The sequence below is a fragment of the Chiloscyllium punctatum genome, chromosome 24 (genome assembly GCF_047496795.1).
Source record: "Chiloscyllium punctatum isolate Juve2018m chromosome 24, sChiPun1.3, whole genome shotgun sequence".
NCBI classification, from domain to species: Eukaryota; Metazoa; Chordata; class Chondrichthyes; order Orectolobiformes; family Hemiscylliidae; genus Chiloscyllium; species Chiloscyllium punctatum.
In genome coordinates this window covers 60,760,185-60,904,363 of record NC_092762.1, presented here as the reverse complement: position 1 = coordinate 60,904,363, position 144,179 = coordinate 60,760,185, and the positions used below count along the sequence as shown (strand labels likewise).

General features: G+C 41.2%; 4 protein-coding genes across 10 annotated transcripts in view; 1 reads left to right on the top strand and 3 right to left on the bottom strand.

The window, feature by feature from the left end:
* The window catches only part of tmprss9 (transmembrane serine protease 9), a 39,830-nt gene extending 28,761 nt beyond the window's left edge, over positions 1-11,069 (bottom strand). The window contains exons 1-3 of the mRNA XM_072593965.1: positions 10,878-11,069; positions 2,852-3,026; positions 2,313-2,369 (exon numbers count right to left, since the gene is read on the bottom strand). Of these exons, the coding sequence (XP_072450066.1) occupies positions 2,313-2,369; positions 2,852-2,993 (199 nt within the window). The 5' untranslated portion in view covers positions 2,994-3,026; positions 10,878-11,069. The remainder of the gene's footprint in view (positions 1-2,312; positions 2,370-2,851; positions 3,027-10,877) is intronic.
* A 46,740-nt stretch (positions 11,070-57,809) lies between these two features.
* sppl2 (signal peptide peptidase-like 2) lies at positions 57,810-107,497 on the bottom strand. Of its 5 annotated transcripts, none has more exons than XM_072593958.1 (16): positions 107,264-107,497; positions 106,131-106,250; positions 101,128-101,310; positions 98,471-98,560; positions 91,325-91,464; positions 90,366-90,505; positions 89,563-89,659; positions 89,322-89,432; positions 83,575-83,656; positions 80,885-80,959; positions 78,614-78,676; positions 75,371-75,470; positions 74,673-74,750; positions 67,405-67,565; positions 65,384-65,443; positions 57,810-61,004 (listed from the first exon to the last, which is right to left on the bottom strand). In XM_072593958.1, exons 1-16 carry the CDS (start codon positions 107,372-107,374, stop codon positions 60,807-60,809), a joined length of 1,809 nt encoding a protein of 602 aa, XP_072450059.1. In that variant the 5' UTR covers positions 107,375-107,497; the 3' UTR covers positions 57,810-60,806. The 5 variants fall into 5 exon arrangements, 4 of the variants coding, with proteins under 4 accessions (XP_072450059.1, XP_072450061.1, XP_072450063.1 ...); XR_011964016.1 differs by having other exon boundaries at positions 60,916-61,004; positions 65,384-65,445; positions 67,344-67,565; XM_072593960.1 differs by lacking the exons at positions 106,131-106,250; positions 107,264-107,497 and adding an exon at positions 105,890-106,026.
* Positions 107,229-114,833, top strand: lsm7 (LSM7 homolog, U6 small nuclear RNA and mRNA degradation associated). Of its 2 annotated transcripts, none has more exons than XM_072593964.1 (4): positions 107,229-107,356; positions 107,962-108,052; positions 108,713-108,784; positions 113,963-114,833. In XM_072593964.1, the coding sequence occupies exons 1-4, from the start codon at positions 107,354-107,356 to the stop codon at positions 114,103-114,105; spliced, it is 309 nt and encodes a 102-aa protein (XP_072450065.1). In that variant the 5' UTR covers positions 107,229-107,353; the 3' UTR covers positions 114,106-114,833. The 2 variants fall into 2 exon arrangements, with proteins under 2 accessions (XP_072450065.1, XP_072450064.1); XM_072593963.1 differs by lacking the exon at positions 107,229-107,356 and adding an exon at positions 107,498-107,614.
* A 10,619-nt stretch (positions 114,834-125,452) lies between these two features.
* The window catches only part of LOC140494603 (CDC42 small effector protein 2-like), a 24,238-nt gene continuing 5,511 nt past the window's right edge, over positions 125,453-144,179 (bottom strand). Inside the window, exons 2-5 of one of the 2 annotated variants that reach the window (XM_072593957.1) lie at positions 140,337-140,611; positions 136,664-136,768; positions 132,232-132,376; positions 125,453-125,707 (exon numbers count right to left, since the gene is read on the bottom strand). In XM_072593957.1, the coding sequence (XP_072450058.1) occupies positions 132,275-132,376; positions 136,664-136,768; positions 140,337-140,390 (261 nt within the window). In that variant the 5' untranslated portion in view covers positions 140,391-140,611 and the 3' untranslated portion in view covers positions 125,453-125,707; positions 132,232-132,274. The remainder of the gene's footprint in view (positions 125,708-132,231; positions 132,377-136,663; positions 136,769-140,336; positions 140,612-144,179) is intronic. The other variant, XM_072593956.1, reaches the window with a different exon arrangement.

Genomic DNA, 144,179 nt, shown 5'->3' with positions numbered 1-144,179 from the left:
TGACCATCGCTGTCTGGGCCAGCACCAATTGCCCACCCCGACTTGGGATGGAAACTCACCTCCACTTTCTTATGAGCGAATTTTTATAAAGATGGCCAGCGAATGTCTTACATGCATTCTGAACACAACAGCTGTGCATCCCAAACAAATGTAAGACACCAGGGTTGGAGGTTTGTGGGGTGTGGCATTGATCTATGTCCGCCATACCTGCGCAATTATCACTTCTTAAAAGCACAAACAAATTTCCTCCCACAGGATCCTGCTCACAGAGCCCCTTGTGTTACTCCCTACTATCCCATACTCATGTCCTGCCTATAGGAAAGATGCTGTGAAACTTGAACAGGTTCAAAAAGGTTTACAAGGATGTTGCTGTTGTTGAAGGGGTTGAGACTATTTTCCCTGGAGAGTCGGAGGATGAGGGTAACCTTGTAGAGAGGTTTGTAAAATTGTGAGGGGATGGATAAAGTAAATACCCAATGTATTTTCTCCAGGGAAGGGGAGTCCAAAACCAGAGGGCATAGGTTTAAGGTGAGAGGGGAAAGATTTAAAAGGACCAAAGGAGTAAGGTTTTCACACAGAGGGTGGTACGTGTACGGAATGAGTTGCCAGAGGAAGTGGTGGAGACTGGTACAATTATAACATTTAAAAGGCATCTGAATGGGTATATAAATAGGAAGGGTTTTGAGGGATATGGGCCAAGTGCTGGCAAATGGGACTAGGTCAGATTGGGATAACTGTTTGGCATGGACAAGCTGGACCAAAAGGTTTGTAGCCATGCTGTACATCTCTATAACTCCAAGACTCTATCTACCTGAACAAATTAGTTGATACCAGACCTTATACCTGATCAAGGATTCTGAGCTCCTCAGTGCCAGGCTCTTCCTGCTAATGGTCCCAGGGAACGGAAGGACCAGGACAAAGCAATTCCCAGGCAAGCATCTCAGCAAGACCAAGAAAAGGAAGGAAAAGTACAGTCACCTTAACCACAAGTTAAAATGGTTATTTGAGCAAGAAAAACTCTGAATTGGGGCACTAAATTTCAGATGCTGAGGTAAATTCTTAATTTCAGAAATACATTTAAAATATACAGTATTTTTAAAAATGTGCCAGCTTTTCATATTTTTATACAACTCAGATTATTCTGGAAGCTGCTGAATTCTGTAACAACTGCTGAACCATTCACATTTGCAGAAATCATGGCACTGATTTCTGCTGCAATCATTCCATATTTCCATGATATGCTCTTTTAATAATTGCCATTCAATCTGTTCTGCAATAACCACGTGACCCTGAAAATTATGGAATTTACAGGAATGCTAAAACTGTGATCCACTTCCTGCTTGAAGTAAACTGAAAACTTTAACCTCCATAATTGACAACCATGTAATGGTCAAGAGTGTGGTGCTGGAAAAGCACAGTGGGCCATGCAGCATCCAAGGAGCAGGAGAATCGACATCAGGAATCCTGATGAAGGGCTTTTGTCCGAAACGTCAATTCTCCTGCTCCTCGGATGCTGCATGGCCCACTGTGCTTTTCCAGCACCACACTCTCGACTCTAACCTCCAGCATCCGCAGTCATCACTTTTAACTTTGTAATGGCCTTAATGCAAGTAGTTACTGTTTTAAAGGTAGATGTTTTAAGTAAGAAGAATTAAACTTCATGAAAACAATTATTGTTACAGCTATAAAGACAATCAGTAGTTGAACAGATGAGAGAGATTCCCCTGAGTCATCCTTGGTCAGCCCTCACAGTGCAATCTCTGTTTGCTTGCATTCCAATACTGTAATAGGTTTTTAACAGGAATGGCTGTGCCATTGGTATATTCAGCCAAATCACCAAATTCCAAAACCCCATTCACAAAGGCTGACCTGTAAAACTTGCAGTTCCTCAGGACACTTTAGATTATATTAGATTCCCTACAGTATTGAAATAGGCTCAACAAGTCCACATTGACCCTCTGCTGATTAGCACCCATTCCCCTACCCTATATTTACCCCCAACTAATGCACCTAACATGATGGGTAATTTAGCATTGTCAATTCACCTAACCTGCACATCTTTGATTTTGTGAGAAAAATCAGAGCACCCAGAGGAAACCCACATAGACACGGGTAGAATGTGCAAACTCCACACAGACAGTTGCCCGAGGCTGGGATCGAACCCATGTCCCTGGTGCTGTGAGGCAGCAATGCTCACCACCAAGCCACCATGCCGCCCTATGCTGCCCTACATGATGCTGTGGTAATCAAACATTTATAGGAGTCATGTGATTCAACAATCTGAGGATTGAATGAAAAGAAGTTGTACTTACTAGCTTTCATGGCCAGGTGTTGCTGGGAGGGGATCTTTTTTTGAGCTCCATATATTCCTGTAATAAGGAAAAATAGATGAATATAGCAGATATGCATTGGAAGTGGGCTTAGTTACTAAATTCATTGCCCACTTTTGTGTACAGCCAGTACAAAGCAGGGAAATCCAACATTCAATCTTTGATTCATGCTCTTTTCAATCAGAGTATCAATGAGAACTGCAACAGTGTGGCTTAGGTTATGAATAGCCAATGAGAAGTGTGTTTTCCAATGATTGGAAGGAACAAGAATATGTGCAGATGTTAGACAAGAACATATTGAGGCTCCCAATGGTGAATTACCATCTGATAACCCCCGCAGTTGCTCATAGGTGACTAGCCCCTTGGGTGAGTTTAGCTGGGAGAAATATAAGCAAAAAACATGAGATTACTCAGGAACGTAACACTAAATAGAAATGAAGTGGGCAGGGGGCTAGTTAGTAAGAAAACAATGAACTGAACTTTACAATGACCTTCAGAAAATAGCATTTTGTTTGACTTACCAAAATAAACTCCCAGGATAATGGCAGCTATGATAAGACACAAGGACATCACAGTAAGGGATATCTTCAAGTGAAGAGTGTTCCTGAATTCGGTCTTCGGTTCTGTTATTGGCGGTTGGTCCACTTCTTTGTTGGGTTCCATGTTTTGCACCAATAGTACCAATTAACAGTTATCCTGTAAAATAAACCACCTGTATATTAAAGGACAATGCAAGATTGGTTTGGGGGATTGACAAATTAGGCAAGTTGATCATTATGTTGAAATGTCCAAATCCAAAGGCTGCAAATTCAAAATAAGGATGGTAGAGAGGAGAAGAGACAGACAGAACTCTTTAACTTTAAAGCTAAGAAGATTGTTGGATAAATTACTGGATATGGACATAAAGATGGATGGCATAAAAAGAATTAAGATGCATCTAGATATACTTCCAGATTGAAAGGGTTCAGAGATATTTCGAAGAGGTGCATATACTTGATCAAAAAGTGACCAGTCAAGTTTGACATTTTTTTTGCTTGTTTTATAAAAACTTGAATCTTTTCCTTGCTCTCCTGAAAGTGCTGACTCTCACTGGGACACAATCCTTGAGATTTGATTCTTCCTGGATTACAATTTCCTGAGATGCTAATCATAGAATCCCTACAATGTGGAAGCAGGCCATTTGGCCCATCAAGTCCACACCAACCCTTCGAAGGACATCCCACTCACACCACACCCCTACATTTCCCATGGCTAATCCATCCTAACCTGAACATTGTTGGACTGTGGTAGGAAAGCAGAAAACCTTGAGGAAACCCATGCAGACACAGGGAGAATGTGCAAGCTCCACACAACACATATCTGCGGGTGGAATCAAACCTGGGTCCTTAATACTGTAAAGCAGCAGTGCTAACCACTGAGCCACCAATGGCCACTGAACAGAGACATTTGTAAAATAGGCACACAAATTGCATATTAAACATAATCTGATGCAAATGGGAATTTTAATATCAAAGATCAGGTGCAGCTGATCCATCAGAAATTGCATTTCCAGATGTCGGGGTACTAAGGGTAAAATTCTGCCATTTTCTGTTAAAGTGTTTTAAGATTGAGATTCATGGTGCCTTATTTGCCATTGCTAAGAGGGATTCTTCTTTTGCAATCTTCCTCTCTTCACTTCATTAATCCAGGGTTTTGGGGGCTTTTCTTGGGGAATTGTGAAGTTGGAAAGGCAGAAGTGTTCATCACTCCCAGGATCTCCTTGCTTTCAGGTCCCTGGTGTTATATTAAGGTCCAGCTGCACATCATATGCTACAAGCCAAGAGTGGGCTCTCACAGTGCAGTGCTTCACTGTTATCAGGAGCACTGCTAAAGGGATAGGAAAGCTCACTCCCCATTTTGAAGACAGGGTCTTGGAGATCTTCATGGACAGGATGGTGGCTAGGAGGGCTGTTGTTTTTCTTGCAGACTGCTACAGGAGTCTCCATCACTGGAACAAAGCAGCCCAGACTAAAATTACAATCTAGGTCCATGTTGTGTCCCAAACCTGGGACATCCAACAGGGCAGGAAGAAGACCAATGATCTTCTGTGCTCTGTAAGAGTATGTGCCAACATCTTCTCCCTCACCCTCACACTCTCAGGACCATCTCTCACTAACCCTACTAACCCTACCACTGTCTTGCACTAAGATTCATAGATAACAACTCTCACTATTGCATTGTTATATCCACTGAATGGGTCTTACCCATCTCATCTTCCCAAACTACCGCCCTTCCTGCCTTCTGCATTTCCTACACTCTTATGTGGAAAATCAATTACCTCTCCTGCTCTTGAATCACTAATAACTGCTCCTGCATCCCTTTCCATCATATTCAGTCCCTCCCTTTGTCTCAATGCAGGGAAAATTGGCACTGCCCCAGACTGATGTCTCCAAAGCTCACTGACAAACTTACCTGTAGTGCCAGGGTAGGCAGGCACTTGACCTGCAGGACTGAACTTCGCTTAATCCCTGGATTGCAAGTGTGTGTATCCCCAAACTCTGATTGTGGTCACCTTCCTAGACTGGAATAGCCTGAGTCCTGTGACTGACTGGCAATCCACCTCCCAACAGTAGCCCCTTTTCACCTTTCTAATGATTGCTCCCCTTTGACGTTTACAACATGCCGCTTGCTTGAAGCATGTGTCTGCTGCATGAACTGCTGGAACGTTCTGTGCACAATGCCACACAATGATCTTCCCTAACTCCTTTGACAGTTTAGTGGTCCCTATCGTGACAAGCTGCCCCTCTGCGCTAACAAACAATGTAAGCCAGAGAGCTCAGCAGCCTGTAAGTCAATGCTAGAGTTGATGATTGTGCACTAAAAAAGTAAGGCAAAAGCCATTTGATACATCTCACGTATATGCACAGGATGTATGAGACCTGGCAGAAGCATACCAGTCTGAGGTGTCCTTGAGCTCCAGAACCAAAGGTTGAAGGGCTGAAGTAGTGTGAGAGTTAGTCTGGGAGCGGGTTTGATGTAGCAAAGCTGGAATTTGCTACAGGAAGGGTCCAGGAGAATGGTGACCACGGAGGATTCAGAGATGTTGTTGTGAAGAAGCAGTTGCATGATGACCAGGACAAGCATTCCACAACTGCAGCAGAAGCGAGCAATACTGCCTCAAAGCTGCAAGGCTGCACACAGCCGCTTCAAGGTTCCATGTACTGTAATCAGCGCCAGCATTCTGACTGTGGCACAGACTTCTGGCTCTGGAAAGTGTTGCCACACATGGAGATGTGCCAACATCTTCTCCCTCGCCCTTACACTCACAGGGCCACCTCTCACTAATCCTGCTATTGCACATGTCTTGCACCAAGACTCATAGTCAACAATTCTCATTGTTGCATCGTTATATCCACTGAATGGATCTTACCCACCTCATCCTCCCAAACTACTATCCTTCCTGCTGTCTGCATTTCCTACACTCCTGTGTGGAAAATCAATCACCTCTCATGCTCTTGGATCAGTAATAACTGCTCTTGCATCCCTTTCCATCATATTCAGTCCCTCCCTTGAAAAGAAAATGAGAAGGAACAATGGTGAGCAGGTCCCCAGTCTGATTGATGTTGGAAATTCCACCCCGTAGTTTCTCAGGGAAGGAGATGACAATTGGTCATTGTGTATTAATATGGAGAACTAGGGCCTTATGGAGTTGCAAATGGAAGAAAATAAGGTCGCCGCTGCTCAATGGCAAGATTCTCAAGTTGCCATTTAAGTTGCCATTTGAGGGGGACAAAAAGAATCAGGAAAAAATTCTCAATATCGAGTTTCTGATTTTTACATTTGTTCTGTATTCCCACGTTTTGCTACATTATTCACACTCCACAGGACAGGGAAAATTTTGCCCTGGGTATTTTTTCAAGGACAGTGTGTATCCTCCATGCTTGAGAAAGATCTGCATCAGAACAATAAACGGCATCAGGTCAATGCCATTCAAATTGAGAGCTATCTTCAATATGCTTCTTCATTTCTTATTCAGAGGCTGGTTAGCAGACTGTACAGTCACTACTAACTATGGAGAATCTGTCATCTCATGTTGTTAGTTGTATCAATTCGCTGGACTTCTGCCAGAATGAAACTGATCTGGTAAAGAATAACAAACCAATGTTAAATACAAGACACTAAAGTGGGAGTAAACACAAAATAGTCAGTGGGAAGTTTTTCCTCTTTGTGGTGGAGCTCAGTCAAGGTGCATCTAGCCCAACCTGATCCTGTAAGGGCAAATGTAGTGAAGCAATTCATAGAAGATCATAGAATACCTACAGTGTGGAAACAGGCCCTTCGGCCCAACAAGTCCACACTGACCCTCTGAAGAGTATCCCACCCAAACCCATTCCCCTCCCCTATTACTCTACATTTACCCTGATTAGTGCATCTAACCTACACATCCCTCGGCACTAAACATATACTTTAGTGTAAGAATTATAACTCTAAGTTGATCTCTATTCCATTTAATGTATCTGAAATTTGAATTATTATGTACCTTTACATAATTTATGAATAAAAGTAGGTTTTTGGGAAAGAAAAATAAGACGCACAGGAGTATTCTATGGACTCTTGTCCTGAATTAGAGTTTCTATAGCAAAGGCTGTTTGCCTGGATCTATGTAAAGGCACATATTTCCCAAGTCATTACTGATGAAGGGCTTATGCCTGAAACATCGATTCCCCTGCTCCTTTGATGCTGCCTGACCTGCTGTACTTTTCCAGTGCCACACTCTCGATTCTGATCTCCAGCATCTGCAGTCCTCACTTTCTCCACATATTCCCCATGAGAGAGTCATCTAGTAACTCTCATAGATCTCTGCACTCTTCCAACTCTATCCCCCTGCACTTCCCAGTTTTCTTTATTCCACCATTTAAAGGCCATCCCTTCAGAAATCTAAATTCCCTCCTTTAGCTCTGTTTCCTTCAGGATTCTCCTTAAATCCTACCTCTTTCACCAGGTATTGTTCTAACAGCTATTTATTTAATAATATTCCAGGATTCTTTATTACACTGAGGGTTTGCATAACTACAAGTTGCTGTTGTTGTTCTCAGAACGAGAACTTTCTGGAAGCCCCAGAATGAAAAGTGAAGAGTTTTTTGAAGTCTAGGAAAAGAATGAGTCTGTAAAGTTCATTAACTTTATAAGAGTGATGGTGGGGGGGAAGAGTTATGAGGGCAGAAGGTTTAGATTGTTAAACAATCAACTGAATGTGCGCTTTGATACCTGTCCAACTAGCCATTCATCATGTTTAACACCAGGCAGCAAATGGTGAACTATCCCCTGACCTTTTGAATCTGATGTTAGGACATTGAGGGGTAAGACTAGGACAAATATTTGGAACGGCCAGCAGGATGGCCTCTCCAATCAGAATCTTTCAGGGAGGCAGGGGCTGTCTTCGCTCCTTCTTTCCCATAAACTGCTACAGGAAGGCTGCTTCCAGAGCAGGCAGCCTCACCATGTTATGGGAGCCCAGTCTGCTGTTAGCAAACTACTTGGTTACAGACGAAAAAAACCTGCAGATGCTGGAATCCAAGGTAGACAGGCAGGAGGCTGGGAGAACACAGCAAGTCAGGCAGCATTAGAGGTGTAGAAGTCAACATTTCAGGTGTAACGCTTCTTCAAGACTGGGCCAATGTCCTGAAGAAGGGTTACACCTGAACCGTTGACTTCTCCACCTTCTGATGCTGCCTGACTTGCTGTGTTCTTCCAGCCTCCTGCTCGTCTACATTAGCAAAATACTGGCAGGCCTTTTAATTCACCCAAACCAGGGCCTTGAAATTGGTAGTTAACTGTACACCTCTGTACAATGGAGAGCTGATTATATCCCAGATATCACTATTTTAAAACTCCCTCCTGCCACCACCCCCATCAGGTCAAGAACAGTAAAATTCAAACCTACATCTCCAACTATTTTGTTATGGAAAGTCCACAGTTTGAGCCTTTAAGCCCTCACCCAACTTCCTCAAATGTGTATTTTGGATCAGGATTAGGGAAGAGTGCTCAGGAGAAGGGAGCCTGCAAGATTCCCCCATCCTATCTCATTGGCAAATTAGCGCCCTGCCTACTGTACTGACAGTGATCCTCTCTGTCTCCCTTAGTCCTCGTAAACTCCAATCTCCTCTCCCTTTCCAAAGTCCTGGTATGCATTGTGGGCTGACAAATCTGTGTCCAATTCTCCTGAAACTTCCTTGTTTGAATATCCTGAGCTAAAATGTCAAGCCTCCAGCAGCAAAGAAACAGACACAATCAAAGCTCCAAAACCGTATTCTCTCATCTGCATCAGAGAGACTGAGTGAGCGTTCTTTTTCAAAGCTGCAACAAAGCTATTGTCCCATATGAAAAATGAGGTAAAGTTCAAGCCACAGCAAATTGTTCTCCAGTTTATATACAGCCCTGTCATTTGCCGCTAATGCAAAGATTCTCATCATTACACCCTCCAGTGAATCAGCTGAGAGCATTATTTGATGATACAGATATCACAATAGCCTCACAGTCCAGGATAATTTCTGCATTTTTTAAAAATTGCTCTGATTGTAAGGAATGATGATTTAATCTGAGATCTAGTTCATTATAAATAATGGCAGGGTGTGAGAGGGAGACAGGGCTGAGATACCATCACTGAACTACTCAAGCTTTATATTCTGCTTATGATTCCCTTATGTCAAACTATACTGATAGAAATTCCAAATGACTTGAAATTCATTCTTGTTTCTGAGGCTCCAAATAACCATGCTTTTGATTACAAGTATCTTGTTCTTGAGATTATGTTTTGGCTATTAGCAGCTTCAGTAGCTGAAAAAGGTTGATCAAAGTACTTTTAAGAATGGTTTAAACATCTTCTCTCATTGTGTGAAATAAACTCATCAACTGCTTACTTAGTACCTGATTTAGAATATTCTTGTCTTGCTCTGTTTATACTACACTATGACCAAACATTGGCCTGCACTTAGGCAAAGGTGCGGTAAACAGAGCTAGATATTAATATTCTACATTGGGTGCCAAGTGAACAGTTTATAAGTTTATTTCACACTAAAAAGGAAGATGTTTAATATTATACTTAAATGCGTTTGAATTGGCTTTCCTCCTTCTGCTACTGAGGCTGTTAGCATCCAAGTTGTGATCTCCAGAACAAAACACTTGTAACCTGTAATATTACTTAGACCATAAGATAAAGGAGCAGAATTAGATCATTTGGCCCATTGAGACTGCTCTGCCTTTTGATCATGCCTCATATGTTTCTCAATCTTATTTTCCAGCCTTCTCTGTGTAACTATACTATACTAATCTCAAACTTTGAGCCTTGTTTATGAGAAAGATGTTAATGATGGTGATTTTTAGTATCAAAGGTTTGAAATGTGTTTAAAGGCTTGGTACCAATGGGACAGTAAGTCTAGGTCAGTGTGAGATCCTCAATCTCAATGGGAGTGCAAGCCTCATTATTATTGATGCCAATTGAAATCACATTGCTCCCCAGTGCAGGATCTTGAGATCTACAATGCACGACTTTGGGCACTTTGGCTTGTATATCATGATCAGTATAAAATCGACTTTATAATGTGTAATGCTCCTCTTGTTGATCTAACATTAGATGTAGATGCCAACACACAGAGCTCTCACAGCCAAGTACTTGTATAACTCTGCTCGTCAAATGTATTTTGCCTTATTAGACAGTACGCAACAGTGCACAACAGGAATATTCTATATCAGGTGCAAATGAACAGTTGACATATGTATTCTATATTGAAAGGAATATGTTTAAATTTTGCAATCATCTAAAAAAGTTTATTATTGATTGATATTTTATTTGGATAGTCATTCACTGACAAAACAAAAAAAATTTCTAATTTTAAAGTTTAGTCGGAAGATAATTAAAATTGGACAAATAAAAAAGGAAACAGAATAGCTCAAAATTAGGTGACAGTTGTCATCAAACCAGCTTTTTCCACGTTAAAATCTTTTACTTCTTTTTGTGGACAATTAAACTTTTATTTTCATTGCAACATTAAACCAATTTTCAAGATTCTCTCATACTCCGCAATCTTAGCCATCACAATTTTCCCTTCCCCAATTCTTGTCTTGCCCCTCCTTTCCCACCTTCTTCCCCTCTCATTTCATCACCCTCTTCCCCTCTCTCCACAATCCTCTATTCCGTTCCCATACTGCAATTACAAATAGAGTTAGAACTCTCTCATAAATAGTCGAAATAAACTGCCACACCACTGGGATGCAATTCTGGATTACTGGGATCACCAACCCTTTAACCTGGTTTCTTGTTATGTTTTACTGCCTCAGTCCTCTCTCCCACGCTGAATCTGATACATAGATATGCACTCTTGATGAAACATTCAGACACAAATTGAATGGACTTTTCATTTGCAAGATGTTTTGTAACTTGATCTTAGCATTTTGGAAGTGAATACTTTGGCTTTATAGTTTAAAGGATCCAAAGAATAATAATTGTCCCAATCAATTAAATTTACACAGTTAAAAATTTAGTAACAATATAAGTTCCAGTATTCAAACCTGTTCCGTAGGTATCAGCTGTAATTGAAGCTTCAGAAACAGGACCCAGAATTGAAGTTGATAAAACTGCACAGTGACGCCCGAGTAATTAATTCACTAACATTTGCTTAACTTAGTTATAACTTTGTTATTTGCTCACTGACATACATATTCATTAACTCACGGACATGAGCTCATTCCAAACTGCCCAGACTTCAGTGCCAGGAATTATATTTTAAACCCCACGGGGGTGGAGCTGAGAGATCATTAAGTTTTTGTCAGGTGTCACAGAAACAGTTAATCTTTGTTCAAACTAATAAACAAGAAGAAACCCGCACTCCCGCTCTGAATCAGTTCATCTTAGGGACAGCGTAAAGTGTAAAGGATTGGCCATTGCCCGTGGAACGAATGTGTACTTTACCATCGCAATTTCTCTGGAGGGGTAAAATGCCTCATGCTTGCAATCTGATTCCTTGATAAAGTGTGCAGATATATGATACCTGAAGATTGTCCCTTTGGGGCACAGATGGAGCAGGAGTGTGAATGTGGGGGAATGTAGGGGGAAGGGTTGGATTCCAGGCAGATTTGCTGTAAATACACTCCATTCATGGCAGGCTGACAATTCTAGGTTAGGAAACAAGTGTGTTTTTTCTGGCCTATCCCATACGGCAACAGTTTAACAGCCTGGTCAGTAAGCTTTCCTAGTATATACCTGCTTTGCCCTGCTTACCCATGTTTTGCCTCAAACTTATTATGTCTTCTGTTGTGGGCTTTATAGGGGGCCCACAATGGAGAATTCAAACTGTGTTCCATTTCAGAGGGGCAATTGCTCATGGAATTGGGCACAAAGGGCACAGCAATCGGGAAAGAGAAACAGCTCACAGAGTGGCCAAGACTATACCCCTCAGAATGATTGACTGCTGTGTACATTCCACAAAATAGGAAGTATCCACTTCTCCATGCGTTGCACCGTCTCTAAATATTTCAATTAGGTAATGGTCAAATGACTCGGGCGGCTGTCTGTGTGGAGTTTGCATGTTCTCCCTAAGTCTGCATGGGCTTCTGCTGGGTGCTCCGGCTTCCTCCCATAGTCCAAAGATGTGCAGGGTAGGTGGATTGGCCATGGGAAATTGTCCATAGTGTCCAGGGATGTGCAAGTTGAGTGAATTAGACATGGAAAATGCAGGGTTATAGGGTGGATTAATTTGGGTTAGGTCATTGTGGACTCAATGGGCCGAATGGCCTCCTTCCACACTGTAGAGATTCTATGATTGTATGACTGTCTGAATTATGAGGTGCAACTACAGAGCAGTAAGTAGGAATCTGTCTCTTTCAGTTCTGCAACACTGAGCAGTAGAGATTCCTCACTCTCTGGCACTGTAAATTATTATTTTCACCTCCGATTGTACATTTTTCATCAAGACCCTGAATTTTGTAACATAAACAACATAAGAATATTTGAGTGTACAAAAAAGGAGTTGAAGCAGTCCATCAGGCTCCTTGAACCAACTCTAACATTCTCAATAAGATCATGATCGATCTTTGACATAGAACAGGAAGAAGCCATTTAGCCCGTCCAGCCTGTTTCTCTACTGAGTGGGATTCATTGCTGATTTACTTCCTAATGTAATACACCTGCCTTAACACTATTAATCTTCATACATTTCGCAAACAAAATTCTAAATTCTTAGTATTAAATTTGACAATTGATCTAACATCAATTATCATTTGCGCGAGAGTTCTAAACTTCTATCATCATTTGTTTCTTAATTTCACACCTGAAAGGTCTTGCTCACTCTTGCCTATGCCCTCTAGTATTAGATTCCTCAACCAGCAGAAATAGTTTCTTTCTATCTATCCTATCTATTCCCCTTAATATCTGTAAACATCATACACATCATCCATTAACATTCTAAATTCCAGGGAATACAAACATAGTTTGTTAAATCTCTCCATATTGCAACATCCTTGGAGGTTGGTTATCATTCTAGTAAATCAGTGCTGCACTCCCTCCAAAGTTAACACATCCTTCATAAGGTGTGGTGCCCAGAACTGCCTGCAATTCTTCCAGTGTGATCTAACCAAGGCTTTGTATTGCTGAAGCATGATTCCTATCTCCACAGGTTTAAAGGCCAACATTCCATTAGCCTCTTTGATTACTTACTGTAACTATTATAGTTATCTTACTGATCTATACACCTGGACCTCCAAGCCCCTTTGTCTTTCCAATGTTTCTAACTTTCCACGATTTAGTATGCATCCAGTTCTATACTTTTTACATCCAAAGTCCCCACAATTGTTTCTGTTGAAATCCATTTGCCACATTTCCCCAAACATGTTAATTTGCTGAAATTTTACACTTCCATCTGTACTGATTACGAGAAATAAAAACAGAAATCGCTGGAAAAGCTCAACAGAACTGGCAAAAACTATAGAGAGAAATCAGAGTTAACATTTTGGTTCTGGTGACGGTCTTCAGAACTGTACTGAGTTTGAGTCATTGGCAATTTGAACTTGTGGCTTGGTATTTCATCATTTAAATCGTGAACAAATACAATTAATCACTGAAACCCCAAAATAGATCCTCACAGGACATCACTAACCACATCCTGCCATTAAGGTATCTGCTCATGATTTCTGTCTCCTTTCATTCAGTCAATTCCAATCCATGTTGGTAACTTGTCTTCAATTACACTAGCCTCAAATTTAACTGATCATCTCTAATGAGAGCCTTTATTGAAGGCCTTCTGGAAATCCATATAAAGAGCAACTATTGACATTCCTTGTACGCTACTTTAAGTCATGTGAAGTATGATCAGGAAAGATGGAAAAGAAATCAATAAAATAATTGTTAGAAGTATTCTTGATAAGTTAATCGAATAGATGGATTTGATTAGATAGAATTCCCTACAGTGCGGAAACAGGCCCTTTGGCCCAACCAGTCCACACCGACCCTCTGAAGAGTAACCCACCCAGACCCATCTCCCTCTGACTAATGCACCTAACACTACGGGCAATTTAGCATGGCCAATTCACCTGACTGGCACATCTTTGGACCATGGGAGGAAACCGGAGCATCTGGAGGAAACCCACACAGACACGGGGAGAATGTGCAAACTCCACACAGACAGTTACCCAAGGCTGGAATCGAACCTGGGTACCGGGGTCCCTGGTGCTGTGAGGCACCAGTGCTAACCACTGAGCCAACGTGCCGCCCCGGGAGGACTAAGTGGGAGATCGAGAGCTGGAGAGATTTAAAGAGTGAATTCTAGATATTAGAGTCAATATGGTTGAAGCACTGCTATCAATAATAGTAAAAAGGGTTGGGGAATATACTGGATGGGAAAGTCCAGGATTGAATCCACAAAGAATTTGTAGAAATTGTAGTTTTCACATGACTTATATGTCATCCAGTACTAGCTGAGCAAAAACAAAATATTCGGAAGATAGAAGCCATTGCCTTTGTTTCCTAACCACCAACTCCATCACTCTCCCTGGCAACTGCCTGAGACTCAATCACACTATCTGCAACTTTGGTCTTGTACTTGACTGTGAGATGAACATCCGACCATATATCTGTAGCATTGCCACAACCGTGATTACATGCCTATGTTACCCCTAAACTTAACTATTGCTATGCTTTCCACCAGTCTCCCACATTTCCCACTATCAGTTCATCTAAAATTCTGCTGCGTATATCTAAATTTGCATCATGTCCTATTCACTATCACTATTACAATTGCAAATCTGCGTTAAGAAGAGAATGAGGGTCTGATGAGAGACTATAGGAAATTAGGCAGCAAGTTAAAATGTAGGTCCTCAAGAGTACTATTATCTGGATTACTCCCGGTGCCAGGTGCTAGTGAGAGTAGGAATAGGAGGATAGCATGGCTAGAGAGGTGGTCCAGGGCAAGGATTCACATTTTTAGATCATTGTAATCTCTTCTGGGGTAGAAGTGATCTGTATAAGAAGGATAGATTGCACTGAATTGGAAGGGGTCCAATATTCTGGTGGAAAGATTTGTTAGTGCTACTTGGAAGGCTTTAAACTAGTGAAGGGGAAGTGGGGGAACTAAAGAGACAGTGAGAAAAAAGTCTGAGGCTAGTACAGTTGAAAAGAGGACTAAGTCAAACAGTAAAAGCAGGCAAGAGCAAGGCAGAAAATGAGGTAGGACTGATAAATTAAACTGCATTCATTTCAATGCAAGAGGCCTAACAGGTAGACAGATGAACTCAGAGCATAGTTGAGAATATGGGACCGGTATATCATAGTGATTACAGAAATGTGGCTCAGGGATAGACAGGACTAGTGGCTTAATGTTCTAGGGTATAAATCCTATAGGAAGGATAGAAAGGATGGGGGGAGTGGTGAGAGGAAGAGGAGTGGCACTTTTGGTTAGGGATAACATTATGACTGTACATAGCGAGGATATTCCTGAGAGTACATCTAGTGAAGTTGGGTGGAACTGAGAAATAAGAAAGGGATGATCACCTTTTTGGAATTGGACTATAGACCTTTCAAAATTGAGAAGCAAATTTGTAGGAAATCTCAGTTGTCAGTAAGAGTAATAGGATTGTAATGGAGGGATTTTAACTTTCCAAATATAGACTAGGACTGCCATGGTGTTAAAGGCTTGAAGGGAGAGAAATGTGTTAAGTGTGTACAAGAAAGCTTTCTTATTCAGTACATGGATGTACCTATGATAGAAGGAGTCGAAAAGGGTGGTGCTGGAAAAGCACAGCAGGTCAGGCAGCATATGAGGAGCAGGAGAGTCGACGTTTTGGGCATAACCCTTTCGACTCTGACTCTCCAGATCTGCAGTCCTCACTTTCTCCTACTAGAGAAGGAACAAAACTGAATCTTCTGTTGGGAAAAAGGAAGAGCAAGTGACTGAGGTAAAGATTAGAGTGGTGCTGGAAAAACACAGCAGGTCAGGCAGCATCTGAGAAGCAGAAATCCTGATGAAGGGCTTTTGCCCGAAATGTCAATTTTCCTGCTCCTCGGATGCTGCCTGACCTGCTGTGTTTTTCCAGCACCACTCTGATCTTGACTCTAATATCCAGCATCTGCAGTAGCTACTTCTGCCTAAGTGACAGAGGTGTCAGTGGGAGAGCACTTTGGGGTCAGTGATCATAAGTCTATTAGTTTTAAAATAGTTATGGAAAAGAATACACCCGATCTAAAAAATAACATTCTAAATTGGAAGAAGGCCAATTTTGATGTTATTAGGTAAGAACTTTCTAAAATTGCTTGGGGGAGGCTATTCACTAGTAAAGGGATGGCTGGCAAGTGGGAAGCTTTGAAAAATGAGATAATGAGTCCAGAGACAGTATGTTCCTGTGAGTGGGAAGGACAAGACTGGTAGGTGTAGGGAGTGCTGAATGACTAGAGAAATTGAGACTCTGGTCAAGAAAAAGAAGGAGGCATGTATCAGGTATAGACAGCTGGGATCAAGTGAATCCCTCGAGGAGTATAAGGGCAGTACGAGTATACTCAAGAGGGAAATCGGGAGGGCAAAACAGGGACATGAGATAGCTTTGGCAAATAGAATTAAAGAAAATCCAAACAGATTCTACAAGTACATTAAGGGCAAGAGATTAACCAGGGAGATCAACAAGGCTATTTATGTGCGAACTGCAGGAGATGGGTAAGATACTAAGTGAGTATTTTGCATCAGTTTTTACTATGGAAAAGGATGTGAAGCTAGAGAACTTGGAGACATAAATAGCTATGTCTTGAAAAGTGTCCATTTTACAGGGGAGGAGGTGCTAGATAAAACACATAAAAGTGGATAAATTCCTTGGACCTGAACAGGTGTAACCCAGAACTTTGTGGGAAGCTAGGGAAATGATTGCTGGGCCCCTTGCTGAGAAAATTGTATCATCAATAGCCATGGCTGAGGTGTCAGAAAACTGGAGGATGGCTAATGTAGTACATTATTTAAGAACAGTAAGGAAAAGCTAGGGATCCATAGATCTGTGGGCCTGATGTCAGTGGTGAGTAAGTTGATGGAGGGGATTCTAAGGGATGGGATTTACATGTACTTGGAAAGGCAAGGATTAATTAGGGATAGTCAACATGGCTTTGTGTGTGGGAAATTGCGTCTGACTAATTTGATTGAGGTTTTTGAAGAATGACAAAGAGGATCGATAAAGGCAGAACAGTGGATGCTGTCCATATGGACGTCAACAAGGTGCTTGACAAGGTAGATTGGTGAGTTAGGTTTGATCATACAGAATGAAAGGAGAGTTAGCCAACTGGGTACAAAATTGGCTTGAATATAGGAGAGACGGTGGTGTTAGAGGGTTGCTTTTCAGACTGGAGGCATGTGACCAGCGCTGTGTCCAAGGATCAGTGCTGGGTCCCTGCTTTTTGTCATTTATATAAATGACTTGGATGTGAATACAGGTGGGATAGTTAGTAAATTTGCGGATGACATCAAATTCAGTGGTCTAGTGGTCAGCGAGAAAGGTTGTCTCAGAGTACAACAGGATCTTAGTCAGTTGGGCCAATGGGCCGAGGAGTGGCAGGTGGAGTTTAATATAGATAAACGTGAGGTGTTGAATTTTGGTAAGGCAAATCAGGGCAGGACTTATACATTTCATGCTAAAGTCCTGGGGAGTATTGCCAAACAAAGAGACCTTGGGTGCAGGTTCATAGCTCCTTGAAAGTGGAGTCACAGGGAAACAGGGTGGTGATGAAGGTGTTTAGCACATTTGCCTTCATTGGTCATTGCACTGAGTAGAGGAGTTGGGAGGTCAAGTTTGAGGCTGCACAGGACTTTGTTCAGGCCACTTTTAGAATACTGCTTTCAATTCTGGTCTCTCTGCTGTGGAAAAATACTATTAAACTTAAAAGGGTTCGGAAAAGATTTGCAAGGATGTTGCAAGGGTTGGAAGGTTGAGCTATAGGGATAGGCTGAATAGACTGGGGCTGTTTTCCCTGGAGTGTCGGAGACTGAGGGGGTGACCTTATAGAAGGTTATAAACTCATGAGGGACATGGATAGGGTGAATAGCCCAAAGCGTTTCCCCAGGTAACAGAGTCTAAAACTAGAGGGCATAGGTTTAAGTGGATTCAAAAGGGATACGTGAGGCAACTTTTTCACGCAGAGGGTGGTGTGTGTATGGAATGAGCTGCCAGAGGAAGTGGTGGAGGCTGGTACAATTACAGCATTTAAAAGGCACCTGGATGGGTATATGAATAGGAAGGGTTTAGAGGGAAATAGGCCAAATTCTGGCAAACAGGATGAGATTAATTTTGGATACCTAGTCAGCATGAACGAGTTAGACCACGGTGTCTGTGTCCATATTGTGACTTAATGATTCTTATTCTTAGCAAAGCCTCAATTTTAAAATATTCATCTTTGATTTCAAATCCTCACCTTTCAGTATGTCTGTAATCTCCTCCAGCTCTATAACCTTAGAAGGTTACTGTGCTTCTCCAATTTTGGTCTCTTATATATCATTGATCTCACTCATTACATCATTGGTGGCCATATTTTTAGTTGCCTGGGTGCTCAGTATTAGAATTGCCTTCCTAAGTCTCTCTATCTGTCTCCTCCTTTAAGATAGTTCTTCAAACTATTCAGTGGTCTAGTGGTCAGCGAGAAAGGTTGTCTCAGAGTACAACAGGATCTTAGTCAGTTGGGCCAATGGGCCGAGGAGTGGCAGGTGGAGTTTAATATAGATAAACGTGAGGTGTTGAATTTTGGTAAGGCAAATCAGGGCAGGACTTATACATTTCATGCTAAAGTCCTGGGGAGTTTGATCAAGTTTTCAACCAGATAGATCAGAATTTCTATAATGGAAATCAGGATGTGATTCTCTGTGCCTCATGACAGAAAGCAGATGGTTATCAACTATAGTACAGCCTTAGGATCCCAGTTGATGGTAATGTTAGACAAGTTTGATCCCAGAATGAGACTGGCTTGATTGAACAAGTGTTTTGTTTTTATATTTAATTTAAATGATAAAGGTGCTATAATCCTGCTCTCAGAGAGAGAGAGAGAGAGAGGTGACGAGTGGTGAGTTTAACCTGAGGGTCACAATGTCTCAGGGAAGGGGAGAGGTTCAGATGGTGGGACCTTTATGGTGTCCTCAGCTGGTGTGGGAATTGAACGGCCATTGTTAGCATCATTCCTGGGTGGTCAGTCACTAAACAAGAGGCTGTCAGTGTATTTTTAACAAAAGAACATTTATCAGACACAAAGGAAAAAAAAGTTTATACTGTGTAAAAACTGCACAAAATGTTCTTATTACAAATATCTGACCTAAAGTTTCAACCCTTTTACCTTAACAATACTCTTACAGTTATTCAAAACTCAATAAAGCTCACCCATATATGTTCAATGTTCATTGCATATAGATGTAATTGAATTTTTCTGGCAACATTAACACTTACTCACTGTTATTTCTTTAGTTAATGTCCCTTCCCACCTCTCCCAAACAAACCGCTAACGCAACCCACTTAATCCTTAACATGAAAGCGGGGTTAATGTTTCAAGTCAGAACAGAAGAAGGGTCACTGAACTTGAAATGTTAACTCTGCGTTCTCTCCACAGATGCTACCAGACATGCTGAGTTTCTCCAGCCGTTCTGTTTTTGTTTCAGATCTTCAGCATCCACAGTTTTTTGTTTTATTCTTCTCCTTAACATGTGTTCCTTAAACTCATACATTCAACAGCTTTGTAGGATCTTCCACTCTGACACCTGGAAACTTCTGTTTGGAACATAGAACATTACAGCACAGTACGAGCCCTTTGGCCCTCAATGTTGCGCCAACCTGTGGGACTAATCTGAAGCCTATCTATCCAACACTATTCTATTTTCATCCATATGTTTATCCAATGACCATTTAAATGCCCCTAATGTTAGTGAGTCTACTACTGTTGCAGGCAGGGTTTTCCATGCCCTATCTACTCTGAGTAAAAAAAAACCTCTGACATCTGTCCTATATCTATCACCCCTCAATTTATAGCTATGTCCCCGCGTGCTAGCCATCACCATCTGAGGAAAAAGGCTCTCACTGTCCACCGTACCTAACTCTCTGATTATCTTATATATCTCGATTAAGTCACTCTCAACCTTCTTCTCTCTAATGAAAATAGTCTCAAGTCTCTCAGACTTTCCTCCTAAGACCTTCCCTCCATACCAGGCAACATCCCAGTAAATCTCCACTGAACCCTTTCCAAAGCTTCCACATCCTTTCTATAATGCGATGACCAGAACTCCAAGTGCTGCTGCTTCAGAGTTTTTTACAGCTGCAGCATAATCTTGTGGCTCCGAAACTCAGTCCCACTATCTACAAAAGCTAACACACCGTTCTTAACAACTTTATCAGTCAGGGATCCATGTACATGAACAATGCGATCTCTCTGCTCTTCTACACTACCAAGAATCTTACCATTAGCCCAGTACTCTTTATTTCTGCTACTCCTTCCAAAGTGAATCACCTCACACTTTTCTGCATTAAACTTCATTTGCTAGCTCTGCAGCTTACCTATGTCCCTCTGTAACTTGCAACATCCTTCAGCACTATCCACAACTCCACCGACCTTAGTGTCATCCGCAAATTTATGAAACCAACCTTCTACACCCTCATTTAGGTCATTATTAAAAAATGACAAACAGCAGTGTGGCCCCAAAACAGATCCTTGCTGTACACCACTAGTAACTGGACTCCAGGATGAACATTTCCCATCAACCACCACCTTCTTTCATCTAGCCAACTTCTGATCCAAACTGCTAAATCACTCTCAATCCCATGCTCCATATTTTGTGCAATAGCCTACTGTGGGGAACCTTATCAAACACCTTACTGAAATCCATATATACCACATCAACCACTTTACCCTCATCCACCTGTTTGGTCATCATCTCAAAGAACTAGTAACATTTGTGAGGGACAACCTACCCTTCATAAAACCGTGTTGACTGTCCCTAATCAACTTATTCCTCTCTAGATAATTATAAATCCTATCTCTTATTACCTTTTCCAACACTTTACCCACAACCAAAGGAAGGCTCACTGGTCTATAAAGACCAGGGTTGTCTCTACTCCTCTTCTTGAACAAAGGGGAAACATTTGCTAGCATCCAGTCTTCTGGCAGTATTCCTGTAGACAATGATGACATAAAGATCAAAACAAAAGGCTCTGCAATCTCCTCCCTGGCTTCCCAGAGAATCAGAGGACAAATCCCATTCGGCCCAGGGGATTTATCTATTTTCACACTCTCCAGAATTGCTAACACCTCCTCCTTGTGAACAGGTCTAGTCTAGTAGTCTGTATCTCTGTATTCTCCTCAACAACATTGTCTTTTCCTAGTGTGAACACTGAGGAAAAATATTCATTTAGCACTTCCCCATCTTCTCGGACTCCATGCACAACCTCCCACTACTATCCTTGATTAGCCCTCATTTTTCTCTAGTCATTCTTTTATTCCTGATATGCCTATCGAAAGCTTTGACATTTTCCTTGATCCTATCTGCCAACGACTTCTCAGGTCCCCTGCTGGCTCTTCTTAGTTCTCTCTTTAGCTCTTTCCTGGCTAACTTCTAACTCTCAAGCACCCTAACTGAGCCTTCATGTCTCATCCTAACATAAGCTTCCTTCTTCCTCTTGAATAGAAATTCAACTTCTTTAGTAAACCACGGCTCCCTCGCTCAATGTCTTCCTCCCTGCCTGACAGGTACATACTTATCAAGGACATGAAGTAGCTGTTCCTTGAATAAGCTCCACATTTCAATTGTGCCAATCCTCTGCAGTTTCATTCCTCATCCTATGCATCCTAAATCTTGCTTAATTGCATCATAATTGCCTTTTCCCAGTAATAACTCTTGCCCTGTATTATATACCTATCCCCTTCCATTGCTAAAGTAGCTGAATTTTGGTCATTATCACCAAAGTGCTCACCTACCTCCAAACCTAACACCTGGCCTGGTTCATTACCTAATACCAAATCCAATGTGGTCTCGCCCCTTGTTGGCTTGTCTACATACTGTGTCAGGAAACCCTTCTGCACACATTGGACAAAAACTGACCCATTTAAAGTACTTGAACTATAGTATTTCAAGTCAATATTTGGAAAATTAAAATCCCCCATAACAACTACCCTGTTACTCTCACTCCTATCCAGAGTAATCTTTGCTATCTTTTCTCTATATTTCTGGAACTATTCGGAGGCCCAATAAAATCCCCAATAAGGTGATCTTTCCTTTCCTGCTCCTAACCTCAGCCCATACTACCTCAGTAGACAAATTCCCAAACGTCCTTTCTGTCACTGTAACATTTTCCTTCACTAACAATGCCACACCTCCCCCCTTTTCCCATCTTCTCTGTTCTTACTGAAATATCTAAATCCCAGAACCTGCAACAACCATTCCTGTCCCTGCACTATCCATGTCTCCAAAATAGCCACTACATTGAAGTCCCAAAGTCTCACAACCTGTACATTCATGAAGAAACTTCCCATTACAATGTGGTGAGGAGAGAGCTGGTATTTTGCAACAATCTGCCCTTACAGGTTTGTGCCTCCCCTGATCTGGGGCCCAGCAGATGAGGGTGTGTGACTCTGAAAATGCTTCAATTTTGTGTTGAAATGTTAATCCTAACTCCAGCATTTTCAGTACTTCCTCATAGCCACTTCCTCTAGACATAAACCTTTCTTTGTCTTTCATACAAACCCACAATCTTCATTCCATGGCAGCTCACAAGGTTATCTAGCCCCACTCCTCCCTTGCCTTTAAAAAGGATCAGCCCCCACATATTCCTTTATCTCTTGTCTGATGCTTCATGGTTTTAGTTTTATTTTTGCAAAGTTTTATCCACATTTCTTTTTAAAAGAGGATTGTGCCTTTGTCGGGTAAATACAGGCCTTAAGTTCAGGTATAAGCAGTTACTTCCAAATCTCACTCAATATGTTGAACATACTTCTTGTAACCAAAGGCAAATTACTGTGGATGCTAGAAATCTGAAACAGAAACAGACAAAACTGTCAATATTCAACAAATTTCAATGGGCAATGAAAATAACATTTTAGGTTGAGTAAGAGTTCGGATCAAAGGTTATTGATCTGAAATGTTAACTTTGTTTCTCTCACTATGACTGCTTAGAAAAACCTGTTGAGTATTTACAGCATGTTTTGTTTCGTTTTTCCCTATCTAGTTTCTAGGAAGGGCAACTGACATAAAAGATGAATGTGTTTCCCCTATTGCCAACATGTTTTAGATGCTAACTAGCACTTCCCTCCTTTTGCAACCATTCCAACATTCTGTCTAAAAATAGATCAGGAAGGGAGCCAGGAATGTTGAAAGATGAATCCTCACTGCTATTCATCACGCTGCCTGGTAGATTTGCTGCAAACATTCTCTTTCCTTCTCAGGATCTCCAAGACCTGCTAGGTCTTATGTGGTAGAGGAAAACCACCAGATAGTCTAATGAGAAGAGACTGTTGGTCTTAAACAAGATGCAGTTCCATTCATGATAGTATTTCGGCACAAGTCACATCAATATGGTAAAAATCATTATAGAGAGGATGAGGAAAACCCTGATGATGGGTTCTACTCCTTTGAGATCCTGAGCTGTTTTCCTAATGAGTCTGTATGGCATCATCATAGTGGGAAATGCTTAAGGGGCTCCTCAGTATTAACCCTCGCAGACCCTGACACACCATGGGACATTTCACTGCAAGCTTTTTGTTCATTTACATATACTGTCTTTTACCACTACCCCATTCAAAACCAACAGCAACACTCCAGCCTCTGATTTCATAAAATGAAATTATCCCAAAGTTTCACTACTCTCCCAGAATGCATTCCCTTCGGATTAAGACGATAGGAAGGTCTCCAAGTTGAAAGCTGTTCACTCTGGTTCTGTTTTTGTCAAGAGCTCTGTAAGTTTCTTCAAACTCCAGGAGCTTTTCCTGTCTTGGATTTCTTTTGTTGAAGCCGTCTTCCTGTTGAAACTTTCTCCTTTAGACCAAAGAGCAAGAGACTTCCTTCTTGACTGCGTCCTTATTTTTATTGTTTTTTTAAAAATACATTCAAAAGATGTGAGCACCACTGATTGGACCCATCAGGAGGTGTAGTCTGCGTAGCTGTAGGAGTTGGTGGATTTGAAGTAGATGTCTGTGTTGACGGAGCAGTTGAGGAAGGGGAGGGAAATGTCTCAGATGGTCCTGGAACCCTGCACCACCCAGATCTACCTTTTACACAAAATCCACAAACCTGACTACCCCAGTTGACCCATCATCTCTGCTTGCTCCTGCCCCATTAAACTTATCTCCTCATATCCTTGACACAGTACTATCCCCCTTGGTCCAGGAACTCCCCAAATACATTCAGGACACCATCCATGCCCTCCACCTCCTTTATCACTTTTATTTCCCTGGCCCCCAATGTCTCATCTTCACCATGGATATCCAGTCCCTGTACACATCCATCCGCCATGACCAGGACCTCCAAGCCCTCCGTTTCTTCCTCTCCCACCGACCCAACCAGTACCCCTCCACTGACACACTCATTCGCTTGGTGGAACTGGTCCTCACCCTCAACAACTTCTCCTTCGAATCATCCCAATTCCTTCAGACTAAATGGGTAGCCATGGGCACTGCATGGGCACCAGCTATGCCTGCCTCTTTGTTGGTTACGTGGAACAGTCCATCTTCCGCAGCTACATTGGCACCATCCCCCACCATTTCTTCCACTACATCGATGACTGCATTGGTGCCACCTCGTGCTCCCATAAGGAGAATGAACAGTTCATCAACTTCATAAACACCTTCCATCCTGACCTCGAGTTCACCTGAACCATCTCAGATCCCTCCCTCTCCTTCTTGGATCTCCATTTCCAGCAACTGACTCAATATAGACATCCACTTTAAATCCACTGACTCCCACAGCTACTTGGACTACAAACACACACACACACCCCATAACAACGCTATCCCTTATTACCAATTCCTCCGCCTCTGCTGTATCTGCTCCCAAGAGGAGTAATTCTACTCCAGAACATCCCAGGTGGCCTCCTACCTCAAGGACCGCAATTTCCTCTCCCATGGGATCACCAATGCTTTCCAGCGCATCTCCTCCACTTCCCACACCTCCGCCCTCGAACTCCATCCCTCCAAGTGCAACGATGATAGAAGCCCCCGGCCCTCACCATCCACCCCACTAATCTCCGGATATAGTGCATTGTCCTCTGCCATTTACACCACCTACAATCAGAACCCATCACCAGAGGTATATTTCCTCCTATCTGCATTGCGTAAAGACCATTCCCTTTGCAACTCCCTCGTTAGGTCCACGCACACCACCCCCCCAGTATATGCACACATATACATATATGTTTGTGGAGTGAATTTATACTTGCAGAGTTACATTGTACTTTGCTCAAAAAACTGCATGAATCCATGTGAGACTTTGTAAACTCACTTTTTAGATGATAATTAGTCTAAACATTATGGCACAAACAACTGAACACAGAGGGATAACACCTTTGACACCTTAACATCTTATCAGATCTGACACCAATTGTTACAGTTAACCTGAGAATGTAACTTCTAAAAAAAGCTTTGTGATTTACATATGAAAGTAAAACTATCATGGTCATTCTAACAGATGAGAGACTTAAACAATCCAGGTATTTTTCAACATACAACTTCAGTTACATCACACTGTAAACTTTTGCTATAAACTCTGTCTTATAATTGTATCCTCCACAACCACCTGATAAAGGAGCGGCACTCCGAAAGCTAGTGCTTCTAAACAAACCTGTTGGACTATAGCCTGGTGTTGTGTGATTTTTAACTTTGTACACCCCAGTCCAACACCGGCATCTCCAAATCATCCTTTATTTACACATGGAGAGTCCTTAACACTGATCCAGATCTCTCAGAGAGAAAGAGGATGTCTGACACTCCTGTTTATATCCGTCAGCCCAGGCTCAACCAGGTTAACAACCCAAATCGAGAAGCTCATTCTATGAGGTCCACCTGGCTAACCTCATTACAATCACTCACTATCTCCCTCCCCGTCTGAATCTGATGACATTGGCCAGTTCTTTCTTTTGTAGCTCCTCCTGGGCCGTTTTAGCATCAGGTCAGGTACCTCCAACTCTGCCTCTGATACGGGTAGAATGTAACACACAGTAACTCACCTCTTCCGCCTGGAGCATCTCAGAAGAAATTTGTTCTCTTCTTCAGGCAAAAAAGGCATTGTGGCAGCGACATCCACTGTGTCCAGCTCAGATTCCAAGGTGTCTTCACTACATGACTGAGAGGGAGAACCTCTGGGCTCTAAAAGAGTCAGAAAGACTGTCGGGCAGTCGGGCACGTTTTGTTCCCGTACCGTTTGCAAGTTTACATCTTTCATACAGTCCACGTGCTTGTTCAGGGCTGTCACACTTACCTGAACTTTATACATCACTGGACCTGACCTTGCATTGATGATGCCTCTTACCCATTCCAGTGGTTCCTCCACCCAACTTCATTGCCTGAAGTAAACTAACTCCCACGCTTAAGAGTCTTGTGTCCAGCATTGGTGTTCCTGATGCCGCCATCCCCAGGGTCATGAAGATCAGATTGAACCAGGTATGGAGTCTTCTCCCCATTGGTGACTCTACCGGAGCTATCCCTGGAGTTGCTTGAGGAGTAGTCGTATAATCAAACAGGGACTAGGACAGTTCGGTATTAAGTGAAGCTGTTGGCTGTTTCTTTAAGCCTGTCTTCAAAGTTTGGACTGTTCTTTCTGCCAGACCATTGGATGTTGGATGATATGGAGCTGTCCTTATATGACGAATATGATTTGACTTTGAGAAATAGTAATTGGAAAAGTATTGTAAAAGATGTGCACAGTTTTTCTATCGTTGTCCACGTGTTTGATGAATGGATTGTATGCACGTCCAGGCATTTTAAGTGGGCATCCACAATGACTAAGAACATTGAGCTCATGAAAGGACCTGCATGGTCCAGGGTTTACCTGGCCATTCCCACAAATGTAAGGGAGGTAATTTTTGGTAATTGTTGTCGTTGTTGGCATTCTGGGCACTGCCCCACCAACACGGCTATATCTACATCCAATCCTGGCCATCAGACATAATGTCTCGCCAACATCTTCATTTTGGAAAGCCCTGGATGATCCTGTTGGAATTCAGTCAGTATCTGGCAACAACCTGTGCCCAGGATAATCACATTTGCTCCTTGTTATAATATACTGTCCTCCAGTGTGACCTGCTCTCTCCAAGCCAAAAAGGTTTTAATTCTTTGGTTTCTCCAATCACCATTAGCTGTTTCAGTTTTGCCAGAACTGGATCTTTCTGCACCCAAAGTCTGATATTGTCAGCTGTGACTGCAAGTATGTCCAGAAAATTTAAACCCAGAATGGATTCTTCCAGTGGTGGTATCATCGGTGGTGTATCAGCCAATGGGAGGCGGCTCAATGCATCCACATTTGCTACTTGTTCCAACTTGTAATTATACATACTTAGTACTTGAGCCCATTGTTGAATATGGATAGTACTGTCTTGTCCTCTTTAAGTAGACCTAGTTGGGGTTTGTGGTCCATTATTTCTACAAATTTACATCCTTAAACGTACTAGTGGAACTTCCTGACTCCAAATATGACCACCAATCCCTCTCTCTCTATCTGGGTGTATCTGCATATGTTATTGGGACTTCTTCTCCATTGGACCACCCATGAAGCTAATATACTCCGGGCCGTCAGACATCAGTACCAGATCTCGCTTGGGATCATAGGGTGCCGACACCTCAGAGGATGATCGTTATTTCTTCACTTCCCTGAAAACTATGGCTTGGCTACATAACCACTTCCAAGGGTAACCCTTTTTTTCAGAGTCAATGCAAAGGTGCCAGGATGGAAGCCAGGTTATGTATCTACTTTCAGTAATAATTCACCAGCTCTGGTACAGACATGGGAACCAGGGTATAGCCCAAGTAGGTCATTTGGGATGCCTGGAACATGCATTTTTCCCTTCTAAGGCATACACCCACCTGGGAGAAATGTTTAAGTTCTCTAAATGCTCCTTATTGGTCTTCCCTGTTGTTGGCATGTCATCCAGATAAATGGCAACCTAGGCTACCCCTTGTAAAATGTTCTCCATCATCCACTGAAAAATTGCCCAGACTGACAACACCCCAAATGGCAGTCTTGTGTATTGGTACAAACCTTCATGGGTATTAATTGTAGCATACTTCTGGGAATTCTCATCTGACTGCAATTGCAGGTACGCATGGCTCATGTCCAACTTTTTGAAGAACAGCCCATGCCAGCTTTGTGTATAACTCCTCTGTGCGAGGGATTGGGTATTTATCCAGCAGTGGGAAAAGCGGTTTACCATTCCCTTAAAATCCCCCCACAGGCGAACCGACCCACTGGGCTTCACAATCGGTACGGCCAGTGCTGCCCATTCCACAAACTGGACTGGTTTGATGACTCCTTTGCTTTCCAGGTGTCTGATTCCTGCCTCTGCTTTTGCTGGTAAGGCAAATGGCATTGGGTGGACCTTGCAGAATCGTGGAATTGCTTCCTAGTTAATATGCAAAGTGACCTTTGCTTCGTTGATAGTCCCTGGGCATTCCTGAAAAATGTCCAGGTATTTAATTAGGACTTCAATCAAGCAACCATTTTCTAATCAAAAAATTGCTGAGCCAATCAAGGTGAATCTTTCTTAACTAATTTCTCACCATCAAGCTTGGGCCCGAGCCTTTTACACCAGTCAGTGGGAACTGAACCAGCTGCTTCTCATAAGGGACCAGAACCAAAATTGTACCCTTCATCGTAAAGGTTCCCTGATATAGGTTCTCAGTCTAGCCAAGGTCTTGTGCAAACGTAAGGGTTGTAGTCCAGAACGAATTTTGTTAAAGATTGGTTCTGCAATCACTGAAACAGGAGCACTGTTTTCAACCTCCATTAGAACTGGGTGACCATTTAACCAGACATTTATTTTGATTGGTTCTGATTCGGACATTACTAAGCAGATTACTAAACGGTTCCAAAGCAGATGGAGGTAGACTTTCCATGGTGTGCACTCTCGTGTAGACCGGCCTATGAGCTCTCTTGCTCATTTAGGGCTAGTGACACTCTTTTGATGTCTCAAGTCCACATACCAGCAGCAATTACAATGGCTTGCCGGTCCACATCCTGAAAAAAAAATTTAACGGTCTGGCGAAGATTTGGCTGTGTTTTGGGGTTTTGCTGTGGGCTGAACCAGAGTTCCTCTGTTCAGTATATGTCCTGAGTGAGGCTATGTACTTGCCTGTTCTCAAGTGGCGTCTCCTAAGTTCAGTCGGACTGACAAGGGTGTCCACTTCCATCAGAATACCCTGCAACTCATATGCTCCACTTGTCACATTTTCCATTGATGAAGCCACCGTAGTATCAGTCTGAAGTTGAGTTAGGCTTCAGCTAGTAGGCACTTTTGCAATGATTACATCATTAATCTCACATACCAAACCGTCTGTCAGCATCTCATTAAGGGTTAAAGCAAAGTCACATGCCTCTCTGCCAGTCGTCTTAACCAATCGTCAATAATCCCGATATGGATTCCCCTGGTTCTCGAATTGCCGAGTAAAAACCAATATCATCTCAGAATTAGAGGAAGCTTGGGGTCATAATGTTCCTTAGCTAAATTCATCAACTCTTGAAAGGTTTTATATCTGTGCCTCATGGAAAGTTAGGCTCCTAATAACTACAAAAGGCTGCGAGTCCACAAGCTATCCGGAGAATTACTGTTTGCTTGTCATCTAACCCAATGTCATTTGCACAGAAAAAGAAACACTTTATTTTCACATCCTGGGATCAGCCTTCAGCAGGATTGAATGAATCAAGCTTCCCAAGTAATGGCATGATGCCAGAAATGCTTACCCCACTTCAAAGACGTCTGTAGCGAGTGAATTTGTTCAGGAGTGTATTCTTCTCTTGAAGTAACCCCTTGAAGTAACTCCACCGAGGCCTGTATACCATCACTGAGTCACCCATTATTTAAACATGAAGAGTCCTGGATACTGATCCAGCTCCCTCAGGGCCAGCTCTCAGAGTGAACAGAACCCCTGACACTCTTGTTTATTTTTTTTTCTTTTCTCTCTTTTTTCTCTTTTTTTCTTCTAGTGAAATTTCCAGTTTATATTTTTTGTAACCCCCACACTACCGCCTAACTGCGGTAGTGCTTATTTTTTCCCCAGCATCCATGGTGTGTGTGTGTGTGTGTGTGTGTGTGCAGGTGACACTCTTGTTTATATGGGTCAGCCAGGGATCCTTGATTGGACGAGATTCATGCCCCAATCAGGGAACTCATATTCTATGAGGTCCATCTGACTGACCTCGTTACAATCACTACAGTAACTAGGTACAAGTTACACTGGTAAGATGGACATTATCAAAGAGACTAAGAGACAGGTCCTCATGATGAGCCTTACACCTTTGAGATCCTGACTTGTTTTCTCATCACGTCTGTGTGATGTCATCCTGGTGGGTGGTGCTTAAGGCACACGTCAGCATTAACCCTTTCAGTCCCTGTCACCTTTAGACAACAAAGAATATGACTGAGACCAGAAGATATGTTTAGCTTCTGGAATCATTACCAGGCCTAACCCTTGAAACCTGCGACTCATTACACATTCTCCTACTGACATGCCATGTACACATAAACACCCAATTATTCCTCTGAACCTGGCTCTTTGGGAACGAAGGCTGGAGCTGCAATGTATTGCTGATGTTTTATTGCTTAATTCCCCATAACAGCAACAGGGACCATGGTATCTTCAAGTAGCAAGAGAAAGGCATCAACAAGTCAAACAAACTGTTCCACCAAGATGCTGGTATGGTCTTCCTGCAACTGGCTAGCAACGTTAGTTGAACTAATGCATGATTGTTTTCCCACTCCTCTGTTAACTGGCTCCATTTCAAACACAAAAGTACTCCAAATGCTGGAAATCACCAGTTCCAATGGAAGCTCATCAATCTGAAATGTTAACTCTGTTTTCATCACCACATTGATTGCATTTTCTGTTCTTATTTCATTACTGACAGGCTGACTTTAGCCACTCAGTTAATATTATACATCTCTGAATTAAACAGGACAGATAATAAATATTAATAATCTGCATCTGAGGCTCCTAGCAAGCATCAGTGCAGGGAACCGTATACCAGAAAGGAGCAGCACCAGAGACCAGTACCTCAGTGAAAACACTCGCCAGGGAACTGTACCCTAGTATGGGGTAAAAAGAGCTTTCAGAAAATGCGTGTTGTTCAGTTCACGGCAATTGAAAATAGACATTACTCAAAGGCAATGTAAATACTTACTTGAAATAAAATGAGAAATAAAATAATTGGCTATATAAACATCACTATCCAGCACCACAAGAGAATAAACACATTAGATGGAAGCTGGCTTCAGGGTAAACACAGTTTCTTTCTGTTAGTCGCAAGGAAACTGAACTTTAATCAGTTCAGTGTTCTCCAAACTCAGGTCTGACCCATCCTCCATCCCTCCTGGTTCTGCACCAGTGCTACAGGAGGGGGAAAGAACAAATGACTGAAATGGACATTCACATTCTGGCAGAGAAATGTGGGACCAACCTGTTCTCCAAGGTTTATCTCTCTTAATATAAACAAAGTAGAGGTGAACAATTCACTCCCAAAATGAATTTGTTATCTAGGCCATTTCAAAGAAGTAAGCTTATCACTATCTCCCCAGGTCTACTAGTGATGAACACTTAATGTTGGCTTTGCCAGTGACACTCATATTCCAAGATCGAATAAATACAACTTTACTTAGAATTGTGGACACTTCTGCTTTGCCTAGATGTATTTGTATAGCGATTTTATGCTTTAATTAAACAATTTGCATTTCTTTACGACTTCTTAAGAACTGGGAGAATTTGCAGAGGACTATGGAAGACAAGGCAAGTAAATTTTTGTGTTATAGCCCAGGGCAGGCAATTGTATTTTATTACTTCAACTGGACCTTCATCTGACCCTGTCCATTCCCACCATAATTGCACAAGCTGCCTGGGGAGCACTGAAGAAAGAATGACAAACATTCCATTGGCTTTTTAAATGCAAAATGGTTTGTTATCCAACCCTCTCAGTATTCAGATAAACAGGAGTCATAAAGTGAATTTGGTTTATGAGTGAGAAACAGAACTACACCATCCAGAAAGTTCCCATATGGTTCTTGCCGAAACATCAAAGGCTTAGCAGCTCAGCAAATTAAGCCAGGGTTGCTCTTGCTATTATATTTGCCAGAAGGTATGTGTGTGTATTTCCAATGGGCAAAGGCCGGATTTGAGTGAATGGTTTTACTGGTCCAAGGACCTAATTGAGCACAGGATGTATACAGAAGTAACTGTGAAACATCTCTGGAATCCACTGATGAATCTAAAACATTAACAAATCTATCTGTATAAATAGAATACCATGTGCGATGCAGCCTTCCAAACTAATGACAAACTAATTAATCTATTTCTGTTGATGAGCAAGGGAGAGGTTTACAGGAAATGATCTGTTTAAAATGGATTATTTCCCTTTACTGGGGAGTGGTAAATAAAAAACAGGGACTGTAAAAAACTGACTAATTCTGGAGGGCTGATCTTGTGACATTAATTATGAAACGTACAACCACATAACCCTTACCTATTGTTTGTCATTCCCTTGTCTTTGTCTATGGGTTTTTTGTTAGCAATTGTTGTTTGAGACTTGCATGTACTCCATGAACAGGCAAGATATTTGCTGGTTCTAGGAAAACATTAACCAAGGTGAAAGGTGCAGAGATATTCCAACAGTGGCCTAACCAATGTCCTGTACAGCTGCAACATGACCTCCCAACTCCTGTACTCAATACTCTGACCAATAAAGGAAAGTATACCAAACGCCTTCTTCACTATCCTATCTACCTGCGACTCCACTTTCAAGGAACTATGAACCTGCACGCCAAGGTCTCTTTGTTCAGCAACACTCCCTAGGACCTTACCATTAAGTATATAAGTCCTGCTAAGATTTGCGTTCCAAAAATGCAGCACCTCGCATTTATCTGAATTAAACTCCATCTGTTGATTTCAGCATAGAGAAAATGCACTCAGGCAGAAGAATTCCTGGATTTGGCTAGAAAGAACAAGCAGGTTGGCAAGAAAATGGAAGTATTGAAGTGTCAGTGTAACTTTGAAATAAAGCGATTTATATATTCATTCTGGGGTATGGAGAATGCTGGCTAAGCCAGCACATAATGTCCTCCCTTAACTGTCTGGGAGAAAGCAATGGTGAGTGCCTTCTTAAACCATTGTAGTCCTTAAGGTATAGGTACACCGTGCTGTCAACATAGGAGCTTCAGGAATTTGACTCAGTGAGGAAAGGCATTATTCCAAGTCAAGGTGGTTTGCAGCTTGGAGGGGAACTTCTCATGTCTCTGCTGCTTATGTCCTTCTAGATGACAGGTTCGTGTATTGGAAAACGCTGTCAGAGAATCCAAGGTCAGTTGTTGCAGTATCTTGTAGTTGGTATACACTGCTGCTACTGTGTTTCAGTGGTGGAGAGAATGAATTTTGAAGGTGTTAAATGGAGCGGGATGCTTTGTCTGGATGGTGTCAAGCTTCCTCAATGTTGTTATTGCTGCACTGATCCTGGCAAATGGAGAATGTTCCATCACACTCCTGTCTTGTGCTTTGCATAGACTTGAGGAATCTGTGTCTATGCCTCCCCCATCAGCTCCATCCAAGGCCCCAAAGGATCCTTCTACATCTGGCAGAGATTTTCCTGCACATTCAACTACTTCATCTATTGTGCCCGTTGCTCTCGATTTGGTCTCTTCTACCTTGGGGAGACAGGATGCCATCTCGCAGAACTGTTCAGGGAACATCTCTGGGACACATGCACTAAACAACCCCACCGACCCGTGGCCGACCACTTCAACTCCCCCTCCCACTCTGCCAAGGACATGCAGGTCCTGGCCATCCTCCACCGCTAAATCCAAGCCACCCGACGACTGGAGGAAGAACACCTCACCTTTCGCCTTGGGCTCCAACCACACGGCATCAATGTTGACTTCACCAATCTCCTCATCTCTCCTCCTCCTATCTTACCCCAGATCCAATCGTTCAACTTGAAACCGCCCTCTTGAACTGTCCTTCCTGTTCATCTGCCTTCCCACCGATCCGCTCCACCCTCTCCTCCAACCTACATAAATTATTTGGATGTGAGCATAAGAGGTACAGTTAGTAAGTTTGCAGATGACACCAAAATTAGAGGTGTAGTGGACAGCGAATAGGCTTACCTCAGATTACAACAGGATCTGGACCAGATGGGCCAATGGGCTGAGACATTTCAGATGGAGTTTAATTCAGATAAATGCGAGGTGCTGCATTTTGGGAACGCAAATCTTAGCAGGACTTATACATTTAATGGTAAGGTCCTGGGGAGTGTTGCTGAACAAAGAGACCTTGGAGTGCAAGTTCATAGCTCCTTGAAAGTGGAGTCGCAGGTAGATAGGATAGTGAAGAAGGCGTTTGGTATACTTTCCTTTATTGGTCAGAGTATTGAGTACAGGAGTTGGGAGGTCATGTTGCGGCTGTCCAGGACATTGGTTAGGCCACTGTTGGAATATTGCATGCAATTCTGGTCTCCTTCCTATCGGAAAGGTGTTGTGAAACTTGAAAGGGTTCAGAAAAGATTTACAAGGATGTTGCCAGGGTTGGAGGATTTGAGCTATAGGGAGAGGCTGAACAGGCTGGGGCTGTTTTCCCTGAGGGGTGATCTTATAGCGGTTGACAAAATTATGAGGGGCATGGATAAGATAAATAGACAAAGTCTTTTCCCTGGGGTCGGGGAGTCCAGAACTAGAGGGCATAGGTTTAGGGTGAGAGGAGAAAGATAGAAAAGAGACCTAAGGGGCAACTTTTTCACGCAGAGGGTGGTACGTGTATGGAATAAGCTGCCAGAGATGTGGTGGAGGCTGGTACAATTGCTATATTTAAGAGGCATTTGGATGGGTACATGAATAGGAAGGGTTTGGAGGGATATGGGCCGGGTGCTGGCAGGTGGGTCTAGATTGGGTTGGGATATCTGGTCGGCATGGACGGGTTGGACCGAACGGTCTGTTTCCATGCTGTACATCTCTATGACTCTATGACCGTCACCTCAAGCCTGTATCTACATATCACCTTCCCAGCTACCTCATCCCATCCTCATACTGCTATTTATCTCTCAGCCCCACCTCACCCCCTCACATTCCTGATGAAGGGCTTATGCCTAAAATGTCGACTCTCCTGCTCCTCAGATGCTGCCTGACCTGCTGTGCTCTTCCAGTGTCATACTTTTTGACTCTGATCTCCAGCATCTGCGGTCCTCACTTTCTCCTTGAGGAATAGCAGGTGAGTTACTCGCTGCTTTTTGGGTCTGGTCTTATGAGGATTAAATATTGTTTGTCACTCAGCCCAAATTAGGGTCACAAATTGTGCTGAAAATAGCACAGTCATCATTGAAAATCCCCATCTCTGACCTTATGATGGAGGAAAGTGATTAGGACACTATCCTGAGGAACTCCTGGATTGATATCTTGATATAGTTATTGAGATGACTGACCTCAGATTGGAGCGCCTGGGCTTGTATACACTTGAGTTTAGAAGGATGAGAGAAGACCTGATTGAGACGTATAAAATTATTAAAGGATTGGACACTCTGGAGGCAGGAAGCATGTTTCCACTGATGACTGAGTCCAGAACCGGAGGACACAGTTTATAAATAAAGGGTAGGCCAATTAGAACAGAGTTGAGGAGAAACGTCTTCACTCAGAGAGTGGTGGGTGTATGGAATGCTCTGCCCCAGAAGAAGTCTCTGGATACTTTCAAGAAAGAGATGGATAGGGCTCTTAAACATAGGGAATCAAGGGTTATGGGGAGAAGGCAGGAACAGGATACTGATTGTGGATGATCAGCCATGATTATAATGAATGGTGGTGCTGGCTCAAAGGGCCGAATGGCCTAATCTTGCACCTATTGTCTATTGACCTCCAACAACTGCAACTAACTGCCTTTGTAATAGCTATGACTCCAAACACAGGAGAGTTTCCCTGATTTTCTGGACAAGTTTTCCTAGGGCTCCTTGATACCACACTTGGTAAAATAATGCTTTAATGTTAAAAGCAGTCACCTTCTCATTTGTTGTTCTGAGGTTTAGCCCTTTTATCTACGTTTAACCAGCACTGCTATAAGGTCAGGAGCTGCGTGAGCCTGTCAGTAAGCAGGGTGGGTTAACTGCTGCTTGGTAGCACTGTTGATGACACCTTCTATTGCTTTGCTGATGGCCAGCAGTTGGCTTGGTAGGATTTATTCTATTTTCTGTGGATATGACATACCTGGACAGTTTTCCACATACAGGGTAGATGATAGCATTGTAGCTGTACTGGAACAGCTTGACTAGCGGTGTGGCAAGTCCTGGAGCACAAATCTTCAGAATTATTGCCAGAATGTTGTCAGGGCCCATAGCCTTTGAAGGAACCAGATTTATATATATTATATAGAGTGGAGTGAATTGAATTGGTTAAAGACTGACATCCGTGATATTGGGGACTTTGGGACAATGCTGAGATGGATTCACAGCATTCAGCATTCTGGCTGAAGTTTGCAAATATTCCAGCCTTGTCTTTTGCACTGATGTATTGGTGTTCCTTATCATCGAGAATGGGGATTATATGTCGAGCCTCCTCCTCCAATTAGTTTTTAATTGTCCACCTCTATTCACGGCTGGATGTGGTAGGATTGCAGAGCAACCATCTGGTCTGTTGGTTGTGGGATCTCTTTGCATGCTGCTTGATTATACTGCAAGTAGATCTGTACTGTAGTTTCACTATTTCATTGAATTTTTAGGTATGTGTAGTGTGGTTCCTGGCATGCCCTCTTCATTTTACCAGGGTTGATGCCTTGGCTTGGCGATAATGATACAGTGGGATCTGCTGATTGTGATTGAATAAAATTCTGCTGCTGCCCATGGCCCACTGCATCTCATGGATGCCCAGACTTGAGTTATTAATTCTGTCTGAAATCTTTCGCATTCAGCAAGGCAGCAGACAATACAAAGGAAGAATTCTTAACGAGAAGGCAGAAGTTTATTTTCATGGTGATAGTGCGGTGGTCATGTACCTTTTTTCTCCTCTTGTTGGTTCCCTCATCACCTTTTGCAGGATAGTCTAGCTTGCTCATTAGTAGTGTGACAGAGCCATCCTTGGTGATGGACATTGAAGTCCCCCACCCAAGTAATTATGTTCTCTGCCCTTGCCACTCTAAAAGCATCAGTTTTCCTTCCCTTAAGGGCATTAGTGAATTAGATGAGTGTTTAGGTTAGATTACCTACAGTGTGGAAAGAGGCCCTTCAGCCCAACTATCCACACCGACCCTCCAAATAATAACCCAGCCAGACCCATTCCCCATATTTACCCCTGACTAATGCACCAACACTATGGGCAATTTAGCATAACTAATTCACCTAACTTGCACATCTTTGGACTATGGGAGGAAACACACGCAGACACAGGGAGAATGTGCAAACTCTACACAGACAGCCGCCCGAGGCTGGAACTGAACCTGGGTACCTGGCGCTGTGAGACAGCAGTCCTATCCACTGAGCAACAGTGCCACCCAACAATTGATGATAGTTTCATGGTAATTATTACTGAGACTGGCTTTATCGATGGAGCTTAAATTCCACAAGCTGCTCTGGTGAGATTTGAACTCATGTCCACCACAGCACAACACCATTATCTCCACACAGTCGCTGCTGCATAGGTCTGAGAGAGACACATCATGGCACTTAAGCTAGAGAGGGACCTCTCCAATCATTCACTGCTGCCTCTGGAAAGTTCTGGAATTCTTCTCCTTTACCAGAGTCTTGGAGGCTGCCAAGGAGGAGATGACTGCAGGACCATCTCCAGTTCTCAACCACTTCCTGGTGTTCCATGCTGTTCTGTCCTGGAAAGAGGAGTTAGGAGTGTGAGCTTTGGAAAATGGCAAGATAATGTTTGTGGAAGAGTCAGAGGGATGGATATGACTTTGCCATAACATGTTGTGGAAATTCAGTGTGGGTCAGCTTGCAATGTGAGGAGGTTTCATGACAGAGAGGGATAGATGCACCTTCCAATGGTGAGGGATGATTCAGAGGTGGCTGGAGAGAGCAGATTGAAGAGAATTCTTACGGAATGCGCCATGTTATTCAGCTTTCCTGCCTCATCAGGTCAGCACTGTATCCAGGAGCAAGTTACCACACCACTGCACTCCTAGTGACTTCTGCAGCCATTTCCAGTCATGCCTACATGTTCTCTGGGGTAGCCATTTTTTTCTTGTCCATCTCACTGCACATTTTGATATTGTCCAGTCCCCTCCCAAACCCAGTTTGATGTCCAGGGGCACATCAGGCAAGTTTGTACTGCCTTTGCATGTTGAGAATCTGTGAAGTTGCTAGCTCATTATCCTTCTACAACACTCCCTAGCTACGCATTGGAGTCCCTTTAGGGTAGTAGAGTTGAAATAGACTGTTGTGGGTCCTTGTACTCACCTGCAAGGTGCATCACAGCTGAATCCAATCCAATTTTCCCCAAAATCCACATGCACTCTCCATCAGCAATTATTTTACTGTTGTAAAAGGCAGAATCTGGGCTAATTTTTCAATCCACAATAGAACATAGAACATAGAACACAGAACATAGAAAAATATAGCGCAGTACAGGCCCTTTGGCCCTCGATGTTGCGCCGACCGAAGCCTACCTAACCTACACTAGCCCAATAACCTCCATATGCTTGTCCAATGCCCGCTTAAATGACCATCAATCCCCTTGGGCAGAACCCTAGTTTATCCCTATGACTATCCCTTCAGGCATGATTCGCAAAATCAGCATGAACAGTAAACCAGAGCTGACTTCTCTGATCTTTACAGCTAAATGTTGCATCAACACCCATTGAAAGAGTTACAACAAAACAAGTAAAGATATATGCATTGGAGAAGTAACTAGATACAGGTGACAAGGATGTATAGTGACAGAGAAGTAGATGAATAGAAATTGTGAGTATTCTCTTTTGCCTCCCTCCCTGTAATCAAGAAGAAGCAGATAATTTAAGAAAAATTCTCAGGTTCCTTATTGATAGTAACAATAGTTGACTTTGTGTTTATGCCACTGATTAATGACTAACACAATTGCAATGATTCCAGTCACCTGAACACTTTGTGCCTTAGGGACAGCATGACTTTGTTAATCGAAACCTCTGTTTTTTCTATCTGTTGTGTATTGGAAATATTTTTGACGCAAACAGGAAGTTACACCATACTTCAGTAGGTTAATGATTAACTGCTGTGCATTCACTTGTTACCAATGATGGTAGGACGAGATGGAGAATTGCCAATTACTTTCATGAAAGCTATAAAGACTTTGGTTGTCCTTATCAAAAAGGAAGAGGGGGAATTAATGATTATACAAGGTAAATGGAGAACATAGAGGGAAAGAAGAAAGAAGAAAGATCAATGTTTGCAGCAACCCAGGAGGCAGAATGTTTAGCATAAACACAAATGAACACAGAAAAGAATCCTATGTAAATTAATCAATCAGGATTTAACTATTTGCTTTAAAATATATAACAATATTCTCAAAAAAAAAGTAGGATAGAGTAGTAAGGGAACAAGCAAAAAGCAAAGTGGTGACTTTTGAAGTCTTTCCTGGGACAGTGTGGAAAAACCAGCATTTGTTATCCACCTCAAACTGCCCTTGCAGTGCTGGTGAGCTACCTTTTCAAATGATAGAGTCGATCAATTGCAGGTATGAGTGTACAAATTGGGAATAGGAGTAGGCTCCTCAAATTTACTCCAACTTTCAGTAAGATTGTGGCTGATCTGATTATCCCAAATTCCTCTCTACTAACGCTAGGTTTCTGATAGCCTTTCACCACCTTAGCTATCTCCCTCTACCTTAAACAGGTTCAGAGATTCTGCTTCCACAGTCTTGAAGAAGATTTCCAAAGATTCATCATCCTCAGGAAAAAGGCTCTCCCTGTCTGCCTTAATTAGGGGACCCCTTCAGTTTAAACAATGACCCATAGCTCATGCCATACCTGGGCAATTTTAAATGTTGATGCTATTGCAGCTGTAGTGGAACAGCTTGGCTAGTGGCACTAGAAACTACACAGGCTATAGATCCTGACCGTATTCTGGCAAGACTACTTCTGACTTGTGCTCTAGAATGGCACCCCAATAGCAAAGTTATTCCAGTACAGCTTCAACATTGGCATTTTCATGGCATTGTAAAAGATTGTGCATGTTTGTCCTGTCCAGAAAAAGCAGAGTAAATCCAGCCTAACCAAATACTGCCCATCAGTCTATTCTCCATTGTTAATAAAATGATTGAAGGGGTCATCAACAATGCCATCAATCGGCACTTGCTCAGCAATACCTGCTCACAGATGCTCAATTTGGGTTTCACCAGGACTACTCAGCTACTAACCTCATTATTGCATTGGTCCAAACATAGACAGTGGAATTCTAGGGGTGGGATGAGAGTGACTACTTTGACATGGGGATTGCATTTGACCATAATGGCATTAAGAGCTCAAGCAAAACTAGAGTCAATGGGAATTGGGGGAACCTTTCACCAGTAGGAGTGATACTTCGCATGAAGGAAGATTGTTGTTGGAGCACAATAGTCTCAATCCAAGGATATTATTGTTGAATTTCCTCAGGGTGGTGTCCTGGGCCCAACTATCTTCAGTTGCTTCCTCAATGACCAACCCAACCTCCACACTGAAGTTCATAACTGGGGATATTCTCTAAATATTCCAAATATGTGACTCCTCAGATACTGAAGCATTCTGTGTCTAAATGCAGCACAAAACTGTCATAGTGTCATACAGCACATATAGACCCTTTGGTTCAACTCATCCATGCTGACCAGGTTTCCCAAACTAAACTGGTCCACCAAACCTCTCGAAACGTTTTCTGTACATGTACCTGTCCAAGTATCTTTTAAATGTTGCAACTGTACCTGCATCTACCACATCCTCTGGCAGTTCACTCCAAACACATACCACTGTGTGTGTGAAAAGGTCACCCCTCAGGTCCTTTTTAAATCTTTCCCTCCACCTTAAAACTATACCCTCCAGTTTTGAATTCTTCTACTTTCAGGAAAAGACTTTTAGTCTTCACCTTATCTATGCCCCTCATGATTTTATAAACCTCCATAAGGTCACTCCTCAATCACCAACATTCCAGGAAAAGTCCCTGCCTAACCAGTCTCTCCTTATCACTCAAACCGCTTCCCCCACCCCAGCAACATCCTTGTGAATCTTTTCTGCACCTTTTCCAATTTAAAGTACCCTTCCTATAACAGGATGACCACAACTGCTTCGTTCAGCCATACAAAGTGTTCAATTTCAGCCCTCATAAATCTTGACTCAGACTGATGTGTGGTATGAATGTTATTTGCCATCTAAGTGCCAAGCAATGATCAATTCCAGCCAGAGAGAAACTAACCACCTCCCCTTGAGATTCAATAGCTTCACCATCACTCTATCAATATCCTAGGGATTAACACCAGTTCAGAAACTGATGCCAGTGATGTCAATGCTGTATGAACAAATTCAAAAGCAATTCTAGTGGGAACTTGCGAACTGCCAGTCTAATATTGTAGGTTAGAAGCAAGACTAAAGAGGACACAAGGAAATGCTTATTTACAATTGTGTTTTTAAAACTTGCAAATGGTCAGGGGAAGAACCCCACAATTAGGGAAGGAGCAAATGGGGAAGTTTCTGATCGTTATCCTTACCTATAAGAACATCTGATGGTCTTAAGAGATATGTATCATTGATAGAGATAAGGAGTAATGGTTTCACAGCTGAAATCTGCATTGGCATCCTTCCTTTGTTCATGAATGAACATTAGAGAATTTGCAACTGTAGCAATGGGGTGGGGGGTGGTCCTGCCCTCATCACACATTCCGGCATGAATCACCGGATTGTCCTCAGGCCCCCAACTGGTTTATTTTCCCCTTACTAACTTAGGGTTAATTACCTCTTATGGCAGCATAAGCTGTTCAACAGGGAAAGGAAATCATACAGTAACTTGAAACAAAAGATAGTGATTCACATCTGTCCATTTTTAAATTACAAAAAATTTAGAAATCATAAAGCATTACTCCATCCAATATAATCACTGGCAAAATAAATGTAATTTTTAAAAAATAAATATTTTTATTGAAAAACTTTTTAAATCTTTTACAAAACATTTATGTATTTAAAAAACCATCAAAACAGATAAAAAAGTACAAAGAACAAGGCCATAACATAGTACCATTGTTACTAAACAACCCACTATTCTACCAAAACAAACCTATCTACTTAACTAAAACTAAACTACAAACATATTGAATAAATTCGAGCTCAAATTACAATCAAGTTACTTAAATGAAATAATGTCTTACTACTTTATTCTGTCTTACTCATCACTGAGGGTCCCATCCCTGGGAGTACCCCCTGTAGTACCCATATTCTTTTCCTTCCAGTCTCCTCCTCCCAGGGCCCCATGGATACCCATAACGATTCCCACGGCTATACCACGGCTCTGACTAATATTGCTGATAAGTTAGTGTCAATATAATTTAAAAAGGGCCGCAGCGTTCTATAAAACTGTTCTGTTTTTTGGTGCACCATATTTGTGAGGTAATCTTGGGGGAGATGCCACTCCATAAGACCTAGTGGTTTTTCTGATGTCCAATTTAGTAAAATGTTCTTCCGCGCGCAATGGGTAAGGATATTACCCAGTTTCTTCCCATGTTCCCCCAGAGAGGGCAAATTTAGCAGCCCCAAAGGAAGAATTACTGGATCCATGTTAATTTCAGTCCCCAAAACGTCCTTTAACTCCCTTACTATAGTATTTGGATCTTGCAACATGACCAATAACAATGCGTGAGAGTACGTATATTAATTTGGGACATTCTGGTGACACTCCTCTCTTAAACTTAGCTAGCCTTTCTGGTGCCAAATGAGCCCTGTGTAAGATCTTCAATTGCGTAGCCTGTGCTCTGTTACATACTGAAATTTTCCTTACATTCCCCCAGATATCTTCCCATATCTCCGGTGAAATGTCCTGTCTCAACTCTCGGCTCCACGTCTTACAGAGTCCTTCCATATCCCCCAGAGCATGGCCTTTCTGTAAATGATATAAAGTACTAAGTGAAAGAGGACCCGTACACCGGAGTACCCTTTCCTCCACATCTGATTTATAACACTGGGTCAGGAGTGTGGTCTTCCTCTGTATATAGTCTCTTATCTGGAAGTATCAGAAAAGAATAATCCATATTTCTGACTGAATGACATCAGGACCTCTCCCTCGAACAAATCTCCCAAACATAGAATTCCTTTATTCTCCCATGTCTTAAAGCCGGAGTCCGCTGCCCCAGGAATGGCAAAGTTTTAAACCAATTGCCCTTGTCTTGCCTCATTACAGAACATAGAAATGTACAGCACAGAACAGGCCCTTTGGCCCACAATGTTATGCCTAGATTTAATCCTAATGTAAAGTACAGGAACAACCTACGCACCCCTCAACTCACTGCTATCCATGTGCATGTCCAGCAATCGCTTACATGTCCCCAATGACTCTGCTTCCACCACCACAGCTGGCAACACATTCCATGTATTCACAACTTTCTGTGTAAAAAACCTACCTCTGACGTCTCCTTTATACCTTCCTCCTAATATCTTCAAACTATGACTTCTCGTACCAGTCAATCCTGCCCTGGCTATTGACTCTATCTATTCCTCTCATTACTTTGTATACTTGATCAGGTCTCCTCTCTTCCTCCTTCTCTCCAGAGAGAAAAGTCCGAGCCTATTCAACCTTTCTTCATAAGGCAAGCCCTCCAGTCCAGGCAGCATCCTGGTAAACCTTCTTTGCACCCTCTCCAAAGCCTCTGTATCTTTCCTATAGTAGGGCGACCCAAACTGGACACAATATTGCAGGTGTGGCCTCACCAGGGACTTGTAGAGCTGCAGCAAAATCTCATGGTTCTTAAACTCTATCCCCTTGTTAATGAAAGCCAAAACACCATATGCTTTCTTAACAACCCTATTCATTTGGCTGCATTTATCCAGGTTGAACTCCATCTGCCATTTCTCAGCCCAGCTGCGCATTCTGTCTATGTCGATTGCAGCCTGCAGTAGCCCTCTATACTATCAACGACACCTCCAGCCTTTGCGTCATCTGCAAATTTACTGACCCACCCCTCAACGTCCTCACCCAAGTCATTTATAAAAACTACAAAGAGCAGAGGCCCAAGAACAGAGCCCTTCAGGACCCCACTCAACATTGACCTCCAGGCAGAATACTTTCCATCTACAACCACTCTCTGCCTTCTGTCAGCCAACCAATTCTGAATCCAGATCGCCAAATCTCCCTGTATCCCATACTTCCTGACTTTATGAATGAGCCTACCATGGGGAACCCTTTCAAATGCCTTGCTGAAATCCATATACACCACATCCACTGCTCGACCATCATCAACTTGTCTTGACACCTTCTCAAAGAACTCAATAAGATTTGAGAGGCATGACCTGCCCCTCACAAAGCCATGCTGACTGCCTTTAATCACATTATGCTTTGCCAAATAGTCATAAATCCTATCCCTCAGAATTCTTTCCAAAACTTTGCTGGCCACACACGTAAGACTGCCTGATCTGTAATTGCCAGGGATTTCCCTATTACCCTTCTTGAAAAGAGGAACAATATTCACCTCCTTCCAATCCTTCGGTATGACTCCCGTGGAGAGTGAGGAGGCAAATATCCTCGCCAGTGGCTTAGCAACCTCCTTTCTCGCTTCCTGGAGCAGCCGAGGATAAATATGGTCTGGCCCTGGGGACTTATCAACCTTAATGTTTTCCAAAATGTCCAGCACATCAACTTCATCAATCTTGATCTGGTCAAGACTGTATCCCAGCTCCCATAAGTTTTCATTTATAACACATTTCCTTTCCTTGGTGAAAACCGAAGCAAAAAACTCATTTAAGGCATCCCCTATCTGCTCAGACTCCACGCACAAGTTCCCTCCACTATCCCTGATCGGCACTATCTTCTCCCTGGTCATTTTCTTATCCCTCACGTATGAGTAAAACACCTTTGAGTTCTCCCTAATCCTTCTTGCCAAGCCTTTTTCGTGCCCCCTCCTGGCTCTCCTCAGTCCAGTTCTGAGCTCCTTTCTAGCTAGTCTGTAATCCTTTAAAGCTGTGCTTTCCTCCAAGCTTTTACTGTATTCAAGAAAATTGGACTATTGCATTGCTGGGTTACGGATTTCATCTTGTCCATAAATAATAAATTAGTTAGAGGACATTTCGACTATGAGGCTTCAATATCAAGCCATATTGATTCTAAATTCCCCCATACCCAGTCACCAACATATGTTAACAAAGCACTTATTTGATGTTCCACCCCTCCCTCAGCTTGTGAAAGCTGTAATTCACTGAATTTAATTAGAGGATGCCTATGCCACCAAATAAAGGACCCTAGCCAGCCATTAATCTTCCGTAATACTTGTCTAGATAACAGTAATGGGAGCATTCTCATGGGATATGGCAGTCGGGGAAGGACAAACATCTTAATCAGGATTATTCGGCCCAGCCATGATAACTGTAAGCCCTCCCTTCACTGCAAATCCGGTTTTATCCTCTCTAGTAATTGTACAAAGTTAGCCTTATATAGCAAGTGGAAGGAAGGGGTAATAAAAATTCCCAAATACAAAAAACCTTTTGGTGACCACCTAAAAGGGAATTGCATTTTATGCTTCAAGTTAGGCAGCTCCACTAAACCCCCCACCGGCATGGCTTCCAATTTTGTGAAATTGATCCTATAAACCGAAAAGCTACTATATGAGTTAATTGTTTGGATCAGCCGAAGAATGGACTTCTCCGGATTGGCCAAGAATAAAAGGACGTCGTCAGCATATAGGGCAATCTCATGTTCCCCCATCCCCACCTTTGCTGCTACTATTTCAGAGTCTCTTCTAATAGTTTCAGCTAATGGTTCAATCACCAAGATAAATAGCAGTGGTGATAAAGGACACCCCTGTCGGCTACCTCTTCTAATATTAAAATTATTTGACTTAATATAGTTTGTAATAACTGCTGCCTTAGGATCATTATACAGTACTACTACCCATCTGGCAAAGGATTCCACCAAACAAAAACCTAGAACCTCAAATAGATACGGCCATTCTATCCAATCAAAGGCTTCTTCTGCACCTAAGAAGACCACCAACCCTGGAATAAATCTTTGCTGGCGTACCTGTACTATATTCAGTAGTCTCCTAATATTGTTAGAGGAACTGCGGCCCTTAACAAAACCTGTTTGGTCTTCTTTTATAATATGGGGCAGGACCTTCTCCAACCTCCGAGACATCTTCAATAAAAGTTTGAAATCTACATTCACTAGCGAGATTGGTCTATATGAAGTACATTCTTCAGGGTCCTTCCATTTCTTTAAAATAAGGGAGATTTTAACTTCCCTAAGAGTAGACGGCAGACAATCCTGTGTATAAGAGTCTTTGTACATCCCCAGAAGTAGTTCCACTAATATGTTTATGAATTCCTTATAAAATTCAGTTGGGAATCCATCTGGCCCTGGCGCTTTGCCACCCTGGAGATGTCTTATTGCTTCCTGCACTTCCTGTACTGTTAGAGGCACATTCAAAAGGGAAGCCTGCTCCTTACTCACATTGGGGACGTCCAGATTTTCAAAGGAAGACTGCATTCCCATTGTACCATGTTCGCTCCCCACCGACTGATATAGCTCTTCAAAGTATTCCTTAAACCTAGCATCGATCTTTTTTCGAATCACAGGTAATCGTACTAGTCTTCTCCCGAACAGAGGTAATAGACTGGGAGGCTTTTTTCCTCCTAGCTAAATAAGCCAGATATTTACCAGACTTATCTCCGAATTCGAACAGTCATTGTTTGGCAAAGGAGACCTCTTTTTTTTAGCCACTTATGTGTGTATTGAGTCGAGGGCAGCCCGGAGAGCTGTGACCCGCTGAAGTTTAACCAATGACGGTTTATTATAATATGTTTTCTCAGCTACCTTTAGCCGGGCTTCCAGCAACTCCTGCTGCTCCTCCCTCTGCCTTTTTCTCGTCGTCGAATATGAAATAATCAGACCTCGTAAATATGCCTTAGTGGTCTCCCAAAGAATTGCCGGATTACTAGCCATACCTGAATTAATATCCCAAAAGGCCCTGAATTCCCTTAATATAATCGATAAATTTACTATCCCCTAACAAAAATGAATCCATGCACCAGTGACATGCATTTGCTCTATTGCCCTTTGCTTTAATATCTAAGTATACTGGTGCATGATCCGAAACAGCTGCATTCTCTATTTTACACGCAAATATTCTGTCCAGACATGGCATAAAAATGGTATAAAAAGGTGGCATAAAAAAAATATCAATTCACGTATGACATTTGTGTGGGTTGGAATAGAATGTGAAATCTCTTCCATTAGGGTAGAGATACCTCCACATGTCCACTAATCCCAACTCATCACACATGTTCACCAGCTGTTTAGATTGCACGGACGTACCTGCCAGGCCCTTTTTGGACCTATCTCTTGATCTATAAGGCGATTAAAATCTCCTCCAATAATCATACGACGAACCCCAAGCTTAATTAATTTAGCCACTGCATCAATTAGAAATTTAAGAGGGTGTGCCAGGGAACAATATACATTCAGAACATTCCTCTCCATGTATTAGGGCTTTCAAAATAATAAACCTTCCATGACCATCCTTAATCTGCTCCATTACTTGGAAGGGGCAATTCCTTCTTATCAGTATAGCTACATCTCTACTCTTAGAGCTGAAGGAAGAGAAAAACACCTTGTCGTAACCCCTGTTGCAGTTTCAAATGTTCCTTGTCAGGTGGTGCGTTTCTTGCAGCAGGGCAATATCCACCCTTTCCTTCCTGAGGCTTGATAAGACATTCTTTCTTTTAACAGGAGAATGACTCCCTTTTATATTCCAGGTGCACCACCTGAACAATCACTAGCCACGGTCATCTGGGACAGCCTGTGGTTTCCCAGGAGGAAGGAACTTATCTGAGGCACGACGAGTTACAAAGATAGTAACTCTATGAAATCTAAGAAGTATTCCTACAGAAAAAGCTACATCTTAAAAAGAAACACTACATTTAACTGAAACAAATACTCAAATAATCCCCCATTCCCTCGAGATCATTCCCCCCTGCCTGTATGGAGCACCGTTCCCAATCCCTATTACCATCTTAACTCCCTCCAGCTGAGGCCGTGCCTTAGCCCCAGGCAATTCACAAATAATAAAGGCTTGTTATTTACATTCTGAAACAGTGGATACCCATTCACCCGCAACCCCTGCCCCCCTAGATATTACCCAGCCGACCAATATATAAAATAGTTCCAATTTAACAAATTTACAACAAAACCATACATGTACAACCAATAATCACAAAAAATGGGAAGAGGGAAAGGGGAAAAGGAAATAGAAAGGGGGGTAATTCGAAAAACAAAGACCAAACCAATGCCCCCTCCCCTCTCGTCCCAACTCAGGTCCTTCATTTCAGAGATTTCACAAAGTCCTTCACCTTTTCAGCGGAGGCAAAGTTATATACCATCCCCTCATGGGTGAAACACAGCACAGTCGGGTACCTCATGGAGTACTGGATGTTTAAGTTCCTTAATTCTTTTTTAACATAATCTAATGTTCTTCTCCTCTTGACCAGGGCTCCTGAAAAATCTTGAAAAACATTATCTTTGAACCTTTATACATTAAGGCTTGAGCGTTATTTCCCAAACTTCTTGCTGCTTCCACTATTAACTGTTTTTCTTTATAATACAGGAGCTGCACTAGGACCACTTGGGGAACTTTTCCAGCCTGGATCTGCGTGTTGTGATCCAGTGAGCCTGCTCCACACTTTAAACTAGTAAGGTTGAGGGGGGGCATGGGACCCAGGGAGATAGTGAAGAAAGAGATCAGTCCGAGACCGGTACAGTTGAGAAAAGAAGTGAGTCAAACAGTCAGGGCAGGCAGGGACAAAGCAGAGAAAAAGGTGGGACTGATAAATTAAACTGTATTCACTTTAATGCAAGAGACCTAACAGGGAAGGCGGATGAACTCAGGGCATGGTTAGGAACATGGGACTGGGATATCAAGGCAATTACAGAAATGTGGATCAGGAATGGACAGGACTGATAGCTTAATGTTCCAGGATACAAATGCTACAGGAAGGATAGAAAGGGAAGCAAGAGAGGAAGGGCAGTGGCATTTTTGATAAGGAATAGCGGTATAGCTGTACGTCGGGAGGATATTCCTGGAAATACATTCAGGGAAGTTATTTGAGTGGAACTGAGAAATAAGGGATGATCACCCTAATGGGAGCATATTAAAGACTCCTTGTTAGTCAGCGGGAAATTGAGAAATAAATTTGTAAGAAGATTTCAGTTATCTGTAAGATTAATAGGGTGGTTATGGTAGGGGATTTTAACTTTCCAAATATAGACTGGGACTGCCATAGTGTTAAGGGTTTAGATGGAGAGGAATTTGTTAAGCGTGTACAAGAAACTTTGCTGATTCAGTATGTGGAGGTACCTACTAGAGAAGGTGCAAAACCTGACCTACTCTAGGGAAATAAGGCAGGGCAGGTGACTGAGGTGTCAGTGGGGGAGCACTTTGATGCCAGTTACCATCATTCTATTAGATTTAAAGTAGTGATGGAAAAGGATAGACCAGATCTAAAAGTTGAGGTTCTATATTGGAGCAAGGCTAATTTTGATGGTATTAGGCAAGAACGTTCAAAAGCTGATTGGGGACAGATGTTCACAGGTAAAGGGACAGCTGGAAAATGGGAAGCCTTCAGAAATGAGATCATGAGAGTCGAGACAGTATATTCCTGTTAGGGTGAAAGGAAAGGCTGGTAGAGGTAGGCAATGTTGGATGACTAAAGAAATTGAGGATTTGGTGAAGAAAAAGAAGGAAGCATATGTGAGGTAAAGTGAATCCTCAGATAAGTGTAAAGAAACTAGGAGGAGAAAGTGAGGACTGCAGATCAGAGCTGAAAATGTGTTGCTGGAAAAGCGCAGCAGGTCAGGCAGCATCCAAGGAACATTCCTGTTCCTTGGATGCTGCCTGACCTGCTGCGCTTTTCCAGCAACACATTTTCAGCTAAAGAAAGTAGGAATATACTTAAGAGGGAATCAGGAGGGCAAAAAGGGGACATGAGATAGCTTTGGCAAATAGAATTAAGGAGAATCCAAAAGGGTTTTTACAAATAAGGACAAAAGGGTGACCAGGGAGAGAATAAGGCACCTCAAAGATCAGCATGGCAGCCTTTGTGTGGAGCCACAGGAGATGGGGGAGATACCAAACGAGTATTTTGCATCAGTATTTACTGTGGAAAAGGGCATGAAAGATATAGAAAGTAGCAAAATAGATGGTGACACCTTACAAAATGTCCGTATTACAGAGGAGGAAGTGCTGGATGTCTTGAAACGGGTAAAGGTGGATAAATCCCACAGGACCTGATCAGGTGTACCCTAGAACTCTGTAGCAAGCTAGAGAAGTGATTGCTGGGCCTCTTACTGAGATATTTGTATCACTGATAGTCACAGGAGAGGTGCCAGAAGATTGGGAGTTGGCTAACAAGGTGCCACTATTTAAGAAAGTTGGTAAGGACAAGACAGGGAACTATAGACTGGTGAACCTGTCGTTGAATGAACTTGATTCAGTTTTTTGAAGAAGTAACAAAGAGGATTGATGTGGGTAGGGCATGGACGTGATCTATATGGACTTCAGAAAGGCATTTGACAAGGTCCCCCATGAGAGTCTGGTTAGCAAGGTTAGATCTCATGGAGTACAAGGAGAACTACCCATTTGGATACAGAACTGGCTTGAAGGTTTAAGGCAGAGGGTAGCAGTGCTGGGTTCACTACTTTACATCATTTATATAAATGATTTGGATGTGATCATAAGAGGTACAGTTAGTAAGTTTGCAGATGACACCAAAATTGGAGATGTAGTGGACAACGAAGAAGGTTACCTCAGAGTACAATGGGGTCTTGACCAGATGAAGAGGAGCTGATGGAGTTTAGATAAATGCGAAGTGATGCATTTTGGAAAGGAAAATTAGAGCAGGACTTATACACTTAATGGTAAGGTCCTTGGGAGTGTTACTGGACAAGGAGACATTGGAGTGCAGGTTCATAGCTCCTTGAAAGTAGAGTCATAGGTAGATAGGATAGTGAAGAAGGTGTTTGGTATGCTTTTCTTTATTGGTCAGAGTATTGAGTACAGGAGTTGGGAGGTCATGTTGCAGCTGCACAGTATGTTGGTTAGGCCACTTTTGGAATATTGCGTGCAATTCTGTTCTCCTTCCTATCAGAAGGATGTCATGAAGCTTGAAAGTGTTCAAAAAAGATTTACAAGGATGTTGCCAGGGTTGGAGGATTTGAGCTATAGGGAGAGGCTGAAATGGCGGAGGCTGTTTTCCCTGGAGCGTTGGAAACTGAGGAGTTATAGAGGTTTCTAAAATCATGAGGGGCATGGATAGGGTTAATAGACAAAATCTTTTTCCTGTGGTGGGGAGTCCAGAACTAGAGGGCATACATTTGGAGTGAGAGGGATAAAAGGACCTTAGGGGCAACTTTTTCACAGAGGATGGTGCGTGTATGGAATGAGCTGCTCGAGAAAGTGGAGGAGGCTGGTACTATTGCAACATTTAAAATGAATAGGAAGGATTTGGAGGGATATGGGCCAAGTGCTGGCAAATGGGACTAGATTAGGTTGGGATATTTGGTCGGCGTGGACGAGTTGGACCAAAGGGTCTGTTTCTGTGCTGTGCATCGCTATGACCTCGCAGCCTCCTACACTTTAGTGAAAAGATGTCAGCCTATCCAGCCTTTCTTCATAACTCAAACCTTCCACACTCAGCAACATCCTGGTAAATCTCTGCTGCACCCTCTCCCGAGAGATTTCCTGTTTTAACACATCCATGACACAACAGTGTCGTATAAAACCCTGACACCTGCAGACTTCCTTAAACTGACAAGTTATACCCATTCACTTCTTTGACATTTAGTTACAGTTGATGGTACTTATTTTGATGCTATCAGTTGCATGCAAGCCCAGTTGCATTAAAATTGATTATTCTTGCTGCAGTTACACAAATCACATCAGTGAAAGTTTTATTGCCTGACATTTTACGTCATTAAATATTTGACTGTTTTCAGGATTCCCAACATATTTAGTTGGAACATCCCCACATCCTACCAAGAAGAATGTTCTTCAGTTTTTGGTTTCAACATTTCAAGCTGTTGAGTGATGTCAAACAATGTTAAATCTAGGAATTTCCATAATACTGTATCTCCATGAATGATTCCAGTTTAAGAAAATATCAGGTTCACCTGAATACAGCTTCCTGAATAGTTCAATTAAAAATGTTATCCTTACAGGACAAAAGCAGTCAGCCTGATTTTTTAAAATTAATATTCATGAAGTGAAGCTCTTTAATCCACATTTACTGGCATTTCCTCATAACTTTTATTTACTTCCCAATTTAAAATATTAGTTCAAAAGGGAGAAAGGTTCAGTTCCATTACACGGATTTAACAAACTAACTCACCACAGGCTCAAAATCTCCCATTGAGAAATAGCAGAAAGGTATGTTTTCTCTGTAATGAGTAACCCAGAAGTGAAATCATGGGAATATGAGAGAGGGTCAAGGTTGTTAGAGAAATGACCAATCCTCTCACGTTTGGATGGGTTTGTGAATGCCATGAGTTTTAATCTGATTGATATCAGACAAATGTTGTCATTGATATCAACAAATACTTTAAATTTTTTTTACAGCTTTTGTCTCACTAATTACAAATAGTGGTGCTTGATATTACTGAAATTAAAACAATTCTAGAGGTGAGGGAGCACATGACAGACTGTTCCCTGGGAATGTGGTACACACAAACCTGTCCTCAGTGTTGAATATTAGCGAGGGTGCATGGAGGTGCAATCAGAAGCAAATTCATAGACCTCTGGATGACTTGGCTTCACAGGGGAGTAAAATGAAGTACAGATCTGCAATTGTTACAAGTGACTTAATCGCAGAAGTAACCACAGGGATGAGTTCCCATTTAGATGATGCCAAGGGAAGGGATATCACTGAATGGGTGCAGAATGTTCTGCTAATAGATAAGAACACAGAGGTTATAGTCCACATTGGAACTAACATAGATAAGGAAAAGGGTTGAGCTCTTACACACACTCTCTCAGGAATAAGAGCAAGATTAAAGGCATTCACTTCTGGAGTACTCTCATTGTACAGAAATAGGAAAATAATATGGTGAAAAAATGACTGGAGAAATGGTGAACAAGGGTGGGACATGAGGAACACTTCCAGGACAGGTAAAAATCTGTACAAACCAGCTGGATTGCACCTGAACAGAACAAGGAACAGTGTAGAAAAAGTAGTTGGGAGAAGAAAGAAAAACCAATTGTGTTACAGTTACTATTGTTTTCATGAGGTATACTACAAACAAGGTTAATGAGTTATGGGTACCAAGTTGCTGCATGGGGCTATGATATACTGGCAATAATGGGGTCCTGGTTTAAATATGAAAAGGAACAGGCACTAAATATTCCTAACTATAACGTATTCAGGAGAAAATCATCATTGCCCTCTTGAAATGTCCTACCGGTCCCATCTTCCTTCCCACCTATCCGCTCTACCCTCTGCTCCTATGTATTGCCATCACCCCCCCATCTGCATCTACTGCCTCACCTCCATCCAAGGCCGCAAAGGAGCCTTCCACATCCAGCAAAGTTTCACCTGCACTTGTATACGTTGCTCCCAATGTGGTCTCCTTTACACTGGGGAGCCTTCTCACAGAGCGCTTCAGGGAACATCTCCATGACACCCGCACCAATCAACCCCACTGCCCTGTGGCTGAACATTTCAACGCCCCCTCCCACTCTGCCGAGGACATGCAGGTCCTGGGCCTCCTCCACTGCCACTCCCTCACCATCAGATGCCTGGAGGAAGAACGCCCCAACATCCACCTCAGAACCCTTCAACCCCAGGGCAACAATGTGGACTTCACCAGTTTCCTCATTTCCTTTCTCCCCCACCTTACCCCAGCTCTAAACTTCCAGCTCAGCACCATCCTCATGACCTGTCCCACCTGTCAATCTTCCTTCCCACCTATCCACTCCACCCTCCTCTCTGACCTACCACTTTTCCCCTTTCCTCCATCCACCTATTGCGCTCCCAGCTACCTTCCCCCCAGCCCCACCCCCCTCCCATTTATCTCTCCACACCTGAGGCTTCTCGCCTCATTCCTGATGAAGGGTCCTGCCTGAATAGTCAATTTTCCTGCACCTCGGAAGCTGCCTGACCTGCTTTGCATTTCCAGCACCACTCTAATCTTGACTCTAATCTCCAGCATCTGCAGTCCTCACTTTCACCTTACATCTACTTATCGCCTTCCTAGTCATCTTCCCCCTGACCCCCAGATTTCTCATGAAGGGCTTATGTCTGAAATGTCGATTTTCCAGCTCCTCAGATGCTGGCTGACCTGCTGTGCTTTTCCAGCACCACATCCAGCATCTGCAGTCCTCACTCTCTTCTATTTTGATTACAGCCAAGGAACAGAAAGGGAGCTTGTTAGATGCTGCATGTTCACTCTAAACCCCCAAACACTGAGAAGGAGATGGAGAAGCAAATTTTAGAGAAATGTCTACCCTCCCCCACTCAACCTTAGAATACTCAAGCTCTACACTACTGAATGACTGCAAATAAACAAAAATAATTGGATATCATTTAGGACTCCAAAAGCCTAATATAGGGAAAGAAAAGAAAAGCAAAAATCAAAGGGGCAAAATATTTCTAAAATATGCACAGGAGAACATTCTTAATTAGTGCTGTTAAACCAACAAGGAAGGGAGAGATGCTGAATCTAGTTGTAGAGAACAAATTAGGATTTGTTTTAGTGGGAGAATATCTGGAAAATAACAATCACTGTAAAATTCAAGTTATTGAAAAAATAAAGAATAATCAATAGTGAAAAATGAAGAGAGCCAGTTTCAGTGATAGGAGAGAAATCTAGCACAGTTCAAGTGCAAGAACGGATTAGTTAGGAAAACAATAAAATGAGAAAGGAAGGGGCAGATACTACATGAACACATCAAGTATACTCTCTTAAAGAGAATGTTGAGACACTGGAAACTACAGCTCCTCGCATTACAAGGAAGCAAAGGTAAAAATAAAAGAAAAAGTAACACACGTCAGACAAAGAACGTCACCAAAAACCAGGAAAAACCCAGATGGCCTTGGAGGAAACTGTAAGGTAATATTAGCAGAAAACAGAGAATGGATGAGAAAAGACTAGCAGGAACCAGACAGAATGGGTGAGAAAAGACTAGCAGGGACCAGTGAGAATGGGTGAGAAAAGACTAGCAGGGACCAGTGAGAATGGGTGAGAAAAGACTAGCAGGGACCAGTGAGAATGGGTGAGAAAAGACTAGCAGACAACGAAGAAAGGAAATATTACAATATTATGGATATTACAAAACTTGGCAATGTAGGAAGTGGAAAGAAGGATAGTGACAAACTTCAGGATGACAAATCACAACCCATACTTACATAGCATTTTAAACCCAATAAATCCTGCCATGGTGCTTCCCAAAGGCATCATGTAAAAATGACAAAATATTACGTGAAATCAAATGTAAACCTTGTCCAAAAGGAAGATTTTAAGAAACATCATAAAAGAGGAAAATGAGGTTGAAAAGTGGAGAGATTGGAAAAGCCTACAATGATAGACTGTAGAGGGATTTGGTAAAAGGTACGGAATTTAAATTGACAGATTGGTTAGATGGTATGAACATGCAATTTAATGCAGTAATTGAGAAAGTGAAGCACTTAGGGAGGAACAACATAGAGACAGCGTAATCTAAGTGCTACTGAGGGAGAAAGTAGCAAATGCAGTTGAATTAAGGGATGGAGATTGAAAAATCTTTAAATGTTGCAGGAAAAGCCTATTTTCTTGCAGAAATGGGGTAGTCACCAGAAAGGACGGATCTAAAATAGTTGGTAAAAGAACCAAAAAAGACAAATTAGGAGATTTTTAAAATTCAAAAAGGAGTATGTTACGGTTCTGCAACTCACTACCAGAAAGGGTGTTGGCATCAGGTTCTACATTATTCCTCTCAAGGCAGCTGGATATACATTTGATGTGAACAGATTTCACAGGCTTATGGAGAAAAAGGGGGTGGTTAGCTGTGATGGCTATTGTGTGGTTTAGAAATACACCAACAGTGTGGGCTTGATTCCAGCTCCAGCTGAGATAGACTTCAGACCTGTGTTCCTGAGTGTGGAAGGCAATGGCAAACCATCACTGAGCTAACCTGGGGATACGAGGATTTACATCTGGGCAGAGCACTTGTTGAATGGCAAGTGGGAAAAGACAGAAGCTTGGGTTTAATTGGCCAGTTCTTTCACTAAGCTGACATAACAGGCTGAATAGCCTACCTGAGTGGTTTAAGATTATTCCAACTAAGGTTGGGAATCGGCAGGGCTGAGTACAGAACGAAGTTTAATAGGACTTGTGTTTCATTTGAAAACTATTAGTATATCATCTTTTTCAAAAATACTGAGTAGTGATTGTCAAAAAGACCACCGACAAGAAAAGAAAACTCACACCTTCTTTCAACCCAAAAAAATATATAAAATTGAAATAGCTGAGATTATTCTTATTCAGTCAAAGCATGTGGACATGGCTGATGGCCAATTTTTAGATGATAAATCACACCAGCACTCGTTGCGGAAAAATTATAACAATGAATTATTTGAAGAACTGGTGGGCAGATTAGCCCCAACTAAAAAGTGTCTGGTTATATGTTGCACTCATTCACAACATTACCCCACGAGGTTTGAAAGTAATTGCATTGCAAATGAATAGGTTTAAAATAATATCTTAGCCTTTAAAACTAAAGCTCATTTTACTGGTATGGAAAACTTGAGAGTTTATTTCTAGAGAGATAGATTTGAAAAGTAAAATTCTCCTAAATTTGAATCGAACCTTGGTCATACTTCATAACTTCTGATCACCATATGATTAAAAATATTCTATAGGAGTGTTGGAAACAATGCAGAAAAGACTGATAAAGATGACACCAGAAATTTGTACCTATCAAAATAGGTCAAACAGGTGGGTCACTGTTCTCTTGAAAAGAGGCAGAGATGTCCCATTAGAAGGTTTGAAAATTATTAGTGTTTGATCGAGTTTACAGAAAATGTTTTTGGCTGTGGGGAGGATCAAAGTTAGAGACCAAGAAATTAAATAAGGGATTCTGAATACACATCTAGAATGGTGGGAGTAGGGAACTCTCTATTGCAGGGAGTGGTTTCAGATGAAAAGTATCAATGCATTTAAAATAAGACTAGAAAAAGCTGTAAGGGAAAGGAAATAGAGTTCTACTGATAGTTAGATAAGGAAAGGCAGTAGGAGTCTTGAGTGTAGTACAAATATTGGCATGGTCTAGTTGAGCCAAATGGTTTGCCACTGAGCTGAATGCAATGCAATTCCAATGCAATTCTACATTAGGTACCAACTGTTACTGCACATCCACTAGCTCTACTTCAAAGGAATAGAAAAGAAGATTTGCATTCAGCAACTAAAGGTAACACTTCCACATGGGGTTTAGACAGTTCATTATACAGCAAACTTTTTAGTAACCGGCACCTATGGGACCAGTGTACCTGTTGATCAAATATTCTGGATAATCAAGGAGCTATGCATACCCGCAGTAAACCATGATTAAGCAAAGAATCAACAACCCTCAAAAAAACTATGCAAAAGCATCAAAACATGTAAAAACACACAGTAAATAATAGAAACATAATGCAGAGGGTAGACACATCACTGTGATACTTTATTTACAACATAAATACTTGGATATCACGATAGATCGCGGTATTTGAGGTATACAATGTTTTCCGGTTTATCAAGAATGCCGGTTGATAAAGTGCCGGTTAAAACAAAGTTTGCTGTAATTCCCAATTGCCTATTTGAGTGATGACAAAGACTGAAAATAAACAAGCCTGAGATAGTTTAAATTGGGAAAAGACCTATTAAATTCACTCCAATCAGAATCCAAATATTGTAAAATCTTATCCAACTATCTTGGATATGCTTTCTGCTAATAAAAGGTACATTTCAGGAGCACAATTAAACATGCTTAGTGCTTTTAGAAATTGTTTTTTTTCCAACAACCCGAAGTTCCAAGCATTCTTTAAAACATTTCTACCAGTGATCCAATAATAGTTGTACATTATTTTTGATGGGAAATCTCAGGTAGTCATGGGGCATTAAGAAGCTAAGAGATGCCAGTGTTGGATTGAGTTTGATACCAGCAGAGGTGCAAGATTAACATATAGGGGCTCCCTGATTTACAACATCCAAATTATGAATACTCATACATGACAACACGATCCCACACAGGGGTGTAATTTTAAAGATATGGCATACAAACATACGAACTTACAAATGACTATTTTATATTGTCCTGCATGTCTTCCCACCAGCGTACAAATCGATTTGCAAATAGACTCGAGTATACCAAGGACCACTTGTATACTCAACTGTTTAACATAATAAAATATCGGACAGGACTCCCATTCAATCAATATCCAGGCTGTTCTGAAGGAAGGTGTGTCTTCAAAGGACAGGGTCAGGTTTTGATCTGATGTCCCCAGCAGTCGCAGTGTGGCACACATTTGAATAGCCACCTGAATGGGGTTACCCATATGGGGAATCCATAACTATGTGGAAGTCAGCATTTTCAGGAGAAAGAGAAAAACACTTGGGAGGGAGGTGAAGTTAAAAATGTTTCGCTGTAATACTTTCACTAAAACGGGGCAATAAATTAATTCCAGTGTATTGGCATTAACCTTAGATTGAGCCATTGATCTGCAATATAAATTCTTGCTTTTGTTGCAGATTGTAAAAATCAAATGAAGGCTTTTAACAAAATTGGAGAAATGTTGGCTGCTTCAAAAAGTGTTCATTAGGTAAGGTATTTCCATGCAGAATTTAAAAATACTAATGATTCGAACACATTATAGGAATCTATGTTATTTTTAATTTGGGGGATGATTTGAATTAGAGTTCATGGTTCGTGCTCAAGGCCAATCATTCATTCAGCATTTCATCCAACTTTGCAGTAAGATGGCCACTGACAACATTTACTATTCTGGCTTAATTTATGAATGTTAAGCACAAGGTGCTCCACACCAGATTGCTGAGAAGAATCAACCTTTTTAAGCATTCAGCCAAAATTCTTACTAATGTGTGTTTTTTACAGCATGTGAGGCTGTCATTCAAAAAGAGATTAGCAGACACATTTGCTGAGCTATCAAAGTGTGTAAGCACTGGGGCAGTTTCTGTTTCTTCATCAACATGTGGAACAACATAAATAATGCAAGCTAAATGTTGAATTAATTTAACACAGGATGAATTGTAACACATTTCAACTGTTCCTACAATTGCCTCCAGGTTAGATGTCATATACAGTCACAACTGAATTTAGGAGCTAGTCACCTTACATGGCTAGCACATGATTCATATTAACACCAAGACTGTGGGTTCAATTTCCATTCTGTCTGTGGTGGATTGGGACCTGCATCCTCACCCTACGATGAGATTACAAGGCAGTGACAAACCATCACTGACAAACACTGGAAAGATAAATGGCCAAAGATGTAGCGTCAGTCAACAACAAGCCAAGGGTTTGTCTTCAGGCAGAATACACCTGAATGAATGAACTCAAGAAATGTGTGTTCAGATGAGAGACTTAAGGATGGCTGGCAACTTCAAGATAATTGCCTTTTACAGTCACATTTTGGGAAAGCAAGGAAATGAGCAAGATTTTAAACAAATGCTTCTAAAGAGGTCATGAGGCAATGGCAACTTAATCTATCAAGTTCTAAACTTAAATTTTGTTCTACCTCAATGCTCTGTTAATGCACTCTGGACTCGATGAAACAAACACTTTACTGGTCCCATGTTTGTGTCACAAACACAACTTTTAGATGTATGGCTTCTGTCATTAGAAACCCAAAACACTGATACGTACTTGGTTTAGATGATATCTAAATGATTACATCACTGATGACTAAATTCTGAACATTTAGTCTGTCCAGTTAATGGTGCAGTGATGGTCACAGGCATTTCCCCACTGAGATGTCAATTAGAAATGTACAAAACATCAGACCTTATTTGTGGAGTCTTACTTAACACTTTAAGGACATAACCACAAATCTCCTCAGAGGTCAGTAGTTTGACATTTATGGCAAAGAATAAAGTTGGTTAGTACCTCTATATTTGTGCAATGACTCTCAAACCTGAATATTACTATTTGAACTGATAATACCCAGAAGTTCTCAGAGTGAGATACATTCACGTTTTTTCCAACAAATCATCCTAAAGTACAAACATTTAGCTCTTCTAAGAATGAAGACCATTTCATGATGGGGATTGATAGTTTGACATTAAGGGAAGATTGAGGGAGTTCATTCTATAACTGGCACTAATGACAAGAAAGTGCAAATAGTTTGATAAATGAGAGTAAGGGTGATCACCATACAGTTGGAAATTGCAGATTTGGTTGAAATTTGAGTTGGGATTGTTGCATACTTCACCCTGCTGGTGTGGGATTGAGAACAGTTTGAGGAAGGAGGTCACTGCAAATTGGCCTGGAGAATTTGAGAGTTGTTCAACATGTTAAAAAACATACTCAACTGGCATTCCACTATGTGATTCAGTTAACACGTGCAATAAAGAGCTATTCAATTTTATATAAACCCATTATCAGCATCTTTAAAAATTGTATACAGGTAAATAATCAGCATTACGACTGGCAGATCATATCTTTTGGCAAAAAGTTCTCACTGGATGTAGCTTCATTTTCATTGGTAGATCCTGTGAATTCTGCTGGTGGATTGGTCAGAGTTTCCTCCTCGTGGTGGGAAGATGTCGGAGTGGACTTATCACAAGGCTGTGCACAGCTGTCAGAAGCCAAAGATAACGGCTGTGGAGAGAGTTCTTCCTGCAACATTCAAATGAATAAAAGTAATGGTCAGTGCGACACCATTCTAAGTCAACTAACTGTAATCAGATGCACAACTGTGGGTCAGTACACAATGCAGACACTGAAGCCACAGCAAACCAAAATTATGTAAACTAATTTAACCTCTTCAATTGCTCAGGGGATAAACACTTCCAGCCTTAAAGTTGTAAAGTTTAAAGTTGTACAGGCCAGAAAGTATTAGGTATCTAATACAATCTATGCCAATACAATCTATGCCAATACAATCTATGCCAAACTCGCTGATATATTCTAGGTTAGTAGTTTAATGGGATGGTACAACTGGCCCAATATATGTCAACAATGACCACAGCTCAGTAATAAACATACTTCATTGGCACCACTTCTAAGATACCTATTTCCACTCCTGTACTAATGTCTGACATTGTTCCACAACTACTTGAAGATCATCCAAAATTCAGCTGCCAGTGTATTAACTTGCACCGTGTTCCCTGTGCCCACTGACGTACAATACCTCCAGGTCAAATAAAATCGCTCAGATTGTTTGTTCTTGTGCCAGCTACCCATATTTACACTACACACACCAATTCCATTAACACGGACGAGGCCATTTCTACAACCCTCCCAGTGGCAAAGAAGTAGTTTGCACAATGTAAGTGGGGAAATAGTGGCAGGAAAGCAGGACAGGAGAACGGGGAGAGAGTCATAGTCATAGAGATGTACAGCATTGAAACAGACCGTGTCGTCCAACTTGTCCATGCTGACCAGATATCCTAAATAAATCTAATCCCATTTGAGGAGGAGTTCTATGCCGTAAAAATGGTTGAAAAAGGAGCAAGTGGAACAGGTGATAAAGATTCCCGAAAGCAAAAGGAAATACATGCTAACAGTAGTAGAAAAGAGATATCGGGGAAGGTTAGTTATTAAAGGCAGAAGATAGTTCGACCGTATCGACAGCAAAAACATGCAATCAAGGCATTGGCAGGAAGAGTTAGTGGGAGGTGTTCAGAAGAAAAGGATACTCAAAATGGAGGACAGAGTTCATGGTTTGAACTTACTGAACTTATGCTGAGTCATGAAAACTGAAAAGTGACTTAGTAGAAATGAGGTGTCGTTCACTAGAACATTACAGCAGGCCTAGGACTGAAATGTTAGCATGAATGTGACATGATGTATTGAAATAGCAAGCATCTGGAGAGGCAAAGACTGATTTGGGATAGTCGGCATGGTTTTATGAAAGGGAAATAGTTTCTCACAAACTTGATTGAGTTTTTTTGAGGAAGTAACTATGAAGATTGATGAGGGCAGGGTGGTAGACATTGTTTACTTGCACTTCAGTAAAACCTTTGCCAAGGTTCTGGATGGTAGACTATTTAGTAAAGTTAGATCACATGGGATTCAGGGTGAGCTTGCAAACCAGATAGAAAATTGGCTTAAGGGCAGGAGACAGAGAGTGGTGGTGGAGGCTGCCATCAGCAGTGCTCCACAGGGATCAATACTGGGTCCACTTTCATTTGTCATTTTATATAAATAATTTAGGGGAGAATATAGAAGGCATGGTTCATAAGTTTTCAGATGACACCAAAAATTGATGGCATAGCGGACAATGAAGGAGGATAGAGCTTGATCAGTTGGGTCAATGCGCTGAGGAGTAGCAGATGGAATTTAATTTGGATAAATGCAAGATATTGCATTTTGGTAAAACAAGGAAGAGCAGGACTTACTCAATTAATGGTAGGGCTCTGGGTGGTGCTGTGCAATAGAGAGACCTAGGGATCAGGTACATCATTCCTTGAAGTTTGCATCATATGTAGACAGGGTGGTTAAGAAGGCATTTACCACATTTGCATGCATTGCTCAGACCTTTCGAATATAGGAGTTCGGACATCACGTTGAACTTGAATAGGATGTTGCTGAGGCTTTTTCGGAGTTGTGTGTCCAGTTCTAGCCATAGAGTCATAGACTCATCGAGATGTACAGCATGGAAACAGACCCTTCGGTCCAACTCGTGCATGCCGACCAGATATCCCAACCCAATCTAGTCCCACCTGCCAGCATCCGGCCCACATCCCTCCAAACCCTTCCTATTCATATACCCATCCAGATGCCTTTCAAATGCTGCAATTGTACTAGCCTCCACCACTTCCTCTGCCAGCTCATTCCATACACATACCACCCTCAGTTAAAAAAGTTGCCCCTTAGGTTTCTTTTATGTCTTTCTCCTCTCACCCTAAACCTATGCCCTAGAGTTCTGGACACCCCTAACCCAGGGAAAATACTTTTTCTATTTACCCTACCCATGCCCCTCATGATTTTATAAACCTCTGATGCTCCAGGAAAAACAGCCTCAACCTATTCAACCTCTCCCTGTAGCTCAAATCATCCAACCCTGGCAACATCCTTGCAAATCCTTTCTGAACCCTTTCAAGTTTCACAACATCTTTCCAATAGGAAGGAGACCAGAACTGCATGCAATATTCCAAAAGTGGCCTAACCAACGTCCTGTACAGCCGCAACATGACCTCTCAACTCCTGTACTCAATACTCTGACCAATAAAGGAAAGCATACCAAACACCTTTTTCAATATCCTATCTACCTGCGACTCCACTTTCAAGGAGTTTATGAACCTGCACTCTAAGGGCTCTTTGTTGAGCTACACTCCCTAGGACCTTACCATTTATGTGTATAAGTCTTGTTAAGATTTGCTTTCCCAAGATGCAGCATTTCATATTTATCCAAATTAAATTCCATCTGCCACTTCTCAGACCATTGGCCCATCTGATCAAGATCCCGTTGTAATCTGAGGTAACCTTCTTTGTTGTCTACTACACCTCCAATTTTGGTGTCATCTGCAAACGTACTAACTATACCTCTTATCTTCACATCCAAATCATTTATATAAATGACAAAAAGTACTGGATCCAGCACTGATCCTTGTGGCACTCCGCTGGTCACAGGCCTCCTGTCTGAAAAACAACCCTCCACCAACACGGTCTGTCTTCTACCTTTGTGCCAGTTCAATTTCCAATTGGCTATTTCTCCCTGTACTCCATGAGATCTAACCTTGCTAACCAGTCTCCCATGCGGAACCTTGTCGAACACCTTACTGAAGTCCATATAGATCACATCTACCACTCTGCCCTCATCAATCCTCTTTGTTACTTCTTTATAAAACTAAATCAAGTTTGTGAGACATGATTTCCCACGCACAAAGCTATGTTGATTATCCCTAATCAGTCCTTGCTTTCCAAACATCCTGTACATCCTGTCCCTCAGGATTCCCTCCAACAACTTGCCCACCACCGAGGTCATGCTCACTGGACTATAGTTCCCTGGCTTTTCATTACCACCTTTCTCAAACAGTGGCCAGTCGACCTGTTATGGGAAGAATATATTAAGCTAGAGAGAATTCAGAAAAGATTTACCAGGATGTTGCCAGGAATAGAGGGCTTGAATTATACAAATAGGCTGGAAAGGTTGGGATTTTTTCACTGGAGCACAGGAGGTTAAGGGGTGATCTGTGTGGTCATATGTGGAATGAACTTCCAGAGGAAGTGGTGGATGCAGGTACAGTTACAGCATTTAAAAGATATTTGGATAAGTATACAAATAAGAAATGTTTGTAAGGATATGGGCCAAACGCAGGCAAGTGGGTCTAGTTTAGTTTGGGATTATGGTTGGCATGGAGAGGTTGGAATCAAAGGTCTATTTCCATGCTGTATAAGTCTATGTATGGGTTACTCTTGAAGGTAAGGAGCAGGTGCTCTGCAAAGCTGTTGCTGTGACAATGGCGACTTTAATTTCTCTGCTCCCTTCACTAACCTGTCTTTCTCTGAACATGTTGCACTCTGTCCTCTCAGGTCCACCCCTGACTTTCTTTCCAAACTTGCTGACAAGGGTGGTGCTGTTACCATCTGCTCTGGCACCTCTACCATGTAGAGACTGGAAGCCAACTCTCAGACACTTCTTCAATCTCCTCCTAGATCATAATTCATTACAGAACATCAGGTTCCCAGGATTATTTCTGGGGCACCTATACTATCTGCTCTACTCACTTCTCCCCTTCCAAATTTTACAGCATAAAAACCTTCACTTTCCCCATCCCATCAGTTCCGAAGGATCACATTGGATTTGAAACATTAACTGTTTTGCTCTCCACAGACACTGCCAAACCTGTTGAGTTTTTCCAGTACTCACAATTTTATTTCAGATTTCCAGTATCCAAAGTTCTTGGTTTTCACTTTATATAATCCAACATCAGTTTACGAATTACTAGCAGAAGGGATATTTCATATGTTGCTTCCACTCGAAGTGAATTCCATCAATGCATTAACTTTATACAAATTTTCTTGGCCAGTGTGACTTGCAACCAACTTACCAGTTTGGAGGCAGTTGCAGGTGGTGAAGAAACACTCAAGGCAACATCTTGTGAACTGGTCTGAAATTTGGTTTAAAAGAGAGATAATATTTTTAAACGTTATATACACTTTCAAAAAAAAAAGCTCCCTTTCCTTCTCACCAAATACAATAAAGCACCTAATAGTGATGGAGACGATGTCCAACACCAGACAGGCTCTACCCCTCAGGTTACTACAGATTTTGAAACTGCACAAAGCAATGAGTCTATTGTCAAGATTCTCTATCTCCCAATTTATAGCCCCCTCAATTTTCTAATCAAGAAAATTTTACAAGCCTTTTGGCCTTCTGTTCTTTGTTTCAAAAATAAACAGCATACTGTCCAGGGTGTTTTGGGACTCCACATTAAAAGTACAGGAGCCAAGGACTAAAAGACAGCAGACCAAATTCAGATTCAATCAGGCAGATGCACAATGCAGCACTACAGCTGACCTCAGTAGCTCTGGTAAGGCGGGGACGTTCAGTCATACTTACTGCCAAGTATCACTTACAATAAATGGACAATTAGGACAGCTTTTACAGTTCAACTGGCCCCTCAGGCTGTAAACAAGCAGAATCCACATTCTGTGAAAGGGCTGGGCACACGTTGACTTCCAAGGATGGAAATGGGATATGCTAAAAACTTTTGAATATAAATTATAAATCATTTGAAAGTGAACTATCAAATCTTGGGGGCAGAGAGCAGCTTTTTTTGATAAATAGGCATTTAACACATGCAAAAGAAATTCATCACTTTTAAGAATCACCAAGCCAAACTATTTAGAAATCCACAATCACCTCAAGTTCCCGCTTGAACAAAATAGAGTGCATACAAATTCCCTAATGGAACACATACAACAAAGATAGTCTAATGTCTTTAAATGCAGATTGGCAGATTTAAACTTCAAAGAATCCCCAAATGTGCACAGATGAAAGTTCAACCAGTTAATACAATGCAACTAGCCCAATCCACATTCTATTGCTTGACACTAGCTACAAACATCATTACGGCTTTAACTTTGAATGGCCAGAGTGAGATGTTTTGCAAGTGAGCCAAGCTCAGTGGTTGAGCAAGACATTGGAAGTCCACTCAAGACCAGTCATTAGACGGTCATGGGAACTTCAAATGTGTGATATTTTACACCTGGCTTCGCCTTAAGAGACCCTGCTGATTTCCTCACCAAGGACAGCTTTCACTATGTGGTTGCTTGACTATCGACAAATGGACGTTAGAGACACCTACAGCAATAAGACTGCTCTTCGGCAGGTGACAACAGTAACAATTAACAAGTTTATCTCGAGAAACAGGAACATAGACATACAATATCAACAAATCAGTACAACTGTTTGAATTGTATTTCAAAAAAGGCAAACTGATAAAAATGAAGTTAAACTATTTATAAAACAAATCAAACATTAACTACAACAAAGGTCTGCTCAACCAATACCATACAATGTTAATAATGGAATAGCTCAACGGTATCATGAACTATATTCTTTTCAAAATTAAAGGTTGGGACATGGAGATTTTACAATGTAGTGCTGTACTTGATTTGTGAGCTAATTAGGGTTGTAGAGAGTTTTTACTCTGTATCTGGTCCACATTATATCTTACTGGGGAGTACTTAATGCGAACAATAGGGACAGAAGCAAAACAAATTCCCACTTCCAACCCTCAGACTCTAGCTCAATCAGCATAAAATGAACAGTAACTCAAGATATCGAAACACAGTTTCCAATAAATATGTTAGTCTTACTTACTTCAGACGTCAATCAGACTTTGAATTAAACTGACACTTCAACAACGTGATGTTTAATCATAAATAGATTTTTCTCAAGGTTATATCAAGGTTTCAGGCAATCCTAATACAGCATGGTTAAACCTGTTCATACCAATCTCAAGATGGACCAGTATGTTGGAAAAACTGCAAATTTACTTAACTTTATTGTTATTACTTTGAAAAATAAATATCTTCTATTCACTCATATCAAACTGGTATTCACCGCAAATCCACTTCCATTCCAGAACATTGTCACCTCCTTGCGCCAGCAAGCCACACAGATGCTAGTGATCAGAGTGCACGGGACCAGGTAAAGGAGCGCTGGTTGACCCGTCTGCATTAGTGCCAGGGCAAGAAAGGTAATGAGAAGTCCAATGCCATAAGCTGGGAAGAGAACAGACACTTGTATAAACATGAAAGGTGAGCGTAAAACCTTGAAAAACTCACTGTACAGTACTCTCTGAGAACATAGAACAATACAGCGCAGAACAAGCCCTCTGGCCCTCGATGTTGTGCCCACCTGTGAACTATTCTCAGCTCGTTCCCCCTACACTATCCCATCATCATCCATGTGCTTATCCAAGGATTGTTTAAATCTCCCTAATGTGGCTGAGTTGACTACATTGGCAGGCAGGGCATTCCATGCTCTTACCACTCTCCGAGTAAAGAACCTGACTCTGACATCCATCTTAAATCTATCACCCCTCCATTTGTAGTTATGCCCCCTTGTACAAGCTGACATCATCATCCTAGGAAAAAAGACTTTCACTGTCTACCCTATCTAATCCTCTGATCATCTTGTATGTCTCTATCAAATCCCCCCTTAGCCGCCTTCTTTCCAATGAGAACAGACCCAACTCTCACAGCCTTTCCTCGTAAGACCTCTTAAATGAATGCTTTTAATATTTAATTACACTAATCTAGAGCCTGCCTCATTTCCCTCCAGGACTTTGTACACACTGCTATGAATCTTAACTTCAACAACATCAGACAGCATTGAAGAAAAATTTAAAAACAGCAAAATTCACAGCTGACCTTGAATGGAACTATGTGGGAGGGCTCACATGGTTTCAAAGTGTAACTTTGCTGTCTTTTTTAAAATAGTGAGTAGAGTGGGTTCTATTTGGTTATATGTTCTATTGAGATCTGTCTACTGATTAAAATTTTAAAATATAAAACATAGGTACATGTTAGCCTGCAGCAGTGTTTTTTTTTAAAAAGCAGTATGACTGTACTATTTTCTGTAGACTGTTAAGGTGCAAAGATGTCTTTAGTAGAGCGATCTGCTCTGCCTGTCGAATGTGGGGGATTAGGGAGAATTTCCACATTACTGATGATTATGTGAGTGTGTTCGGCTGTGAATCTGATCAGATCACATGGGTCAGTTGGAGTGGCTGTTAGAGGCAATAAAGTATTTACAAGAACTGGGGATGTGATGGATGACAGTTATTGGAAGGGAGAAAAACCACAGATACAGATACAGTTCAGGTAGATGGGTTACTGCCAGGAAAGGTAGGAGAGGGAGGCAGATAGTGTGAGAGTCTCCTATGGCTATTCCCATCTCAAACGAGTATGCTGTTTTGGAAAATTTAAGGGGTGATGGACTCTCAAGGGAATGTAGCACAAACAGCCAAGTTTCTGGTACTGAGACTGGCTCTAATGTAATGAGGAGTGCATCAAGTTCCAAGCGATCGATTGTGATAGGGGACTCTCCAGTCAGAGGCACAGACAGACATTTCTGCGGCCGATAGCAAGAAATTACAATGGTGTGTTGCCTCTCTGATGCCAGGATCAAGGATATTTTAGAGACAGTGCAGAATATTCTCAAAGGGGAGTGGAACCAAGCAGGAGGTTGTTGCACACATTGGAACTAACCTCATAGGAAGGAAAAAGGAAGAGATTCGGAAGGGAAAATATAGGAAATTAAGCAGGAACTTAAAAAGAAGGTCCTCAAGGGTAGTAATATCTGGATTACTCCCAGTGCAACTAGTTAGTGATGGTAGGAATAAGAGGATAGAGCAGATGAATGCATGGCTGAGGAGCTGGTGTATGTGAGAAGGATTCACATTTTTGGATAATTGGAATCTGTACAAGGAGGATGGATTGCATCTAAATTGGAAGGGGACTAATATACTGGCAACGAGTTTTGCTAGAGAGGCTTGGGAGGATTTAAATTAATAACGTTGGGGAAGTGGGACCCAGGGAGATAGTGAGGAAAGAGATCAGTCTGAGACTGGTGAAGTTGAGGAAAGGAGCAAGTCAAACAGTCTGGGCAAGCAGGAACAAAGCAGAGAACAAGGTAAAATTAAAGTGCATTTATTTGAATGCACAAGGCCTAACAGGGAAGGCAGATGAACTCAGGGCATGGGTAGGAACATGAAACTGGCATATCTTAGCAATTACAGAAATGTGGCTCAGAGATGGACAGGACTGGCAGCTTAATGTTCCAGGAAACCAATGCAATAAGAAGGATAGAAAGGAGGGCAAGAGAGGAGGGTGAATGGCATTTTTGATAAGAGTTAACATTACGGCTGTACTTAGGGAGGAAATTCCTGGGAATGCATCCAAGAGAGTTATTTGGGAGGAACTGAGAAATAAGAAAGGGATGATTAGCTTATTGGGATTGTACTAATAGTGGGAAATTCAGAAACAAATTTGTAAGGAGGATCTTATTTATCTGTAAGAATAAAAGGGTGGTAATGGTAGGGGATTTTAACTTTCCAAACATAATAATATGGTAATACCAGTCTAAGAATTTAGATGGAGAGGAATTTGTTAAGTGTGTACAAGAAAATTTTCTGAAAAAGCATGTGGATGTGCCTATTAGAGAAGGTGCAAAACTTGACCTACTCTTGGAATAAGGCAGGGCAGGTGACTGAGATGTCAGTGGGGGAGCACTTTGGGGCCAGCAACCATAATTCTATTAGTTTTAAAATAGTGATGGAAAAAGTTATGCTGGATCTAAAAGTTAAAGTTCTAAATTGGTGGAAGGCCAATTTTGACAATATGAGACAAGTACGTTCAAAAGTTGATTGGGTGCAATGTTTGCAGGTATCGGGACAGCTGGAAAATGGAAAGCCTTCACAAAGGAGATAACAAGAGCCCAGAAACTGTAAGTTCTTGTTAGGGTGAACGGCAAGGCTGGCATGTGTATGGAATGCTGGATAACTAGAGAAATTGAGGTTTTGGTCAAGATAAATAAAGCAGCATATGTCAGATATAGACAGCAGGAATTCAGTGAATCCTTAGAAGAGTATAATGGCAGTAGGAGTAGACTTAAGAGGGTTAAGGAGATAGGGTTAAGGAGAATCCAAAGGGATATTATAAATACATTAAGGACAGAAGGGTAATTGGGAGAGAATAGGATCCCTCAAAGAACAGCAAGGCAGCCTTTGTGTGGAACGCATGAGATGGGAGAGATAGTAAACGAGTATTTTGCATCAATGTTTACTGTGGAGAAGGATGTGGAAGATAGAGAATGTGGGGAAATAGGTGATGACATCTTGAAAAATGTCCATATTACACAGGTGGTGGTGCTGGATGTCTTAAAACGCATAAAGGTGAATAAATCCCCAGGACCTGATCAGGTGTCCCTAGAACTCTGTGGGAAGCTGGGGAAATGACTGGTAGACCCCTTGCTGAGATATCTGGATCATCGATAGCCACAGGTGAGATGCTGGAACACTGGAGGTTGGCTCATGTGGTGCCTCTATTTAAGATAGGTGGTAAGGAAATGCCAGGGAACTACAGACTGCTGAGCCTGACATCAGTGGGTGGGCAAGTTGTTGGAGGGAATCATGAACAGGACTTACATATATTTAGATAGGCAAGGACTGATTAGAGATAGTCAACATTGCTTTGTCTGTGGGAAATCATGTCACACTGACTTGATTTGAGTTTTTTGAAGAAGTAACGAAGGGTATTGATGAGGTTAGAGTGGTGGACATGATCCATATGGACTTCAGTAAGGTGTTTGACAAGGTTCCTCATGATAGACTGGTTAGCAAGGTTAGATCACATGGAATGCATAGAGAACTGTCCATTTGGATACAGTAAAAACAATGACTGCAGATGCTGGAAACCAGATTCTGGATTAGTGGTGCTGGAAGAGCACAGCAGTTCAGGCAGCATCCAAGTAGCTTCGAAATCGCATCTGCAGTCATTGTTTTTACCGAGTTGATTTTAACCCTGCTGCGAATCCTCTTGCAAGGATGCCTGCCTTGAAGAAGTTTCCCTCCTCTCTCTACAAGAATCTCAGGGAGTCCCTCTCCCACTGCAACTCCCAGGCCATTTCCTCTGCCCTGAAGCTCTTACTCTATGCTACTTTCTCCCCACCCTCCTCTAGCTTATCTCTCCACGCTTCAGGCTCACTGCCTTTATTCCTGATCAAGGGCTTTTGCCCGAAACGTCAATTTCGAAGCTACTTGGATGCTGCCTGAACTGCTGTGCTCTTCCAGCACCACTAATCCAGAATCCATTTGGATACAGAACTGGCTCGATGGTAGAAGACATAGCGTGGTGGTGGAGGTTTGCTTTTCAGATTGGAGGCCTATGATCAGTGATGTACCACAAGGATCGGTGCTGGGTCCACTGCTTTTTGCCATTTATATAAATGATTTGGATGTGAACATAGGAGGTATAATTACTAAGTTTGCAAATGACACCAAAATTGGAGGTGTAGTGAACACCAAAGAAGGTTACCTGAGAGTATAACAGGACCTTGATCGGATGGACAATGGGCCAAGGAGTGGCAAATGGAATTTAATTTAGATAAATGTGAGGTGCTGCATTTTGGAAAGGCAAATCAGGGCAGCACTTTTACACTTAATGGTGAAGTCCTGGGGACTGTTGCTGAACAAAGAGACCTTGGAGTGCAGCTTTGTTATTCCTTGAAAGTGAAGCCTTAGGTAGATAGGATAGTGAAGAAGGTGTTTAGTAAGCTTTCCTTTATTGATCAGAACATTAAATACAGGAGTTGGGAGATCATGTTGCAGCTGCACAGGACATTGGTTTGGCCACTTTGGAATATTTTGTGCAATTCTGGTCTCCCTGCTACAGGAAGGATGTTGTGAAACTTGAAAGAGTTGTGAAAAAATTTACAAGGATCTGGATGTAAGCTTGCTCACTGAACTGGAAGGTTTGCTTTCAAACGTTTCGTCACCATACTAGATAACATTATCAGTGAGCCTCCAATAAAGCCACAGATGTTGCCAGGGTTGGAGGGTTTGAGCTACAGAGAGAGGCTGAATAGGCTGGGGCTGTTTTCCCTGGAGCATCAGAGGCTGAGGGGTGACCTTATAGAGGTTTATAAAATCATGAGGGGCATGGATATGGATCATAGACAAAGTCTTTTCCCTGAGTTGGGGGAGTGTGGAACTGGAGGTCATAGGTTTAGGGTGAGAGGGGAAAGATTTAATAGGGGCCTAAGAGGCAACTTTTTCACACAAAGAATAGTGCGTGTTTGGAATGAACTACCAGAGGAAATGATGGAGGCTAGTGCAATTACAGCATTTAAAAGGCACCTGAATGAATACATGAATAGGAAGGGTTTAAGAGGGATATAGGCCAACTGCTGGCAAATAGGACTAGATTAATTTAGGATATCTGGTCGGCATGGACTAGTTAGACTGAAGGATCTGTTTCCATGCTGTGTATCTCTGTTACTCTAAATTCAGGCTCTAGCTCTAACTTTCCTTTGGATAATCCCATTCTGTTTACCTTTATATTTGGGAAGCATGACTGATTCATCAATTTGGTCATCCAAAAGGCTTGTTACAACACATAGGAGCAGAAATAGGCCATCCAGCCCATTCTGTTCGACCATTCAATAAGGTCATGGCTGATCTAATAATTTTCAACTCATTCAGGCTCTTCGACTTCTTAAATGCCATTATTATAAGCAATTAAATCCATTAACTGCCTCCTACACAAGTAACTAAATCGGTACAAAGTCTTAATTACCTTTTTACATGTCCCCTCACTGAGGTTTGATCAGAAATAAAGGGTCTTCTCAAACTCTTCAGTTTTGACAAGAGTCTGCACTTGAAGCATTAACCTTCCATTTGTCTTTCTGATGCTAATGGTTACGTCATTAATTTCAGCATTTTATGCATTCTTGGGTTTGTTTTCCCTCTACAGGTTAGTATGGTCATTGAGGTCAAGTTATTGATAGTTTTCACGTGTATTCCAGATATTCAACATTAAAAGGAAATGTTACAATTTTCTACCTAATTATTTATTATGTTAATCAAGAGCAAAATATTTCTCTACATGGAGGTGTAGTGGAAGTGAAGAAGGTTACCTCAGATTATAACAGGATCTTGATCAAATGGGCCAATGGGCCGAGAAGTGGCAGACGGAGTTTAATTCAGATAAATGCGAGGTGCTGCATTTTGGGAAAGCAAATCTTAGCAGGACTTATACACTTAATGGTAAGATCCTAGAGAGTGTTGCTGAACAAAGAGATCTTGGAGTGCAGGTTCACAGCTCCTTGAAAGTGGAGTCGCAGGTAGCTAGGATAGTGAAGGTGGAGTTTGGTATGCTTTCCTTTATTGGTCAGAGTATTGAGTACAGGAGTTGTGAGGTCATGTTGCGGCTGTACAGGACATTGGTTAGGCCATTGCTGGAATATTGCGTGCAATTCTGGTCTCCTTCCTATTGGAGAGACGTGGTGAAACTTGAAAGGGTTCAGAAAAGATTTACAGGGTTGGAGGATTTGAGCTACAGGGAGAGGCTGAACAGGCTGGGATTGTTTTCCCTGAAGCGTCAGAGGCTTAGGGATGACCTTATAGAGGTTTACAAAATTATGAGGGGCACGGATAGGATAAATAGACAAAGTCTTTTTCCTGGTGTGGGGGAGTCCAGAACGAGTGGGCATAGATTTAGGGTGAGAGGGGAAAGATATAAAAGGGACCTAAGGGGCAACTTTTTCACGCAGAGGATGGTATGTGTATGAAATGAGCTGCCAGAAGTAGTAGTGGAGGCTGGTACAATTGCAACATTTAAAAGGCATTTGGATGGGTGTATGAATAGGAAGGGTTTGGAGGGATATGGGCCGGGTGCTGACAGGTGGGACTAGATTGAGTTGGGATATCTGGTCGGCATGGACGGGTTGGACTCTATGACTCTATTACATATGGTGCATGTAATAATTGTTTCAAAGTTTTGTTATGCATTGGATTTTACATCACCAACCATATAATTCCATGTAGTTAAAGAGTCCAGCTGGTAAAAATTTCAATGTTGCATAATAAGGCAATTCTTGCTGAAGCTATGATAATTACAAATTGTTTGACAGTAACGGGCAGCCATTCAGCTCATCATGCCTGCATCAATTCTTTCAAAGAGGGACCAAATTAGTCCCATCCCCTTTGCAGCTAATTCTTTGTATTCCCTGTAACCAATACTTTTCACTTTAAATGTGTGTAGCTAATATATAGAATATACACATATGCTGAAATTCCTGTTGCTAAAGAAAATGTTAGCACTTACCAATTGTGCAAGCCACAAAATAAATTCGTGGGGTCTGTGCCTGAATGTCAAACCTGTGACAATATGCCACCAACATTCCTGAAAGGAAAATAAAAAAAAAGGAAGTTGTTACCAATGGAATAAGACAAGGAAATGGCAATTTACATCAATGATCCAACAGAATTTCAGAAATGAAGGCCCGACGCAATGGTCTTTCCTCAACTGTTTTGAAAACAATCTTTAAAAAATTTAATACAGACTGATAAGATTGGTGCTGGCATTCCACTGGGACTGGCATCCTTTAGCTATTTAAGACTGAAGCCCTACAGAGACGATATGGAGATGCCGGTGCTTGGACTGGGGTGTACAAAGTTAAGATTCACACAACACCAGGTGAGAGTCCAACAGGTTTAATTGGAAGCACTGGCTTTCGGAGCAGCACTCTGAAAGCTAGTGCTTCCAATTAAACCTGTTGGACTATAATCTGGTGTTGTGTGATTTTTAACTTTGAATGCCCTACAGAGAGTAATGTTGATCTTGTGTAGCCAGGGAAATACATAACAGTCAGTAGCTCGAATGCAAAGGAAAGCTAATTTTCAAAAAATTAAAAATTCCTAAATAATTCAATAGTTTCTTATAATTGATTAATCAAACATTTGAATAGATCTAGTTTTAGGGTAAAGGACTATAGCAGATGAAAAGCCTGAGAATTTGTTTACCTGGTATTAAGACATCACCAAAGCCAAGGAGGGAGAATGGCCGGTCACACAATGCCAGAGGTGATGAATTCAAGCGGGGCACCTTTAGAACCATTGGAAGCTGCGAACAAAAGAGAAGTCTCACCAGGAAGGAAAGTGGTTTAATTTGATTACATCAGATAGAAAAATTTGATCTACTTTGATTCTGTTTTCCACATAACCAGACTCTTACATTTGATTACACTTTAAAAGGTGTCAAGTTCATTTACAGTAGTGAAACATGATAACACAATGATATATATAAGTACCAGACTCGGACAGATTTAAAATGAATCTAAATGGTTATAGAAGATTATTGTTAAATATCAATACCCAAAGACAAATGTAATGTCCCTTTTATCTTGCCATTCCCTCAAAGCATCAAGATACTGATCAAGAAATCTGCTTTAAAGCAAAAACTCTTGAGAAATAGATTATTGATTGGTAACCATTAAAAAAGCAGCACAAGATCTTAATAGGCACATAATTAATAAACTGTAAAAATCTTTTGAAATTACCTAGTTTACTGCATCTAAACACAGAAACCGAAGGCAAAATAAGCTAAGCCACCAGCACATCAAAAGCTGAACATGAATAGCTGAGCCACTCAGACCAGAAAGGCCTCATGTTTGATCAATGCCTCTGCAGTTAGCTTCTCTTTCCAGGGCAGCTGTTGACCTCAGCATTTTGGAGTTATGCTGCATGACCATGGTTGGATTAATTGACTAGGAGAAAGTGAGGATACTGGAGATCAGAGCTGAAAAACGTGTTGCTGGAAAAGCGCAGCAGGTCAGGCAGCATCCAAGGAGCAGGAGAATCGACGTTTCGGGCATAAGCCCTTCTTCAGGAATTAATTGACCTAATTTTGAACGTATCCATATGGATTGTGAATAAGAATAGGTCTAAATGGAGTTTTAATAACTGGTGCAATCAGCTCATTTTGCCAATGTTCACTTCCAGGTTTACAAATAAATAAACAACGTAGGTGGGCAACCGAAAGGTACCAACTATAAAATCAAATTCAAATGAGAAATCAGAAGAGGAAGACTGAAGTAAAACTGCAGGGAAAATTACAGATCCAAAAGATAGAAGTAACAGAACTGCTCGTGTCTCCCTGGGATGAAACTGTTAATTCCTCCTGCTTGAGGGTCTTTCTATAGCTCTATCCTAAATTCTGGTAATGGGATCTCATTGTTTTATTAGGAGGCATATGGTGTGTTAGCTCCTATTGGTAGAAAGATTGAGTTTTGGAATCATGAGATCATGCTGCAGTTGGAAAAAACTTTGGTACGGCCACATTTGGAGTATTGCCTATAGTTCTGGTCACCGCATTATAGAAAGGATGTGGAAGCTTTGGAAAGGGTTCTGAGGAGATTTACTGGGATGTTGCCTGGTATGGAGGGAAGGTCTTACGAGGAAAGGCTGAGGGCCTTGAGGCTGTTTTCGTAAGAGAAGAAGGTTGAGAGGTAACTTATTTGAGACATATAAGATAATCAGAGGTTTAGCTAGGTTGGACAGCGAGAGCCTTTTTCCTCAGATGGTGATGGCTAGCATGAGAGTACATAGCTTTAAATTGAGAAGTGATAGATATCGGACAAATGACAGAGGTAGTTTCTTTACTCAGAGAGTAGTAGGGGCATGGAACACACTGCCTGCAACAGTCGTAGACTCGCCAACTTTTAAATGGTCATTGGATAGGCATATGGACAAGAATGGAATAGCGTCGGTTAGATGGGCTTCAGATTGTTGCACCGACCTGTGCAATCACTGAGTGCCAAAGGGTCTGTACTGCGCTGTAATGTTTTGTGTTCTAAGTGGTGTCCAAACCTCTAGCAGAAAAGTGGCTGTAATAACACTGGAAAAATCTGGATCACACTCTTCTATTAGGAGGGGAAAAACAGGCCTGAAAGACTGAATGTACAAGGTTACTTTTCTCACTCCTCTTTTTACCTTTTTGTGCAGGCCCTGAATTAAAAGGATACTATTTCATTCAGCTCTTTCTTGGTTGTAACTCACATTCAAGGAGAATAGCACTTGGATCTGTCAAGGAGACTGATCAGCCTACTTATCGCATCTGGCAGAATTCCTGAAATAGCCCAGGAATGCGTCCAAAGTCTGATTGGAACATGCAGGAGAAGAGCGCAGCCAAAAGAATTACTATTTAATGCGGTTAAAAACCCAGTTCCAATTCACGCTCCAGTGCTTTGCTCGAACAGGAGTGTAATTTTAAAAACAGATTGAGTACTATATGGATTTAATACTTAAGCCTTAGAATAAAAATCATGGCAACAAAATACGGGAGTCAAGTGGTTAAAAACTTCAAGCAGGAGAATCCCAAGTGTGTGGTCCCCTGCTCTCAATAACTTATACTTGCGTAATATTTCAAAGATACTGCAAAACAGTTGCAAAGAATAAAATCAACAGACATAAATCAGGAAAGAAAACCAAGAAATGCAAGCGTTCTGGAGAAATAGGTCACACAGTTAACAATAACCAGACGCAACAGTGTAGCTTAGCAGAGCGCTTTAGGGGACATCTCCGGGACACCCGCACCAATCAACCACACCGCCCCGTGGCCCAACATTTCAACTCCCCCTCCCACTCTGCCGAGGACACCTTCACCACCGCCGCCTCACCACCAGACGCCTGGAGAAAGAACGCCTCAGAACACTTCAACCCCAGGGCATCAATGTGGACTTCAACAGTTTCCTTATTTCCCCTTACCCCACCTCACCCTAGTTCTAAACTTCCAGTTCAGCACTGTCCCCATGACTTGTCCGGACTTGTCCTACCTGCCTATCTCCTTTTCCACCTATCCACTCCACCCTCTCCTCCCTGACCTATCACTTTCATCCCCTCCCCCACTCACCCATTGTACTCTATGCTACTTTCTCCCCACCCCCACCCTCCTCTAGCTTATCTCTCCACACTTCAGGCTCACTGCCTTTATTCCTGATGAAGGGCTTTTGCCCGAAACGTCGATTTCAAAGCTCCTTGGGTGCTGCCTGAACTGCTGTGCTCTTCCAGCACCACTAATCCAGAATCTGGTTTCCAGCATCTGCAGTCATTGTTTTTACCCCAGTGTAGCTTATAGGGCAACCAAAAGGAAGAGAGAACAGAACACACAAAAAAATTTAAAGTATTTTAATTATTTGCTGATAGAAACACTGCAAGGGCTACTGCAGGCTTTAATAAGTAACAATGACAGCATGCTTTCAGCTGTACCTTCTCTTGAGTGGAGAAATCAGAAGGACCAGCAGCAACCTCCATCATGATACTCTCCCCGCTCTGAAACACACAAACTCATCACTCTTAGGAAATATGGCTTCATTGCAAAAATTATTTCAGTACCCTTTAGAAATCTTGAAAAACAACTTGGCCAAGAAATCACAGAGTGAGGTGATAATATTCTCCACTCCACTCCCAGCAGTTTACAGCCATTCACTGCACCCAGAATTATCTTGCTCATGACTTAACATTGTTCAGCTGCTTCTTTTACACACAATTTTTTCTAATATTTTCTTTAAATCTGGAGCAATACAAAATCCTTTATAAGTGCAGGATGCTTTTAACTGGCCTCATTTAGGATTCAAACATATCGCACAAGTTAAAAGAGTTAGGGCAAAAGGTGCTGGCGTTGTGTCAAATTATAGTTCTTCATATTTCACAGTTAAATGAATTACAAAGGGGCTCATGTGCAGTCACATTTAAAAAGGGATGAAAACTACTCAAGCTCTCTCTTTTAATGAAAGCAGAAGATATGGCTTGGTCGTCAAATAAGAAAGGACAAATTGCCGCAAACATAATTAGTCACTATCACATATTCCTTTTGGACTGCAAGAAAAGACACCAGGGTACTTTCTAAACAGTATGGAGTTAAAAACAGCAGATGTCCAAACAGACTTGGGGGTTCAGGTACATGGATCTTTAAAATGTCACAAACAGGACCAAACAATAATCAGAAAACTAGGCTTTGTACCTACAGGACTGGAGAACAAGATTAGATTCCCTACAGTGTGGAAATAGGGCCTTCAGCCCAACTAGTCCACACCGACCCTCCAAAGAGTAACCCACCCAGACCCATTTCCCTCTGACCAATGCACCTAACACTATGGGCAATTTAGCATGGCCAATTCACCTGACCTGCACATCTTTGGACCGCGGGAGGAAACCGGAGCACCCGGAGAAAACCCACACAGACACGGGGAGAATGTGCAAACTCCACACAAACACTCGCCTGAGGCTGGAATCAAACCTGGGACCCTGGTGCTGTGAGGCAGCAGTAGATTAGATTAGATTACATTGATTAGATTAGATTACATTACAGTGTGGAAACAGGCCCTTCAGCCCAACAAGTCCACACCGACCCGCCGAAGCACAACCCACCCATAACCCTACATTCACCCCTTACCTAATACTACGGGCAATTTAGCATGGCAAATTCACCTGACCTGCACATCTTTGGACTGTGGGAGGAAACTGGAGCACCCGGAGGAAACCCACACAGACACGGGGAGAACGTGCAAACTCCACACAGTCAGTCGCCTGAGGCGGGAACCACCTCAGTACTAACCACTGAGTCACCATGCTGCCCCAAAGATGCAGAAGTTATGCTGCAGCTCTACAAAACCCTGAATAGATCCCATTTGGAGTACCATGACCAGATGGAGAAGGATATATTAGCCTTTTGGAGTACAACGTCGATTTATATGAATGACACCTGGATTTCCGGGTTAGTTGAGGAGAGATAAGGGCTGTTTTCTCTAAAATTAAGAAAGTTACATGTGATCTGATCGATGTCTTCAAGATATTAACAGGAAGAGATAGGGTAGATAAAGATTAACTATTTCCAATGGTTGAAAATTCTAGAATCAGGGGGCAAGGTTTGAGAATTAGGACCAGACTGTTCAGGAGAGATATTAGGAAGCACTTCTACACACAAAAGGATGGTAAATATTTGTAACTCTCTTCCACAATGGCAGTGGATAAGAGAACCGTTGTTAATTTTAAATTTAAGGCATGTTTTTGTTAAACAAAGGCATTAAGAGGTATGGGCCAAAGACAGGTAAATGGAGTTTGGCACAGATGAGCCACAATCTCTAAATGGTGGAGCAGGCTTGAGGTGCTAAATGGCCTACTCCTGTTCCGATAAAGCTTTTTGCCTTTCTTGCCCACTTTAATTGGGCAATAATTTCATAGAGGGTCCCTATAGTCAGCAGACAGAAATGTTTTTGACTATTTGTCTAGGCTGGATTAGATCCCAAAAGTCAGAGATAGAGGCCAGTGTTTAATCCATTGCACCAATTGGTGACTGCCAAAATTTGGTTCCTGAATACCATTAACCAATAGTAACCTACTTATTTACATAGTTCAATATAGAGTTGTATGCAGAATCAAAGTCAAAATCTCAGTTAGTCTCAAAAACAAATTGCAAAGTAATTTATCTTTGCTACTGAAATATTAAAGATTCTGCAGGCAACCCATTTTTCAGCTTACCTGTGTAAGGTATGGTGTGACAGAGACAAAAAATATATCATAGACAAAGAGAACCGTCAGCAGTAATGTGCAAGCCTGGTTAAAACAAGAGAGTACCATTAAAGTCCAGAAACAGTTAATACTAACGTTCAATACAAACACCATTAAGGTCCAAAAAATTTATGCTTAAAGTTAAAAACAAACATCAGAAGAATCTATAAGTAGTTAATATTGAAATCAATTAAAATATTAATATGTCAAATCAGTAACCTGCTTCGCTGCCAGTCCAGCCTATCAGCATGGATCAAACTGCTGTCAAAAAATTCAAAGAAATATGGAGTGTTTTGTGGTGTAACAAGTCACTGTGGGCTACAGAATTTTAATTAGATAATAAGTTTATCCTTCCTTTATTAATTACATTTTAGATGTCAGTTTTCCACTGGGTCACAGCTCCCTGGCTGAATTTTTAAAGTGTTACTGTCATTGTTATATGTTTCTTTATATATGTGACAACAGGTTGGTCTAAAGTAAGTGCACACTTGCCAGACATGAGGCATTCCAACTATCCACGATTAGGTATGGCAAAGTGTGGAAGCATAAGCAATAGTGTTGGATACACAGGGACGCTGACCTTCAATGTTAACAGGTCAGCACTGGCTGAGAATTTGCAGTTAGCGCCACCTAGCAGTGTAAGTGTAAATTACTGCAACATGTAACAGGCTTTTAATAGATTTAAACTGATGGATCTTTCATCAGAAATTCAATCTGAAATATTATCTCTGTCAATGGATGCTGCTTAACTTGCTGATTATTACCTGCATTTTCTGTTTTTATAATAGAAGTAAATGTTCCAGATCCTGATATCACACTTTATTTGCAGAATATTTAAAAGAGTTTCTGAAAATCTGATAGCAAATACGGAATCACAACAGTTAACATGCAGGTATAGCAAGCAATTACAAAAGCAAATGTTAACAGGATATCATGACTCGAAGAGCATGCAACAGAGATTCATTCAAGGACTGATTTCTGGGACGAGAGGATTTTCTGAGATCAGGTTGATCGATTGATCAGATCCTAGAGTTTACACAACAGGATAGGTAATTTATTGTCACTTGAATTTGTACAAAACAAAATGCAGTGAAAAGTGTTTTAAGTTGCCATACTCCAGCACCTATATTAATAACAGAAATCATATATAAAGTAAAATTAAGACAAAGTCCATCTTTGTTCAATTCACAACTCATGGGTTCCCAAGGCGGAGGAAAAGACAGGAACCACATGGTTCACCGCTGCAGAAAGCAACATGGGAGCTGCCGAATCTCGGGCCATTGGAATCCCAGGCTAGAAGATGTGTAGAATAAGATGTGATCTCGTTGAAATAAAAAAATCTTAAAGCGCTCAACAGAATGGATGCTAGGAAAATGCCCCACTGACTAAATTGTCAGACATTTCGGATTGACGTAGAGAAAGTTTATTCTCTGAAAATGATGTAAACACTTGGAATTCCCTCAAGAGAACTATGGAGGGACTGTCAATGAGAATATTCAAGAAAAAAAAATCTTTATCAAAAAAGAGACCAAGAATTTCGGACTTCTTTTAAATTCATGGGAAGTGGATGTCACCGATTAGGCCATAATTTATTGCTCATCCTTTATTGGTCTGGAAAAGACGGTAGTAAACCACATTCTCGAACCGCTGCAGCACATATTCCAAGAACACAGTGCTGTTAGGAAAGAAGCTCCAGTCTTCAAACCAGCAAGTGAAGAAGCAGTGATCTAGTTCCAAGCCAGAGGGGAGTTTCCAGGCCACAGTGATCCTGTGTGCTGCTCTTGTGGGCTGCCGATCAAGCAAGCTGCTTTGTCCTCAACGTTATTGAGCTTTTGGAAGTGTTTTTGGAAGTGCATTCATCAAGGAAAGAGGATAGTATTCCATCAAACTTGTGTCTTGTAGATGATGGATAGGTTTTGGGAAGTGAGACAGTAACTTACTCACTGCAGAATAACTAGTCTCTGACCTGTTCTTGTAGCCAAGGTACCTGTATAGCTCATCCAATTCAGTTTCTGTTCACTGAGAATGCCTGGGATGTTGATAATGGAGAATTCAGCAATGGTAATACCATTGAATATCAAGTGGTGGCGGTTGGATTTTCCTGCTTGAGATAGTAATTGCCAAGCACTTGAGAAGTTAATTGTCACTTATCATCCAGAGCCTTAACGTTGTCCACATTGGACATGGACTGCTCCAGTGCCTGAGGTGTTATGAATGGTGCTGACATTGTGCAATCATCAGCGTATAGTCCACTTCTGACCTTCTTGAGACACTGTACAGATTAATAACTCAGTTTTATCCCCCAAAACTCAACCAATCTGACTGGCTAGGATAAGCTGAAACAAGTTGCGATCTCACAAGTGAAACACAATGTAAAAGATGTGGAAACAATATGTAAGAAGTCCATGAAAGTCCCCCACCATCAATAATGAACCTGAAGTATCTAAAAGGTAAATTGCATGAGGGAAAATACATTCTGATAATGCATAAGCAGCCAGGAGATTGCTGTTGTAGATATCCTTTCAGCCAGTCTGGACATCACTGTCAATGGGTCATATAGACCAGCTGATACAGTTTTGATTCTAACTATCCAAACTTTAAATGTAAATACTATATCATAACCAGTTAGTATTCATGCAACAGAACTCAAGACACAGTACCTTAAAAGTTGGGAGTCGGATTGTTTTCAACATGTAAAGGCAAAAGGCAATTCCCAGAGTATCTTGCAAAACCCAGGCCCATCTGTGAAAACAGAATCCATTCAGTATCTCAAAGACTATGCAATAAATCATTGACCCAGAAATGTAGCAATGCACCATGATACATCGTAATAATGATGGCTTAAGCTGAGGATCCATTAGTATAAACCATTTATTCAAAATGTCCATTTAAAGACATCTTTGGTACCTTTCAAGTAAATTTTGAAAGCAGGAGTTTTAAATAATTCAGTTCTAACTTAAGATTAAACAAATAAAACCAGAAATTGTGAAATATCGAATTATGAAAAAACATCTGCATGTTTGCACTCTGCTCTTAAAATAGCACAAATCAACACAAGTGGGTAATTGATGCAGTGTGGTAATCGGTGAATAAACTAGGGTGAGAATTTAGGCATACATAGTCGACAGTGAACACCAGTGTATAAATCTGAATATTGCAATTTTAAACATAAAATAACATGATGCAAATAGGAGATAAACACTCAATACATGAAAGGCCTTTGTGCAGGAGTGGTTTAAAATCACCTTTACACAGCTAAGAACGCTCACATATTGGGATAAGAATTAAAACACAAATATTCACACCACGTAATTTCAAAATCAGTAACGCAAACAGGGACAAACAATAATAGTTTAACTCAAAGATTAACAAAAAGCTAAAACTTGTAAATGCTAGCAGTCTGTAGCAATTTGCGTAGGAAACAAATTAGCTAATTTTATCGGAACTTGAATATTCAACATTTGAATAGGAGCAGGATATTGTGGGAAGTCAGGGAAGAAATTGCAGGGCCCCTAGCAGAGATATATGTATCATCTATAACCATGGGTGAGGTGTTGGAGGACTGGAGGGTGCCTAATGTTGTGCCTTTATTTAAGAAAGGCTGTGAGGAGAAGCCTGGGAACTATAGACCAGTGAGCCTGACATTGGTGGTGGGTAAGTTGTTGGAGGTGATTCTGAAAGACAGGATTTACGGGCATTTGGAGAGATAAGGAATGATTAGAGATAGTCAGTATGTTTTGTGCAAGGAAAATCATGGCTCACAAACTTGATTGAGTTTTTTGAGGAAGTAACCAAAAAGACTGATGAGCGCAGAGCGGTAGACATCGTTTAATTGGACTTTAGAAAAGCCTTTGACAAGGCTCAACATAGTAGACTAATTAGTAATTAGATTCAGAGTGAACATGCCAATTGGGTACAAAATTGTCCTAATAGTAGCTGCCGAACGAGGCTGTGGTGGAGGGTTGTTTTGCAGACTGGATTCCTGAGACCAGCAGTGCTCCAAAACGATTGGCACTGGGTCCACTTTTGGTTGTCATTTATTTAAATGATTTGGATGAGAATATAGGAGGCATGGTTAGTAAGTTTACAGATTACACCAAAATTGGCGGCTTAGTGGATAGTGAAGAAGGATATCTAAGATTACAAAGCGATTTTGGTCATTTCAGTCAATGGGCTGAGGTGTGGCAGTTGAAGTTTAATTTGGATAAATGCATGGTATTGCATTTTGGTAAAAAAAAGAAGGGGAGGACTTATATAATCAATGGTAGGGCCCTGAGCAGTGTTGCAGAACAGAGACTTAATAGTTCAGGTACATAATTCTTTGAAATTTGCATCACAGGCAGACAGGATGGTTAAGAAGGCATTTAGCATGCTTGCCTTCATTACTCAGACCTCTGAGTACTGGAGTTGGGACGTCATGTTGAGGTCGTACAGGACGTTGATGAGGCCTCTTCTCGTGTTGTGTGTGGAGTTCTGGTCACCCTGTTACAGGAAGGATATCATTAAATTGGAGAGAGTTCAGAAAAGATTTACCAGGATGTTGCCTGGAGTGGAGGGATTGAGTTATAAAAATAGGAACAGCTGGGACTTTTCCCACCGGAGCAAAAGAGTCAAGGGGTGACCTTATAGGGGTCATAAAATCATGAGGGGCATAAATAAGGCAAAGAGCAAAAGGTCGTTTCCTTATGGTGGGGGAATTCAAAACTAGGGGCATATATTTTTAAGGTGAGAGAAAAAAGATTTGAAAAGGACATGAGGGACAAGTATTTTTTTCTACACACAGAGTGGTTAGTGTGTGGAATGAACTGCCTGGGGAAAGGGTGGATGCAGGTACAGTTATAACATTTACAAGACATTTGGATCAATAAATGAATAGGAAAGGTTTGGAGGGATATGGGACAAATCCAGCACGGTGGCTCAGTGGTCAGCACTGCTGCCTCACAGCACCAGGAACCTGGGTTCAATTCCACCCGTGGGCTACTGTCTTCGAGGAGTTTGCACATTCTCCCTGTGTCTGTGCAGGTTTCCTCCGGGTGCTCCGGTTTCCTCCCACAATCCAAAGATGTGCAGGTCAGGTGAATTGGCCAAGTTTTCAGGGATGTGTAGGAGAGGTGCATTAGTCAGGGGAAAATGTAGGGTAATGGGTCTGGGTTGGATACTCTTCGGAGGGTCGTTGTGGACTTGTTGGGCCGAAGGGCCTGTTTCCACACTGTAGGGATTCTAATTCTAAATGCAGACGTGTGGGTCTAGTTTGGCTTGGGAGCATGTTCGGCATGGAATAATTGGACCAAATGGTTTGTGTCCATGCTATATGACTATGATTCTAACAGAAAAAGCAAAAGCAGGCAACATGCTCAAATGAAAATCAGAAGATTTTGGATCATGGATCAGTATTTGGAATTATGATGTTGTAGCCATTATGGAGACTTGGCTATCACAGGGACAGGAATGGTTGTTGGCTATTCCAGGGTTTAGATGCTTCAAAAGGAGTGGTGATGATGGTGGTTGTGGTGGTCAGGGGTGGGGGGTAGCAGAGTGTAAAAGAGGTGGAGGAGTGGCATTGCTAATCAGGGATAGTATCACAGCTGCAGAAAAGAAGGTCATTGAGGAGGGTTTGTCTACAGAGTCAGTATGGGTGGAAGTCAGAAACAGGAAAGGAGCAGTCACGTAATTGGGAGTTATTTTTCCAAGTGTTTGATCTCTTGGTGGGAAAGCAGTTTGGTGATAGTGATCACAACCTCCTGACCTTTACTATACTCACAAAAAGGGATGGCAGCAGACAGTATGGGAAAGTATTTAATTGGGGGGAGGGGGAATTACAATGCTCCTAGGAAGGAACTGGGACACCCAAACTGGGATCAGATGTTTTCGGGGAAATGTAAAACAGAAATGTGGAGGTTTTTAGGAAGCACTTGCTGATCATGCTAGACAGGTTTGTCCCACTGAGACAAGGAAAGGATGGGAGGTTGAAAGAATCTTGGATGATAAGGGATGTGGAAAATCTAGTCAAGAGGAAAAAGGTCAAACAGGCAAGAGTCAGACAGGGCTTTAGAGGATTACAAGGTAGCCAGGAAAGAATTGAAGAATGGAATTAGGAGGGCTAGAAGAGGGCGTGAAAAAGCTTTAGCTGGTAGGATTAAGGAAACCCTAAGACATTCCACACTTATGTGAGGAACAAGAGTATGGCCAGTGCAAGGGTAGGGCCAATCAGCAATAGTGGAGGGAACTTGTGCCTGGAGTCGAAGGAAGTAGCGAAGGTCCTAAATGAAGAATTTGCTTCAGTACTCACTACTGAGTGGGACCTTGACGTTTGTAAGGACAACATGAAACAGACTGATATACTAAACCGGTTGATGTCAGGAAGGAGGATGTGCTGACAATTTGGAAAAACATAAGGATAGATAAGTCCCCTGGGCCAGATGGAATATATCCAAGGTTACTACAGGGAGTGAAGGAAGAGATTGCTGCACCTTTGGCGAAGATCTTTGCATCCTCACTGTCCACTGGAGTAGTGCCAGATGATTGGAGGGTGGCAAATGTTATTCCCTTATTTGAGAAAGGGAGTAGGAATAATCCAGGGAATTACAGACCAGTCAGTGGTGGGCAAATTATTGGAAAGGATGCTCAAAGACAGGATTTATGATTATTTGGAAGGCCATAGTTTGACTAGAGATAGTCAGCAAGGCTTGGTGAGGGGGACATCATGCCTCACAAACCTCATTGAATTTTTGAGGATATGACAAAACATGTTGATGAAGATAGAACAGTAGATGTGGTATACGTGGATTTTAGCAAAGCATTCGATAAGGTTTCCCATGGTAGCTTATTCAGAAAGTAAGGAGATGTGGGATACAGGGGAATCTGGCTGTCTGGATACAGAATTGGCTGGCCCATAGAAGATAGAGGCTGGTGGTAGGCAGAAAGTATTCAGTCTGGAGCTCCACGACCAGTGGTGTTCAGCAATGATTGGTTCTGGGACCTCTGCTCTTGGTGATTGTTATAAATGACTTGGATGAGAAAGTGGAAGAGTGGGTTAGTACATTTTTTGATGACACGAAGGAGGAGTTGTGGATAGCGTGGAGGGTTGTTGTTATTTGCAACAAGACATTCACAGAATGCAGAACTTGGCTGATAACAGGCAAATGAAATTCAATCTGGAAAAATGTGAAGTGATTCACTTTGGAAGGTCAGTTTTGAATGTAGAATACAGGGTTAAAAGAAGGATTCTTGACAGTGTAGAGGAACAGAAGGTGTATGGTGTGTTGGCTTTCATTAGCAGGGGGATTGAGTTTAAGAGCCGCGAGGTTATGCTGCAGCTCTATACAGCCCTGGTTAGACCATACTTGAAATATTGTGTTCAGTTCTGGTCACCTCATTATAAGAAAGATGTGGAAGCTTTGGACAGGGTGCAGAGGAGATTTACTGGAGATACTGCCTGGACTGGAGTGCATGTCTTATGAAGAAAGGTTGAGGGAGCAAGGGCTTTCCTCATTGGAGTGAAGAAGGATGAGAGGTAACTTAATAGATATGTACAAGATGTTGAGAGGCATAGATCGAGAGGATAGCCAGAGACTTTTTCCCATGGTGGAAATGTCTATCACGAAGGGTCATAATTTTAAGGTGATTGGAGGAAGATTTAGGGGAGATGTTAGAAGTAGGTTCTTTCCTCAGAGTGTGATGGATGCGTGGAATGCACTGCCAGCAGTGGTAGTAGAGTCAGATACATTAGGGACATTTACACAATTTTTGGATAGGCATGTGGAAGATAGTATAATGCAGGGTACGAAGGTTAGTCTTAGAGTAGGATAAAAGGCTGGCACAACATCGAGGGCCGAATGACCTGTCCTATGCTGTATTGTTTAATGTTCTAAGATGGGAGGATGGTAATGATAAAATGTTTTTAAATATGGGAAGAAACATTTTAAAGGTATGAGTGAGGCAAAAGTCATATGAAAAACTAAGTCAGTAGGTGGGGGGGGGGGGGGGGGGGGGGGGGTGGGGGGCTACCTTGAGTAAAAAGGAAATGGAAAAAGCTAAGAATGAGAGGGAAAGCTGGCCAAATTTTATAATGCAGATTCCAACAAGGGTGGGAAAGGTTAGTCCTTCATGTTAACCTACATGCCAATTAAAGGTTTGCAGTTATTAAAGTCACCTTGAATTTTTGACAATTGCTACTCAGACAGAACAGAAGACCTAAACAAAAGTCAGTCAGTAAAATGAGCAATTAAAATGGCAAGTGAGCAACAGTTTGTGTCAACAGCTGTGAACAGACTGATGCATGGCAAAGCAGCTACCTAATCTGCATTTGGTCTCTTTGGGTGTAGGTTACACTGAGCAATGGATACAGTTGGCTAAAAGCAAACATACATATAAACTGTAAGCTCATTAACATGACAATGTTACTTACTTGTCTTCATTTCTGAATGCAGCCCACACACAACTAACTGAGACACAAAACATGCCAAGAACCAACATCCGTACTTGGGGACGCTTGTGACTACATGGTAAGTCTGGAATCCTGATTAGAAGAGCAGAAAGGTTCAGGGTAAAATCAGTCGAAAGACTAGGAGAGAATTCCAGTTTCAATGTTGTTTTAAACTTAGCTTTTACATTAATTTACAAAGAGTATATTTTAAGTTACATCATACCTGCATTCACAGAAAGGAATTCTTCCTACAAATGGAGACAGGCAGCTATAAAGTCCAATGGAAGAGGCAAGGCAGAAAATTCCTATGATTACGTACACTGGTTTTGAAACAAGAAACGAGAGAAGGTGCTTAGCTGATATGACTTTTGAATATTCACAAGTGTCATAGTTTACAAATCGCTTCCCTCAAACACCATACTTGAAACTGAGCAACTAATTTCAACCCAGAAATTTATTGTTGTTTTTTGCAAATTTTCTCCTCCTGAAAATACAGACTTTTAGTTCTAGATGACAAATACTGAAGAGCATTTAATTTGTTCTGCATAGGAATCTAGACAGTCAGCATCAGCATATTAACTGTTGATGACATCACACTGGAGTCCAATCTTACAGTAGCCTGATGTCTGTAATTCTTAGTAAGAGTCTATGGGTCAGGAGTCCGGAACCATGGTTAATTTCTTTTTCCTCTCTTTATCCAAAGATCCTAATGCGAATGGAAGTATACTACTGTTTGAGTGAGAACAACAGAGGCAGAAAGGTTTTGATGAATGGTTGGACTAACAAATGGATTGAACCTGGAAACTTGTTGTAAAGTTTGACTCAATTACACTCACTAAGCCAAACAGCATCTCTGTACAAGTCAAATATGGAAGTTCTACCTCAGTAATATATGATACTATGTTAAAATATTTCAACCATCCACCCACAGTAAGAAACGTTGAAAAATGTAACGAACTCTGGCACATGACTTCTTGCCATCCAGCTCACTCCCAGATATTTGAACATTCGGTAGCAGTGACGTACCTAGCTGATGGTAGAAATAGTAAAGGAGCACCAACATTGAGCAGCACATAACCACAAAAATACAGATCATGATTGGTGTAACATCGACAGTTTCATCATCCTGTTTGTCTGCCCCATCATGCTTGTGTTTCATGTAGCGCCTTAAACAGGAAGAAAAATATTAAAATACCACATTTCACGTGAGAGTAAAAACATTTATATAATTGCCAGATATTTATTTGATATAAACTTTTAAAGTGTGACAACACCAGCATTTTCTCCCTATCTGTAACCACTCTGGAGAAACTGGTGGTGAGCCGTTTCTTTGAAGCGCTGCAGTCCATGCAGTGTAAGTGCTCGCACAATGCAGTGAGGGAGGGTCTCCCAGGATTTTGATCCAGCAATTAAGATGGAAAGTCAACATGGAGTGCAACTTGGAAGAGAACTCGCAGGTATTCCCATGTGCCTTTTGATGCAGTGCAACACTGGGAGAATAAAAAAAAACAAGAGCAAATAGTGACCAAAACACTGCTCTCTTAATTTTGTTTGTGAAAAGCTCTCAGTTCCTGTAGGACAGACAATAAGAAAGGAATTTTGGCCTGCATCCAAAGTTTCTCAAAGAAATTTGAGGCCTGAATTCAGAGGACAGGGTTTGTTGATGTGAATATGGTTTCTGCTGCCGATGGTAAAGTCAGTCAACACGGTTTATGCAATGGCACCAACCAGCCAACCTCAAGATCACACCCTGATCACAAGTGAATCATAGCATTAGATAGATGAGGGAAAATAGAATTGCAGCCTACATCCACAAATGAATAAAACAAAACTTTATATATATAAAATATCCCAAAAAGTGGATTTGTATTGCAAATGCTCCTCTGGCAGATTTGGCTGAGGTGACTGAAGGAGCATTGACAACTATCAATCACATAACACATCACATACAATTTGCTTATTTCCACGCAGCACAGCCCACCTACCTTTTCACATCTTTGCTTCCTGCCCAGTATCCACCAATTGCTACTGTCCCGACTGCCATGACGAAGATAACCACCATGTTATAGTCCAGGAATGGTTCGTTTGGGGCGTACATTGCTACTTTAATTGATTTTCCAAAAGTCTGTTAAGAAAATAAAGAATTTTCTTTTACAACATAAATGTTATTCATTTAGTTCTGCCAATTGGAACGTTACACATCAGACAATATTGGCCGTGACAGGACTTAGTTACACACCATGTTAACAGGCGTGGTAAAAATTGAGACATTTTGAATATTAAGTTTTTGATACTGTTCTAATAAGATGGTGTTTAACAGGCGTTTGCTTTGCTTTCCTTTATTGGTCAGAGCATCGAGTATAGAGTTGGGTGGTCATGTTGCAGCTGTACAGGTCCCTGATGAGGTCATTTTTGGAATACTGTGTGCAATTCTGGTCTCCCTCCTATAGGAAGAATGTTGTAAAACTTGAAAGGGTTCAGAAAAGATTTACAAGGAAGTTTCCAGGTTTGGAGGGTTTTAGCTATAAGGAGAGGCTGTGGCTGTTTTCCCTGGAGTGTCAGAAGCTGAGGGGGGACCTTGTAGAAGCTTATAAAATCATGAAGGGCATGGATAGGGAAAATGGGCAAAGTCTTTTCCCTTAGTTGGGGAATCCAGAACTAGAGGGCATATTTTTAGGGTGTGAGTGGAAAGATATAAAAGGGACTTAAGGGGCAATGTTTTTCACGCCAAGAGTGGTGCAGTGTATGGAATGAGCTGTCAGAGGATGTGGTGGAGGCTGGTATAATTGCAACATTTAAAAGGTATGTGAATAGAAAGGGTTTAGAGGGACATGGGCCAAACGTTTGGCAAACGGGACTTGACTAATTTAGGATATCTGGTCAGCATGGACGAGTTGGACCAAAGCATCTGTTTCAATGCTGTACATTGCTGTGACCTCATGACCTGTAAATGATCAGCACTGGGTTTGACAATATTGTGTCACTGGGGCCACCTTTGTGTATCACTGAATATCAGCCATCTCATAATAAGCTTAATCCTCTGTTTTCATTTATTTGCATAAAGGGAAGCCATTGATATCAGCAGATCCTACTATTGAAAGTTAGGATTCATCTAACACAATACAACTGAGATAAAATTAGCACTTAACTAACTGGCTGGCAACATTCAAACTGATCAAAACCAGCAAGCAAAAAGTACAACTTGAGATAGGGCTGAGATGCCAGAGCTGTACCACAGGATGATAACAGTAGCAGGTGAGGAATGCTGCATACTGCCTGGATGGCCCTGTCCCACAGTGTAATTTACTGCACAGAAGGAAGCTCTATGGCCCAGTAAGTCTATGTGGAGCACTTGATTGAGACATACCATAAAATATTTTAATTATACCTTAAGTCAATGAATTTATTTGTTTTCTTAGTTTCATTTCAAGTAGAGCTTTTAGTCAATGCTTCAGCTAGATTAAACAAACTGTTTTACAGCCATCTCCAGAACCTTGAGGAAAATAACCAAATCAACTAAATTAGACCAGACTAATCCAGCTGATCTCCAGAATTCTACATGACAAACTAACATATCAGCTGCTAATGTTGCCAACAGATTTTGACAGCCCTGTACAATCCCAGAATGTCTAGCTGGCAATTTTTTTCTACTAGAGGAAAGACAGTGGCACAGCTGAGCTGGAATTCTTCTACAGAACTTGGGAAACCTGTAGTTTATGATACATCGAATTACTCACAGATCTCAATCCATTCTCCTGCACTTCATAAGGACACAAGCTGGTTCTATGTAAACTAATGAGAATGCAGTATACTATACTTGTACATTAACCCACTGTTTGTGAAATGACACATCCCCACTACTGACCGTACTACCAATAGCAGCTTCTGGTACTGGCTAGATACAGTTTTCTAATGGACAAAGGAAAGGAACAATAATTTTAGGGTAAGTGACCTTCACATTTCTCTACATTCAGACTGAGTGTTATCCTTTAATGTTCACTTCTTCATCAAGGCTGTCTCCTTCCACTTTAAAATTCTCACTGAAGTTTTCAAATCTCTCCATGGTCTGAATTCTCCGAATCTCTAATTTTCTCCAGCTCAATAATCCTCAGAAGTCCCGGTGCTCATCAATTCCAGCCCCTATTCAGCATTTTCTTCTCAATAACGGTATCAATGCCTTCAGAAATCAAGGCTCCCAAGCTCTGGAATTCCTTCCATTAATCACTCCAATTCTCCTTGTTTTGTTGCCTTTTGTGTGATATTTCTTAACACACTCTGACCAAGCTTTAAATCATTTGTCCTCTTATCTTCTTGCATAGCTCATGTCCAATTGTGTTTGACCATAAGGAAAGCTGCACTTCTGTAGCACTTCTCGTGACCGCTGGACATCTCAAAGGGTTTGAAGGATTTTTTGAGGTACAGTCATTATTACATGTAGGAACCACAATAGCCAATGAGTGCAGAGCAAAGTCTGGTAAAAGGCAATATAATAATGATCAGATATATTTCAATGTTGGTTGAGGGATAATTAGTGGCCAAGATAGCAGGGATAGCTTCACTGCTGTACTACAAAATGGTAAAATATCCCCGAATTTTCATTCCTGATTTGTGAATGCAAGTCTGGAAAATTTCCAGGGCCACAAACCTGATCAATTGTCAACATGAATCAAGTAAACCATCTTGGTAAATAGTTCAGGGGCAACCACCAGCGCAGAAGCTGATGGTTTGAAAGGTCAGCCTTGGTGCTCTGGATCTTTGCCCCAGTTGTTAATGAAAATAATAGAACAAAAAAAAGTTATCAACTCTCTTCTTACATGCGTCATTCGTACCAACCTACATCAACTCATGTTCTTGGTCACTCCCGCATGCCACCTTACACTCTCCTACTTATACTCTTCTGTTGACCCCACATCCCTATACAACTCCTATGACAACTCACATTACCCTGCGCCATCTTTTGTTCATACACCCTCCATTCCACCTCAATTAGGATGCAATATGGGCAGATCACAGTATATATGCAGAGACATAATATAAAGGTCTATGCATCTAGAACATAGAACATTACAGTGCAGTACAAGCCCTTCAGCCCTCGATGTTGTGCCAATCTGTGGAATCAATCTGAAGCCCATCCATCCTACACTATTCTATTTTCATCCATATGTTTATCCAATGACCATTTAAATGCCCTTAAAGTTGGCGAGTCTACTACTGTTGCAGGCAGTGCATTCCCCAGCCCTACTACTCTCTGAGTAAAGAAACTACCTCTGACATCTGTCCTATATCTATCACCCCTCAATTTATTGTTATGCTCCCTCATGTTAGCCATCACCAGCCAAGGAAAAAGGCTCTCACTATCCATCCTATCTAATCCTCTGATTATCTTCTATGTCTCAATTAAGTCACCTTCGAACCTTCTCTTTAACAAAAACAGCCTCAAGTCCCTCAGCCTTTCCTCATTAGACCTTCCCTCCATACCAGGCAACATTCTAGTAAATCGCCTCTAAATCCTTTCCAAAGCTTCCACAATCCTTCCTATAATGTGGTGACCAGAACTGTATGCAATACTCCAAGTGTAGCCGCACCAGAGTTTTGTACAACTGCAGCAGGACCACGTGGCTCCAAAACTCAATCCCTCCACCAATAAAAGCTAACACACCATACATCTTCTTAACAACGCTATCAACCTGGGTGGCAACTTTCAGAGATCTATGTACATGGAGACTGAGACCTCTCTGCTTATCTACATAACCAAGAATTTTACCATTAGCCTAGTACTCCTTATTTCTGCCGTTCCTTCCAAAGTGAATCACCTCACATTTTCCACATTAAACTCCATTTGCCACCTCTCACCACAGCTCTGCAGGTTATCTACGTCCCTCTGTAACCTGCAACATCCTTCAGCACTATTCACAAATCCACCGACCTTAGGGTCATCCATAAATTTACTAACCCATCCTTCTATGCCCTCATCCAGGTCATTTATAAAGAAGCCAAACAGCAGTGACCCCAACTAGCGATACACCACTAGTAACTGAACTCCAGGATGAACATTTCCCATCAATCACCACCCTCTGTCTTCTTTCAGCTAGCCAACTTACGATCCAAACAGTTAAATCACTCGCAGTCCAATGGCTCTATATTTTGTACAATAGCCTACTGTGGGGAACCTTATCAAACACCTTACTGAAATCCATATATACCACATCAACTGCTTTACCCTCATCCACCTGTTTGGTCACCATCTCAAAAAACCCAGTAACGTTTGTGAGGCACTACCTATCCTTTACAAAACCTTGTTGACTATCCCTAATCAACTTATTCCTCTCTAGATGATTATAAACCCTATGTCTTATAACTTTTTCCAACATATTACCCACAACCAAACTAAGGCTCACTGGTCTATAATTACCAGGTTGTCTCTACTCACCTTCTTGAACAAGGGGACAACATTTGCTTTACTATAGTCTTCAGGCACTATTCCTGCAGATAATGGTGACATAAAGATCAAAGCCAAAGGCTCTGCAATCTCCTCCATGGCTTCCCAGAGAATCCAAAGATAAATCACATTCAGCCCAGAGGACCTATCTATTTTCACACTTCCCAGAATTGCTAACATCTCCTCTTTGCGCATGTCAATCCAGTCTAGTCTAGTAGCCTGTATTTCAGTATTCTCCTTGACAACGTTGTCTTTTTGCAGTGTGAATACTGACTAAAAATATTCTTTTAGTGCTTTCCCTATCTCCACAGACTCTGTGCACAACTTCCCACTACTATCTTTGACTGGCCCTCACCTTTCACTGGTCATTCTTTTATTCCTGATATACGTATAGAAAGCTTTAGGGTTTTCTTTGATCCTACTTGCCAACGATTTCTCATGTCCCTTCCTAGCTCTTCTTAGTTCTCTCTTTAGGTCTTTCCTGGCTAACTTCTAACTCTCAAGCACCCTAACTGAGCCTTCATCTCGCATCCTAACATAAGCCTTCTTCTTTCTCTTGACAAGAGATTCAACTTCTTTATTAAACCATAGCTCCCTCGCTTGACCACTTCCTCCATGTCTGACAGGTACATATTTATCAAGGACATGCAGTAGCTGTTCCTTGAATAAGCTCCACACTTCAATTGTGCCCATCCCCTGCAGTTTCCTTCCCCACCCTATGCACCCTAAATCTTGCCTAATCGCATCATAATTGTCTTTCCCCCAGCAATAACTCTTGCCCTGTGTTATATACCTATCCCTTTGCATCACTAAAGTAAACATAACCAAATTGTGGTGGTCACTATCACCGAAGTGCTCACCTACCTCCAAATCTAACACCTGACCAGGTTCATTACCCAGTACCAAATCCAATGTGGTCTCGCACCTTGTTGGCTTGTCTACATGCTGTGCTGAAAAGGTGTTGCTGGAAAAGCGCAACAGGTCAGGCAGCATCCAAGGAACAGGAGAAGGGCTGAAGAAGGGCTTATGCCCGAAACGTCGATTCTCCTGTTCCTTGGATGCTGCCTGACCTGCTGCGCTTTTCCAGCAACACATTTTCGGCTCTGATCTCCAGCATCTGCAGTCCTCACTTTCTCCTTGTCTACATGCTGTGTCAGGAAACTATCCTGCATGCATTGGACAAAAACTGAGTCATCTAAAGTACTTGAACTATAGTATTTTCAGTCAATATTTCGAATGTTAAAGTGCCCCATAACAACTACCCCATTACTCTCGCTCCTATTCAGGATTATCTTTGCTATCCTTTCCTCCACATCTCTGGAACTATTCAGAGGCCTATAGAAATCTATTAATGACTTCACTAAATTTAAGAAAAATAAAACATTGATTTTTAATAAATCGTTACCTTTAAATTCCTTTAATCCCTTATCAAAATAGTCCTGGACAAAAAGCATTACAATCCTTTGGAACTCTGAGTTAAATTGTGAACCAATAGGTACACCGTTAGGATTTCAAAAGGTTGTGTCCCCAGGCTTATGTGGAGACTGAAATAGTGAGTTGAAAAATGTGGTGCTGGAAAAACACAGCAGGCCAGGCAGCGTCCGAATCGTGAAATAGTGAGCACTGATTGTTGTTTTAAACTTCAGGCTATTTTTCAAAGAAATGGAAAGGCCAGGAGATTTAAGTATCAGCAAATATTAACAATTCTCATGAGTTTCACAGTTCCAATGAGATTATATGTGTTTTCTGCACATTCATGTCTACTTTTAACAGTCCCAAAGGGTGTGAGGTCCTCACCGAAAAGTGTCCGAGGACATTTCCAAATAACTCTGGCAGTTTTAAACTTTATCCTGAAAAGTGCAAAGCCCACAAGTCAAGTTTCAGACATCTCACAATTGAAAAAAAAACAAATTGCTGGAAAATCTCAGCAGACCTGGCAGCAGATCTAACAACCCGAATTAAAGTTTCGGATCCACTGATCCTTCTTCTGGACCCAAAATGTTAACTGATTCCTGATGAAGTGCTTATGTTTGAAAGGCTGATACTTCTGCTCCACGGATGCTGCCTGACCTGTTGTGCTTTTCCAGCACCATACTCTTGAACCCCACTTGTAAAGTGCTGTGAAACTCTTTACAACATGAAAGACACAAAGTAAATGCAAGCTGGTGTCCTCACTAATCTTTTGTTTCCCTCGACTTCAGAATATTCGAGGGATAACTGCAACTAACATGGATAGGTGGGAGGGGATTACAGCCTCATTGCCTTTGAGTCAGAAAGGAACAATCAACCAAGTTTCCTGCTCCCAGTCACTATCCAGAGATCCTTGCTAGAAAGTGACTGACTGGGAGTAGATGCTGCCTGAGGAGAGGTCCCATGCGAGTTCAACACACTGCCAACACCTTGGCATCACAGGTGGTGCAAACTAGTGCCATTGGTATAGAAGGAGTAGCAAAACAAAAAGACTGTAAAAACAGCTTTAAAAACATATTACTTCAAAACATGTTATTCAGTATCAACCATGTTTGGGGATTGGGGATTCTGGACTACCAGGCTTCACGTGCTTCTTTCTTTTCCCTCACTCACTTCTGCCACTCTATTTAAGTGAAAGCAGCAGTGTTTGATCCACCCCGAACTGTAGTAAATATCTCTAAAAGCACCCCACCCACAAACAGGGACACATGAGAAGCTTTACCTTTGATATATCAAGCATGTCATCGTAACTGAGGAGCGCAACAGGAATATCAATTTCCTCATACTGACTCCCGTTTCCACCTGGAGGCACCTGCGCAGCAGAACAGAAACAATCATACAGTAATCAAACACTGCAGTTTACATTGATGTATCTTTAATCCCACTGTTTCATTATGCATTTATTGAACAGTTTTGAAAAATGTAAGAGGAGACAGTAAAAATCCTGAGGCAGTATCTGAATAAACAGTACATGGTTTTTAATCTAGGGCCATCGCGTCATTTAAATTCATTAATAGGCAATGATAATCTGTGGGATAACAGAGAGACCATTTATTACATTTACAAGTGGATTTCCTGTGGTACTGCTTATGAGGCTATTAAGAGGATAACTAGTGCTACTTCTAAAAGATATTGAGACTAATGAAAAATCCAAATGACTGGAGTCACAAAAAGCAAAGTTATACAAGCGAGGTATCAAAATCCCTACAAGCAGACTTAGCGGGCTATTTTCAGCAGAGCAGGAAGTAACCTATTGTACTCATGTAAGGAAGAACATCAAACAACCAGAAAATCCTTGTGGGTTGAAGACCCAAAACAAAATAAGAAGAGAATGACAACCCTACCACAGACGCAAAAACAGGGGAATTAGATCAGAGATCACATTATTGAATTAGGAAGATCATCCAGATATAAGCCTTTGGATCAGGCTAGAAAACAAAGCAGGAAATAATGTTGAGGAGCCACGAGTCAGGAAATTAAGGAAAATTTCACCACAAGTAGTCAGGAAAAAACCACTTAGAACTTGCCAGCTAAACAACTAAAAGTACTTACCTGAGAGAGGGGAAGAGCCTGAAAGAAAAGGGCAAGGCTGGGGCTAATAAACAGGAAACAGTAGGCTCCATTAAAACAGTGAATGATCTTAAATTAGGTAAGCATGGAACAAAGTGTACAAATGATTGAAAACAGGAAAGGGCAAAAGTAAAGTCAAATTATATAAATAAGATAAACAGAAAAAAGTTTGTAAAAATACAAAACATCCCAAAGAGCAGACAAAAAGGCAGACATGGCTGGGCTTCAGAAATTGCAATTGGTTGACTGGACCACCTATTGTCCATAGCCTACAACTGCAGTGGTGAGAAAGCTGTTTACATTGACAATTTCAAGCCTAAGTGTTGACTCTTCAGAGCAACAGCAGAAAGTGGTTTAGTTGGACCGAAGCACAGGTACGTGCAAGAGTTTTAGTGAAAGTTAGGTAGCTTTCAATTAAACTCTTTTATACTGCAACCTTTGTCCCACATCTGGAGTATTCTCCTAAAGCAAGGCACGGCTTCCAAAGTCTGGATGTTTAACAACTCACACACTCTACAAATGAGTTACACCCCAAAGAGAAACAATGATTATTGATTGGTCTCTGCATGTTTAATGTATTGTAAGAATTATATTCTTCTTTGAAAACTGTATTTTGTTTGCAAATGACATATTATATATATTCATTAATACATTACTAATGTTTGGGTTTTTTTGATCAAAAATAGAAGTTGCAAATGATCAATGCTCAGATGTTATAAATTCTTTAATGAAATATTTAAAATTCTGAGAAAATAATTCAACGTCCGTTAATTTTGAAGTAAACAACTGTAGGGTAGGTCAATGCAATTTATACTCATGACCAGTATTACCATTGCTACCAGGAAGACACAACAGCTTCCGTGGATAAAAGTACACCATAGAGCCTGTACAGAAACCAAAGAGCTTTATTTTCCTGAGACAGATAGAGAATGGTAAGTGACATTTCAGTAATATCCCTTACATTCACAGAGATCTGTACATATTTTAGAAAGTGGAAAGATGACGGCTACAAAGCTTGATTGATGAACCGTCATGGAAGGAGCAGAAATGCTGAAAGCACAGATAAAAGGGAATTTTGGAAGCAAAGGGTGCAGGAACAAGTGGATAACTGAAAGTACACAGTCTGTTAGTAGAGCAAAGGAAGCAAGGGTAAAGATCCAGTATTCAGAAGAGGTCTGGGCATTATGCAGGGAGATTTAGTTGGCAGCGATCAACAAGGTTGGGATACAGCAATGGCCCACAAAGGATAAGGGCAAGAATCATTTAAGTCAATATGGTGGGGCTCATGAAAACACTCATGCATAGAAAGCAGAGCAACATCACAGAGAAAATTATTGCCAACCCGTCTGTGGTACCAGTGAAGTATCTTTCAAGATAGCTGAATTTAGTCACTATCATATTATGAATTTTGTCAAAAAAAAAACAAAACTTAAGCCTGTTGTATTTAAGTCATGTATAGCAGATCAACATTTGGAGCAGGTAATACATCATACATCTCTATGACTTTATGATAAGTGTGCTGAGAGTCTCAGCTTCACACTATGTCTGTTTGTGGGTCTCACTATATGAAACTGCTGCATAAATTACATAGAATATACATAGAAAAAAAGTCATTTAGCCTAACCTGTCCATGCTTCATCCATGTTTCACATTGTTAGAGTGAATTTTGCTAGATTTACATAACACAATAGCTAACAGGAATGGTAGCTACATTCAGCCTCTAATACAACCTTAGCTAACACGGGTGTAAAGTCACAAATACAGCTATAACCAGCTAAACCAGAAAAAATTCTGCCCAATGTTTCTTACCAGACTCTGCCTGCTGACGATGAGCAACCCTTTGGCTCCATTGATCTGAGCAAGCCTTACTTTCTCATAGAATGTACAGTTCCCACGCATCACCATGGCAATTCTATTGCTAAATCCTTGTAAGGGCACATCTGAAGGTGTGCACAGGTCAGAGGATGTCAGGTCCTGGAGCTGCAAGAGAGACTAAGAGGGAATAATATAACTTTAGGTGTAGTTTAGACTGACTGGGTGAGATATTTTCATAATTACTTTTAGTAAATCAAAATCTTAGATGACAAAATACATATAAACAAAAATTTCAGGTACAACTGGAACTTTGCAGTCTTTGAACTTAGTATTTAAATTAAATATTATGTATTTAAAAACACTGCCAGTGTACACAATACAATAAAAGTGAAGCATATAGACTAATTTCTCATGCTAAATGCAACAGAATCATAATATGCTACACTCTGCATTGACAAAAAAAGTTTATAAAGGACAATCTCTGGCAATTGTGTCCTTCACTTTTTAAGGCACTGACTCTTTGCCAGGGACATATTCCTATGGAAACTAGATACTATTGGCACTTTGCTCAAATAGTTGTTCTTCACATGTGAGCCTACAAAACTGCTTTATTGTTTGATTTATTGTTATCAAATGTACCGTGATACAGTGAAAAGTGTCGTTTTGTGTGCTAAATAGGCAGGTCATACAGAGTGCATTAGGATAACAGAACAGAGTGCAGAATATAGTGTCACAGCTGCAGAGATATGAGAATTTATATTTCAGAGGTCCATCCAAAGTCTGATAACAGCGGGAAAGAAGCTGTACTTGAATCTGTTTATAAGTATATTCAAACGTTTACATCTTCTGCCTGACGGAAGAGTGTGGAAGAGAGTATAACCAGGGTGGGAGGGGTCTTTGATTATGTCGGTTGCTTTCCTGAGGCAGTGGAAAGTATAGGTGGAGTCGTTGGATGGAAGGCTGGTTTGCGTGATGGACTGGGCTATGTTCACGACTCTTTGTAGTTTCTTGCAGTCTTCAAAGAGTTAATGCCATGCTGTGATGCATTCAGATATAGATGCACCATAGAAAGCATCCTAAAAGTCTGTAAGAGTCCTTAGGGACATGCTGAATTTCCTTAGTCTCCTGAGAAAGTAGAGACGTTGTTGTGCTTTCTTGACTGTCACATCAACGTGGATGGACCTGACAGATTGTTGTAATCATCACTCCCAAGAACTCGATGCTCTCAACCATCTGCCTCAGCAGCATCGATGCAAACAACACATGTTCTCCACTCCACTTCCTAAAGTCAATGACTAGCTCCTTTTAGTTTACTGACATTGAGGGAGAGATAGTTGTCTTTACACCATGCAACTAGCACTCATTCTCTTTCCTGTATTGTGTCTCATCGTTGTTTGAGCTCTGACCTACAACAGTGGTATTGACATCAAACTTGTAAATTGAGTTGGGGGTTGGAATTTGACCACATAGTCAGAGCGTCTAAGGAAGCAATGAGGTTCACGAACAATTTCATTGTGGATATCACTGTAACTAAGTTTAATTCTAGTTTGATTCTGTCCCAACATAAGACCCAACATACTCTACTTCTGCTCAGAGGTTCATTGAATAATAAAGGACAAGGTTGGCTCATTTTCACAAAATGCCAAAGTGAACTTAACACCTCAACTATTGCTCCCACTGAAATTAGCTGACTCCACAATTTAGACTCTGATATTTTTCTGTCTGATTTATCACACTGTGCATCTGAGATCTAGCATTGAAATGAAACTAAATATAAGGAAGACTGAAGCCATGGTCTTTGTTCCCCACGATAAACAGCACTTCCAAACATTATTTCATTCCCACTTCCTGGTTCCGCCAAGCTTAAGCCAGGTTTGGGTATTGTGTTCAATCCTGGAATGAGCTTGCAAGTACATACCCCCTCTATCGCCAAAACTACCCACTGCCATCTCAGCAACATCACCTGAATTTAACTCAGATTTAGTCATCTGCTGCTGGAGCCCTCATCCATGTCTTTGTTATTTCTGGATGTGACTCTTCCTTGGCCTCCCATCTTCCATTGAACATAAGTTTACACTCATCCCAGAACTCTGTCACTGGATCTAAATTTACGTCAAGTTCCATTCACCCACTGCCCTGTTGCTTGCTTCCCAGTGTGTCAACACTAAGGAAAAAAAAATGCTGTACTTATTTTCAAATCCCTCTACGGTCATACCTCTCCTCATCTCTGTAACCTCTGTAAGCTACTACAAGGAACAAAGTGAATGAACTGTGGGTACATGTTACATTTGGAGATGTAGTGTGGTAGCAATTAGTGATTCATGGCTGCAAAATAGTCTGGATTAGGAATTATAACCTGGGTATTTAATGTCTATGGAAATGATCGGCAAATACTAGAGGAGGAGTGCCTTAGAAATTATAGACAAAATGGTTCAAATAATCAGAAAGCATATAATGAGAGATAAGCAAGCAGTGGAGACTTTATGACCTGATTTGACAAATAGAAAAGGGTTCATGACTAAAGTGTATGTTGTGTCTAGGCCTTCTGGTAGCAGCTATGATACAGTAGATTGTACAAGTGTTCAGATAGACAAACATAGTAGCTTTCATTTTCACATAGCTTGGAATAAGTAAAGTAGCATGTCAAAATTTCACAATTGCAATTACAGCAGTTTTCTGCAGCAAAATGAGAAAATGCAGGGCTATTTGGATTCAGTAAAACCAGATTTTAGTTAACAGTCTAACAGCACATAAACATTTATCTAATGGCAATCAGATTGTGATTGAGTTCTACACAGTGTTTAAAGTGGAGAAACGACAACTGCTATTCAGATGCTAGACCTATGTAAGGCTGCCTTCAAAGGGACGAATTATACATCAACCATGATAAACTAAACAACTGTTTTTTTTGTCAAATAAGGAGGTGGTCAGACAAAGCCAAATAACTGAATTTTCTGATCAACCAAGTACAGACAACATTGAAGATAGAAGCTTAATTGTCAAGACCTGCTTTTATTTAACATTATAGGTTTGAAGCTGTGAGTTGAAAGCTGACACCTGAGAGCTGAAGGTGATTGTTGGACTGTGAGCAGCAGCTTTTTATAAAAAGAAAGATCAAACAAACTCTCGCTGGTTTACGAGGCCAGGTCTAAAAGTTAATTGTGGCTTGATTCTTATTAAAAGTGCTGTGTAAACATTTGGACCCCAGAGAGGCATTACGCTCAAACGCATGGCAGATATTTGTATGATAATAGAGGCATCATAGACAATCAGTCCAACAAAGAGAAACCAGAGTTCAAACTGGTTTTGAACAGTATTTAAGTCAGAAGGACTTTAGCTACCACAGTTACAGGATGATTTGATTGCTTCCTGATTGCCATCTCACATTAAAACCTCAGATAATAGAATTTTATAGTCATCAGAATTAAAATAAAATACTCCTCGGAGCCTATTGAAAGCTATCTGCATGCATCAGTGTCTTCAGAAATCAAGCAAAATACAATCCCATGTGCCTGTGATGTTCCAGATTGTAGAGGCTGCTTCAATGAACTGGCCAGTTACAACTCTTATTTTTTTCCTCTTTTTGATGTATCTATTAACTGTGTCTGTCTGTCTTTAAGTGAGGGACTAGAATCAAAGAAGATTAGGTTTAAATCATTGATATTAATTAGATTACCTTGTGGGGTTTGAATTTGTTCTGCTAGAGCTACTGTATTATTAATAAATTGTGACATGTTTGGCTTAAGCTTTAAACCTAGTGTCTGATACTGTGATTATTCAGAAAGTCTGGTTGGGAACCATTGGGGTCAATTGAGGGTCATTGACTATTTTAATTTTACTGTGTTGCAAATACAGGGATAGCGATGATTTGGCTGGCTGTATCCATGTCATAACATAATATTACAAAGAAATGAGTAGATGAAATGAATGGGTAAAACTGTGCCAAGTGGATTTTGATATTGGCAAGCAAGAATGAAACCATCCATTCATTACAAACCAAAACAAAAAAGATCAAGGTATTTACTGAAATAATGAAAAGCTAGAAATAGTACAGGTCAAAAGAATCTTGGTATTCCAGGTCCATAAATTATTGAAGTATTATGAACAGGTATAGTACATCATCATAAAGGTGAATAGACTGTTGGCGTTTATATCCAGAATGCAAACTGGCAGATCGAACATTTTTTCAATAAAAAGGACATATCATAAACTGTGAACATTGCCACAAAGCAATTATAGCATAATTAGGTTTATTGAAGTGAAAATCATAAACAACTGATCATTGTAAGTACTAATTTGGCTCATACTTCAAGCAAAAACTATCCACTTGAATGAACACCTAATCTCATCCATCATAGGAGATAACTGGACACTACTGAGGTTTCCCATTCCTTCTTCTATCCAGCTTCATACTGAAAACTACTGGGCCTAGGTAGCCCAGATGCTTATCATCACCACAGAAATATGCTAAATGGAAGATCAGACTAAATAGACAGGTCAGCAGACAGGTGACAGAGGCGATACAGTGAAAGAACAAGGCTGCTTCCTGGTGGCACCCAACTGGCATATTCGAAACATTATAATGTGAGAGCAGAGAATGGAAAGACAACCAGCACATCTATATATTTTTTACATTCAATTTTGATTTTTTTAAAAAACAAAAACTTCAAAATATTTTACATTTCCATTAACATTCCCAAAACACGACTTTATTCCTTACAAATCATCTAAGCCCATTCCGACATTGCAGACATACCTTCGCCTGCAATGCTCTAAGTCAGGAAATGGAATAGTGCAATTCGAGGCTTTACTTGCAGCTTTGGGTTTTGAGAGGTTACACTCCCTGTCCAGCATCCCTCCTTGGGAGGTTTTCAAAGGCATATGAACCCTACCTGGAATGAGAAGCCAGGCTGAGTTCCAGATATGCATGATTGCTCATATTCTAAATGAGCATCGCTGCAATGCATTTGCAAAAATGTCCTGTGATATACACTTACCGCCTTACTGAGATCATGCGGCAAATAGGCCCAGTAGGGATTAAACTGGATGCAGTAATCTTTTGTATTTCCATGTTCCTTATCGGATAGGACGTGGACCATTCCATACTCAGACAGCACCTGCATGCATCAGGGTAAACTGCATCAGTCAAGCAACTCGGGAACATATAAACAATGCCAGCACACGAGACCTAAACCCACAAATAAATCATCTCCTAAATTAACACACCATATTAACACACCAAGATGACTAACAGTGTCCAATTACCCTCTTCATTTCCATTTTGATCATTGCTAATTATTTAATTCACTGACAACAAACTGAGATCTAAGTTTTCTGGATTTAAGGAAAGGGAATGTTCTGTCACAAGTGACACATTTGAACCATGTATTGGAATTGACAACTGGTACAAGGGACTGTTCTTTTTGAAGGACAGTGACTGCAGTTACACATACACTGCATCACGTAGTATCACAGGGAAGAGATAAGAGGGCAGGGTGTGAAGGGGAGAGGGGCTAAACTGACAGGATATAGGACGGTGTGGTAAGGGGCAAAACATGTGGAAAGGGGCCCCAGAGGTCAGGACATGTGTGTTAGGTGGGGGACAAAGTTTGTGGGGAATAGGTTTACAGCGAGGATTGGAGACAAATAGGGATGGGGTAGTAGTTGGATATGAATAGGAATGGGATAGGATTTGGACGGGGAATGGGGAATTACGGGGGGGGGGGAGCTGAATAGCAGGGGGGATGGGGCAATGCGAGGGGGATGGGGAGATTGCAGGAGGTGGGGGGATTGCGGGGGTTGGGGATGTGGGATTATGGGGAGGGGGTGAGGTGGGGGAATGCGGCAGGGAGTGGAAGGATTGATGGGGGTATTGCGAGGGATGGGGATGCAGGGGGCGTTGGATTGCGGGGAGCTGGTTGTCCGGGTGGGATGGGGGGGGGGGGGGGGGGGAAAGAGGAGAGTTGTCGGGGGTGGGGGGAGTGGGGCGCTGGGACGGTCGGTTTGAGGGAGTGAAGGGGTTGTCTGAGAGGATGGGATGTGAGGGGGGGGGGGTGGAGGTTGGAGTGTGAGGCGGGCTGTGACAGGCTGTCGGCCCGGTCCCGGGGTGAGAGGCTCCCGGGGCTGATACCTGACTGAGCTGAAGGACAAGCAGCAGCAACACCAGCCTCACTCCCAGCGCCATCTTTCGGATGAAGGCTGGACCCCTCCAGCCGCCACAATGGTAGCGTCCACTCAGCATCGGGACAATCCAAACACAGAAAAATAGGGGGGGCGTGGGGGGAGCCCATCTTGATGAAAACCGGCGGTGATCGGCCGATTATTTTCTGTTTTGACGAGAGACCGACACGATCCCGGCCCCGGCCCGAGGGGGAGGGGGAGGGGGAGGGGGAGGGGAGTGTATGAGCAGGAACTGGGGTCGGCGGTCGGGGTTAAAGGTCATGGGGTTGGGAGGTCAGAGGTCGTGGCCGCGATGATGGCGGTGAGTGTGTGTTTGGGGACTGTCGTGTACAGGCCCCGGGGGTTTGAGATTGAGATTGAAATCCGCGGCCGGCCCTGGTTATATTTATTATCTCGGTCCAAATACTTATTCGGGCTCGTGAAATTCGAGGCCCAAACCCCGGGTTGTGTTACAATCCCCAATTCGCTGGTTTGACTTCTTTCAATTTCTCAAAGCCTTGTCCCGGTCCTGAGCGGGAACGTCTTGGTTTAGTGATCATGGAAACGTGGGGTTATCGGAGGCTGAGGGACCGACCCACGAGGAACTCGGGATTGGGAGAACCGCATTCTAACTCTCCTCGCCTTCTCTTTTTGTTCCTTTGAATTCAGGATAAGGAGAAGAAAAAGAAGGAGAGCATTCTCGACCTCTCCAAGTACATAGACAAAACAATCCGTGTGAAATTTCAAGGCGGACGAGAAGGTAAGGCTTTGTTGATTTTGTTTATATAAGTAACATAATGTTGATGTTTACCCGAGGCTGCAACAGCTGGAATGATTGTCGTTTTTCCCTAAGCAAGTAGGCAGACTGTTTGGACAAATATGGCTAAGTTTGGGAAAGGTTTGGAGGTATACGGGCTAGGAGCAGGCTGTTGGGACCAGTTTGGTTCGGGGTTATGGTCGGCATGGACTGATTGGACCGAAGTGCTGTATGACACTGTTTGGGAAAGACGAAAGAGCTATGATACAAATTGAATTTTCGTTGCTTGTAAAATAATGTAGACTGTTCACCTTTTTTAAATAATGGTTTTTAATTTTATTTCAGCTACTCAAAGTAGCTATTGTGAACTCTTCAGCTCCAAGAGAATGATTTGGGAAGTGTGCTTAGTTGCTGAAGAGTTGTATTATTTCTTCACTGTTTAGATTGTAAGATGAAATGACTTTAACTGAAAGCTGAAGCTGTACTGTATCAGAACTGTCTTTCATTGATTGTTAGTGAAATCAACTTTGGAAAGATTGAGCCTTGAAAGGAAGATAGCAAGAGTCTTTCTTGAGGCAGTATATGTTTTGATTCAATTTGTACAAATGTCGGATGCTGGAGTTAACTTGAAATTTAGTGAAATGTCTTTCTGTGCTTTGACAGCCAGTGGAATTTTAAAAGGATTTGATCCACTTCTCAATCTTGTATTGGATGGAACAATAGAGTATGTGAGAGGTAAGTCCCAAATATGTCCTTGGTTTTAATAACTTTCTTGATGGATAATCTATAATACAAAATTTTGAAATAGATTGTACTCTTGTTTCTGTAAAGTGACTTTCACTTTTCTGATTAAAATTATAATGATTTTGATTATGGCCAGGCTTTTTGCGTAACTGCTCTTTCTCTTGCTTTTTATCCTCCCTTCTAAATGCTTTGTACTCAACTTCATTTTCAATGGTATTTTCTTCCTAATGCCTATCATAAACACTTCTTTCTTTTCCTTATTTTATATCATCATTTTCATCCAGGGAGCTCTAGAATTTTTTTGGTTTTTGCCCTACATTTCTTGAAATATATCTAGTGTTTGAACCTTTTCTTTTTTTTTTGAAGGTAGTCCATTGCTAATGTGCAGCTTTTCATGCAAGCCTTTTGGTCTAGCCTAACCATCACATCTCTGTTCTTGCCCCATTGAAGTTGGCGCGCTCTCCAGCTAATTATTCTTCATCTGCATTGTCATTTCCACAGTCATCCCAGCCTTATGATCACTGTACCTTTTAAATGTTTCCCACTGAAACTTGATCTATTTTGCCCACCTCTTTCCTAAGAACTAAGTCCAGTGGTGCCTTCTTTCTTGTTACACTGGACATATACTGCTGTAGGAAGTTCATCTAAATGCAAACTAAGAATGTTTGCCCTTCTCAGTCTATTCCATTCTACATTGGAGTAATTGAAGTCTCCTGGTATAACTATTCTTTGCTTGGAGCATTCTGTAATTTCCTTGCCAATTTGTTCCTGTACATCCTTTCCACTAATTAGATTAGAATCCCTACAGTGTGGAAACAGGCCTTTTAGCCCAACAAGTCCTCCGAAGAGTAACCCACCAAGACCCATTTCCCTCTGACTAATACATGTAGCACTACAGGCAATTTAGCATGGCCAATCCACCTGAACTGCACAGCTTTGGACTGTGGGAGGAAATCAGAGCACCCGGAGGAAACCCACGCAGACACTGGGAAAATGTGCAAACTCCACAGACAGTTGCCCAAGGCTGGAATCAAACCCAGGTCCCTGGTGCTGTGAGGCAGCAGTGCTAACAACTGAGCCACCTTGTTCACATGGCAATTGGTCTGTAGATTATACCAAGCAGTGTAATGGACTCACCTTGCCACTTTGCTGTCGCCAAATCAATTCTGCCCTTGAAGCCTCTTTCTCCCATGCTGCTGTCCTTTGCCGAGGTGACCATTGCTTTCTTTTTTTTCCCTATCTTTCTTGAACCTGCTGTTGCCACAGCATTATAACTCAATGAGGCAATATACCTGTAACTCACCAATCTTATTTACTTCATCCATTCATTTACACACAGTTGTAATTTCTCCCTTAATCCAAACATTAACTTGTCATTCTGTATACTACTATTTGTCTCTCCCAGTATTTTGTGCACCCACTAAGATTCTGTCCTGGTTCGCACACTCCTGCATAGTAAACTTAAACTTTCCCCAGCAGCGCAAACAGAATGTCCTGCAAGGAACTCAGTCCCAGCTGTGTTCAGGTGCAATCTGTTGGGCTTGAACAGGAGCTATTTTACCCAGACCCAATATCACAGGTATATGAAGTTATTGCTTCTGCACTATTTTTATCATCCTCCTTCTGTACTCACTGCTGTGTGGTCCTGGTTGTAATCTGGAGTTGACTATTTTTGAAATCCTGCTTGCTTTTTTTTTAGATTTCTAAATTCTGACTGCAGGACTACATCACCCTTTCATATCTATATAGTAAATACCAAGGTGGACCATGATCTCTGGCTGATAGTACCCTCAGGAAGAATATCCTGCAATTACTTTGCAACATTCTTGATCCTAACATTTTGGCAGCAAAATATACTGTTGGAATCACATATAGCTGCAGAAATGCCTCTGTTCTCCTGACAAATGAATTTCCTATCACTGTCGCTCTTCCCCTATTTCTTCCTTCCCTCTTAAACAGTTGGCTCACTCGTGTTGCCATAGGCTCGGCACTTGCGACACACCCCTGAAAACCCATTGACCTTGCCATTGTCAAAATTGAAAGCTGATTCTTGAGTGGAACCCCTTTATCATCTTCCTGGTTCTCTTGGACTGTCTGGTAGTCAAACATTCCCTATCTGCCTGCATGCCTCTAACCTGCACTCTTACTGCCTCTCTGAACATGCGATCTGTGTGACTTGCAGCCTCATGGATGCAGTGCAGTGAGTCAGTTTTCTGCAACTAGTGATACTTGCTGTGTCTGTTCATCCAGGTCATTTGAAGGTTCAGGATTAATGAACTTAGTTCTCCTATAGTGCAGCTTTTTCTTTTAAAACTCTCTACTCTTTTTACAGCTTTTCAACTCCTTGTCCTCTGGCAACTGACTAGGAAAAAGAAAGCAAGCATCTCCTTCCCCACCTCACTGAACTCTCAGTAATCCCACTCCAAGTCCATTTAACCTGTTCTTTTTAAATAATGAGTGGAAATTTCTTCATATGTTGAAAATGCCAAAATGTTTGTATTTTGACCATGTTCCAAATTCCGTTTTTTAGCCACCAGCTCCATTCCTCTCTTGCTAGCTGAGGCTGAATCTGACTGACCTTTTCATGTTTGATTGTAAGCTTAACTCAGAATCATACGTCTGTGCCATCACTAAGACCTCCTTTCCAGTTGTAACATCCTGAGAATGTCCTTCCCTCCGTTCACATAATGAAACCCTCTGCCACTGTCTTTGTTAAATCTAGAATTGACTCTTTCAGCAAATGTGTCACTGGCCTTTCATGCTATGACATCTTTAAATTTGACATCCAAAATTCTACTGGCTATGCCCTTACTTATGCCAGATCTCATCTGGGCGGTAGCATTGTGTTCACTCATGAGAATTTGGCTGCCACTTCATTTCTCTGTTCACTCTAAGTAATTTCTTCAGTTCATAAAACCCTCTGATATTTGTACTCTAATTCTGGCCACTTGAGCTACCTTTGTTTTTGTTCCAGCACTGATGGCCATACCTACAGTGTCAAAACTCTAGAAATCATTCCCTACATCTTTGTTTGCTTATCTCTCTTTCCTCCTTTTTAAGGCACTCTAAAACTTACTACTTTTACCAAGCTTTTGGTCAGCTGAATAGGTGTCTCCTTATGTGACTTAGTACATAGAGATGTACAGCATGGAAACAGACCCTTCAGTCCAACTCCTCCGTGATGACTAGATAATCTAGTCCCATTTGCCAGCACTTGACCCATAACCCTTTAAACCCTTCTTATTCATGTACCCATCCAGATGCCTTTTTAAATGTTGCAATTGTACCAGCCACCTCCATTTTCTGTGCTAGCTCATTCCAAACACACACCACCCTTTGCATGAAAAAAGTTGCCCCTTAGATCCCTAATGAATCTTTTCCCCTCTCACCCCAAACCTATGCCTTCTAGTTCTGGACTCTTTCCTCCACCCCCACCCCAACCCAGAGAAAAGACCTAGTTCTGTTTACCCAATCCATGCCCCTCATGATTTTATAAACCTCTGACGCCCCAGGGAGAGCATCCCCAGTCTATTCAGCCTCTTCCCTATAGCTCAAACTCTTCAACCCTGGCAATATCTTCATGAATCTTTTCTGAACCCTTCCATGTTTCACAGCATTCTTCCTCTGGGAAGGAGACCAGAATTGCACATAGTATTCCAAAAGTGGTCTATCCAATGTCCTGTACAGCTGCAACATAATCTCCCAATTCCCAAACTCAATGCTGTGACAAATAAAGGAAAGCATATTAAACACCTTCACTATCCTATCTACCCAAAACTGCACTTTCAAGGAGCTATGAACTTGCACTCCAAGATCTTTGTTCGACAGCAGTCCCCAGGACTTTACCATTAAGTGTATAAGTCCTGCCCTGATTTGCCTTGCCAAAATGCAGCACCTTGCTTTTATCTAAATTAAATTCCATCTGCTGGTCCTCAGCCCATTTGATCATGTTGTACTCTGAAGCAACGTTCTTCACTATTCACTTCACCTCCAATTTTGGTGTCATCTGCAGACTTACTAACTATACCTCTTATGTTCACATCCAAAACGTTTATATAAATGATGAAAAGCAGTGAACCCAAGCACTGATCCTTGTGGCTCATCACTGGTCACAGGCCTCCAGTTTGAAAAGCAACCCTTCACCATTACCCTCTGTCTTCTACCTTCAATCTGGTTCTATATCCAAATGGCTAGTTATTCCTGTATTCCATGTGATCTAACCTTGCTAACCAGTCTACTGTGAGGAACCTTGTCAAACACCTTACTGAAGTCCATATAGGTCACATCCATCGCTCTGTCCTCATCAATCCTTTTCGTTACTTCTTCAAAAACCTCAATCAAGTTAGTGAGACAAGATCTCCCGCGCACACAGCCATGCTGACTATCCCTAATCGGTCCTTTCCTAACCAGATATGTTAATCCTGTCCCTCAAAATTCCCTCTGCAACAATTTGCCCACCACCGATGTCAGGCTCATCAGCCTTTTGTTCCCTGGCTTTTCCTTTTATCACCTTTCTTCAATAGTGGCACTGTTAGCCAACCCTCAGTGTTTCCAGCACCTCACGTTTTGGCTATTGATAATCCAACTATCTCAGCAAGGGGCCCAGCAATCACTTCCCCAGCTTCCCACAGAGTTCTAGGATACACCTGATCAGGTCCTGGGGATTTATCCAGCTTTTGTGCATTTTAAGACGTCCAGCAGCGCCACCTCTTATATGGACATTTTTCAAGATGTCACCATCTACTTCCCCACATTTTGTATCTTCCATGTCTTTCTCCACAGTAAACACTGATGCAAAATACTTGTTTAGTATCTTTCCCCATTTCCGGCAGTTCTGTACATAAGCTGCCTTGCTGATCTTTTGAGGTCCTATTCTCTCTGTAGTTACCCTTTTGTCCTTAATGTATTTACTAAATCCCTTTGGATGCTCCTTGACCCTATTTACCAAAGCTAAGTGCCAAATTTTGCTGTATACCATTTTGAGACATGATTTAATTTAATGTCCACGATACTAAATAAGTTGGTCCTTCAAGTAAATCTTTATTGTATAATTTGTAATTAAAATACAAACGTTTTCTTCTCTTTTATTCCATTTAGCATGTTCCACGTAGTTTTACATTATGTAATCCAAGTTTAATTTTATTTTTTTGCAAACTTTACTAATCTCAGATCCAGATGACCAATACAAATTGACTGAAGACACACGACAGCTTGGCTTGGTTGTATGCAGAGGAACATCAGTTGTTCTGATTTGCCCACAGGATGGGATGGAGGCTATTCCAAACCCTTTCATACAACAACAAGATGGTTAATTTGAAAATGTATCTTCACAATATCTCAGGATTCCAATTTAGTTGGTTTTATCCAAGTGGGCACTTGTAATATCACCAGCAGCACTGGAGGATATTTATGATTTGTTAGATGGCAAGCAAGTCTTTACATCTTTTTTAAAATTCTTTTTGCAGATCAGTTGTGAACTTATTGCCATCTATGCAACCATTCTGTATTGTAGTACTAGCTGTACTGCACAGGTGTATTGCCAGGCACAGTACATTTATACGTGGCAACAGTCTGTTACACAATAGAACAAGATTCTAGGAATTGACCAGTGGCAGTAAACCTGCTGAACTGTCCACTAGAATCATTCTAGTGGAAGCAGTCACTTCATTCAGACTTCAGTGGAATCTCCCCAGCAGTAACCTCTAGTGGTGGTTAATTTTTTTTTTAAAAACAGCTGATTTAGAAACCTGTGTTTTTATACTCCTTAATTTGTTTATTTAAGATTGTGTTAAATTGAGCATGTTTCTGGAGTTTTATTTTCTGAAGCAACTTTTACCCTTTTTTTTAAAAAAATGAAATCCGTGTCGAACAGTTATTCTTTTTGATTGTGAATAACATCACATAGCTTAGGTTGGAGTCCTGCATATAAATTGGTTTAATAGAAGTCCCTTCAGAGATTGGATTAGTTTCCTTGTTTACTTTTTGAAGCTGGATGTGGATGACAAAGTCTTTCTTGTACAATAAACTTTTTTTTCCAGTAGTTTCTGCTGGGTCTGCTTTATTGACTTTGATTCAATAGAACGGTACTGTATAAGGCAGTAACTTAGGTTGCAAAGTTACCTCTTGCATTGATTATGCTCCATCTTCTCATACCTTTTTTTATTATAAAATGTGATGCAACAATTATCCAATGTGACATTTTTTAAATGAACTAGATTTGGAAGTGCTGTTAAATTTTTAAAAATACAATACTAGACAAAACTCTGCTCGCCTGCAGCTGAGGAGACATAACCTTATCTGTTTTAGGCCCACATCCATAATTTTAACTGTTGCAAAGATCTTTCGAATTCATTCTCACAAACATTGTATTTGTCATTTCACTTAAAAGACTACAATTTAATATTTTATGAATGCAAACTACAAGTGGGTACAAATTAAATGTTCATTTCCACAGATTTGAGCTCATCTTTTAAAGTTATTTCTGAGAACTTTATAACCACTGATATAAATCAGACGTGTCAAGGTATGCAGTATTTGATCTAATCAGTCGATTTATGTCCAGTGTTTAGGTCAATATTTAATGTGTAAAGTTGAAATATTAACAATCTATTGCAAGCTCGCCTTTCAGCAAATCTATTAGTTAGAAAAGTCCAATAACATTTAAATCCAGCAAAAAGCAAGACAATTACAATTTTGAACACCTTCAAGATTTTGTAGTATGAACAGGTTTGGATATGCAGTGCTCAATTCCTGTCAAGTTTGCTACACTTTGCTTTACATGCAAGGTAAATGTGCACTAGTGTGATTTACTATTTCATACCATTCATAAAATATCAATCACTGGTTCTATAAATCTGTTTTTTAAAATAAAAAGGACAGGAAAGGAATTAGCTAATATAGCTGAGTGTAGGCAGAAGATCAACAAAGCTGAAGCATTTGCAATCACTTGTGGAAATGCTAAGTGGATGATTAAATCTCCTTCATCATCTCCTGACATCACTGTTACAAATTTCAGCCAACTCATTACATTTCATGAAATATCAAGAAACGGCTGAAGGCCCTGAATACTGGAAAGACGATTGGCCCCAAAACATTCTGGTAATAGTACTGAAGACTGGTGTTCCTGAACTAACTGTGCTCCTAGCCAAGCTGTTCTGGATGCTTTGCTTCAGGAGGCCGTTCTCTGGTGGATTAAGTACTTCAAATTTGGACAGTGGCCAAGGACAGCAGGCTGTGACTGCAAGTGAGGCAGGTAATGGGCTCTTGCAGTCAGGAATTCTCAGGTGTTGACCTTGTCCAACAGATATGAGATATTTGGTCTCTGTGTGGATGAGGAAAAGAACTGCAGGGAGGATTAGGTAAAAACCAGGACTGCAGATGCTGGAAACCAGATTCTAGATTAGCGTGGTGCTGGAAAAGCACAGCAAGTCAGGCAGCATCCGAGGAACAGGAAAATTGACGTTTTGGGCAAAGGCCCTTCATCAGGAATAGAGGCAATATATATTTTTTTAAAATTTGAACAGGACCTGGGGATTAGCCAGCTGACTACTGTACCATGGTACAGGAGACCATTCAAGAGGGGGGAGCAAAAAGACAAGTGATAGCTGTAGGGGAGTCTAGAGTTAGGGGAATAGGTAGTATCCTTTGCAAGCAGGATCAAGAATCCTGCATGGTATGTTGCCTGCCCAATATCTCTGACCAACTTGAAAGGATATTGGAGAGGGAGGGGGAGGATCCAGTTGTTGCAGTCCACACCAGAGCAAACAACCTAAGCAAGACTAGGAAAGAGGATCAGTTCAGGGATTATCAGGAGCTAGGAGCCTAATCAAAGAAAAGGATTATAATCTCTGGATTACTGTCCTAGCCACTTACAATTTGGCATAGTAACATGAGAATAAAGGAAGTTAACATGTTGTTCAAAGAGTGGTGTGGGAAAGAGAAGTTCCTTTCTCACGGGGCCTTGGAATCAGTATTGGAACAGGAGGGATCTGTACTGCTGGGAGGGTCTCCACCTGAACTGAGACGGGACCAATGTTCTAATGAAAAGGGTAGATAGGCTGGTCAACAAGAACTTTCAGCTAGAAAGTTGGTTGGGGGGGGGGGATAAAATTTCCCCCAGTGGGGGAGACAAAGAAGCAGGTTAACCTCTGTAGGGGTGGATTCAACTGGGTGGAAAAATATGAAAGAAATGACAGGGAAAGAGAAAATGAGAAGTTATCAAAGTTTCCAGCACACAGACAAATAAGACACATTGTCTTGAAAGAGTTAGCAATCAAACTTCAAGCACACTGGACAAACGAATGAGAATGAGGACAGGAATTGTTAATACAGGACTAAAGGTGTTACATCTGAATGCATGCAGTATAAGGAGTAAAGTAAATGAGCTTGTGCAGACTGAAATTGGCAGGTATGACATAGGCATCACGGAGACATGATTGCAAGCTGAACATCCAAGGATATACATCTTATTGAAAAGAGCCAGATGGGCAGAGGGGGTGGGTCTGCCTTATAAGTAAGAAATGAAGTGGAATCAGATGGTGTAGAATCTGTGTGAGTGAAATTGAGGAACTGCAATGGTAAAAACATCATAGATGGGATTATGTACGGGCCTCCAATAGTAGTCAGGGGCTGGGGTGCAAGATATACCAGAAGATAGAAACGATGTGTAGGAAAGGTAACATTACAGTGATCATGGGGGATTTTAATAGATTGCAAAAATCAGATTGGTAGTAGATCACAAGAAATGGAATTTGTAGACTGTCTACAAGATGGCTTTTTGGAGAAGCTTGGGGTGGAGCCTACTAGGGAACAGGCAATACTGAATTTGTGCAATGAAGCAGACCTGATGAGGGAGCTTAAGATGAAGAAACCCTTAGGAGGCAGTGGTCATAATATGATTGAAATTACTGTGCATTTTCAGAGGGAGAAGATAGAATCAGAGAACATGGTATTACAGCTGAATAAAGGCAACTACAGAGGTATGAGGGAGGACCTGGGCAGAATTGACTAAGAGAGGAGCCTAGCAGGAAAGACAGTGGAACAGCAATGGCAGGAGTTTCTGGAAGTAGTTCAGGGGACACAGCAAAAATTCCTCCCTAGAAAAATGAAGCATGGTACAGGGAGGATGAGCCAGCCATGTCTGATCAGGGAAGTTAGGGATAGCATAAAAGCAAAAGAGAAAGCATATAACATGGCAAAGGGCAGTGGGAAACCAGAGGATTGGGAAGCTTACAAAGACCAACAGAGGGCAACAAAAATGGAAATAACAAGGGAGAAGATTAAATATGAGGGTAAGTCATTCAGTAATTTAAAGGACGACGTAAGCGTTTCTTTAGATATGTAAAGGGTAAAAGAGAGGCAAAAATGGACATTAGACTGCTGGAAAATTATGTTGGCGAGATAATGGTGGAGAAACAAGGAAATGGCTGAGGAACTGAATAATTACTTCACATCAGTCTTCATGATAAAAGACACGAGTAATACCCCAAACATTCAAGAGAGTCAGGGGCAGAGCTGAGTATGGTGGCCATCACCAAGGAGGAGGTGCTAGAGAAACTGAAAAATCTGAAAGTGAATAAACCACCTGGACCAGATGAACAACACCCCAGAGTTCTAAAGGAGATAGCTGAGGAGATAGTGGAGGCATTCGCGATCTTTCAGGAATCTCTAGAGTCAGGGAAAGTCCCAGAGGACTGGAAAATTGCTAATGTGACACCCTTGTTTAAAAAGCGAGTAAGGCAAAAGGTGGAAAATTACAGTCCGATTAGCCTACCCTCGGCCATGCTAAGATTTTGGAATCCATTGTGAAGGATGAGATTTCTGAATACTTGGAAGTATATGGGGCAAAGTCAGCATGGTTTCACCAAGGGCCGGTCTTGCCTGACAAATCTGCTAGAATTCTTTGAGGAGGTAATGAGCAGGTTAGACCACGGAGACCCAATGAATGTTATCTACATGGACTTTAAGAAGGCCTTTGACAAGGTACCACACAGGAAGCTGCTGAGTAAGACAAGAGGCCAAGGTGCTTGCATGGATACAAGATTGGCTGTCTGGAAGAAAGCAGAGAGTGGGGATACAAAGTTCTTTCTCAGGATGGCAGCTGGTGACAAGTTGTGTTCTGCAAGGTTCAGTGTTGAGACCACAACTTTTCACTTTATAGATTAATGATTGAGATGAATGAACTGAGGGCATTTTGGCCATGTTTGCAGATGATAAAAAGATAGTAGAGGGACAGGTAGTATTAAGATGGTGGGGAGACTGCAGAAGGATTTGGAGAGTGGGCAAAAAAATGGCAGATGGACTACAATGTCAGAAAGTGTAATTTCATGCACTTTGGTAAGAAAAATAAAACATGGACTATTTTCTAAATATTCAGAAGTCTGAAGTGTAAGGAGACTTGGGAGTTCTAGTCCAGGACCCTCTCAAGGTAAACTTGCAGGGTGAGTCAGTAGTTAGGAAGGCAAGTACAATGTTGGCATTTATTTTGAGAGGACTTGAATATAAAAGCAGGGATATACTTCTGAGGCTCTATAAGGCTCTGGTCAGACCACATTTAGAGTATTGTGCACAGGTTTGGGCCCTATATCTCATGAGGGATGTACTGGCCCTGGAGCTGGTTCAGAAAAGGTTCATGAGAATGGACTCAGGAATGAAAAACTTTACATATGAGGAATGTTTGAGGATTCTAGGACTATACTCGATGGAGTTTAGAAGGATATGGGGTATCTAATTGAAATTTACAGAATACTGAATGGCCTGGATAGAATGGATTTCAGGAAGATGTTTCCATTGGTAGAAGAGATAGGGTAGAACAGCCCTAGAGTATAGGGAAGACCTCTTAGAAAGGAGATAAGGAGAAACTTCTTCAGCCAGAGATTGGAGAGTCTATGCAATTCACTGCCACAGAAGGCTGTGAAGGCCAGATTACTGAGCACATTTAAGACTGAGATATACAGGTTCTTGAATGTCAAGGGGATCAAGGGTTACGTGGAAAAAGTGGGAGATTGAGGTTGAGAAGCTTTATCAGCCATGATTGAATAATGCAGCAGACACGATGGGCTGTATGGCCTACCTTCTGCTCCTATGTCTTATGGTCTTATGGGCAGTAAAGCCACAAAAATTGGCATCCAATTACCTGATACAGAAGGTTGCTCAAGTCTTCACTGAATAAATCCAATCTAGTCAATTACTATCCCACAGCATCTCATCATCAACACTATAACAATAACTTGCTCACTGCAACTCAGCTTGGGAACCTTTAGAGCTGCTTGGCTCTTGACGTTATTACAATCTTGATCCAAATGTCACAAAGCCAAATTGCTGAGGTGGATGGGATGGGGGATTGTTTGCAGGTCTTTTAGAGATCTAAGAGTCCAATGCTCTGTCCCATCAGTTCTGTGATAAACTGCTGCTTAGAACATCATCAAAACCTGCTGCTGGGCAGTTTCTTCTTTTCTCAATCCAGACACTTGGTGCCAATTTATCTCACAAAAAATGTCCATCTAGCTTCTTCCAAAACTTGGATACTATTGATCAATCAACAATTAAACAATTCAATTTTTTTTCAAACTTTTATGTTAAAAAAAGGAATTCAATCTTCCAGTTTATATTTCCAATTAAATACTTACATCCTTCGCAAGGACTATTGTAACAGGAATTCCTCAGAAGTAGAATCCTCCTTCATCTGCTTCGACAATCTTTTGTCATCCTAAAGGTCAGAAATAATAACTCACAAACTTGATTGAGTTCTTTGAAGAAGTAACAAAGAGGATTGATGAGGGCAGAGCGGTAGCTGTGATCTATATGGACTTCAGTAAGGCGTTTGACAAGGTACCCCATGGGAGACTGGTTAGCAAGGTTAGATCTCACAGAATAAAGGGAGAACTAGCCATTTGGATACAGAACTGGCTCAAAGGTAGAAGACCCTCAAAGAGGGTGGTGGTGAAGAGTTGTTTTTCAGACTGGAGGCCTATGACCAGTGGAGTGCCACAAGGGTCGGTGCTGTGTTCTCTACTTTTTGTCATTCACATAAATGATTTGGATGTGAGCATAAGAGGTAGAGTTAGTAAGTTTGCAGATGACACAAAAATTGGAAGTGTAGTGGACAGCGAAGAGGGTTACCTCAGATTACAACAGGATCTTGACCAGATGGGCCAATGGACCAAGAAGTGGCAGATGAAGGAGGAGAAAGTGAGGACTGCAGATGCCATCTCCTCCCTAACTTCCCAGAGAATTCTTGGAAAAATCCCATCCACCCCAAAGGACTTATCTACTTTCACACCTTCTAGAATTGATAACATGTCCTCCTTACTAACCTCAATCCTTTCAAGTCTAATAGCCCGTATCTCAGAGCCCACAACAATGCCCTCAGTTCCCTTGTCCAGGTTATTAATGTATAATGTGAATATCTAACCATCTTTTGAAATCATCTATTATCTCTTTTACCAATCTGATAAGCAGCAACTTCCAAGTTATTACCATTCCTAGCAATCTCTTTTGTTTTAACCCTCCCCCATACCTCTAAGTCCTGCCTTGAATGAGTTGCTCCCAGTACAGTCAACCCATTTTTAACAATTTACACTTGTTAGTACTGTGGCCAGCATTCATCTATCTCTTTTGGTTTATCATCAGCAATCTCTGCTCGCTGATCCCTTTCTCCCTGTATCTGTCTCTGTGTCCTGTCTTTGTGTACTCTATTCATTACCTTCCATTCTAGCCTCCATGCCACCCCAAAAACACACACAGACACGTAATCAGCATAAATATCACTCTTTCCCAGCAATGTTCAGTGTTCTGACAAAGGGTTATTAGACTCAATGTTAATGATGTTTTTCTCAACAGATGCTACCAGACCTGCTGAGTTTCTCCAATATTTGCAGATTTCCAACATCCACAGTTCTTCGTTTTTATGAAATTTCACCCAGTGCATCTTCCCAGCACCTAGATTCAGCCTTTACCAACTTAGTAATTCAGTTTTAAAACATTTCACATATGGTGAAAGGAAAGGCCAGGTGTATAGTTGGTCGTTCTTTTTCAGTTGCTTTACCCTTGGTTCAATTCAGCACATTCCATTGAGCACACAATCAATTGTCTCCAAGACAATACAAGTCCTGAACTCTAAGGTCTGGAATTCACTCCATATGCCTCTCCATCTTATTTTCCTCTTTTACAACACTCCATGGTCGTCCTTTGGTCCTTTGTTCATCCGACCTAATATCACCTTCTAACACTTCTACAATCGCTTTGACTTATTAAAATCCCAAACTGTTAGACTGAATTGTTTTTTTTCCACAATAAGACACTGAAAGATGACTGGTAAAGACTATAGTGCCTGAGGAGAATCGTTCTAGTTACTTAATGTACCTCTCCAAACTTCCACACAAACAATAGCAGTGATGCTCTTGTCTATTGCTATGAGTGTCTTTCTGCTCTAATTTCTGAATTCAATGAAATTCTGAGACTATTTGTAATAATAAAGAAGTTCTGAGAATGAAGGTTGAATTGTGCAAATTGCCCCAGATATTTTACAGTTGAAAATACGCTGATTACACATGGTCAGTTCTATCTTAAGTTAAACAAATGGGTTTAGGGATTACAAAATATTGGCTTCAAACAGCAGTAGTGGTATGGTAAATAGATCCTGTTTAGGACAAGGCTTTATGGCAGTATCCATTTTAGAGTCATAGAGATGTACAGCATGGAAACAGACCCTTCAGTTCAACTTGTCTATGCTGACCAGATATCTCAACCCATCTAGTCCCACCTGCCAGCATCCAGCTCATATCCCTCCAAATCCTTCCTGCTCATATATCCATCCAGATTCCTTTTAAATGTTGCAATTGTACTAGCCTCCACTACTTCCTCTGGCAGCTCATTCCATGCGCGCACCATTCTCTGCATAAAAAGGTTGCCCCTTAGCTCTCTTTTATATCTTTCCCCTCTCAACCGAAACCTATATGCCCTCTAGTTCTGGACTCCCCCACCCCAGGGAAGAGACTTTGTCTATTTATCCTATCCATGCCCCCCGTGATTTTATAAACATCTATAAGGTCACCCCTCAGTCTCCAACACTCCACAGAAAACTGTCCCAGCCTATTCAGCCTCTCTCTATAGCTCAAATCCTCCAACCCGGGCAACACTCTTATAAATTTTTTTCTGAACCCTTTAAAGTTTCACAACATCCTATTTTGAACAACTCTAGTTTGTACTTGAAGGCAGCAACAATTTGCTTGGCAAAACACTTTGACATCCTATCTGGTGTCCTGGCAAAACTTATACACTTAATGGTAAGGTCTTGGGGCATGTTGCTGGACAAAGAAACCTTGGAGTTCAGGTTCATATTTCCTTGACAGTAGAGTCCCAGGTAGAGAGGATAATGAAGAAGGTGTGTTTGGTATGCTTGCCTTAATGGTCAGTGCATTGTGCACAGGAGTTGGGAGGTCATGTTGCGGCTGTACAGGATATTGGTTAGGCAACTTTTAGAATGCTGCATGCAATTCTTGTCTCCCTCCTATAGGAAGGATGTTGTGAATCTTGAAAGGGTTCAGAAAAGATTTACAAGGTTGTTGTCAGGTTTGGAGCTATGGGGAGATGCTGAATAGGCTGCGGCTATTTTCCCTGGAGCTGAGGGGTAACCTAAAAGGGGTTTATTAAATCATAGGGCATGGATAGGGTAAATAGACAAGATCTTTTCACAGGGTGGGGGAGGTCTAAAGCTAGAGAGCATTTTTTTTCACACAGAGGGTGTATATGTACAGAATAAGATGCTGGAGGAAGTGGTGAAGGCTGGTACAATTACAACATTTAAAAGGCATCTGGATGCGTACATGAATCAGAAGGGTTGAGGGGGATATGGACCAAATGCTAGAAAATGGGATTAACTTTATTTAGGATATCTGGTCAGCATGGACGAGTTGGATCGAATGGTCTGTTTCCATACTGTACAATTCTAATGACTCTTCCTAGGACAAGTACGGACATTTATATAAATAATCTGATCCAAATACTCTTGTCATGTTCTGGCTTTAATTTATTAAAATGCTTTAATTATTTTAACAGTGGAGGGGGAATGTAGGATTTAAAATCAATAAGCCAGCAGTGATCATTTAAATCTAATTAAAACTACTACAAAGCAAAATTTAAACATGAAATACAGTCTTATCCATAATTACCAGTCAGAAATTTTCTAACATTTTTAGCCAATAGAGAAATACCAACCTTTTAAAAATAGACATTATTTTATTAAGGTTTCAATGCATTTTCATCTATTTACAAAAAGGCTCATAACTCAAACCATAATCCCAGTGCCTACCTTTCCTATCAATCTCTATCTCAAATGTAAACTATTTCCATTCCTCCTCTATCTGGTTAATTTCTTCATGCAGCTTCACTCCACACTCATCCATTTGAGCTTAATAAACTATCCAGGCCATGTGACATTTCTGTCTTTGTTCAGGTTTTACTCTAGTTGGGAGGTTATACACAGATCCCACAAGTTTCATATGCCATAGAATCAGAGATTTAATGCGATTCACGTACTCCCATCACAGCCAGCGAACTGCTGGTCACGCAACAGACACAGCAGATTGAGGGTAACGGAGGTTTTATTGGGCTCAGTCAAACTGAATTTGCAAGCAGATTAGTTCAGGAATGAAAAAAAAAAATTGTATGCTGTTTTAAAGCAGAACTTGATAGCTATAGCAATGCACTGCATCTAACTGAAAAATTATAATGCTCTCAACTCAGCCATACAAGTGATTCCACTGTTAGGTTAACTATTATCCAACCAAAAGCTCTTGTAGAAACTTGGCAAGGTTTTACTCCTTAGGTAGTCCGTGCAGAGGCAGTTGTATAATTGCTGAGGTTGACTGTGTTTTCCACTCCTTTTCAGCAATGTTATTTTTCAATGAGTATTCTGAGGTTACATTCATACTCCACATCTGTTACATCTCAACCACTCTCATTAGTGACTTACTCTTGGTGATCAATAGTAAATTAATAAACTTAGTGAGCACTCCTAGCCCGTTCAGTACAGAAGACTGAAAAAGAATCAGTTGTACCACACTTCATGTCTGTGCTGCTAAGATAAGGAGGGAAATCAATCGCACATCTGCTTAGGACCTATGTCTGGTAATCCCTGCTCTAAAGTATACATGTGGATATGAGGCAGGAACAGGATTGGCAGTGGAGTGGCCAGAAGGTTCTCTGCATTCCAATGGGCCATAACTCTCCCCAAGTCTCAAGAAACTAGATACTAGTTTGAGCTATTGAAGGGTAACTATACCCCAAGGAATATTTGTGCCACAGGAATGTGTACCCCAGCACCAGGGAACTGTAACTCAGTGACAGGTAGCACTTTCATGAGTGGACAGGGAGTGAAAAAGAGGGTTATTTAAGAAGAAGCTATAATTTAAATGTTTATTTCCTCTCATTAAGTCACCTGAACTTCTGTGTCTCAGAAAAATTGCAAATCCACACTGAAATCCTGAATCTGATAGTTTCAAAAGGAAGTCTATCCATATAATGAGAACCACTGTACACAACAATTAAGCATTACTTCAAAAACAGACATGTGTACTCTGATGAAAAGCTGTTTTTCTCCTTTGTGTGTGTGAACATTCAATTCAGGATTTATTAGAAGTCAAAAGATAAACCAAGCAATGCCAAAAACATCTTCAATTTTATTGATTCAGGCAATCTTACAAAAAAAACATACAGTTCAGTTTGAGAAATACAAGGAGCGGTTTCTCTGTACATCTAAGCTGGTAAGAGGAGCAACAGGTTTCTCTGGAAGGAATGTGGTCACCTTTAACACAATGCAAAGTCCTTTAATACTCAAAGCAAAAACTTCATCTTGGCTTAGTTGACAGGGAGAGGCAATGATTCAGATGAATACTTTAAGGAAGACAGAGGAATCTGAAAGAGAAAAGAAACAATTCATAATTTATTTTAAGATGAGGGTCAAACATAGCAATCAGATACTTGCTGTGTAAGATACATCTGGGTTAGATAAAGAAATTATAGAAATGTTTAAAACTACATCAGAAAAAAAAAATTTTTTTGATTAGACTGACTAATGCCCACAAAACACGAAAAAAGACATGCAAGGTATTTGATGACTCTGTCCTTGCCTGATGTAATTACACAAACATCTTCCTGCAGGAAGTTATTACAACAATAATTCACATTTATATAGCATTTTTAACAAAGTAAAAGCTCCCAAAAACTAACACAAAGCCAAAGAAGGACAGATGACCTAAAGTCTGGTTAGTAATAAAAATTTCAATTAACATAGAACATTGCAGCACAGGATCAGGCCCTTTGGCCCACCATGTCTGTGTTGACCACCATGCCATTCGAAATTAATCCCATCAGCATGTATATGGTCGATATCCCTCTACTCTCTGCCTGGTCATGTCTAAATGCTTCTTAAACTTTGCTCATGTATCTGCTTCTACATCCTCCCATGGCAACATGTCCCAGGCACCTCCCTTCCTGTGTTAAAAAAAAAATTCCTCAGACATCTCCTTTAAAAGAAGAGAAAGACAGATGGTGAGAAAGAAATGGATAGGCATTCAAGTCCAAGGATTGGATAGTTGAAGGCACAACCCCCTACGGTGAGGCACATGAAGTTGAAGATCACACTAAAGGTCGGAATTGGAGGAAAACAAATTGCCAGAGGTTTGTAGGTCTGGAAGAAGTTAAGAGATTTGAACACAAGGATGAGAATTTTCAAATCATGGACTTGCCATTACCATTTAGAGAACACACGGCAAGACGTAAATGGGACTTGGTGCAAGTTAGGTTATGAGCATCAAGGTTTAGGAATAAGCTAACATTTATGTAGGGTAGAAGATGAGAGACTGAGGAATGGAATAGTCAATTTTGGAGCCAACAAAATTATTGAAGGCTTCAACAGCAGACAGGCAAAGGCAAGGGTAGAGTGGGGTCATTTTACAAAGTGGAAGGAGGTGATATTAGTAATGTAGGGGATATGGGATTGGAAACATAACTCAATGTTAGTCAGGATATCAAAGTAGCAAGTATCTTCATACATTGCCAGGGAAGGAAATGGGAGGAAATTCTATGAAAAGGTAATTAGATTAGATTCCGTACAGTGTGGAAACAGGCCCTTCACCCCAACAAGTCCATACCGACCCTCCAAAGAGTAACCCACCCAGACCCATTTCCCTCTGACTAATGCACCTAACACTATGGACAATTTAACATTGACAATTCACCTGACCTGCACATCTTTGGACTGTGGGAGGAAACCCACGCAGGCACGGGGACAATGTGAAAACTCCAGATAGACGGTTGCTCGAGGCTGGAATCGAACCTGGGACCCTGGTGCTGTGAGACAGCAATGCTAACCACTGTGCCACCATGCCGTGATTTGTGACATAAGTCAAAGACCAATTGCTCTAATATTGCCAATAGTTATCTACAGGAAATGTTGGCTCACCAGGATAACAGTCAAGTAACCTGAGCCATAGAGTTCTATGGCATGGAGACAGGCCCTATGGCCAAAACCATGCTGACCAAAATGTCCACCTACACTAACACCATTTCTCTGCACTTGGCCCATATCCTTCTAAACCTTTCCTATCCACGTATTTGTCCAAATGTCTTTTAGATGCTGTTAATGTGCCCACCTCAATAACTTCTCCCAGCAGCTCACTCCATATGCGTACCAGCCCTCTGTGTAAAAAAACTTGCCCCTCAGGTTCCCTTTTATCCTTTCCCCTTTAACCTTAAACTGATACCCTCTAGTCCTCAATTCTCCAACCCTGGGAAAAAGACTGAGTGCATTCACCCGATCCATGCCAGTCATGATCTTACACACTTTTATAAGACCCTCCCTCAGTCCCTCTGCTGTAAAGAAAGATGTCCTAGCTTGTCCAATCTCTCCCTATAACTCAAACTGTTGAGTCCTGGCAACTTCCTTGTAAATTTCTTCTGCACTCTTTCCAATTTAATAACATCCTTACTATAGGAAGGTGACCAAAACTGAACATGATACTCCAACTGTGGCCTCACCAACATCCCGTACAACTGCAACATAACTTCCCAATTTCTCTTCTCAATGTCCTGACTAATGAAGGCCAGTGTGCCAAAAGCCTTCTTTACCGCCCTAACTTCAGAAAACCATGAACCTGAACTCAAAAGGTCCCTCTGTTCCACTACATTCTTTAAGGCCCTACCACTCACCATGAAACTCCTAATTTGATTTGACTTTCCAAAAATGCAAGACCTCATATGCATCTATATTAAACTCCAATGGCTATTTCTCAGCCCACTTCTCCAGCTGATCAAGGTCCTCCTGCAATTTCTGATAACGTTCCTTACTGTCCACGATGCTGCCTATTTTAGTGTCATCAGCAAACTTACTAATCATGCCTTATACCTTCTCATCCAAATCACTAATACAGATAACAAACAGCAATGGATCTATGACCGACCCTTGCAGCACTTCAATAGTCATGGCTTCCAGTCCGACAAAAATTGGGCCCTTGAAGACAGAAGCAGGGGAATATATTACTGGGAACGAAGAAATGGCAGAGGAATTAAATGGGTACTTCAGATCTGTGTTCACTGGGGAAGACACAAGCAATCTCCCTGAGGTAACAGTGGCTGAAGGACCTGAACTTAAGGGAATTTCTATTTGCCAGGATTTGGTGTTGGAGAGACTGTTAAGTCTGAAGGTTGATAAGTCTCCGGGACTCGATGGCCTGCATCCCAGGGTACTGAAGGAGGTGGCTCGGGAAATCGTGGATGCGCTGGTGATTATTTTCCAGAGTTCAATAGAATCGGGGTTGGTTCCTGAGGATTGGAGGGCGGCTAATGTTGTGCCACTTTTTAAAAAGGGTGGGCGGGAGAAAGCAGGAAATTATAGACCAGTTAGTCTGACCTCAGTGGTGGGAAAGATGCTGGAGTCTATTATAAAGGATGAAATTACGGCACATCTGGATAATAGTAACAGGATAGGACAGAGTCAGCATGGATTTATGAAGGGGAAATCATGCTTGACTAATCTTCTTGAATTTTTTGAGGATGTAACTCGGAAGATGGACGAGGGAGATCCAGTGGATGTACTGTACCTGGACTTTCAGAAAGCTTTTGATAAAGTCCCACACAAGAGGTTAGTGAGTAAAATTAGGGCGCACGGGATTGGGGGCAAAGTACTAGATTGGATAGAGAATTGGTTGGCTAATAGGAAACAAAGGGTAGTGATTAACGGCTCCATTTCGAAATGGCAGGCAGTGACCAGTGGGGTACCGCAGGGATCCGTGCTGGGACCGCAGCTTTTTACAATATATGTAAATGATATAGAAGATGGTATCAGCAATAACATTAGCAAATTTGCTGATGACACAAAGCTAGGTGGTAGGGTGAAATGTGATGAGGATGTTAGGGGATTACAGGGTGACCTGGACAAGTTAGGTGAGTGGGCAGATGCATGGCAGATGCAGTTTAATGTGGATAAATGTCTGGTTATCCACTTTGGTGGCAAGAACAGGAAGGCAGATTACTACCTCAATGGTATCAAATTAGGTAAAGGGGCTGTTCAGAGAGATCTGGGTGTTCTTGTCCACCAGTCAATGAAGGCAAGCATGCAGGTACAGCAGGTCGTGAAGAAGGCTAATAGCATGCTGGCCTTCATAACAAGAGGGATTGAGTATAGAAGCAAAGAGGTGCTTCTGCAGCTGTACAGGGCCCTGGTGAGACCACACCTGGAGTACTGTGTACAGTTCTGGTCTCCAAATTTGAGGAAAGACATTCTGGCTATTGAGGGAGTGCAGCGTAGGTTCACGAGGTCAATTCCTGGAATGGCAGGATTGCCTTACACAGAAAGACTGAAGCGACTGGGCTTGTATACCCTTGAGTTTAGAAGACTGAGAGGGGATCTGATTGAAACGTATAGGCTTATGAAAGGACTGGACACTCTGGCAGGAGGGAACATATTTCCGTTGATGGGGGAGTGCCGAACCAGAGGACACAACTTAAAAATACGGGGTAGACCATTTAGGACAGAGATGAGGAGAAACTACTTCACCCAGAGAGTGGTGGCTGTGTGGAATGCTCTGCCCCAGAGGGCAGTGGAGGCCCAGTCTCTGGATTCTTTTAAGAAAGAATTGGATAGAGCTCTTAAAGATAGTGGAGTCAAGGGGTGTGGAGATAAGGCTGGAACAGGATACTGATTAGGAATGATCAGCCATGATCATATTGAATGGCGGTGCAGGCTCGAAGGGCAGAATGGCCTACTCCTGCATCTATTGTCTATTGACATGCATCCTTTCACTATTACTCTCTGCTTCCCACCATCAAGCCAATTTACCAGCTGCCCCTGGATTCTATGCGATCTATCCTTCCAGAGCAGCCCACCATGTGGAACCTTGTCAAACGCCTTCCTGAAGTGCACACAGATAGTGGAGAGGTAGAGAAAGATGGTGGTGAGTTGGCCTATGGCCAGTGCTGATGTGGGAGCTGATATTGTGTTTTGAATGCTGTCACTTAGTGGCAATCTATAGGGGAGAAATGAGAGCCAAGATATATCCATTGAAGTCTTCAGAAAAAATGGTGAAGAGACACAAAGAGATATATTGATGGAAATTGTCTAGCCAAGATCACATAGATAAAGATTGTCTAGGCATTGTCCCTCAGCTGGACAATGGAGAAGAAGCGTTGGAGAAAGATGGTCACATTCAACTGTATTACAGAATCTTGGTAGCAATCAAGAGGAGAATCTCTGACTGACTTCTTTTCTTTCCCTATTGTGATTATGCTGGCTGAATTCTAATGGCCAACTATGATAAATTAGTTGCACAGATTAGGAGTGGAACCTGATACCAGATATTTCTTGTTTGTAGCCATCAATGAACAAACACACTGAGCTATCAGGAAATACAGAGGTCACGTCTTCATTGTTGAGTTTGTGACAAGAAAAATAAATTCCTTTTTTATATGTGGTCAGCCATGGTGCTGCAAAGTAACGAGCGTAATGATTCCAACAAAGATGGAACAGAAAATGGATTTGGAGATTTGCGAGATAATTACAAGATCACTGTTGTACTGATCCTAACAGAATAATCTTAAAATTATGTTTTAACTTTTGGATATAAACCAAATCAGATAAATAAGTTCGACCTTTTGAAACTGCTCAATACATGTAACGTATGCAAATCAAAATTAGGCAAATTATAAAACTAAATTTTCTTTTAACCGGTAGACAAATTTTTACATAAGTACAAAAGTCATTACTGACTCAGCAATAAATACTGAGTCAATGTACAATGTATATGTATAAATACAATGTACTATTGTACACAGATACGTTAACTTATTGGATACTGTACATATCTGAAATAGTACAAAAACATCAAAATATTAATTTATGCAAGTAAACTATTTGTGCTATTAGCTGTAATCAGTTAATGAAACTTCCTTTTCATATAAGTAAGTTACCAATAGAGTTTTGAGACTCCAGCAATTCTTTATACACAGCCACTTAGTGGTGATGACTTTCAACATCATTGTGACAGTTGATATAGTAAAATTGAATAGGTGAAGTTATTACAGAAATTCGGATGGATAAGTGTTCATACCAAAGCATGCTCATAAATTATGACAAAACAAAATGCATAAGGTGCCATTTAGTACGTTCCTTTATTGGTCAGAGAATTGAGTACAGGAGTTCATGTTGCGGCTGTACAGGACTTTGGTAAGGCCACTTCCAGAGATGTTTGGACTGGCTTAAGAGAAGAATTAATGAAGATATTCAAAATCACGAAGGGTTTGAACAGAATAGTTGGGAAAATGTATTCCTACCAGTGGCAGGATCAAGCTCAAGAGTGCATAGGTATAAGGAAATTGGCAAAACAAGCTAAGAAAATTGAGGAGAAACTTTTTCACCCAGCAAGTAGTTAGTGTTTGGAATGCATTGCCTGAGAAAGTGATGCAGGCAGGTTCAATTAAGGAAATTAAGTGGAAATTGGATTATTATTGAAAAGGAAGATGATACATGGCTTTGGGGAGAAGGATCAAGATTGGCATTAGGTGCACTGTTCATTCAGAAAGCAGGCGCAGACATGATAGGCCAAATGGCCTCTTTCTGTACTGTAACAAAGCTGGGATTCATGGACAAAGCTAGACTCAATAGCCATCCCCTCCCCATGTTGCAATACTTTACTAGGACTCAAAGTGACCTGATGAAGATTGATCATTCAGGTGAGTAGTTGGTGCCTGATGAATTGTACCTTAGCAAGAATCAGCACTTTCAGCAGTGAAGCACAGAAAAGAGAACAATTGTTATTTAAGCAGATAGTGATATTTTTCAATGGGTTGACCCAAGTTCTGTAATTCAGCACCAAATAATAGTGATATTTGGTCATAATTTTATTTGAGAAAATAACCAATACCACAGTAACACCAATACTTACTAATGGATTTACCCGAGTTATGCAACTATTTCGTCAAATAACACTATGCCGCTGCAGTATCGATAAGTTGCATTGTTTGAATACTAATTGGCACTGTGTCACTGTAGCCACCCTTAGATTGCATTTGGCCATGTACATCAATCATCTGTGTCAGAAAAAAAACAGTAAGTAATGGGAACTTGGTTAATGTAACATTGCACTATCAAAACTTATTATCCGCAGTTTTTATTCTAATTTGTTTTGTGAATACTGCACTTCTTCACTGTAGCTTGCTCAAAATTCAAATACTTTTTTTTAATATATAGGTACAGGTCTAACTTTTCACTTCCTCAGTAAGTCAGTCAGTCAATCTGTTGACAACTCATTTACTACTTTCTGCAGTGAAGGTTGGGGAGAGATTGAGATACCAGGCTCAATCCACAATCTATACCACATTATTTGAGGTACTATAATTGACCTCAGTAACCTCTGACTGAGCATAACAAAATTAATCATCCACGGTCATCCTCCAGTGACCCTTGCTGAACTATACAGACATCAGTTTTAAGTGTAGGAGCTGAATAGATGTACTAATTTTTTGAACTCACATCATATTAGGTAGTACTAGAAGTGGACTCCAACAATTAAGTCACCATCTTCAGAAAACGGGAGGAGAAACAAGCACAATAGAATAGAAAGCCTGTTTTATTTATAAATCTGGTGGTTTGCACCATTACAACTAGGTGGAGCCATTACAACATTTCAGGATCAGAAAGGAGGCTACTCAAGAGTTCTCCCTGCACATTTCATGCCTGAAGATCTACGGGCACGGTGTAAATAACAGAATTTTTTACTTGCATTGGCAACTTTGACACATGAACTGTAGATGGGAACAAAACTTCAAGGTGGTGGGAGTTCTGAGGTTGTTGCCTTTCCTTCATAAACTCTTGGCTGGTCTAACTACTGCATGTCATGACCTCCCTCTGCTCCAATCCTAAAAGCCATGCAGTAAGCTGCTTTGGACCTCACATTCTTGAATTAATAAGCCTCTGACACTCCCATCCTCAAAGCAACCTTTAGGTCACTTTTTGTAATATCTCTGTCTTTCAGTTTGGCATTTAATTTTTCTTCACTCCTCTGGAAGCCACTTGGGATGGTCTGTTACATTCAAATGGTGGTGCTTGCTCTGGGCTATTTGTATTGTAATGTGTGCTCAGTAAAGATAGGATAAATTGACAGATTTGTTGACAGGGCTGTAAACTAATAAAGGAGGGAGGAAAGGATTCAACCAAATGTAATGTTAACCTAAAAGATAAGAAAAAATTGAGATGAGAGCAAAGGGCAGGATATAAAAAGAGATAAAAATAACAAATACTCAGAATAGAAAAGATTATGTGAAATAATACTAAAGTACATGGCACATATAAAACTGGTAATGAAAAATGACATCATATTACATTTACTACATAGCAACATATCAGTGACAAGGGCAACGAGTCAATAATTAAGAGTGAAGAAGTACTGTAAATATAAGGATAATGGAAACAAGGCTATAGACAGGACAGGATTAGAAGTTAAATATTTCAGACTTTAATGCATTTAGAAATGATAAATAACAGAATAAAGGAGTGAGTTGCTATATTGATCAAATAAAATGGCAGAAGGAAGACAGCATAACTAAGAAAGAGTCTGAAACAGAATCTATATAAGAGAAATGAAGGATTCAGCCACACTATTCAGGATACAATACAGAGCACAGAATGGCAGGAATTAACTGGAAAGTAAAATATTTAGGTACATATGAAATGAATAGAACAAACAATCATAGGGGATCTCAACTATTTGTAAGTAAAGCAGCAAGAAAAGGAAGATCTGAAGGAAATCAGATTTTTACATTTTGTATAAGCCCCTGATGCACTTATAAAAAGAGGACAAGTGAAGAAGCAAGTGTGAAAGGACATATAGGGAGTAAAGATTAAAACTGAACTCCTTGGATAATGATCGAGAACAAAACAAAATGCTAAGATTGAGCAATAGGACAAGATTATCTTATATTTATGTAGCACCTTTAACATAATAATACATCCTAAGGTGCTTCTCAGAAGCGTTATAAAGCAAAGTTTAACACCAAGTCACACAAGGCAGAGGTATAAATACAGGTGGAAAGATATAGAGAGGAACTTCCAGAGTTCAGAGTCCAGGCAAGTGAATGTGTAACTACAAATGGTGATGCGATTAAAGTCGGAATTTCTCAGTAGACCAGAAGTAGATGACTGCAGGTACCTTCGATGGTTTGGAACTGTAGGTGTTACAGAGATATGGTGATTGAGATGGTGCAAATGATTTGAAAACAGGGATGAGAATTTTAAAATAAAAAAATGACAGGGAACCAATGTAGGTCAGAAAGCATAGGGGTGACAGTTGAATGGAACTTGAAATAAGTTAAGACAGACAGAGTTTTGGATGTGTTCAAGTTTACATACGATAGAATGTGGGTGATCAGCCAAATGCTAAGAGACTGATTTGATCTCGAGGAGAGTAATAAAACCAGTATTTTAGCCATAAATGAACTTCCAACTACATATTCATGCCAGTAGTAACCATATATTTCCATCTCCAAAAACACTGATCGATTTCGCCCCTCTCTCTGCTCATCTGCTATTGAAATCCGCATTCAAGTCTTTACTTTTAGACTTGGCTATTCCACTGCAGTTCTGTCTCTCTCTCTCTATCTACCTGCGCAATCTCTCCCAGCTCAAAGTCCTCTAGAACATTTACAGTTGGGCTTGGAACAGGAACCAGAAACAACGCATTTATTTTCCTTCAATATTTAATAAGAGGAAATTTCTGCTTATAATTTTTAAGTGATAGGCAAGAGGATTAAAGGGGATTTCAGGAAAAACTTTTTCACCCAGCGGGTGATAAGGGTCTGGAATACATTTGGGAGGATAGTTGAGCCTTGAAACCTCAATCTTTAAAAAAGGACTTAGGTGAGCACTTGAAGTGTCATGTCATTCAAGTGTAGAAAAGTGGGCCTAGCATAGTTACTAGTATGCTTTTTAGTGGTATAGATTTGATGGACTGAAGGCCCTTTTCTGTGCTGTACGATTCTATGTTTCTACCATATCCCATCTGCCGGATTGGGTAAGCAATCAGATAATTTTGCACCAGTGGGCCATCAAGCAACTTAGTGGTGAGGTAGAGCTTACATGTGGAAACTAACACTATGGTTTTGAATGATGCTGCCAAGGAGCAGCAAGTATATGAGACATTACAGTGGGCCAAAGATAGATTCTTGGGGGACACCACAGATAGCACTGCGGGAGCAAGGAAACAAGCTAGGTACAATTCCAGTTACAACTAGAATCTGGCAAAAGCAGTTGCACCTACTTGAATGACAATAGAGGCTCTTTGGGGTGAATAGCATGAGGGGATTGAAGGATGGGTCAGCAAGTTTGCAGATGACACAAAGGTTGGAGGTGTCGTTGACAGTATAGAGGGCTGTTGTAGGCTGCAGCAGGACACTGACATGATGCAGAGATGGGCTGAGAGGTGGCAGATGGAGTTCAACCTGGATAAATGCAAGGTGATGCATTTTGGAAGGTCGAATTTGAAAGCTGAGTACAGGATTAAGGATAGGATTCTTGGTAGTGTGGAGGAACAGAGGGATTTTGGGGTGCAGGTACATAGATCCCTTAACATGGCCACCCAAGTGGACAGGGTTGTTAAGAAGGCATATGGTGTTTTGGCTTTCATTAACAGGGGTATTGAGTTTAAGAGTCGTGAGATCTTGTTGCAGCTCTATACAATTTTGGTTAGACCGCACTTGGAATACTGCATCCAGTTCTGGTCGCCCTATTCTAAAAAAGATGTGGATGCTTTGGAGCGGATTCAGAGGAGGTTTACCAGGATGCTGCCTGGACTGGAGGGCTTATCTTATAAGGAGAGGTTGACTGAGCTCGGACTTTTTTCATTGGAGGAAAGGAGGAGAAGAGGGGACCTAATTGAGGTATACAAGGTAATGAGGGGCATAGATAGAGTCGATAGCCAGAGACTATTTCCCAGGGCAGAAATGACTAACACGAGGGGTCATAGTTTTAAGCTGGTTGGAGGAAAGTATAGAGGGGATGTCAGAGGTGGGTTCTTTACACCGAGAGCTGTGAGAGCATGGAATGTGTTGCCAGCAGCAGTTGTGGAAGCAGGGTCATTGGGGACATTTAAGAGACTCCTTGACATACATATGGTCACAGAAATTTGAGGGTGCATACATGAGGATCAGTGGTCGGCACAACATCGTGGGCTGAAGGGCCTGTTCTGTGCTGTACTGTTCTATGTTCTAATGATGGCAAAGGTTGCAGACAAGTCAAGATAAGGTCAGGTATATAAATAGGACAATTAAGATAAGGTTATACGACTAAGGGCTGTGTAAGAATACTATGTTAGAGATACTTACGGAGCTCATTCGATCCCCAAACATATCTCCGGCCCCCATGTGTGACGTGTGAACAAAATTTGTTGGCTCTCCGATCATACTCCTGTCTATCCGCCTTCGCCTTTTCTGTCAAAAGAGATGTCAAGATCAGGAATGACGTCCTGTACTACTTTAATAAACAGATATGTCACTGGTAAAATGGTGATATTGCATAGATTATCACGAATATTCAGCAGGTTGGTTAAAGCAATCAATTACTAAGAATGTTCTCATGGTGAAAGATCTACCCTATCTAAATATGATTACTATGTGAACAGTCTAGTCTGTGTAGAAAATACTTTATATAGAATGAGCTACTGGCTTTGGAAATAGTGGAAGTGTCAATAATCATTTTCCAAACTTCTGTATATTCTGGAATGGTTTCTGCAGTCTAGAAGATAACAATGCAATCCCACTATTTAAGACTGAAGGAAGAGAGAGAATGGATAACTTCACACCTGTTCGCCTGACATTAGTAGTAGTGAAAACGTGGAATCTATTATAAAGAATGTGACAACTGGACACTTGAAACCTAATGGTCTAACTAAGCAGTATCAACATGAATATAAGAAAGGAAAATCAGGCTTAAAAAAAACTTTGTTTTTTTGAGGACATATATGACAGAATAGAGAAGGGCGAACCAGTGGACGAAATGTATTTGGATTTTCAATAGGGTTCCACAAAAGTTAGTAAGCAAAATCATACCACATGGAATTAGTAGTAATATTTTGGCATAGATTGAGAACTGGTTAATGGACTGAGAACAGACATTAGAAATAAACAACTCCTAATTGCAAATCAGCAGGATACGAATGGTATGGTACAACAGTGGTCAGTGCTCGAGTACAGCTATTCACAATCTATATCAATGATTTAGATGCGTGGACAAAGTTTGCTGATCACACAAAACTAGGAGGGAATAAGAGTTGTAAGGAGGATCCAAACAGGCTTCTAGGGAATTTTGACAGGCTAGGTGAATGGGCACAAAGATTGTAAACAAAATGTCAAAAATGTGAAGTTATCCACTTTGGCAAGACAAACAGAATACAGAGTATTTCTCATATATGAGAGATTAGGAAGTGAAAGGGACCTGGGTGTTCTTGTTCATAAATACATGAAAGCTAACATACAAATGTAAGTATAAACACTTATTGCAAGATTATTTGAGTACAGGAGTAAAGAAGTCATGCTCCAATTATATAGAGCCTTGATGAGGCTTAACCTGAAATACTGTATACAACATTGGTCATCTCACCTAAGAATACACCGTACAGAGAATGCAACAAAGGCTCACTAGGATTATCTTTGGGGATGACAATATTGGCTTTTAACAACCGAGGAGATTGAACTCATATTCTCCAGAGTTAAAAGTATGGAATGTGATCTCATTGAAGCATACAAAATTCTTACAGGACACAACTGGGAATTTTCAAGACAAATGCTTCCCCTGTTGGGAGGGGTCTAAAGGAGAAAGTGAGGACTGCAGATGCTGGCGATCGGAGTTGAAAAGTGTGGCACTGGAAAAGCACAGCACACAACATTCCTAACGAAGGACTTATGCCCGAAACGTCGAATCTCCTGTTCCTTGGATGCTGCTGTACTTTTCCAGCACCACGCTTTTCAACTGGAGGGGTCTAAAATCAGGAGATACAATCTCAAAATAAGAAATAGGTCATTCATGACTGACACGAGGATAAATTTCTTCATTTATAGAGTGGCAGATCTTTGGAATTCCCTATGTTAGATGGCTGTGGAATCTCAGTCATTTGAGTATATTTTTAGATATTAAAGATATTTGAATCATCGATAGTCACAGGTGAGGTGCCAGAAGACTGGAGATTGGCAAACGTGGTGCCACTGTTTAAGAAAGGCGGTAAAGACAAGCCAGGGAATTATAGACCAGTGAGCCTGACCTCAGTGGTGGGCAAGTTGTTGGAGGGAATCCTGAGGGACAGGATGTACATGTATTTGGAAAGGCAAGGACTGATTAGGGATAGTCAGCATGGCTTTGTGCGTGGGAAATCATGTCTCACAAACTTGATTGTGTTTTTTGATGAAGTAACAAAGAGGATTGATGAGGGCAGAGCAGTAGATGTGATCTATATGGACTTCAATAAGGTGTTCGATAACGTTCTCCATGGGAGACTGATTAGCAAGGTTAGATCTCATGGAACACAGGGAGAACTAGCCATTTGGATACAGAACTGGCTCAAAGGAAGAAGACAAAGGGTGGTGGTGGAGGGTTGTTTTTCAGACTGGAGGCCTGTGACCAGTGGAGTGCCAAAAGGATCAGTGCTGGGCCCTCTACTGTTTGTCATTTACATAAATGATTTGGATGTGAACATAAGAGGTACAGTTAGTAAATTTGCAGATGACACCAAAATTGGAGGTGTAGTGGACAGCAAAGAGGGTTACCTCAGATTACAACAGGATCTGGACCAGATGGGCCAATGGGCTGAGAAGTGGCAGATGGGAGTTTAATTCAGATAAATGTGAGGTGCTGCATTTTGGGAAACAAATCTTAGCAGGACTTATACACTTAATGGTAAGGTCCTAGGGAGTGTTGCTGAACAAAGAGACCTTGGAGTGCAGGTTCATAGGTCCTTGAAAGTGGGGTCGCAGGTAGATAGGATAGTGAAGAAGGCGTTCAATAGACTTTCTTTTATTGGTCAGAGTATTGAGTACAGGAGTTGGGAGGTCATGTTGCGGCTGTACAGCACATTGGTTAGGCCACTGTTGGAACATTGCGTGCAATTCTGGTCTCCTTCCTATCGGAAAGATGTTGTGAAACTTGAAAGGGTTCAGAAAAGGTTTACAATGATGTTGCCAGGGTTGGAGGATTTGAGCTACAAGGAGAGGCTGAACAGGCTGGGGCTGTTTTCCTGGTGCGTTGGAGGCTGAGGGGTGACCTTATAGAGGTTTACAAAATCATGAGGGGCATGGATAGGATAAATAGCCAAAGTCTTTTCCCTGGGGTTGGGGAGTTCAGAACTAGAGGGCATAGGTTTAGGGTGAGAGGGGAAAGATACAAAAGAGACCTAAAGGGCAACTTTTTCATGCAGAGAGTGGTACGTGTATGGAATGAGCTGCCAGAGGATGTGGTGGAGGCTGGTACAATTGCAACATTTAAGAGGCATTTGGATGGGTATATGAATATGAAGGGTTTGGAGGGATATGGGCCGGGTACTGGCAAGTGGGATTAGATTGGGTTGGGATATCTGGTCGGCATGGACGGGTTGGACTGAAGGGTCTGTTTCCATGCTGTACATCTCTATGACTCTATATACCAGGATATAAGAATAACAAAATGGCATCAAGATGAAAGATCAACTATAAACTAGTTGGAATGTGAAGCAGACTTAGGGGCTAAATGATCGACTTCTATTCATATTTCCTCCATTCCAAAACAAGCTTGTAGACATTATTTGCATTTTAGATACTTAGTGTCTTAATATCCCTAAAAATGACATAACTGCAAATATCAAAGAACATCCCACATTACAAAGTCAACAGCATATATTTCATTTTAATTTCTGCCTCTTCTCTTTTCTAAGTATAGAACATCCCACTGAAGTCCTTCAGTATGGCTCTATACTATAATCATTTCAGTAAACAGTTAATAGTATAGAATTCATTTATTTAATAATACACTTACTGGCTGTGGTTGTTCTGCAATGCAGCAGTTAAAACATAACCAGAATTCACTCATTGTTACAAACTATTTTGCTGAGTCTGATAAATCCAAGATCTCTTTGGTTATGTTAATACGTCCTAAAGAAATCTGGGCAGGTGATGTGAATGTTGCGGAACACTCAGGTACTTGCGCTGTAAATTTCACGTTCAGTAATCTCTTGGTTATCAGTATTCCAACAGCAATAGTTTCTCCTACTGATATTATTGGTGTGTATTGCCAGTGTTGCTGTAATCAAGCTGCAGAAACAAATTAAATATGTGCATTAGTAATGTATTACCTAGTTTTCGTTTTGCATTTTGCTCTCATATAATCAAGCAACCAACACCACACAATTTCTACATTAACTTTAAAACACAAACATATCAAGTATTGCAGCAAGGTTCTAACTTCAATCTTACTTATGCTGAGCTAGCTAACGTGAGACACCAGAGCACATGAGGAGCTATAACTGGTCTTGCTGTCTGTGAAATTGGAAGGATGAAAATATAGTTTGACTTCTGTTTAGTTAAGAATGATCTTACTACTGGTAGGACCCAGGTGCATGACATTAGCTCAGTTCTGAAGTTCCCAATCTGTAAGAATCAGTGGCTGGGAACATTACTTAAAAAGAGTATGAGCAATGCCCAGGGAATCCAAACATCAGGGTAAGTAAATTTTTTTTAAAACTTGTATCCCTTGGAGAACACACAGGGAACCAAACTTCAGTGAACGTTGGCGCAGAGGGAATTAGTGAGAGTCTGTAATGTGGAACGTGTATCTTAATCAAAGTAAACATCCACTGGAACCCACACTCCAGTGACAGCCAACACAGAGAACCTGAACCCCACTGAGAATCAGCACAGAGGAACACAGCTCTTGGGAAAGTTTGTCAAGGGTCACAACTTCCACTGAGAATCACTATCCAGGAAATAAAAACTTCAGTTACAGTCAGCAAATATGGAAATAAATGAGTGAAAACATAAGGAACAAATCCCCAGCTCTTAGGGAGCAAATCCCTGAGAGAGTCACTCCTTTAGGTGAGAAAAAGTAGTCGTAAAAGAAAATCTAAATATTAAAGTTAACAGTGAATAATTAGTAAATAGTGGTCTTACTTGTGAATTCCATCAAACTTATCTGAACAGCATCATTGTCAGAAAAATTATGTTAGCTTCCACTCATACATCTCACTTGCAGACACTCTACACAATACCTTAATCTAACTAAGCAATGCAGCTTACAGATCCAAATGAATGTTGTCCCTCTGACTGTCCGACAGGACTCTGGAGAACCCCTAGACAGTTGGATTTTTATCTGATTGCAGAATCCATGGGAAGCTGTATTTTCCACTGGGAAATATTTTGGTAACATTCTGCATTACTCAGACATTCACAGAATGTGTCAGTGTCTCTACAAAGTACTCTTTATCCAGTTAGTCAGACATTTGTGGTAAATGTTAGAATATTGAAAACCATATTTTCTGTAAAAGAACCATATGGTCCACAATATTAAACAATGCTGAACCCCAGAACACATTAATTGCAGATTATTCAATTCTTTCACAACTTATTTGTAACACTACGCAAAGTTAGGTTTTTTTTGCTGAATCACACCCATCAAGTCAGCTGCTCCAACAAATTAGAGTAAGGTCTTAATACAATTTAAGATTCCATCATTCTGAAGCTATCAGCAAACATGTCTATTTTGTGAGATCATAACCAGATTATTGAGTCATTTCACACTGACAAGACTGTATTCTGGAACACCAGATAAAAACCAAAGTTGGGAGTTTTCATTTTTTGGTTTTGTCATAAACATGGACATTGAAACACAGAAAATAGGAACAGGAGTGAGCCATTCAGCCCATTGAGCCTACTCCGCCATTCAAAACGATCATGGCTGCTCATCCTCCTCAGTTCCCCCAGCTCCCACTTTCACCCGATAGCCTTTGGTCCCTTTAGGGTTAAGAACTATATCTAACTCCTTCTTGAAAACATGCTGCAACAACATATGCAATTTTTAAAAATACTTTTTCACCAATTTTCTCAAACTAAGACAATGAATCCTATTTGTTGACTGTCCTGTATGCTTCTTTACTAGGATAATACTTTCTGGGGACATTTTCAACCAGGATACAGAACTTTTTATTGTGATACTGTCCCTAAAGAACAGTGACTCTTCATTCTGGTCAGTGATAGTGATCAGGCAAGGAAACCTTGCTTCTTTTCTCCGTTCATAACTGATGAATTATATGTTCAGTGTAACACCCTTATTGCCATTATGCTAGAGACTGATTAACCCAATAGACTGAAAGGAATCTAGCAGTTTTCCACGTCATTAGATAAACTCACTGAGTCATTGGGAACTTTCTGGAAATTTCTAGTGTTGCACATACGTATGTGGGAACATCTGTTCATTTATAAATGGCTGACAGAGTAGAAGGCACAAGGGTTGCAGTATTTGTACTGTAAGCCAAATTGAAATTGATACTCTGTTTATAATGTGACCTCGTCGTTGACAGTGTGTGCTTTTTCCAACCTGTATGTTATTCTATTACTGAAATTTTCCTCTAGAAATGCGATCCGAGGAATTGAAATAAAAGTTGACTCTGTCAACACCAGAATTAAAAGTGGGTCATTTTGAATGAAACTCTTATTGCAATTCAATTTTCTACTTACGTAAATTTCTGCTACCATGGAGATGAGTATTGTACACAAAATGAACTGGATTTTTGAGATAAGTTTTTTTTAAAACGTACAGGAAATCTAAAACTAAAACAGAAAATACTAGAAACAGAAGATAGCTCTATCAGCATCTTGTCTCCTTGCTTTTTACATGTTTACAGGCTTGTACTTTCCTTCTGATATTTGTTATGTTCCAAATTCAGGCCACTTTATTTCATTAATTTGAGCAAGGCTTTACTGATTCCAACATAGGCAAAATATCCTCAAAACCTTCTGATCGAGACACAGGTAGGATATCCTCAGTGATGCAAGGTCACTCAGCACATAACCTGATTCAATTTTAACCACAGATTTGGTGCCACACAGAAGCAATCTCAAATTCAGTATAATAAGGCTTGGCATGATGGACCATAATATCATTCCATTTTGAGAAATTTGTACATTTCCATTATATGGTACCGCACTGATCAGACACAGCAATAACGGTAATTAATTAATTCAAGTTTTCTGCAAGTTACCAATCTATTTATATAAGTTCCACGTGTTGTTAGGCACTTCAATGGCTCAGTCAATCTGGACAATGAGGAATTAAACCTTAAAGATCAGAAAGGGCACAGGGTACATTACTGGCCTGTGCTGGGTCAGTTTACCTCATTTGAAGAAATTACAGAGTCTCTACAATTTGTGCAGACTTGGAAAGAAAGGGGTCAGATAAGTAACCATGGTTCAAGCACACTCAGAATCATAGGATTATTACAGGCTGAATCACCATCATCTGCACTATCAAGTGATGCGAACATCATTCTTTTGCATTTAACAGTCTAAGTCCTTTTCAAAGTCTCGACTGAACCTGCCTTTACCACATTCACAGGCAGTACATTTCAGAAGCAAAAACAGATGGAGAAACTCAGCAGGTCTGACAGCATTTGTGGCGAGAAAACAATGTTAACAATTGGAGTCCAGTGACCCCTCTTCAGAACTGATTGTGGCTAGGAAAAATGTTGGTAATAATGCTGTAGATGAGGTGGGGGAGGGGATGAGTAAATGATAGGCAGAAATGGAGTTCAGAGACAGTTGGGCAGAGAAAGGAATGGGTTATGGTCCGCCTAGGAGAATACATAGCTGCCACTGGGGACCATAAGTA

Excerpts from the sequence above, each read along its gene's own strand:
- lsm7 (XM_072593963.1), top strand. Across the intron at positions 108,053-108,712 it reads ATTTCAAGGCGGACGAGAAG|CCAGTGGAATTTTAAAAGGA; the intron begins GTAAGGCTTTGT and ends GTGCTTTGACAG. Across the intron at positions 108,785-113,962 it reads AACAATAGAGTATGTGAGAG|ATCCAGATGACCAATACAAA; the intron begins GTAAGTCCCAAA and ends TACTAATCTCAG.
- sppl2 (XM_072593958.1), bottom strand. The coding sequence starts at position 107,374 with ATGCTGAGTGGACGCTACCATTGTGGCGGCTGGAGGGGTCCAGCCTTC. Across the intron at positions 75,471-78,613 it reads ATTTCTCCACTCAAGAGAAG|CTTCCAATGGTTCTAAAGGT; the intron begins GTACAGCTGAAA and ends TTTTGTTCGCAG. Across the intron at positions 67,566-74,672 it reads TTTTGTGGCTTGCACAATTG|CTTATGGCATTGGACTTCTC; the intron begins GTAAGTGCTAAC and ends TTCTCTTCCCAG.